Here is a 133,967-nt window from a genome sequence, read left to right as displayed (position 1 = left end):
AATGAATGGGTTCCAGTAGAGCTTCTGTGCAAAATCGTGGTTTGTAAATGCTCAATCACTTTTACACAGAACAGTTAACTTGATTCTCGACACAGGAAAACACCAAAGATTTCAACACTCTGTTATATTTTTGAACTCCAGTTATAGGACTTTAGAACTCATGTATGTTCATGACCACATACATGAACCCAGTGAACGCAAACCACTTTACTCAGCCAATCATCTCATCAAATCACCAACCAATCAGTGCTCAGTAGCAGTAATGCTAACCAATCAGTGCTCAGTAGCAGTAATGCTAACCAATCAGTGCTCAGTAGCAGTAATGCTAATAAATTAGTACTCAGTAGCAGTAATGCTAACCAAACAGTTATCAGTAGCAGTAATACTAACCAATCAACGCTCAGTATCAGTGATGCTAACCAATCAGCGCTCAGTAGCAGTAATGCTAACCAATCAGCAATCAGTGCTCAGTAGCAGTAATACAAACCAATCAGCACTCAGTAGCAGTAATGCTAACCAATCAGTGCTCAGTAGCAGTAATGCTAACCAATCAGCGCTCAGTAGCAGTAATGCTAACCAAACAGTTCTCAGTAGCAGTAATGCTAACCAATCAGCACTCAATAGCAGTAATTCTAACTAATCAGTGCTCAGTAGCAGTAATGCTAACCAATCAGCAATCAGTAGCAGTAATGCTAACCAATCAGTGCTCAGTAGCAGTAATGCTAACCAATCAGCGCTCAGTAGCAGCAATTCTAACCAAACAGTTCTCAGTAGCATAATGCTAATTAATCAGCACTCAGTAGCAGTAATTCTAACCTATCATGGCTCAGTAGCAGTAATGCTAACCAATCAGCGCTCAGTAGCAGTAATGCTAACCAATCAGTACTCAGTAGCAGTAATGCTAACCAATCAGCGCTCAGTAGCAGTAATGCTAACCAATCAGTTCTCAGTTGCAGTAAGTCTAACCAATCAGCACTCAGTAGCAGTAATGCTAACCAATCAGCGCTCAGTAGCAGTAATGCTAACCAAACAGTTATCAGTAGCAGTAATGCTAACCAATCAGCACTCAATAGCAGTAATTCTAACCAATCAGTGCTCAGTAGCAGTAATGCTATCCAATCAGTTCTCAGTAGCAGTAATGCTAACCAATCAGCAATCAGTAGCAGTAATACTAACCAATCAGCACTCAGTAGCAGTAATTCTAACCAATCAGCTCTCAGTAGCAGTAATGCTAATTAATCAGTACTCAGTAGCAGTAATGCTAACCAATCAGTGCTCGGTAGCAGTAATGCTAATTAATCAGCTCTCAGTAGCAGTAATGCTAACCAATCAGTGCTCAGTAGCAGTAATGCTAACCAATCAGTTGCTGTTTCCACATAAATGACTGGATACATGTTTTAGTATGTAGCCGTTTAGCTCCATTCACCCCATTCATTGAGGACCTGCTTGCAGGCATCATCCAGTGCTGCAGTCCTGGTTTTGATACAGTGGGATGAATAGGAAGCCGGACGCCCCTTAAACTGGCTCTGAGCCAAACAGCTCGAGTTATGAAGCTAACGTTCAGCCGAAGTCTTTCAGAAGGCTGGACATCCACACATAGCAGCAAGCTATCTACAGAGGAGCTGTCCTGCAGGCCCTGACACGATGAAGAGGCGTGGCTTTTATTGTGATATCAGGGAGCAGACATGCTAACACGTAAGCGGACACATACTACACCCTGAAAGGGGAAGTCCACTCATTTTTCAAACCTTTCCGCATAGTTCAGAGATGTAAACAGAGAGATTCAGAGTGGTTTGGTCTGAAATGGTTCAGATGTCTTTACCGTGGTGGTGATAGGAACCAGGGGTCGCCATGACTACAACACAAATATAGACATTTTATTTACTATCCAGAACCACCAGTGAACCTACATGAGTCTTCTGAGTTTATATGGAATGTTGATGATGGAAAATAGTGGAGAATCTGTAACAATAAGGAACTATTTTGCATGTATCCCTCCACCATGAATGGATTTTAAGACCAGAATCTTCTTAAAACTATCATAAAACGATCGTTTCATACATCAGGCAGTGTATTCATAATAACTTTCTGTATGGGATTTTTAGACATCACACAGCTCTGAATGACTTTTAAGCCTTTAATTATGGAGAAATATTTAAAAATTGGTGGAATTCCCCTTCAAACTAGAAGCACTTTGGTGAATTCATAGTACCTTTGTATTTAAAATCTGTTTTAATCCATTTTTGATTGTTTGAATCAGTCAAATGAAATATATAGAACATATAATATCACTTTATAAGATCATAAGACCACCGACTGTTTAATTTCTGATTGAATGGTGGGATTAAACAGACTGAATATGCTGATACAGTGTAGATAATATTTCTATCAGTTATTATTCTGTTCAGTAAATATTGCTGCTGTGTAAATCACCATCTTTTTACAGTCTTCATAAAACAACAGATAATAACACAGATAAAACGCTTTTTCTTCCTTAGTGTTTCTTGGCAAACGTGAGCAGAAACGTCTTTAACTTCCTGGGAATTTTCTTTGTTCCAGTAAGAGATTATTTGTGAAATGTGTTCTTTGTTGATTCTGCTGAAAGTCTTTTGTTTGTAAGTCTGTTCTTGTTAGGGCTGCGTTCGCTTACGCAACTCCTGGCTTCATGTCTTTCCTTCATTTTCTCTTAAATGAGTCTCAAATGTTTCGTGCACGGCGTGTAAATAACGGACTTTGTACAAACAGAATAATTATCTTTCTGCGCTTTACTGTCTGTACCTTCATCCACATCTGCATCTTTAGGTTTATGACGTCCACATTATTTAGCAGTTATTTTGTATTTATTCTGTATATTTTGCAGTACTGCAAGGACAAAAACATGCTGAAGTATTTTGTTCTTGTAAGTAACCACAGAAATTATTATTTGAAGTAAAATTGCGCTCTAAATCATTCCCATATCCACAGCTGCTCTTCCCAAACAGGATCATCTACCTCATCTGGGTTGTGTACATCATATAGAACTTTATGAGAAGAGTAATTGCTGAACTTCTGCACATTAAAGGGCCCATATCTTCAAGTTTTCTTTTATTTTATTTTTTCCCCATTTTCCATTCATAATTTCCAGTCATAATTCATTTTTATATGACGATTTTCCAACATCTGTGTATCCCTAGGCTGGATGGGTGGAGCTAAACTGCTGTAGGCTGGATGGGTGGAGCTAAACTGCTGTAGGCTGAATGGGTGGGGCTAAACTGCTGTAGGCTGGATGGGTGGAGCTAAACTGCTGTAGGCTGGATGGGTGGAGCTAAACTGCTGTAGGCTGGATGGGTGGAGCTAAACTGCTGTAGGCTGAATGGGTGGGGCTAAACTGCTGTAGGCTGGATGGGTGGAGCTAAACAGCTGTAGGCTGAATGGGTGGGGCTAAACTGCTGTAGGCTGGATGGGTGGAGCTAAACTGCTGTAGGCTGAATGGGTGGGGCTAAACTGCTGTAGGCTGGATGGGTGGAGCTAAACTGCTGTAGGCGGAATGGGTGGGGCTACACTGCTGTAGGCTGAATGGGCGGGGCTAAACTGCTGTAGGCTGAATGGGTGGGGCTAAACTGCTTTAGGCTGAATGGGTGGGGCTAAACTGCTGTAGGCTGAATGGGCGGGGCTAAACTGCTGTAGGCTGAATGGGTGGGGCTAAACTGCTGTAGGCTGAATGGGTGGGGCTAAACTGCTGTAGGCTGAATGGGCGGGGCTAAACTGCTGTAGGCTGAATGGGTGGGGCTAAATTAGCTAGAGTTTTCAGTGATATGGGCCCCTTCAACAGATGATCTGCACTAAAAGAGTCATATTCTGTGTTTATGCACAACAGACTTTGTATAAGAGCTCATTACTGAATTTAATTCGCATTGCACTGAATTTTTAGCTTGTGAACCACAAACTCATCCACAACCTTATTATACTCCTGATGTTTCTTGTGTATCTGTATTTCTCCAAAATCTGAATCTTAATGACGCTGTTCAGTCCATTATTCCAGTCGCCTGTTTGTATTTCTGTTCATGTGCCACAGAAATGTGTTGCCAGATTCTGAATAAATGCACTTTTTGGTGATAATCATACAATCTTTGTAATATTTATACAAATGCTTTGTAACCTTCTAAGGAAACTGTCTTTATTCATAAAGGTCGTAACATATTAAAACAACTTAAGGCTGAAATTTTCACAAGCAATTCAAAATATTATGCTTTTAAAAATATCAGCGCATAGAACTGGAGCTTTCTGTGTGAAACCTTCCTATCACTGTTTTTAAGAGGGTTTTTGGATCGGTAGGTGTTTATAACAAATAGTTTAACTGTTTAAGAGAAGCAATAAAACATGCATAATGTATTAATTATATTCATATTCGAGTTTACTTGTTCAAGAATATAATATGTGACATGTTAAAATGTGTACAAGCTTTGTTTTGTCAGATATATTAAATTTATTACAGCCTTTTGCTGCAGCTCTCAATCAAAACGTGTTCAAATTTCCATCAAAATCTGCGGCTCTCAGTGTTAGTTTGAGCTTTACGGCTGCAGTCTGGACTGAATGTGGTCACTAATTCAAGGTCAGTCAGAGAGGAAAGGCTTTTAAACTTAGCTAAGTTCGTTACCGCAATGCGGTGCATTACTGCAATTTTACAGTGCTGCTGCCACCATTAGGTGAGAGGAAGAACTGCAATGCTCTTTTATTGAAAAGACAGCAGGGGAGATCCGCAGACAGGTCACTTCCAGCCACATGCTTTCTCTTTACTTTAAGCACTAACACTAAGGCCCAGTCCCATTTCTTCTTTTTACCCCTACCCCTTGTTTTCGAGTGTTGCCCCTTGGAACTGAGTTACAGGGTAGTGGTTGAAATCTTCCCTCTGAAATGGGACCCTCAAATAAAAAGAGCATCACTTCATTAACAGCTACCAGCGCTGCTCTGTAGGCGACCCTGCCAGTCTGCAGTGACAGCAGAGGAGGGTAAAGTTCAGCTCCTCACTGCTGGGCTTTAGTTACATTTAGGGCATCATATGATCTTCAAAGAGGGGGCAATTATTTATTATCACCCACTCCTAATTCTTCAGTGATATGAAGCTGAAGTCAGATATTCTCCAGATTCTTGTTCAACTTTTTCCATTCCACCTTAAATGGAGCAGCAGTTACATTCTGGCGCTTCAGGCGTCAGAACTGCTGGACTATTTAAGGTGGAACGGGGAAGTTAGCTAGCTAGCTACCGAAATATTATGCTTGTTATGAAGAAAAGGACCAAAATACACTGAAATGACATTAAACTAAGATAATACAGTGGTTATCGTAATTTTTTAACAGAGAAAATTCTCACATTTGTGGGTTTCTTTGGTCTCTTGTTCAGCCATCTTGGCCGGTTTCTGTTTTTTTCTCATAACTCTCTGTTTGGAGTCTCTGACAAACCTCCGTTTGGAGGGTTGTGTAGCCCCAACACTTCACCCTACCCCTCTATCTGAACAAGAATTGGGACACCCTACCCCTAGACAAGAACGCACGAAACAGAGGGCTAAGGGCTGAGTGGTAGGGGTGAGGGGTGAAATGGGACTGGGCTTAAAGCTGTGTCCCAATTCAGGGGTTGCACCCATTGAAGGACATGGCCTATGAAGGCTGTGTAGACCCGTGAAGGCTGAACCAAAATGAGATAGTCTGCTCTATGGTGGATTTCCTGTTTGCGTCACAGCACCACTGTTCCCGCAAAGTGTTTAAAGTGTCTCCTCAGCCGCCGTTCGCTCCTCTGCTGACCGCGCCATGTCCTCGAATCCTTGCCGGCACACAGTGAACTTCGGGATATGTTGGCTGGAGAAGGATCTACCCGATGGATTCTTCGTTGCCATGGAAAAAAGGACACATTTCTCGGCCGCATATGAAGGAGGCTTCGAAATGGGACGGCCTAGTCACACCGCTGTGATGCAGTCGGCCTTCAAATGCAGCCTCTGAAGAACGCAGCCCCTGCATTGGAACACAGCTCAAAACTGACTACCCCACAGCCCAGCACAGAATAGCACCAGTAACACTGCTGTACTAGTAACATCCACAACACCAGAACGAAGATCTCTCCCCTCACTGGGAGCGCAGCGCCTCCCGAGAGCCTCTCTGCACGGTCACTGTGCATGGCCACGCCTCCCGCCACAATATTGCATTGTTGTCTTGTCTAGCATTTCTTGTCTTGCGTATTGATGGCTCTGTATATTTACTGTCTGCTGTATTTATTGTATACTCTGCTCTTTATGCAGTCCTGTGTGATGTGCTGCCGTTGTGTGTTTGGGCCCTGAAGAACTACATTTCATTCCAATGTATAGATGTTATACGGAGGAATGACAATAAAAAACACTTGACTTGGGTTGTAATGCTGTGGTTCGACCACCAGAGGGCATTATAAAACCTACAGAATACATCATGCTGTAACCTGAGCCTGATCCACAAAATCATTGAGGATCCAGTAGAAAATCATTTATATTATATATTTATATATAAACTGCATACCTGCACTGTTACTTAATTATTAATGTTGATCAAATGAAATATTGTATATTCTATAGATGGTGATGAATTTTAAACCCATAACAACAAATGGAAAAGTCTATAGATCTTACAATGTCATATTAATATATTATTTTTATTAAATACTATCAGGAATTGTGGCTTTTATCATGAATTTATGTTGTGTTATTAGTTTTCTCTAACAAGGCATTTTGAGTGTAGTGCTCATGAGTATTTCCAGGCGTTTTCAGACATAATCATTGATCAGTGTTTTTATTGCCCTGCATTGCTAATGGTTATTAGCAATAAAAGCTGAATTATGCTGGTCTGGTCCTGGTTTGGTGCTGGTTTAGCTGGTCACGCATTATGGTCATGCTGGTTGAACAGTATACCTGCATCTAAAACAACAAACATATGCTGGTTTTGGTGGTGACCAACCACGATGGCCTCTATGCTAAAAAAGGCCATTCAGAACCGTTAGGATTAAAACCTGATCGTTTTGCTCTCTAATAAGAATTGACTTTCTAAAGAGACCACTAGTTTTCTGTAGAACATCTTTAGATGCCACAGAAATAACTGAATAAAAAATAATCATTTCTAATTTATTACTGTTTAACTGAATTGTGGACAAATTGAATTTAGCCATAAACTTATTTACGGCTAACAAAGTAGCCATATAGTAGCTATAAATATATAATAGAATATAACTATTGTATTTATTAATTTAATTACTATTCAACTATATTATTATTATTATTATTATTATCATTGTTGTTGTTGTTTTTGTTGCCGTTCATTGTATTATTTACACTGTTTAGTTTTTTTATTTAAATATATTGTGAAGGATTTTAAGCTGCATTTTTATACATAAAAAGCTGATGTTTTTTTATATAATAAAGAATACAATAATATTATAGTATTATAATATTTATATCTATATAATTAAATATATATAATTAAATATATATATATATTTAATTAAATAATGATTTCTAATAATTATTATAGTAATGATAATATATATCACTGCTGTTGGAAGAACATAATTTGAAAATGCCTGTTTCTCTTTACATTGTGTGTAGATTTCATCAAGAATGGACGTACAGAAACGGCTCAAAATGACTTGGAAAAACATCTGGTTCCATCAACTTACACTTAAAGTAGAGCATGTTTTTCCTTCTCCTGTAAAGTTACCATTTTGGAGATATATTGTATATTTATATAACGTTATTTATTCTCTATTTTATTAGGTAGAGCAAAACAATGCCAACTTGAGGCAAAATTAAAAACGGCTTTTTCATGTTTTTATTGTTAAAATTGGGTCAAGAGCGAATTCAGTTCAAATTCAGTTCAATGAACTATGAATGTATGATTTCATAAAAGTAAACAAAAACATTTGGGCAATATTCAGTTTAGTCTTACAGGAAGTGCCAGCATACGCAATACAGGAGCTAAACTGCATCCATTCCTAGATGCCGCGTTGCCTGTTGTTCTATCTGAGGCTATACAGCTGCACGTCCGCCATGTTGGAGAGGTCAAGATCCGCTTGTGAACAGATTCACTTGTACTGAGAGACGAAGAGTCTCAGGATTAAATCAGCCACAACTTCCTTACTACTCAACTGATTTTCACCAAATCTGTCTAGTTATAATCCTCAGACACAGATTAATCTGGGCTGCACGGATCTGCTCTCGGTAGCTTTATTACTTTAATAACTGATCGTGATAATTCGCCGTCTGGACCGGCAGGAAAGTATTCAGTCTGCACCTGACGATAAAAACCGAGTTTAGCACGAGAAACACAAACAAACACATCAGCAAATCCATCAATGTGTGAAACACTTCTAATCTTTAAATACAGAAGAGTGAAGGTGAAGTCGGCTTCCTATTCGCCAGTTTCTTGTTTGAGTTTTCCCGTTCCACCTTAAATGGTGCAGCAGTAGCTTTCTGGTGCCTGAAGCTGCACCATTTAAGGTGGAACGTGAAAAAAATAAGTACTACATCAAGTTAAGAACCCCTGAATAGACTATTAAATAAAATACGCTTAATATAAAACCAGAGGAAAAACAATCACATCAACAGGTTCTCTGTGCTTCACCAACCACACAGCCATATCTACACAAACATCACACAGACAAACACAAACATGAGTGTGGATCACTGCGTTCCCTCCGTTATATAATCCTGTCCCGCTGTCTGAGTGTAATATTCCTGAAATAGTATAATTTTGGACAGTATCTTTATTAAACTGCTGCTCTGTAATGGTACTGAATGCAGTCCAGCAGCGATGTTGACCTCCCTAAAATGGCGGCGCCGTTGACGTGCCTGGCTGGACCCAGCGCGACATCTAGGTATGTATATCTATGATAACACTGCAGTGATCACAGTGATGAGATGTGCAGCTGCAGCTGAGTGAGGCCTGCAGCTCCTGTTAGCTGTGTTGTGGTGAGGCAGTAGCTCTCGCTGCACATCTGCCAGTGATTTATGAGAGTTTCCTGCTGATTAACGTCTGGCTGACGTTCCAACACGCCGCTTTGCCGAAGTGGGGATTTCCACACTTACAGGAACGCACTGATACAGTCTGCTTAACTTAACACTTCGCTTAACGCTAATATGTTTTACACTACGGTTCCACCAGCAGCCTGTTTACTGTCATTAAACCCCACTGTGGGCAGTGCCAGCCCACCCAAAGAGGAAAAACTTTCAATATCTAAAATTAATAAAGCAGCTGAAAACATTTTTAGTTTAGCATTTTAGTAGTTGTTCTTTTTTATACTGTTTCTTTTCTATTTATTTAGAAATATATATTTTATTTATTTATTTTAATGTTTTGCTTTATTATTTAATGTTTATGCTTTGATTAAACAGATGTTTTGGCTGTTGTTGCTGTTCATTTTATTATTGATACTGTTTTGTTGTTTTATTTAAATACATTGTGCAGCAATTAAAGCTTCATATTTATGTGTGAAAAGCTGCTATATAATGATGTTTTTTATTATTATTGTAAAAATGACAACAACAACAATAATTATAATATAATAGCAATTTTTGAAGGTTTTGATTAACCTCGACTAAGAAAGGAAATAACATAAAAACTAAAAATTACTATTTCAATGTGATTCAAGGACACAGTGGCACATATATTTTAATCAGAGAAAATATGTGTACACACATTTATCTAAATTTTTGAAATTCAGTATTAAGCCATCACACATATTGACATATGTTTCACAATTACTATATAGCACCAAGCTAACTCTGTTAATTTGATGCTAACATACCATGGCGGACATGCGAGGGGCATTACTGAAGCACTGAAACAGATTTCTACATCAGACACTGCTGTGAAATGATGCTCTATGGTTCTCTGTGTGTGTCTGACTCTCAGTGTAAACACAAATAAACAGTTTATATGAAATGATTTTATTAGCGTGAGTAACTGGTGGAGGCTGTAAACAGGACCTTCAGACTAAGAGTTTCTCTCACGCAGGTTAAAGTTTAAACATCAGCACACAAGAATTCAAGCATCCCAACAAAAAAGACTGTTTACATTTTTATATTTTCCACATTAATATCATGTTAGGATGTTCTAAACATTTTTCTGCTGGTCTGTTTGTGCTTCACTGGACATTCTGTCCACTCAAAGCATTTTTGGGAATGAGGTGGATGAGCTTCCTTTACATTAGCCTCGTAGCTCAAGGGCTTAAACAAAAGAAGCAACCTCTTTAATGCTGAGGTCTGATCCTGGAGGTTTATGAGGGAACAGAGATCAGAGACCTTCACGGAGCCAAGCTCTCTCTCTGGCTGCGGTTTCTGAGAGAAAGCGGATGCTGTTCTTTATCTCCAAACGCCTCCCTCCTCTTCCTCCCTCCAGACTTCACTGATCCTCTCAGCTCAGCGTCTCGACCTACAAAACAAAACGTTCTACCAGCGAGGGCGGTTCCTTCAACACAATCCACATTTTATCTCCAGATGTTGTCCTCACGAAGCGTCCAGAGATCACTCAAGAAGCTGCACGCTATTTTCGTTTTCTGTGCTGTCCATCTGGCAGCTTTAAAATGTTGAAGGGCTTAAAGGGGAATTTCACCCAAATCATCAGCATTTCTGCATAATTAACTGGTTTAAACGTGAACAGAGTCATTCAGAGTGGTTTGGTGTGAAACGCTCCATTCTAGAGAAACTTACTGAGTCTGAATTGTTCACAGTGGTGGTGATAGGAACCAGACGTCCACCTCTAAAATCTCCCTCACATGAAATGGTTATGAATTCACTGCCTGATGACTGAGACACTGTTTTATGATAGTTTAGAGAACTTAAACTCCATTCATGGTGGAGGGATACTATGCAGGGCGCTGTGAGGCAAAATAGTCCCCAAAGAAAACTTATTATTTCAGATTTTCCACTATTTTCCATCATCAACATTCCATATAAACTCAGAAGACTCGTGTAGGTTCACTGGTGGTTCTGGATAGTAAATAAAATGTCTATATTTGTGTTGTAGTCATGGCGACCCCTGGTTCCTATCACCACCACTGTAAAGACATCTGAACCATTTCACACCAAACCACTCTGAATCACTCTGATTACATCTCACACACTAATTTATGCAGACAATAAAAAAATTGCTGTTTGTAACTATAGTTTAAAGTTATTTTTGCACTTATATAATATTCTGTAATGCAACATTACATCCCTCATCAGTTCGAGAGAATTTTGTAGAATTTCTGTACTTTCATATTGCATGAATTACACAAATACATAATGTGGAACCTCCACCCCCTCAACCCCCCCTCATGGTGGTAAAGACAAGCCACAGTGGAGGCTAAAACATCTAGATATGATATTCTGCTTCCTAGCAGTGATGTTAGCTGTCTGGCTTTCTTTTATATTCAGCAGTGAATGAAAAAAAAGAGCTCACCCCCAAAAATCCTCCCTCAGCTGTAGTTTTTCAAAAGCTCCTTTTGGGGAATTCCTCCAGATTGGGTCCAGGCCAGCATTTGGGAACAGTCACAGCTTGGGAATGCTGTTTGCTGATCAGTTTTGGATCATGGAATATGCTGACTTGTTGATTATGATCAATGTAGGTGGAGGCGACTGAAACTGGATCAGCATTCATATCCATAATTTATGAACACATGCAGTTTGAGGCCTTCAAACAGTTTTGAAATGCTATGATTTTGTCCCTCTCTAATAAAAATCTACAATATAAAATAAAATAATAATGATAAGCAGAAAAACTGCTAACAGGGCAATAATACCTTTAGAGCATGGAACTGAGCGGCGTTTGTTTATTTAATGTGTGTTTATGACGCCTTTAGAGGGCGGCGCTGAGCGACGTTTGTTTATCTGATGTTTGTTAACGATGCCTTTAGAGGGCGGCGCTGAGCGACGTTTGTTTATCTGATGTTTGTTAATGACGCCTTTAGAGGGCGGCGCTGAGCGACGTTTGTTTGTTTGATGGTTGTTAATGACGCCTTTAGAGGGCGGCGCTGAGTGACGTTTGTTTGTTTGATGGTTGTTAATGACGCCTTTAGAGGGCGGAGCTGAGCGGCGTTCGTTTATTTGATGTTCGTTAATGACGCCTTTAGAGGGCGGCGCTGAGTGACGTTCGTTTATTTCATGGTTGTTAACGATGCCTTTAGAGGGCGGCGCTGAGCGACGTTTGTTTATCCTAAGGTTGTTAATGACGTCTTTAGATGGCGGCGCTGAGCGACGTTTGTTTATCCTAAGGTTGTTAATGACGCCTTTAGAGGGCGGCGCTGAGCCACATTTGTTTATTTGATGGTTGTTAATGACGCCTTTAGAGGCGAGCGATACCCTCTCAATCCCCCCTCCCTGGTGGTAAAGACATGCTGCAGTGGAGGTCAAAAAATCTAGATATTATATTCCGCTCCCTAGCAGTGAATATAAAAAAAGGGCTCACCCCCCCAAAAAATCCTCCAAAGTCAGTTGTTTTTCCAAAGTTCCTCCCACCTTCAAGATACATCATCGGAAGTTGGATTCAGCCTTAAAACTGGAAAATCTCACTCCAGACATACTGCAGTGCCGCTGTAGGAGGAGAGTGGACAGTTTACAGCAGATGTAACGATGGTCACACTTTTCTCTTTGGGAGGCGTTTCCCTTAAAGTGGTGATTAGTTTTAATTCTGGAGTTGTTTTTCTACCCAGTGAGTGAATAAAACTCTAAAGTCTTGCACAGATCTGGTTTAACTTCCTGTCATTAATTATTGCAAGCGCTGGGTGCAGCATTCCAGCTTTCACCGCAGATTTGTTAGTTTCTCCTAATTAGTCGCTGTTATTTACAGAGCGCGTTTAAAAGGAAGTGAGTGCGCAATAAAATCAAGTAATTCGAAACAGATATAAAGGAAAATAAAAATGAAATCAGTTAATAAATAAATGAAACAGTAAATAGAGGTAAAAGACAAAAAACAGAGGAGAAAAACAGGAGCTTAAAAAACTCAAAGGTCTGGGTTTTATTGGACTAAAAAGGTCTATTATGGGATGTTTCTATAATATAGTTCCATAAACCTGGAGCTGCAACAGAAAAGGCCACGTCACACAGACTGCTTAAAAACAACTGTTCAGAAAGTGGTTCTTTAAGCATTCTTTAAAAAAAGGCACTGGCCCTATAGGGAACCATGACAGCTGAAGAACCATCTGAAACATCTTTAAACGGTTCTTTGCATGGTTAAATGATTTTTCTCTACGAGGGATAAACTGTAATGTATGGTTCTTTAAAGACTCTTTCAGCAACAAAAAGGGTTCTACTACTGTTGCAAGTCAAAGAACCCTTTTTGGTGCTCGACAGAGGCCTTTTTCTGAGAGTACTGAGGCAGAATGGGCGGAGTTTTGTTATTCCGACCAGGATGATGTTTCGTGTTTTATTTTTCAGATTTTGTGCTATTTTACCATCTTCAGCATTACACACTGTTAGAAATAAAGGTTCTACACAGGTACATTTCTCATCCATCAAGGTACAAACAGTGTAAATGTTCCCTCAAAGGTACAACAGTGGTTTTAAGGTCCAATTGTGACCCTTAAATAAGTTTTTCCAGGTGAAAAATTCATATTTGTTTCCCCATCCTTGCTTAACATAGGATTTCAGCAGCTCAAATGTTATCAGTGGTGACAGGTCTGGACTGCAGGCAGGTCAGTTTAGCACCTGGACTCTTTTAATACGGAGCAATGCTGTTGTAATACATGCAGAATGTGGTTTGACATCGTCTTGCTGAAATAATCAAGGCCTTCCCTGAAAAAGACGTCGTCTGGATGGCTGCATATGTTGCCAAAATATGTATATATCATTCAGCATTAATGGTGCCTTCACAGATGAGCACGTCACCCATGCCATGTGCACTAATGCCCCCTATACCATCATACCATCAACTGGCTTTTGAACTGTGCACTGGTAACAAGCTGAGTGGTCTTTAGCTTGGAGGACACAGTGTCCATGATTTCCAAAATAATTTCCAATGTTGATTCGTCAGACCACAGGACACTTTTCCACTTCCCCTCAGTCCATTTTAAATGAGCTCGGGCCCAGAGAAGGTGGCAGCGTTTCTGTCCTGTTTATATTTGGTTTCTTCTTTGCATTTTAGAGTTTTAACTTGCATTTATGGATGCAGTGATGAACTGTTTTCACAGACAGTGTTTTTCAGAAGTGTTTCTGAGCCCATGCAGTGATTTCCACTACAGAATCATGTCTGTTTTTAATGCAGTGCTGCCTGAGGGACCCAAAGATTACGGCTAGCAAATACTGGTGTTTGGCCTTGTACCCCTTATACCCAATCATGTTACTGACCTGTTGTCAATTAACCACCAGGTGCTTTTTTTTAGCATTACACAACTTTACCAGCCTTTTGTTGCCCCCTGTCCCAACTTTTTTAGAACGTGTTGTTGGCATCAAATTCAAAATGGGCAAATATTTCTCAGTTTCAACATTTGATATGTTGTCTTTATACTATTTTCAATTAAATATATGGTTAAAATGGTTTGCACATCATTGCATTTTGTTTTATTTACATTTTGCACAGCATCCCAACTTGGAAATGGGGCTGTGTGTGTGTGTATATGTATATATATATATATATATATATGCATACACTGTGTGCCTCATAAAGTGTAAATTTAACTAGATGTACATCTAAGCATAAAGTTCTCAGCAGTCTCCTCCTCTTCTAGAAAGTGCATACTAAGCAAACGTTCAAAGCGTAGACAACAAAGATTTATCAAAGACAACCTCACTTTCTGCCACATCTCATACCTGCCGGTGCAAAACTGCCAATTGGAAAATTTCTGGGTGTTTCTCTGCTTACTGTACTCCTCTCACTCAAAGACGAGAAACTGTAAAACAGCCACGTGTTATAACCGGTGGTGCGGGAGCGGGTTCAGGCGAAAGCAGACGCTAATTATGCAGAGCGAGAGTGGAGCAGCGATAATAAGCAGGCATTTGGTTTTATTAGAGGTGAAGGAACAAAGGGGAATTCCTCTAGATTGAGTCCAGGCCAGCGTTTGGGAACAGTCACAGCTTGGGAATGCTGTTTGCTGATCAGTTTTGGATTATGGAATATGTTGACTTGTTGATTATGATCGATGTGGATGGAGGCGACTGAAACTGGATCAGCATTCATATCCATAATGTATGAACACATGCAGTTTGAGGCCTTCAAACAGTTTTGAAATGATATGATTTTGTTCCTCTCCAATAAAAATGTACAATATAAAATAAAATAATAATTAGCAGAAAAAACTGCTAACAGGGGCAATAATACCTTTAGAGCATGGAACTGAGCAGCGCTTGTTTGTTTGATGTTTGTGTGATTATTTGGTGGTTGGTAATGATGCCTTTAGAGGGCGGCGGTGAGTGACGTTTGTTTAGTCGATGTTTGTTAATGACACCTTTAGAGGGCGGCGGTGAGTGATGTTTGTTTAGTTGATGTTTGTTAATGACACCTTTAGAGGGCGGTGGTGAGCGACGTTTGTTTAGTTGATGTTTGTTAATGACACCTTTAGAGGGGGGAATATATTTAATACTTGGCTGCAGAACATGAACATGAAAATCTATGAAATTGTAGCTCTCATACCGCTACGTTATGTTTTGTTTCGAGGGGAACTGGAGATTCCTGCTTCACTGTTGCTTTTGTTAGTTTGCTGCTCACTGATTTATCCATAGTTCTACCACAAGCACTGTCCATCTCAGTCGGAATTACTGATATTGCTGCATCAGCGCTGTGTTTTACTTACTTAAGACTCAACGTTCTTCGCTGATAAACAAATTCATGATTCCAGAAGCTTGAAATAACTTCTGTTTTTATCAAGAGAGCCATCAATGCAACTTCTTGCTGTTTAACAGTGTTGGAACTACCGATAGTCCAAAGGGTCAAACTAGGAAAATACGTTAACAGCGTTAATTGTAATTGATTGTGCTGGCGCCACTATGAACACAATACACATTTGTGTGTGAATCTTGTCCAACGAGTGGCTGAAAGTGAACCAAACGTTACAAAGGCCTCTTGCAACCGTCTGCTTTTGACAAATGAAAATAGCAACCAAATGTAAACAGTGATCAGCCGCTCCTAAACTGAAAGATGTTCCAGCGCCTGCTGCTTGTTTTGATGCTTGTACAACACTCTCACGCCCTGTACAGCGGTTCAGCAGAATACAGCGGGAGGGTGAATGCCTGAAGCATCAACCGCTGTCGCTCACTGCGTCTGCCTCGTGTGCAAACCTGCACCAGGCCAGCCTTTCAGCCAGGTATGCATGATAAACACACCCTGTTTGTCCCGGCTGAAGACTTTCACCTCCATCCAGACGCCGCCGCTGCTCCACGAGACGCCTTCACATCACAGAACCATGGAGACGCAGGTAGAGCTCTGGAGACGTTCTCTCTCTCTTTATATCTCATATCGTCTTCTTCAGCAGCAGCAGTAGCCATAATCTCCGCTGTGTAGTCTTTAGAACATTCTCAGGTTCCTTATTGTCGTTTAAGAGCTTTAGCTTTGAGTAATGATGAGGAAACAAAGAGGGCATTCAGAATCCGGCGAGTGGAGAGTCAAATGGACATGAATATGCATTACAGTAACATTCCAACAAGGGAAAAGAAATCTAAAAAAGAAAAAATCTTTGTGGCTAACTTCAATGCTAATATACAGAGCTATGCAAAAGTTTGAGCACCCCTGCTCAGATTACATGTCTTGCTGATTTTCATACCTTCACATTTACTACTGAGAACAAACTTTCCAAACATGGCATTTTTCTGCAAACTTTAATGCACATTATGTATTTATTCCTGAAATGAAGATACTGAAAAAAAAATTAATCAAATAAAAAGGGTGCTATAACTTTTGCACACCACATTTTATGTCTTATTTTTCCCCCCAATATGTTAAATTCAGCAAAAAAAGTAATTGTGCATTAAAATAGGCAAAAGTGTGCCCTCTATAGTAGATAGTTTAACTTATTCTCACTTAGAAAATTAAAAAGAAAGTAATTTGACCAGGGGCGCACAAACTTTTGCATACATCTGTATGTAAATGGCCTGCAAGAAAACTATATTTATTTTTTTGTTTTTATCTAGACATGTAATGTTTCACATACTACTACTACTACTACTACTACTACTAATAATAATAATAATGTTTTTGTTGTTATTATTATGCTAATGTTTATGTAGAACACCAGTACGAAAATTCTAGCTATTTGCAGTAACATTAAAATTAATACTTTTTCTTTCTTTTATATATATGTTATTGTAATGTAGAATTATATGTCAGGCTTTAAAATAATACAAAAGCTGTACTATTATTATTGTTGTTATTATTATTATTATTACTATTATTTAGTTATATAATTACAGTTTAGCGTTAAATACATAGACATATAAACATCTAACAAACAAACAGTTTAGACTGTGAACCTGCCAGTAAAGCAAAATCCAGTTCCTAAAGGGTTCTTGACGAAGTTCTGAGGTTCTAGATGCAACTAATTTAACATGAATAATATTTTTATCCAGACATGAATGAGACAAGTCTGTAAGTTAAGGTGATACAGCATAAAAGTTCAGTTAGCCTTTTTGGATTTGGTTCATTACTAATCGAGCCTTTCCTTAACCAACAGAACATCCATGTTGTTAGCGTGTTCTGCGTGCTAACAGACAGGACTGCTGCGATGATGAGCCAAACAACTTCAAATATTTCTCATATAATTTCGTCTGTATTCAGATATGAAAAGACTACTTCATATGCTGCCACTAGCACAGCTGAGAAGAAAGCACTGGGATTATTTTCCTCAGAGATGTGCTCAAATATGGAGTTAGCCATGTTAGCACTAGCACAACGTCAGTATTTGTGTGTTTGTCTTCATATGAAATTATCAAACCTGTTTTTTACAACATCTGATCTTTCAGAATACAGATTGAGAGTCACACCTTCCACTAATCTACAATATTTTTGGATTAAAGTCTAATTACAGAACGTAGCAGTTAGCAAAGTTGTTAGCGTGTTTACCAAACCTCACTATAAATACCTTAAAACTAGTAATAAAACATGAATAGATAGATAATAGAAGCATCTAAGGTGCACAATATAAGCATATTGTTGCTACAGTCTCTTGGTGAGGCTCTCCTGCTGCTAATCTGAGACTGAAAATGTAAAAACAAGAGAAAAAGCCCTGATTAATTACTCTGTCTGTGAGCGTTTTGAGCATTTTTGACTCAAAATAGATAAAAACACAATTAGCTTTAAACTCACAGTGCTTTATAAGTCAAGTAATCCAACCAGGGAAAAAAAAAGTCTAAAATAATATAAGATTTAATGCCTCGCTATGAGATCATTTCATTTGCTAATGTTTTATTTTATTGCAGTGTGACAGATATTGCAGAAAGCATGTTTACTACTGCTTGTCTTAAGCATGAAATATCCTTCACCGCTGCTGTGTTTAAGTGCCGCTATCAGCACCAATATTGATACGATTGATAAGGTATAACAGAACGTAGCAGTTAGCACCGTTGTTAGCGTGCCTACCGAGCCTGAGAGGCTGGTCACAGTTAAACGGCTCAACCTGGAGCAGGAATGTAACGAGCGCTTTCCCACAGACCGACAGAACTCGGTTGCATGTTTTTTAAGGAAAATATAAAAAGCCAGAGGTCTCTGGAAATGGCTTGTGGTGGAAACCAAACATGTTTGTCCTACTTTCTTTGGAGCTTTCAGCTATTTTCCAGGGCTGATCCTGGCAGCCGCAGCGTGCAGTTTTTGGAGAGTAAAAATGGAGTTTTCTTTCTGACTCTGCGTTCCTGTGAAACGGGCACTGGTGGATGTTTTCTGGTTGGATGGGGATCCGAGGTTAGGCTGGTGTCACTCAGTCAGAGCCAATCAGGAGCTTGTAAATAGACTTAGCGAGTGTGGACTTGTGGGCTTCACGGCAGCTCTGATGAAGCTTATTATGGCTGTTTTTTTGGTTTTGGTGGGAGTTTGTGACATGCCCAAGTCCAGGCTTGGGGGGGTGGGGTGGTATATCTTTATATTGTTGGGGCAAAGCAATCAGTTCCAGGTCAGTGGGCGCTGCCGCCCCTTCCAGATGAGCAACCTGCACTTTATATACATGGATATAAAGCGCCTCCTTGTACAGTCATTACTGCACTGCATCTCTCAGGTTATAGATCTTATTGTAGATTTTTGTATATTTCTAGTTGTCTATACGCCTGTAGGTTTTTTTTGTATATATTGTTTCACCCTTATTATAACTGTACTGTGTTGTGTGACGAATACTGACTGCTAAATTTCCTTCAGGTATCTATCTATCTATCTATCTATCTATCTATCTATCTGTCTATCTATCTATCTATCTATGTTATTCCTGCTAATTATGGCCCGTTTACAGGAGCAGGTTGGGATATATAGCATACGATGTTTAAAATATGACATAGTGTTTATATAAAAGTGGTCAAAAATAGCTATTAAATAACTATTGTGTATAGATAAGTGTTTCATACGGTGTCAGAAACCACATGATTAAGTGGATTAGAGATTACTGAACAACTCCACATGGTTTGAGGTGAGGCAGGCAGTTAGCACCATGCTAATTGGTGGAGTATTAGCTAGTATCTGCTGACACTAGCCACGTTTACATGCAGCCTAATAATCCGTTAATAATCAGACTAATAGCTCAATCAGAATAGAATGCGTCCGATTGAGGCCATTTGGAATACAATGTCTATCCGATTGATCGAGGTGGATAATCCTGTAAATAATCCGTTAAATAGAAGAATTATATCCGTGTAAACGCCTGTATCTGATTACATTCCCTATCGGAAGGTTTAAGTCCGTTCTGATCATGTTCGTCACGTCATAGTGAAAGTTTATACCGTTCAACATGGCGGAGCAGAAACTGGTCTGCAGAGGAGACGAAGTTTATGCTCTGGTCTTTAAAAGACGGCGGTGGGACGGACGTCCAGCTTATGTGTCTCAGAACACGACGTCTTCCTCTCGGCCTTCTTTAATAAGGACATGTGAAGGACGTTTTCCTGAGTCTGACATCATTTTAAAGTCATTAAAAACACAAGCACTGCTCACTGCTGCTCATCTCACTCTGACCGGACTCACGTGATGCTGGCTGTCATAGTAATGTTTACTCTAAGTGGTTTTCCACACAGGCATGTCATTTTTTCGATCGGATTACTTGTAGTGAGCATGTAAACAAAGATTTTCCATCAGATTGTTTAATAGAGACTTAAGTCTTAATCTGTTATCGGAATGTGTTCAGTCGGATTGGCACAAATCTTTGCATGTAAACACAGACACTGAGTACTGAAACTAACTCTATCTAAGCTAACTAGCCTATGAATACTGATATTTATACAATTCCGCTTTTAAACATCTTATTTTGGTAAAAGCAGTGTTTCATGTCACAAATAAACATGCTAGGCTTGAATGAATGATATTTACTTTCAGATTTGAATGGTTTGATTGCCACAGAACATGGCTATGCTCTTTGGCCTGATTTGTCTTTAATTGCTTAATCAAATCTGATGTACTGAAATTCTTGCTGGTCACGCCTCCCTCAAAAATACAGCACCACTGCAACAAAGTCATTCACAGAAACTAGAAAAAACCTACTGAAAATGAGAAATGATTATATTAACCCCCCAAAATCTTGGCTTATTACATCCTAAGGCTTATAATTCAGTAACTACAGGGACTTCAGTGCAAACTGGCTGAGCTGTTCTTAGGTTACAGAAGTGTGTAATAAACCTTTGGGCCTGTCGGTGGGCCTTGGATATTTCAGGGGTTTAGTAAAACAATCTACCAGTGGGGTAAGCAATGTTTACCTAGTAAGATTTCTTGAAATAAGTCATAATATCTCATTCCTCACTGTAAATACCTTAAAACTAGTAATAAAATATGAATAGATAGATGATAGAAGCATCTAAGGTGCACAAGATAAGCATATTTTTGGTCCAGTCTCTTGGTGAGAGTGTATTGCTGCTAATCTGAGGCTCAAAATGTAAAAACAAGAGAAAAAGCCCTGATTAATTACTCTCTTTGTGCGTGTTTTGAGCATTTTTGACTTAACTCTTTAATGTCCGTACCAAGAAAAAAGCAATGGATTTTTTCTGTAATTTTTATTTGTTTGGGGCAATAATAAAAACAATTGGTGGTTTGTTTTTTTTTTCGTTTTTTTGACCCCACAACTTTAACAATATTCACGTCTACCAAACGAGGAGTTGGCACTTTGTGGCATATATAGTGCCTCAAAATGTGCTCTACCAAATGGTTTAAAGGGTTAAAATAGATAAAAACACAATTAGCCTTACCCTCACAGTGCTTTATAAGTCAAGTAATCCAACCAGGAAAAAAGTCATAAATAAAATAAGATTTATTGCCTTGTTATTAAATAATTTCATTTGCTAATGTTTTATTTTATTGCAGTGTAACAGATTTTGCAGAAAGCATGTTTACTGCTGCTTGTCTTAAGCATGAAATAATCCTTCAATGCTGCTGTGTTTAAGTGCCGGTATCAGCACCAATATTGATACAGTATCAGGACTGGAGCAGCACTACTTGTTAGCTACATTAGCCTTGAGTACTAAAACTGGGGCGATTTATTTTTCCCAAATTACTCCTTTAAGATGACTCGTGGTAGTCCATAGTATCCTGCCTGCCAGACTCCATCTGTCTGGGAAAAGCCTGGTTAACTGCTTTGGCCTCATCACAAAGAAGGACTCCCCCCGGACCCCCTTTTGTTTCACCATTTGCCTTGTCCCTTTGTTTTTATTTGAATCCCCGGGGGCCTCCCTGTAGTCAGCGTAAGCATAGTCTGTGAAATAGCCCCTTGGAGGCTGCCGTGGGCGGGGCTACGGCGGCTAGGTGACAGTGTTTTGTTTAGTTTTGAGTCCTCCATGTGCTTCAGGCTGGCCGTCCACCTTCAAATGACCACTCGCTCCTGCTGGACGTCAGACTGCGCCTCATGTAAGTCTGCGTTTGCCTTAAACTCTGACCTACTTATTGTAATTCTTACTGAGATCAGGCCCGTGTGCCTCAGTTTGGGCGGTTATTGTTTTATGGAGATTGGCTGCTGAGCTGTGTCAGTCTGGTGTCCCTGCGCTGGTCATCTTTACTACTTTAAGCCATTTGGTCAGTTGAGGATTTGTGTTTACAGATTTTATTAACATTTTCAGCTCCAATTTTGTATGCATTTCACTTTTTATCACTGCTTTGACTGGATTGTTTGCTCGGCCCATTTGTGATGCATATTATATTATTTTATATTATAGCATCATGTTTGTTTTTACACTGTGCGCTTGTGTAAATATGCGCATGACATTTTTCTGCTTTTCTGCATTTTTCATTTTTTTAGTGCCCATTTTTTATTTATTTACCAAGTCTGCACTAAAATTAGCAGAAGCGTGTTCTCTGTAGAGGATGTGTAACTTATTTTCATTTAGAAAATCAACAAAAACATGTAATTTGACCAGGGGTACCCAAACTTTTGCATATATGCAGTGTTGTTGTAATAAAGAACACAGACTAATCTTTCTACTATATTATATTATATTATATTATATTATATGGCAATTTCCCAGCCTAATCTGGAGCTCAATTTCAGTGTCTGTAGAGAATTAACATTGTAAATTAGCACAGGCTTAGGCTTAATCTGGAAGAGACTGCCGATTCTCCCTGATTAATTCAGTATGTATATGTATATGTGTATATATATATATATATATATATATATATATATATATATATATATATATATATGTATATATTATTCTGACTCAGTCAGTGATGCAGAAAGCGTCACGGCTCAGAACTCAGCCTGGCTCGCAATCTGTTTCTGCTGGTGAGTGACCACAGAGACATACATATTGTGTTGTTTATGTTTGCTTTGGGGAAGGCAGTGAAATATAGGCGAATGCATGTGGGACTGGCTATTCAACAAAACCTACATTTCATATTCAGCAACACTTTAATTGACTAACTATCTTCCTACATAAAGACTTCATAACACTGAATAACATAAAAATCAATACAAATTCAAATTTAGCTTATGTCAGTGTGTCAGTTTTCACAAGATGACACTGTATTGACATAAGAGCCCTTAAACTAAAGTGATGAACATCTTGCCCATTTGTAACAGTAATAAAGCGCTGATTCTACAGAACTGGGTCAAAACCAGAGGTGAAAACACATTTGGGACTTTTAACTGACTTGGACTTTAGACTAAAATCCTTTTGCTTTGAGTCATTTTATACCTTAATTATGTTTATTTTATTAAAATAAATGATAGAATGTTCTATTTTGGCACTACAAAAACAATCATAACACTATCAAAACTTTACCAAGTGTAATGATTTTTCAGACTTTGGGACACATTTACTTCAAAACAATGGGATCTAACTGCTCACCATGAATTAGAATAGCTAAATTATTTTCACAAGCATAAATTTAGGGGTTAGAGTTTGGGGCAGACACCTCCTAATAGAGGGTCCCATATAAGTGATGATTTTGTACAGATTTAGCTTATTAGTATCTCATTTAATGCCTTGGATTTAAATAGATCATAAGGTCTGAATACTTCAATCGTTTTAAATAGTTTATAATTAAACTTTAAATAGTTTTTATTTTTAATTGTGGGCAGTTTAAACTAATTCAGTCGAACGGTCCAGTGAGTAACACTATTCTGAGTGCAGGATTCACACATTTATTGGTTGATTAAAGAAACATTACAGTAAAAAGAAACAGTGTCTCCAAATCAAAACAATGTTTTTTAGGCTACACAACTTTGAGTTTTTCCAATCAAAACCAGGCAGGTCGGAAACCACAACGATGTTAACCAAAAATATCAAGCCTCTAACTGCACGTTAGTAATGTGAAGGTTTCCGGTAAAGTGGCCGGGGATGGTATAACTACAGTAGCAGCTGAATCATGCTGGAACAGAGCTCTGGAGCATCACATGGTCTGAGAACTCTGCCAAGGACAGTGTGTGTTCACTGCATCAGAGAACGTCTGTCTCGAACCAGTTTCAACATAAGACTGATGATGGATTTTTCATCGGCCTTTATTACCAGGAGCACATTGCAGGAAATAGAAAGGAGAAAAAAAACAGTAGAGCTGGTCAAACTTTCCAAGTCCTGTGATTTTAAAGGCTTCTGGTGAGTCACCAGATACGGGGGAACAGGCCCGGCCTACACGTGGGTGAGAATTAGCCACGGCTGTAAAACGGCTTTCTGCAGTACAAACTCTTCTAATCAGCCCAGACATGTTTGACTGAAGTTCAGCTTCTTTACTTTTATCACTGGAGCTGCAAAGGTAATCTAGCTAACAAGTAACAGAAGCTTATACCCCACCAATTAGCATGAATATGTGGTTTCTGACACACTGTTGTGCAGTGGGGATCTTGGTGCCCAGAGAAGGTCTAATTTTCTCAGTTCAGGTCAATTTTAAGTCTATTTTTGATTTATAGAATCAACATGCTTGTCATATTTAAACTCTAAGTATTGTAGTTGTGTATTGTATAGTGTATTGTATTGTAGATCATTTCATTGTTCAGTCTTGGTTGGAAACAAAAAGGTTCTTGAAGCGTCTAACAGAAAATGATCCAATTCCGAATGAGTGGTATCTAGGTAGATACAGCCACGTGCTTCAGGAGCTGAACTGAAGGCCTCACACGTTAGATTAAGTACCAGCATAATTAGGAAGTGACAGAGGAACCAACCAATCACGACCAATTTGAAAGAAAAAATATAATTTTGGAAGTTCTAGATACATCACATAGAAATTGATAGATACAGTAGACATGGAAAACAGCAGCGGCAGCTCTTTGCCAGGACTCAGTCTCTGTACAACTCATATACATACAAGCTCAAATATATTTTAATGTCTGTTACAAACTTCAAATAAAACATATGAAATGTAGTTTTACAAGCTCCAAATATCTGTGTTTAATCTAGAACAGCCAAGTACATGAGGACGGTCGCTAGCTTAGTGCTAGTGGACTACTTAGTGGTGATGTACTGCTGGCATTAATCATAGGGGTGTTATTTCCCCGCGTTTCTGACCAAGTCTTGATTTATGACCTGGACTGAAGACCTGGCTCTAATAGTCATGACTGTTATTATCTATAAACATGGACCTACAGTACATCACATAGATAAAAGTAGTAGCAGCCCTGCTACCTGGTCTGAACTCAGTCCATAATTTAGACATGCAGTTAGCAGTTAGCACCATGCTAATTGGTGGGGTATGAGCTTCCATTACTTGCAAGCTCTATTAGCCTTGTAGCTCCAGTACTAAAACTACAGAGCAAACTTCAGACACCAAACGTGTCTCAGCTGTTCGTCTAAATCTGGGGTTAAGGGGGAAATTAGATAAATTAGATTCTTATGCTGAACTATTTCTTGCTAGGATGCCAGGCAGGTTGTTGGATTTTCTGGTGATCCAGAGGTAAAGGTCATTAGACTGACCTGTAGAAGTTGTTTCATGGACTGTCTACCGGCTCTACTAGTTAACCTTACGTCCAGCCTTAAAGTCCTCAGCAGAATGTTAGTAAAGAAGACACTGTATTTCATACAAAAGTGCAGTGATGCTTACAATCAGCAAGACTCATCATGTTGAAGAGGTCAGCAGGGGTCAGACTGAAGGGCCATACACCCGTCCCTGTGGTTTTGAGCTGTGAATACATTTTAAAACCAGTTGTGGTTTTCTCCCTCACTCTGTCACACAGCGGAGAACAAAAGCTGACCACTGCATGTGTGTGAGAGAAAGGATTTGCGTCACAAGTGCCAAGATATACCGCAGTGCGCCCGCCTGACGCCATGGTAACGGTGGGCATGAGCTCCTGCCGTCTGCCAATCTTCACATACACACACACTCACTTCTTAGCAGGTCGTCCTTCTTCAAAGCTCCACATGCAGGAACACTGTCCAAACTCCCAGCAGGTAGGAAAAATCAAACAAAGTAGACCAGTCCAATCTGAAATCAGCCCAGTCAGAAACCAGCCCAATCAAGAATCAAAAAAACACCCATTTCAAAACAGCCTAATCAGAAATCTGTCCTGTCAGAAACCAGCTGGCCACTCAGAAACCAGTCCAATCAGAAGTCTGTCCACTTAGAAAGACAGTATGAAATTAGCCCAATCAGAAACTAGCAGCCCAATCAGAAACCAGTTCATTTAGAAGGACAGTATGAAATCAGCCCAATCAGAAACTAGCTGCCCAATCAGAAACCAGCTGCCCAATCAGAAATCAGCCCAATCAGACACCAGTCCACTTAGAAAGACAGTGAAATCAGTCCAATCAAAAAGACAGTGTGAAATCAGTCCAATCCGAAATCAGCCCAGTCAAAAATCAGCACCAGTCAAAAATCGGACCAATCAAGAATCAAAAACCAACCCATTCAGAACAATCAGAAACCAGCCCAGCAATCCGAAATCAGTCCTGTCAGAAACCAGCTGGCCACTCAGAAACCAGTCCAATCAGAGAGACAGTGTAAAATCAGTCCAATCAGAAACCAGCAGCCCAATCAGAAATCAAAAACCAACCTATTCAGTCCAATCAGAAACCAGCCCAATCAAAAACCTAACCAGTCAGAAATCAGAGCTGGCTTGCAGTTTCCGTGATGGTAATTGGTGCAGTATAAGCTATACTTGTTAGCTACCTTGTAGCTCCAGTGCTAAACCTAAAGAAGCAAACATCAGACACCAAACTATACATTTGGGGTTAAATTTGATTCATCGCTGAACTGTCGTTTCAAACATTTCAGTTCGTTTCAGCCATTTGTTTGGTGTCTGCTGTTCATACAGTATTCTTACTGCATTTACATCACACTGTCTTACATCAAAGATTAGCTGCCAAATGTTAGTTGAAACTAGCGTGGCTACTAGCACAGCTCACGCCTTGGACCAGATTACTGTCATCAAAACTACTCGGATGATTGTTCTTGGTGAAAATCCCTTTAAGCTCGGCTCTTTTGGTTCTAAACAGAAACACACAGCACATGCTCGGTGGTAAGAAAGGAGCCACTCACGCAATGCTAATCCCTCTGACCTGCTTGCACTGGTAGCTCCACAGTGAAGTGGTTTAGCACCATTTAACCAACCTAGGCTTGAGTTTATTGGTCTGGAGGGCCGTGTCGAAGCCTTTGTGGAGCTGTTTCTGACTTTCAGCTCTGCTGAAACTCAGCTATGTGTTGTCCAAGCCTGGCCCGGTGGCCTCAGGATGCTGCCAGAGTGGAAAAAGTGAACGCAGGCAGCTTTAGTTTTATTGATCTGAGCTGCAGTATATATACGAATCACCAAACCAAACACTGAGGTGGAGAAACGAGTCTTGAGACTCAGATTTTTAAGTCCATGTGACACGACCAAGTGACTCTAAGAGGTCCAAGACCCAAAACCCCAAGTGGCATTCCACATGACCGCTAGTTTGGAAGAACATAGCGCTAAGGCTAAAGAATTTCCCCACAATCACTCGCACATGGCCACTCTGTGGCCGTGAAATGGAATACAGCGCGGGATAAGAGCCGTGTTTACATAGCGAAGAAGAACAAATGCTTTTTTGTTAGAGGAAAATCAGTCCAGCCGATGAAGAAACTGTTCTGGCTGAAGTTGGCGCTGCTAAGGACTGTAAAAACTGTTATATCTCTGACTTTGCAGGCATTTTAGGCTGGTAAATTGAGCTGAACTGCATCATTGTTCAGTGTTCTCTGTTATATGTGGCTTTAATATGCCTTGGACTGCTGCTGGAGACACTAATGGACTCCCCAGAATGTGCATTAACCCTTACTGACCCCATTGATTAACCCAGATGGGGCTGACTGAAATTAGATTTGGTGCGTCCACTCTTCACTCTATGCTCTGTAAGATCAACAGCCTGTATTTGGTAATGTCGTGTATGTATTCACCCTTTGTTAAAGGAATGGTTTGGCAAAAAATCTAATTTTCTATTTAACCCAGATCCAGATGATCAACGAGGTTATAATTGGTGTCCAAATTTAGCTTCTACACAGATCAGGAATAACACTATGACCACCTCCTTGTTTCTACGCTCATTGTCCATTTTATCAGCTCCACTTACTATATAGGTGCACTTTGTAGTTCTACAGTTACAGACTGTAGTCCATCTGTTTCTCTGATACTTTGTTAGCCCCCTTTTACCCTGTTCTTCAGTGGTCAGGACCCCCATGGACCCTCACAGAGCAGGTACTATTTGGGTGGTGGATCATTCTCAGCACTGCAGTAACACTGACGTGGTGGTGGTGTGTTAGTGTGTGTTGCGCTGGTCTGAGTGGATCAGACACAGCAGTGCTGCTGGAGTTTTTAAACACTGTGTCCACTCACTGTCCACTCTATTAGACACTCCTACCTTGTCAGTCCACCTTGTAGATGTAAAGTCAGAGACGATAGCTCATCTGCTGCTGCACAGTTTGTGTCGGTCATCCTCTAGTCCTTCATCAGTGGTCACAGGACGCTGCCCACAGGACGCTGTTGGCTGGATATTTTTGGTTGGTGGACTATTCTCAGTCCACCAGTGACACTGAGGTGTTTAAAAACTCCAGCAGCACTGCTGTGTCTGATCCACTCAGACCAGCGCAACACACACTAACACACCACCACCACGTCAGTGTTACTGCAGTGCTGAGAATGATCCACCACACAAATAGTACCTGCTCTGTGAGGGTCCATGGGGGTCCTGACCACTGAAGAACAGGGTAAAAGGGGGCTAACAAAGTATCAGAGAAACAGATGGACTACAGTCTGTAACTGTAGAACTACAAAGTGCACCTATATAGTAAGTGGAGCTGATAAAATGGACAACGAGCGTAGAAACAAGGAGGTGGTCATAATGTTATGCCTGATCGGTGTGTAGCATAGTGCTGGAGCTGAGAGGCTAACGTCCCTGCTAGAAAGCCAGCATAGAACAGCATGGATAGCCACTGGCAAAACCAGCATATGTTTGTTTTGGATGCTAAACCAGTACCAGACCAGCATGAACCAGCTCAGAGCAGCATGAAATTCATGCTGCTTTGTGGTGTTTTCACCAGGGTTTGCTAACAAAGCACAAAAAGTCACATATTTTCCATAAATACAGCCCCAAAACTTCTCTCAAACCACATCCAGGTCTTAAGGCGGTGCACACTTGTTGGTGTAGTTTAAGACACAGTATCCCTGCTAGAAGAAACAGCATAGACCAGCATATGTTGTGTTTTGGATGTTGGTATGCTGGATAACCAGCATGACCACTTTGGGTGACCAGCTAAACCAGCACCAGACCGAAAGGATGACTTACGGTGAGCTATAAAAATAAAGGAAACTTCACTATGTAGCTGAACGGTGTTGTGTGGAATTCTGTGGGACTCCCCTAAAGATCCAGCTCCTTTTGGCGTACATGTACCTCACCCACAAAAGCTGCTGCTGCTCGTTAACTACCTACTGCTAGGAAAATATAAAGAAAGTTCTCCCTCCAACCTGAGCTCTGTGTATGACGTCAAGTCAACATAGCTGCTCCCAACATCAACACTAATAAAGAACCACATCTCTGCCTTTCATAGTAGTGTTAGCTTTAGCTCAGTCAACGTACAGACAATAGTAGTTAGTTAAATGGTAACATTGGCCTTCATTCACCAAATGTTGTTAAGAAGAAACTTCTGACAAAGATTCTGACTCACCAATGTTCTCTATGTGGGATTTGTTCTTAGGTAAGAACAGAATCTACACACACTCAAGAGCACAAAGGTGAGAACAGTTCTGCGCTTTAAGAACACGTCATGAATCTGACGTAGACTTTTTCTCAGGACCTTCATCAAGAACACGCTTAAGAACACTCAGGAGGATGTTGGTGAATGAGGCCCATTGACCATAAAGTTCACTGTTTTGGATGTTAAAGTTATCGATCAGATCTCTAATGTTAACTGGCTAGTTTGTGGCTTATAATGCTCACTTTTATGGAGGCGTCCATGATTTTTCCCCACTTGACCATGCAGAGGTCAAAAACAAACATAATTCCGAGCTCCGACTTCCCACATCTGAGCTAAAACAAGGGCACTAGATTGCGTTTGCGATTTCTATTGTTTCGATTGTTAAACATCAGGTTTAAAATGTAAGACTTTCTTCTAAAGTGACCAGATTTCTGAAATGAAAAGCAGGAACATTTCCAGTTCGGTGGGCAATATATCATTAACATATCGCTGCTGTCGGAAGAAAACCTTGTATCTCCATTTTTGTCGTTTTTCAGATTTTGACATAGTTTGAAAATGCCGGTTACTCTTCACATCGTATGTAAATTTTATGATGAATGCACCAAAAGAAATGGCCCAAAATGACTTGGAATACGTTCTGGTTCCATTGACTTAAGGTAGAGTATGTTTTTTCCTTCTCCTGTAAAGTTACCACTTTGGAGATATGAGGTTTTGTTCTTGCTGTACTGTAATAAACTCTGGTGAAGGCAGACTAATAAAACTGGGTACTAACTAAGAAACTCTGTAAATTGTGTTAGAAAATTATACACTAGCCTAACATGGTGAGTGAAACTAATAAACTATGGAAAAATAGACCTGTAGCTTCCGAAAAAAATAACTGTGTCAGTAGCCCAATATCCCTAAACTTACTCCTGGGCAGGTCCTGTTGTGGACAGACAGAGATGCTATCAACATATGCTATATGTCATATATGGAGGCTGAAAAAGTGACACAGTTTTAAAAAATGATGCGCTATTTGTAGATACCCAGATAGCAGCATATATCGGTCCACTAGCTTAATAAGGTTGGCACCCCATTGACTGTTTGCCACTGCTGGTCCACCATCAGACCACCCAGATTACTGTCCTGCAAACAAGCTCTAACTAGTTTTAATCTTCTCAAACAGATTAAACTACAAAATATTACAAACAACTGAGGAAAAAAACAATGACTAGGCCTGATATAAAATGATTGTACAGAAAGTGTTGCTGACTCTGAGCTAGACTAAAATTATTTACTACACTAAGTTACAAAGTATAACTAAAGAAAGGAAGGAAGGAAAAATAAGTAACCTGGACTGTAAATGGAGAATGAATGATGATAAGTGGAATTTTGTCTATGACTCTGCGTAACCACCGGTGGGCCGCCCAGAAAACGCTGAGCAAAACGCCACTGGACCGCCAGCTTTGCCATCAGTGGGCCAACAGTGGTCCACTGTCCCCTCACTTTCAGGGTAGCATGGTAGCTACATTTAAGTAGATTGTATGCCTGTACAAATTAAGCACACCCCAAAACCCCACCCCACGCTTTTAATCCCTGGGTCACCTCGTGGCTTGAAAAGACATTTGTGGTGATGTTATAGACTCACTTAACACTTGCGAGCTGCTGGTTTCTGGTCTGAGTTTAAATCACATGTGTCAGGCTTGAGTCCTCGTGGGCCGAAACACTGTAGATTTCAGCTCACTGCCTCATTAAACACAGCTGATTCAGCTCATCAGCTAATTAGCAAGACCTTTGTGCACTAAATTCAGAGTGTTGGATGAGGGTTAAAATAGTTTCTAATCACTGAACCAGAACTTTCCTCTAATTTTAGACAGTAGAAATATGTATTTCATTAAAAAAACAAAGAAAACTCACCCGTATTTTTCCTTTTTTCTACAGCGAATGGGTTTTGGGCAGCAAGACGTTGACATTACTGCTACTGAGTGCTGATAGGTTGGCGAGCGGAGCAGCTCATTGGCTGTTCGCGCTCACAGACGTCATGGACATACATGAGGCCCCGTTTTAAACTCCTATAGCTCGAGTTTAAAAGCTCTTAAAAATATAACAGCGGTGTTAAAATGTTTTATGCTGTTCAGTAAATGAAGGAATTCTTTTACATTAAAAATGTTTCAGCATTTATAAACTATGATTTTCTCAAATGCTCCATATGAACCCATTCATTTTGGACTCGCTCAGGAGCGCCCTCTAGTGTTTGAGAAACCCGGAAGACATTACAGAGTGGGAATTCTTCTCTATACAAGTTCTCTAGTACTACGTCTTAAACCACATCTACAAGTCTGTGCCACCTTATGGAAGAGCTGGATGTGGTTTAAGTGCTTTTAAGAAAAGTTTTGGGGGACGTATTTATAGAAAATGGTGACTATTCTGGTGCTTGTTGGGAACTTCAGCCTTGCAGCTCCAGAAGAAGATGTTTATCATGGAAAACTCTGTCTTCATGTCCTTCAATGTGGGGTGTATATTCTATTAAAGCAATAGCTCTGCAAAAAATTAATCTTACAGAACCCACCCCACCCCAAATACAGCTGATCAGCCAAGACATGTGTTTCTGGTTAGCATTGAACAGGCCAAAGTATGTTACCATAACAATAACAGTAGCAGTCGTCCTGAAGCCTGAATTCTGTCTACTTTAGTTCATGTTTATATATCAATATGTCAAAGTGTAGGAAATCAACTCTATCAGTGACTAAATGAACAATTCCTCACGGTTTGAGGCTGATTCAGGTTCTCAGTTAGCGTGATGCTAATCACTGGGGTATAAGCTTACTTGCTAGCCTCTTAGCTCCAGTGCTAAAGCTAAAGAGGCTTCGTAGTCCGACTATGTCTTGGTGGATCGACTACACTTGGGGTAAATGGGGGAAAACTGTCTGATTTAGATTTTTCCTTAAAGGGGAATTCCACCCATAATTAAAATTTTCTTCATTTTCTGTTTGGTGTGAAATGCTCCATTCTGTAGGAACCAGGCATGTGTCTCTAAAAGCTGGCTCACAGAAACATATCATGTGAAATGGTTGTAAGTATACTGCGTGGTATTTGAGACGTTGTTTTATGATAGTTTTATGAAAAGCTTTTGGCCTAAAATGTATTTCTAACGCACATACAGAATATTGGATGTAGTAAAAATAGTATCAAACACATTTGAAGATCATTAAAGCAAAACATTCCCTAAAGAAAACCTTTTTTTTCTCATTTTCCACTATTTTATCATCATCAGCATTACATATACAAACCCAGAAGACACGTGTAGCTTCACTGGTGGTTTTGGATAGTAAATATCTGTATTTGTGTTTTAGCCCCTTGTTCTTATCATCACCCCTGCAAAGAAATGTCATTTTTCTACCATTTTTTCTCTACAATTACGTTTACATATCAAAACAATCTGAATTACTTTTTTACATCTCAAGCATTAAATTATGTACAAATTTTGAAAATTCGCTGGAATTCCCCTTTAACCGCTCCTCTAAAATGCAGAGTAGCTCATCAGGCTTTGAGAGAAAACCCAAGGCACGCCCACTCAGTCCGCTTCCCCTCTCTGACTGGCTGTGACCGTACAAGCCCCGCCCCTCCTGCTGCCCGGGCTCCTCTCTCACTGACAGGAGAGACGAGTTTGGCCTCAACGCTGACTGGAAAAGCAGCCCGAAGGCTTGAAACCGCTGAAACTCGGATAAACAAACAAGACACCAGGAGAACCAGGAGAACCTTTGATGAGGGCGGCTGTAGAGGATTTTTCCCAGCAGGAGTTTAGCTGGTTTAGGACAGTGGAACGCACCATGCTGCAGGTAAGACAGGCTTTATCCCACCTGTTGAGGCAGGCTTTAAGCTCTCAGACTGTTCGGTACTGTGGATCAGTGTTCTGCTGGGTGCTTTTGGGCTTAGAACCGCAGCAACACCTCGACAGAACCATTCTGAGTAAATGTCAGTGAGGCAGGGGGCTGCTGAAGGTAACACGAAGCTGAAGTTATCTTCCTGTTCGAATTTTCCGTTCCACCTTAAATGGTGCAGCAGTTGCATTCTGGCGCCCCAGGCCTCAGAATGTAACTGCTGCACCATTTAAGGTGGAACGGAAAATTCGAGTTGGAAGCTGTGCTGTGGTCAGAAATTCTTATCCAAGCTGCCTGATATGACCTCATGTTCATTTTTTCTGCCGTACTTTTGGACACAGCATGTTCCACATCCCTCCTACTCTGTTAGTTCCACTGAAGCCGTGGCACCGAAACGCGCTAAACGGATTTCAGATATTGATTTCAGATGTTCTCGCTTAAACTGATCCCCCACTACAGTATCTCACTGTTTAGTTCAGTTCAGTTCCACATTGGCCAGAAACTGACCAATGACTCATGGGGTAGAGGGAGGCTGGACTACAGTCTGGACTGTAGAGCTGTTGAACTGTACACCTACATTGTGGAGCTGTAAGGTGGGTGTTTCTAATAAAGTGGCCACTGAGTTGAAGCACAGGGTGGGTGTTTTTAATAAAGTGGCCACTAAGTGTTTCTAATAAAGTGACCAGAAACACAAGGTGGGTGTTTCTAATAAAGTGGCCAGTGAGTGGAATCACAAGGGAGGTGTTTCTAATAAAGTGGCCACTGTGAGTGGAAGGACAAGGTATGTGTTTCTAATAAAGTGGCCAGTGAATGGAAGCACAATGTAGGTGTTTCTAATAAAGTGGCCAGTTAGTGGAAGCACAATGTTGGTGTTTCTAATAAAGCGGCCAGAAGCACAGAGTAGGTGTTTCTAATAAAGTGACCAGAAGCACAAGGTGGGTGTTTCTAATAAAGTGGCCAGTGAGTGGAATCACAAGGTAGGTGTTTTTAATAAAGTGTCCAGTGAGTGGAAGCATAAGGTTGGTGTTTCTAATAAAGTGGCCAGTGAGTGGAAGCACAAGGTAGGTGTTTCTAATAAAGGGCCAGTTAGTGGAAGCACAGTGTTGGTGTTTCTAATAAAGTGGCCAGTGAGTGAAGCACAAGGTGGGTGTTTCTAATAAAGTGGCCACTGTGAGTGGAAGGACAAGGTAGGTGTTTCTAATAAAGTGGCCAGAAGCACAGAGTAGGTGTTTCTAATAAAGTGACCAGAAGCACAAGGTGGGTGTTTCTAATAAAGTGGCCAGTGAGTGGACTCACAAGGGAGGTGTTTCTAATAAAGTGGCCACTGTGAGTGGAAGGACAGGGTAGGTGTTTCTAATAAAGTGGCCAGTGAGTGGAAGCACAAAGTTGGTGTTTCTAATAAAGCGGCCAGTGAGTGGAAGCACAAGGTAGGTGTTTCTAATAAAGTGGCCAGTGAGTGGAAGCACAAGGTAGATGTTTCTAATAAAGTGGCCAGTGAGTGGAAGCACAAGGTAGGTGTTTCTAATAAAGTGGCCAGTGAGTGGAAGCACAAAGTTGGTGTTTCTAATAAAGTGGCCTGTGAGTGGAAGCACAAAGTTGGTGTTTCTAATAAAGTGGCCAGTGAGTGGAAGCACAAGGTTGGTGTTTCTAATAATGTGGCCAGTGAGTGGAAGCACAAGGTTGGTGTTTCTAATAATGTGGCCAGCTTATTGGCAAATATCTACCACAAGAGGTCACTGTTTTTTCACATTGCATTCTTTTACCATTGTCCCAGCCGAACGTACAGCAGGTATTTGGGGTTCCTCACAGCTTGACTTCTTTATTCACCCTTTTCTCTGGGTTCAGGTTCTGGACAGTGGTGTTTTGAACAACATGTGTTTGTAATGGAGGAAATCTACACAGCTTTGGAGAAGGAAGCTCTGCAAGGAGGCAGTTTTAAAGAGGCACTTCTGGCAGTAAAGCAGGTTTTAAAAGCTCACTAAAAAGTCCATTTTGGGATGTTCTAGTCAGAGTTATTGCCATTCAGATGAAAGTGGAGAGATTATTTTCCTTCCAAAGAACAAATTAAACTACTAGTAGGCTGCACTGCATGGAATTATATAAAAATACCCCACATTTGGGCCAAACGAGCAGCAGCTGTTGGTACAGTTAATACACTGAGGTCACCCTGATCACTGACAGGTCGCAAAAAACGCACTACTCTGGACGAGCCGTGCCTGGCTGAGTGTGGAAAACTGGGCCAGGATCAGGCCGGTGCATGTAATCACAGGGATGTGTCTGAATGGAGGTTTAGGAGATCAACTGCAGCTTTTAATCAGCGCTGCAGTTCGAGACCCAAAATCAAATGAGGCTGAAAATGGGGGCCAGCAGCGCCGCAGGGCTTCACTGTGACTGAAAGGGTCAGCGACTGGTCACAGATACAGCAAAGCACGATTACGGATAGACGATTTTGATCAAATAAGAAATATTAAAGGCTCTTTGTAGTGTTTGTGTGCATAACAGTAACAGATAAAGGGAAATTCCACCATTTTTTCAAAATGTCAGCATAATTCAGTGGTTGAGATCTTTTTCTTTACAGTGGTGGTGATAGGAACCAGGGGTCGCCATGACTACAACACAGATATAGACATTTTATTTACTATCCAGAACCACCAGTGAATCACACGAGTCTTCTGAGTTTATATGGAATGTTGATGATGGAAAATCTGAAATAATAAGTTTCCTTTGAGGACTATTTTGCCTCACAGAGCCCTGCATGTATCCCTCCACCATGAATGGAGTTTAAGTTCTCAAAACTATCATAAAACAGTGTCTCAGTCATCAGGCAGTGAATTCATGACCATTTCATGTAGGAACTTTCTGTGAGGGAGCTTTTAGAGGTGGACGTCTGGTTCCTATCACCACCACTGTGAACAATTCTGACTTTGACTTTGTTTCCATCTTAACCATTTAATTATGTGGACAGTTTGAAATATTGGTGAAATCGCAGAAATGAAGACGTGAGAGTAGCATGTTTCTGAATCAAGTCTGTTTTTTATGTAAAATTATACAGGGGGTCATAAAGTGCTGTAGCTAGATCTGAATCAAAGTGTGGACACAGCCTTTTCTTTCTACTGTCACCTCATAATCCAGAGCAAAATAATCCCTACAGTGGTCAGTTTTGGTCAGTTCACTCCAGCTGTGCCCCAGGGAATGGGAGCCAGTATAGACCCCAGTTCACAGCCTAGTTTGTTCAGCCTCGGTGTTTTGAGTTGAGGGCCGGCAGAGCGAATGGGGCCTGCAGGCATGCCAGGACACATCGATAAGCAGTGCCAGTTTCAAATGGCGTCAGCACTAACTGGAGTCACACTGGCTTTTCCACAGTTAGCACTGAGAGCCATGAGTACAGGACTGATCTTTACATAAAGCCTAAAGAGTATATGAGCCTGAAAAGGTCCCATATGTAGAATTATTGCTCTAATGATCATTATGTGACCTTAAAAGTGTTCACTGGAGCTGAATGGGTGCGATCAGTAAAGCCTGAAACATCTGTTTAAACCTGTCTGGGGTTTGGACGTCATTTTCCAAATATGTGTCGGGCTCGGGTCGGGTTCATTCTTCCTGTTTACTTTCATTACCTTACATCATTGTTTAATCTGCTGTGCTGGAGTCGCCACCTTTCTGTGTTGTTGACAGAATATAATGCGCTGTATGTAATATGCACTGGTGCAAATTGGGGTCCATGGCCCGCCCACTTCTGAGAGATCATTTTGAGAGCTGTGGGATGGCTGTTGTAGAAAGTGAGTGCAAAATAGCTGTTAGATATCAATTATTATCTAGCTGTCAATTTTAGTTTGAAATTTGAAAATAGATTGTTGTTTTGTGTAATTATAGCCAGTAATAACAAAAAGGTAGAAGCACTAAATTGTCCTGAAATTGTCTTCTGCACTTCTTTACTGCACTTTATTGTGCTTTACTGTTTGTTGATTCCTGAAGAACGGTTATTAAAAGCAACACCATAGCAACCTGAGATACTGTAGCAACGGCCTCTCACACCTCAGCAACCACCTAGATTACCATAGTAATGGCCCAGCAACACCTGAGAAACCACCTAAAATACTATAGCAATGGCCAAGCAACACCTTAGCAACCACCTGAAATACGATAGCAATGGCCAAGCAACACCTTAGCAACCACTTGAAATGCCATAGCAATGACTTTGTCAAGCCAACATGTTCACTTTTCCCATTGTTATTCCTGTTGATAGTATTATATGTTTTGTGTTTTAATATGGATAGTTCTGGTCCTGAAATCTGATTGGCTGAGTTGTGTTCAAAGCCGGTGTACAGTACTCTATATACGTACGCCTATGACTGCCTCACAACTGAATTCTGTATCACTGCGCCACGTCACGAAAACCCTTCTGCTGTTAATGGAATAATCTTTGACTGTAATGCTGCTCACATGGAGCACCGAGTGCACTGATGAAGTAAAAACCTGGTTCTGTTTAAACTGAGGGGCTGACAACTTATTTTCTTAACTAGAGCCAGGCTCTCGAATGTCTTACACGCTTCAAATGTCTCTGTTTCCTAATGCTGGGGGTGGACGATTTGGCATAAATATTGTATCATGATACTTGACGACACAGACACAATTAACCAGTAGTGCCACATTTAAAAATCAAAATCAAAAACTCTGAATGATTTTTATTCAACATTGTGCATCCTGTCCTGCACTTAATCCAGTTAAACTGGACTGTTTGTTCTGTTTTCAATGGTTTTATTGAAAACAAGACCAAACAAATCCAACTTATGCTCAGTGAAATGTACTACCAAATATTTACAAATGGAAATTAATACAATTTCAGTCGGTATTTATGGTAAAAACAACATCATATTAAGAATTCCTGGTCATGTGATGTCATAATTATTTGTCCTTTCAAAGTAAAAGACCCTTTTTCCACAATGAAATGGGAAACCACAGATTTCATGTTACTGCTTTTTAGTAAAATTGCGATAAACACTGTGCAGTAGAGGGTTGATGCGCTAAACTGTTTGCATGTTATTCATCCCAATCTGATGAAAAGTGCTGTGCTCCTCTGCAGCACTGATTCACTAATACAGTTCCTGCATTCTATGACTGTTTAAGTATCGGCAGAAAACTATCAGGTTTCCCATATCAGCATGTTCTATGCACTCCCATATGGACGCTAACGAAGCCGGCGTGTGTTCCAGCTGACGTTGACGTATCTTAACGTCCCAGTTTCGAGCCGGTGAGGGAGTTTTTGGGCAGCTCGCTGTGCCAGGGCTGGATCTCTTCGCCTTTCTGGGCCGTCACGTTGGCAGAGTTTCGTCAGCTGGTCTCCGTTTTAGTCCCTGAGGAGCGAACGCAGAAAGGACGCTTTGTTGGACGAGTCGGACTTGAGAGCGGAGAGAGAAACTGATCCAGCCCCACAGAGACAGTGCAGGACAGTGACCCACAGCTTAGGGCAACTGGCTCTCACCCACTATCTCTCTCTCTCTCTCTCTCTCTCTCTGCGTGTGTCTCTCGCTCAGTCACACTTCTCCTAGGTGGAGTTGGCTTTCCTGGAATTATCGGGAGCAGCTTTTCCTGTTGTGCTCGCTCCCTCTCGTAGTATCTCTGTCTCTCTCTCTCACTCTCTCGCTCTCGCTCTCGCTCTCTCGCTCTCTCAGTTTGTACGGTTTTGCAGTGAGAGCAGAGACTCTGGATTAGGCGACATGGAGAACTGCACCATCTGGATCGCCTGCCAGCGCACAGACGCTTTTCTGTAAAAAAAGGAAAGAAAGAAAAAGAAAAGGCAGACTTTGGTGAATCGGGTCAGAGGCTCCTGCTGGTTGAAATGGCTGTGAGGCTCAAAGCGAGGCGAAATCCATCGGTGGGTACTCAGCGCATGTGTGGCTCAGCCAACTGTACAGAACTTTGAAAGGGCTCATAACTCTCACCTTTCTAGTCTAGTCTTTATGGACTCCTCTGTGGTCTTTATCACTGCGCTGCACAAAACTACTCTGTAAATTTACAGTAACTTACTGGCAGGTCGTTACTGTAGTTATAACATTTACAGCACTCATACTGTAACGTGTTTACAGTGATGACATGCTGCACTGTAGTGATGCTAAACTCTGTTTCTGGAGTCGACTGCGACTCTCGACTGGAGTCAATGGAGTCCACTTAATTTAAACGAGACGGCGCCAGAGCTGATGATGAAGAGATAAAGACTAATGTTAACACCTCTCGCCATCGGCCTGTTTCACGTATTGAGGGGCGACGAGAAACTCGGAATGATGTACTGGGAAAATCTTTATTGCAGTCGTAATTCTCATAGTTCTTGTTGTCATAATTCTTTGAATTTTCTAATTCCTTTGCAATGCGGCTGAAGTCGGCTTTGCGTTCCCCAGCGTCTTATTCAAGTTACCTTAATGATGAGCCAGTGCCAGAGTGCAACTGCAGCACCGTTTAAGGTGGAACTTAAAATGTGCCGAAGACAGATGTGCTGTAATGTCAGATAAGGGGACAGATGTGCTGTAATGTCAGATAAGGAGACAGATGTGCTGTAATGTTCGATAAGTAGACAGATGTGCTGTAATGTCAGATAAGGGGACAGATGTGCTGTAATGTTCGATAAGGGGACAGATGTGCTGTAACGTTGTGTCAGATAAGTAGACAGATGTGCTGTAATGTCAGATAAGGGGACAGATGTGCTGTAATGTCAGATAAGGGGACAGATGTGCTGTAATGTTCGATAAGGGGACAGATGTGCTGTAACGTTGTGTCAGATAAGTAGACAGATGTGCTGTAATGTCAGATAAGGGGACAGATGTGCTGTAATGTTCGATAAGGGGACAGATGTGCTGTAACGTTGTGTCAGATAAGTAGACAGATGTGCTGTAATGTCAGATAAGGGGACAGATGTGCTGTAATGTTGTGTCAGATAAGAAAACAGATGTGTTGTAATGTCCGATAAGAAGACAGATGTGCTGTAACGTGTCAGATAAGTAGACAGATGTGCTGTAATGTTAGATAAGAAAACAGATGTGCTGTAATGTCAAATAAGAAGACAGATGTGCTGTAACGTTGTGTCAGATGAGACAGATGTGTTGTAACGTTACGTCAGATAAGGAGACAGATGTGCTGTAACGCTGTGTCAGATGAGACAGATGTGCTGTAATGTTATGTCAGATGAGGAAACAGATGTGCTGTAATGTGTCAATTAAGGAGACAGATGTGCTGTTTTGTCAGATGAGGAGACAGATGTGCTGTTGAATCAGATAAAGAGACAGATGTGCTGTAACGCTGTGTCAGATAAGGAGACAGATGTGCTGTAACGCTGTGTCAGATAAGGAGACAGATGTGCTGTAATGTTACGTCAGATAAGGAGACAGATGTGCTGTAACGCTGTGTCAGATAAGGAGACAGATGTGCTGTAACGCTGTGTCAGATAAGGAGACAGATGTGCTGTAACATTATGCTTGTAACTTCTAAGCCGTGTTTGACTGCCTGGCTGCACGCCAACTTGGGTCGGCACCACTGGCGCTTCACAATGTCATACGTCGTTATAATCTCGCGAGAGTGAGACAGCTGCGGTTTTCAGAGCCAGGTGCCACAGCTGCTCATCAGCTGCACAGGCTGAGAGACAGAGCTTAATCCTCATAGGCTAGAAGCTCCGCCAGCAGCCATGTAGACGCAAACTGTAATAAACGCAGCTCATACACTCAGAAATAAAGGTCCTAAACTGTCTCTGGGTCAGTTCCCCTCCTGTCACTGGGGTGGTTCCCTCAAGGCTCCATCTCAGTACCTTTAGTCAGGGAACATAACTGAACCATAATCCACTGAAATGATATGTTCTAAGCTGTACTGACTCCACACACCCCGTCTCGTCTCCAGGCTTTTATTTTACTGTTCTGTTTAAAACATTCGGTTATGAAAAGGTACAAATACGAACTTTTCACCTGGAAACACTTATTTAAGGTTCACAATCAGACCTTAAAACCACTGTTGGAGCTTTGAGGGAACATTTACACTGTTTGTACCTTGATGGATGAAAAATGTACCTGGGCAGGATCTTTATTTCTAACAGTGTAGCCTATTAAAATGTGCAATTAATAATTACATAATAATTGTGATTGGCCCAATTACAATTTGTGTCACTCTTTAAGTCTTGCAGAAGTTGCAGGCAGTTAAAGGCCCAATCCCATTTCACCCCTCGCCCCTACCACTCAGCCCTACCCCTCTGTTTTGTGTGTTCTCGTCTAGGGGTAGGGTGTCCTGATTCTTGTTGGATGGGGGGGGTGAAGTGTTGGGACTACATGACCCTTTTTCAGAGACCCCAAACAGAGTGATATGAGAAAAAAAGAAAAACCAGCAAGATGGAGAACAAGAGACCAAAGAAACCCACAAATGTGAGAATTTTCTCTATTAAAAATTACAATAACCACTGTATTGTCTTAGTTTGATGTTGTTTCAGTGTATTTTGGTCCTTTTCTTTATATCAAGCATAAAAAATCCCTAGTATTGCTGACGTCTCAGTAGCTAAATTTCCCGTTCCACCTTAAATGGAGCAGCAGTTACATTCTGGCTCTTCAGGCATCAGAACTGCATTTAAGGTGGAACGGGAAAATTCGAATGAGAATCTGGAGAATATCTGACTTCAGCTTCATATCACTGAAGAATTAGGGGTGGGTGATAATAAATAATTGCCCCCCTCTTTGAAGGCATATGATGTCCTAAATGTAACTAAAGCCCAGCAGTGAGGAGCTGAACTTTACCCTCCTCTGCTGTCACTGCAGACTGGCAGGGTCTCCTACAGAGCAGCGCTGGTAGCTGTTAATGAAGTGATGCTCTTTTTATTTGAGGGTCCCATTTCAGAGGGAAGATCTCAGCCACTACCCTGTAACTCAGTTCCAAGGGGCAACACTCGAAAACAAGGGGTAAAAATAAGAAATGGGACTGGGGCTAAATCTCATTAGATCTGATAAAAATCAGTTTTGTGGCAGTGATACAATCTCAGAAGGTCAGTTTAAGCCCCGTCCACTGATCGTCCATTTAAATTCATCAGTGTCTGCAGGCTCACCTGCACACAGCCCAGGAACAATCGCTGCTTGTCTCTTCATGCTCAGAGAACCTTTCAGTGGCTGGAACAATTGGAGGAGTTCAATGGACTCGAGGAGCAACTGCTCGTCCACTGTGGCAGAAGCACTTACAGTGTCTGTCCCCGCCCAGTGTCAAAGCTCAGCTCTGCGTAATGAGCTTTAACTTCTTTTCACACTTTAACGAGAGGAGGCGGGGAGTTCGCCCGGCTGAGCGTGACGGACATGGCCTGGCTACTTCAGCAGTGGCAACCTTCTCATTAGCAACAGAGGCTTAGTGTCCAGCCAAACTATTCTGCCTGACTGGCCGATAAGAATCCTGCCACCTGTTACACTTTTATCCTCTGTCACTGCCAAGCAGATTTTTTCTAACTTTCTTGACCCTCGTAAAGTGTGTTTTTACTGTTACGCTATAAATAAGAGGAGTTCGGAACGGCCAGGAAAGCTTTGCTGGTGTGAGAGACTCTTCTGAGGACTCATTAAGGGGATAGATGAGATGTGAGGTTGTTTACTTTCCTGCTTGTGTCACAACATGTGTGGGTAATGATGCGCGACTTGGAAATGCTTATTCTTGCTCTTAATGTTCACCGTCTATAGAATATTAGGCTTTGATTCCTTTTCTCTGATTCATAAATGTCAAAATCTGATCAGTGCAAGTGTTACCTCTTTATTTTTATTTGTGTCTTAACAAGCTTTGCCTTGTTTGACCTCTTGCCGTAGTGGCCTATATGTGTGTTTGGGGTGGAACGATTAATCGTTTCTATGTCAAAATCACAATTTTCAAAGACCTGCAGTTTAAATTATATCTTATATTTTTTAATCTTTGTGAACGGGTAGTCTGGCACACTACTTTCAGCATTCGAGCATGAAAAAATGAATGTGCAGGTCTTCTTGGTAGAAAAACATGCCCAGAGCTTAACCCTCTGGGGTCGACAAACACACCAGTGCATCAAATTAGACCTTTCTTTGTGTTTCTATTAATATCTTTGTGATGATCCAGCTCAGAAATCCAGTTCAAACACTTCCTGAATCTGTAGAGTCGCCCTTTCCATTCCATCTTATCTCGAGATCATACGAGACTCACATCCGGAGTTATGAGCCTATGAAGAGGGGCTGAGATACACGTCATCTGCCTCTCACCGTGTGGAACTGGTGGATTCGTGTGTCCGTCTGCATTCTGTGTGAAACTGACCAACGGACACTCAGGAAATCACTAAGGACTGACCATCACGCCGGAAACCCTTCATTCTTCATTCAGTCCACATCGGAGACTCATGAAATGGCGTACAGAGAGTTTACAGCTGCTGAAGCTGCTGCAGCAGTTTTGGAAAGTAGCGATGAGGAGAACATTTATCTACTATTTTATTCATACATTCCGCTACTTTTTTGAACATAGAAACCCATTTTAAGCACCAAAACAGTACATCCACATGAGTAAAGCTGCGTTTTCACAAGCGACATTAGGAATTTCTAAAACCAGATTTCAGTTTTTCAGCTTTAGAGCTGAATTATCTCTGTACACAGAGCTCCAGGTCAAAAGGTCCTCATTATAGAGAGAGAGCTGAGACTGTTCTGGAGATTTTAACACGTAACATGTGGGTATAATGTTGTATGCAAGCAAGTTTAAAGCGAGTTTAAGAATATATGCAAAAATCAAGAAAATGCCCTCAGACCTTAGAGGGAAAAGTTAAAAAGTTAAAAAAATAATCACATTTTGTAATCGCGATAATCGCAATAAGATATTTTGCCCTAGTATCTACTCTATGATCACCTATGTGGGCTGCCTTTGTGGGTAACTTATGTTCATTATATATTACAGTTTTAATGGATAGCTTTTTTATGGATAGAATGCATTTAAATTGCAATATTGGTCAAAACAATTGCAATCATATGTTTCGCTGAATTGTTCAGGCCTGTGTTTGTTTGCCTGTAACGGAACCTTCTTTTACCCCCACAGAACCATCCCTGGGTTTCGCTGACGTCACCGTCGCTTGCCCATGTCTGAAGATGGACACACTGGAGTCGGAGCTGACCTGCCCAATTTGTCTGGAGCTGTTTGAAGACCCTCTGCTGCTGCCCTGCGCCCACAGCCTGTGCTTTAACTGCGCCCAGCGCATCCTGATCACTCACTGCGCCTCATCGCCAGAGCCCTCGCATCCTGCCTCCGCCTTCCAGTGCCCGACCTGCCGCTATGTCATCACCCTCAGCCAGCGCGGCCTAGAGGGGCTCAAACGTAACGTGACCCTGCAGAACATCATCGACCGCTTCCAGAAGGCCTCCCTGAGTGGGCCAAACTCCCCGAGCGAAACCCGCCGCTGCAACCGGGACCGAGAGCGTGAAAGTTTGCCGTTTGGTATAAGCGACGCTCCGACCATGAGCGCGAGCGAGGCTGTCCAGTGCCAGTTCTGCGATCAGGATCCTCCTCAGGATGCTGTCAAAACCTGCATCACCTGCGAGGTGTCCTACTGCGAGGAATGCCTGCGGGCCACGCACCCCAATAAGAAACCCTTCACGGGTCACCGGCTGACCGAGCCGCTGCCGGACTCGCGGCTGCGGGGCCTGGCCTGCCCTGAGCACGCCGAAGAGAAGGTCAACATGTACTGCATGACAGACGAACTGCTGATCTGCTCTCTGTGCAAGCTGGTGGGACGACACCGTGACCACCAGGTGGCTGCCCTTGGAGAGAGATACGAGAAACTTAAGGTAAGAAACCAAACAGGTGAGGCGAGAAAGAGCGAGCGGGACTGCAGTTTGGACAGATATGATAGGAAAGTTCTTAATTAAAAGTCAGAGGCCTTTATTGAATTTCCGGACCTTTTAGTACAAGTTGTTCAATTTTTTTCAGGAGATATTTCTGAGGAGAATAGATAAGACAGTCCACGGTCTCACTTTATTTGGATAGCCCACTATAGTCCCCTGTAGATTATCTCCAGATGTTCAAATTGGTAACAAACTATCTGTTGAAACTCAGTTGATTCTGAGGTGAGGCTTGGGTTTAGGTTTTGAGTTCGGGTCAAGGTTAGCAGCGGTGCTGTGTCTGATCAACTCAGACCAGCACAACACACACTAACACACCACCACCACGTCAGTGTTGCTGCAGTGCTGAGAATGATCCACCACCCAAATAGTACCTGCTCTGTGAGGGTCCATGGGGGTCCTGACCACTGAAGAACAGGGTAAAAGGGGGCTAACAAAGTATCAGAGAAACAGATGGACTACAGTCTGTAACTGTAGAACTACAAAGTGCACCTATATAGTAAGTGGAGCTGATAAAATGGACAATGAGCGCAGAAACAAGGAGGTGGTCAGAATGTTATGCCTGACCGGTGTAGTTGTCTGTTAAATATATCGTTGCTGTCCAAAGAAAAACAGGTATCTCCAAAATAGTAACTTTTCAGGAGAAGGCAAAAACACTCTGACCTATCAGTGTAAGTCAATGTAAAGAGTTTTTTTTTCCCAGGTGATTTTAGAGCATTTCTATTGGTCCATTCATCGTGAAATTTTCACACAGTGTAAAGCTGGTGTGTTGAAATGATTTAGAAAAATCTAAATCATCAAAAATGGAGATACATGGTTTCTTTGGACAGCGACGATGTTTTCGCCTTTTTTCCTGACACTGAAAATGAGTAACTTGTTCTTAATGATCGTTTTATTCACTGATATCTGACTCTGGTCTCTGACTTTTGCACAGTGTTGTTCATAGTCATCTCTGCAAACTTGAGGTCCAGATTTTCTGCCTTCAGGCACTGTTTACTGCACCCTAATCTAGTGTTTCTTTTGGGAACGGTTTTGAGTTTACGCCATTGCCAATGATAACAGTAGATAACAGTATCACAGCACAGATAAAAGAGACTTTTCTTTGCTTTTTCTTTTGGCCTTTAAGTAGAGCTGGGCGATAAAACCATAACGATAATTATCGCAATATAAATTTCCTCGATAGAGCTATAAGAAATGTTCGATAAATGTTTGATATAATAGAGCATTCTCACACTTCCACGTTCTAGTGACAGACGTGGCGTTTTCTACTGTGACACTACTCTGCTGTCGCCATGAGAGGGCGCACTTCCAAGTTTTTCAATATTATTAGAGAGGGAGGGGGCGACGAGTAAAACGGGTCGTCAAATATACTTCGGCAATGTCTCAAACATGGAGTTATACATTCCCTGTTTGAGTGGAGCGACCGGCGATCTGTTCTCCTTACATCCTAACAAGCTTTAGCAGCGTTAAATCACGTCTGCTCCACACAACTACAGCACTGCTACAGCGCCCAGACATATTTTAGTGTTAGTGCATTCACAAACAACAAGAGTGAAAGAAAGAAGTGGTTCATATGAGTTACAGCCCTGATTTAAACGACAGTAAACTGAGGAAGCTGTGAGGCATTGGAGAGCGGGAGAGCGCTATCTTCCCAGGCTAGCTGTTTTTAGCAGCTGGCTAACTTGAAGCAGCGCTCCGTCACTCACACAGCACAGCGAACTGATGTTACTGTAGTTCAAACAAGACAAAAAAGCTCCGCTTTCAGTTTAAACGTACCTAAAAGGAGGACTGGTGTTGATTTATTGCGGTTCACCCCTCAAACTGCTATGATAGAATAGAGAACCCCAGTCGTCGCTAGCTGCTGCCTGAATACTGTGATATACTCTGATATGAATGTGGTGGGAGTGACGGCAGTGAGGCGGTGTGACCCATCACTGACCTACCGAGGCTACTGAGCTAATGTTCGCTGTTCGTACTGAGTTGACGTTGTTGAGAAACTAAACAGTTCAGCTCTGTTGCTGGCCACTTGTTTAGCATTTGTAAGGACATAGTCTAGCACTAGTCACCAGACAGCTAAAATCATTTTCTATTTAAATTATAACGGTTACAAAAATTGCTTTTCCAGCTGGTAAAAACAGCTCACCAGAACCTTTCTCCTGCTGTCCCATGGCAGACAAATGTTCCACTGTTTGGCGAGTGTTTTGTTCTGACCATAAAGGATAGTTTAAAACAGCAACTGACCCCTCAGCAGCAAAAATCAGTCTTCAAACTTGAAAGAAATAATGATTTGAAGTTTATTGCGATATGTATTGATATCAGCTGAGATGAAATGTTTTTATCATGATAAGATTTTTGGCCATATCGCCCAGCCCTACCTTTAAGGTTTTACCTTCATGTCCACATGACAGAAAGAAATCAAGAGCAAATTGTACCGAAGTCATATAGGACGATATAACAGGACTAGAATGTTCTAGCACTAATGTGAGTTAAACATTTTAAACGTTGAGTGGATTAATATTCAGCCAACTCAGCTCAGCTCTCCGTCGAGGTGTCAGAACACCTCGGGGAACCACTGGCACATTGTCATTACTCAGAATTAAAGCTTGGTTGGAATTTTTACTTTCATCTCTTTTCTAGGATCCCAGTTGACTAGAAGGTTCAGACGTATCGCCTGGAATTAAGAATTTGTTTCAGGACTGCGGTCCTCAGATCAGGGGGGTGTAGCAATTACTTCATATTGGCAATAAAAATACAGCTTTCTTCTCCCAGCCTTGGTCTCAGCTGAGCTGTTTTAAAGTGTAAATATGAGTTTATTTATCATTTAGCATTAAATCAAATGCAGTTAAAATCAAAGTAATTGTTAGGTACTGTTGGCAATGGCAGATATGCTGCCGGTGTGCATGAGGTGAAGTGTTTTACAGTGATGAACCTGTAGTCTGTCCTGTGTCCTGATCCTGCGCATGTTCCCTGTTAGACTTTTCACTGAATAACACACCCTCACCTGCTCAGACCTGCCGGATCCCACAGGCACGATGTTCACTTTGTAGGTCACAGCAGGAAAACATGATTCTGCACTTACTGGAAAGAGAGAGTATCAGCAAACTGAGAGCAGGTTTCTAATCCAATTAACATTTCTCTGACCGGAACACTGGCCTAGACCTGTTCTAGACCTCAACACGGATCTAGACCTGAACACTGTGCTAGACCTGAACTAGACCTGAACACAAATCTAGACCTGACCTAGACCTGTTCTAGACCTGAACACTGATTTACACCGGTTCTACACCTGAACACTCATCTCGACCTGAACACTGACCTAGACCTGTTCTAGACCTGAACTCTGATCTCAACCTGAACACTGACCAATATGACTCTAAGTTACTAGACCATGATCCAAACCTCTGTCGATCTCAACCTGAACACTGACCTAAACACTCACCTAGTTTTCAAGGCTGATCTAGACCTGACATAGACCTGAACACTGATGTCGACCTGAGCACTGACCTAGATCTGATCTAGACGTGAAGAGGAAATGAACAGTTATCTAGTATATGTATATATATATATATATATATATATATATATGTGTCTGTATATCCATTCATGCCAGTATATGTGATTATATGGAAACACTGATCTAGACCTGAACACTCAGCTAGAACCTAAGACTGGCTTAGACTTTAAGGCTGACCTAGACCTGAGCAGAATTATGTTTATTCAGGTTCAGTATGACGGCATGTTGATGGTATATGGATGCATGTGTGGCATGGAATAGTACAGAATTTGTATTATAGTATGGGATGGACATATTATGCATGGTATATGGTTGAGCATGACCTGATACACATGCTATGCTATAGTAGCATGCTGCTCTGTGCTGTGGTGAGTGTATGGTGGAGTCAGTGTTGGAACAGTTACTTTGAAGAAGGTAAAGTAACTACTTAAGTTAGAATGTTACTGTATGTGCTGAATTACCCACAAATCTCATTTAAGTCTCATGCACAAAATAATCTTCTCTGCTTCTCATGAATTACTATAAAATAATGAGAACCTTTTTATGGGCAGTATGATCTTGGTTCAGTTTGTTTTACAAAAATGGGATAATCTGATGTATTTGATGTAACAGAGAGAAATTCTGAGAGTTTATACATCACATTAACACATTATTAACCATATTACAGCATATTATAGCAAAATATATTTTACTCCTTATTAAAACCCCAACACTGATGTCAGCGTGTGCTGTTCTGTGGTGAGTGTGTAGAGTTAATGGGGTTCTTTTTCTTTCTGATTCTGCTCAATGCTGTACAGAGAACGGCCTGCTGTTTCAGTGGAGAGAGAGAACAGGAGGCCGAACAACAGGTGACCATGCGCTACTACTCAGTGGCCACTTTATTAGAAACACACACTTTGTGCTTCCTTTCACTGGCCACTTTAATAGAAACACCCACCTTGTGCTTCCTCTAACTGGCCACTTTATTAGAAACACCTCCCTTGTAATGCCACTCACTGGCCACTTTATTAGAAACACCTCCCTTGTAATTCCACTCACTGGCCACTTTATTAGAAGCATTTACCATGTGCTTCTACTCACTGGCCACTTTATGGAAATACTACTTATGTCCACTATATAGGTGTACAGATACAGATTGTGGCCTATCTGCCAAGAACAGCTCAATGTTTGGACACTGACCACTGATGAAAGCCTGCGGGATGGTTAACACAAACTGTGCATCTTCAAATGAGCTACAGTTTCTTTTGTACACCAGCAAAGTGGAGGGGTTTCTGATAAAGTGGCCAGAGACCATGACCCCTGCCCTGTGTGACCACTTTAGCAGTGTACATATACAGCTTCATATGCTATAGTACTCGTACTGTATCATGCATGAATGACCATTTTTGTTGCCGTCTGGGATTAAAAAGCATCATTAATAGTTCCAGCAGTCATTTCAGGTTTTATTCAGCATGTTTTAAATGGCTGTGACTTTCGGTTCTTACAGATCCGTCTGAGACTGAGCTTTAATACTTCACCTTCTCTGTGTTTCTCAGTATTAAGTTTCACATAAAGTTCTGCGGTGTAGAGTTCTCTTCACTGGTTCTTGTGAAGGCTCTGAGAGACGGAACTCAAGCTGCTCCAAATCCGAATCAAACTTCTAAAGTTGAGGCTAGAAGTCATAAAACATTCAAGCACAGGCTCTTCTGAAGAGAGTGAAATGGGCCTTTTTGGAAACAAACCTCTTTCTGCAAAATTAAACACAAACACATTGCAAAATTCATCGTATTTAACCTCCACTCTTTTTCTCGTTGGGCTGTGTTTGACCCAGTAACTCTGGTATTCACTCTTGGCAGCAGGACAGAATTTCTCTCAGTTCTGGAGGAGAAACTCGCTCTTAGCAGTGCTGCAGGAGTTGTCATGAATACGATTGGCTCGTTTATTGCAGACGACCACATTCTTTGGTTAAACTTTTGAGTCTTTTTGGAAGAACTTTAAGCTGCAGCCACAAACATATAAAGCCCAGACCCAGATTAACCCTGTAAATCTCAGGTTTATTTAATACTAAGTTACTATTCAGTAACTACAAGGACTTCAGTGCAAATTGGCTGAGCTGTTCTTAGGTTACAGAAGTGGAGTCCCAAAAAATTTTCAAAATTCCTGCATAATTACTGTGTGGGATGTAAATAGAGTGATTCAGAGTGGTTTGGTATGAAATGGTTCAGATGTCTTTACCGTGGTTGTGATAGGAACCAGGGGTCGCCATGACGACAACACAAATATAGACATTTTATTTACTATCCAGAACCACCAGTGAACCTACACGAGTCTTCTGAGTTTATATGGAATGTTGATGATGGAAAATAGTGGAAAATCTGAAATAATAAGTTTTCTTTGGGGACTATTTTGCCTCACAGTGCCCTGCATGTATCGTTCTGCCGTTAATAGATTAAAATAAATGGATCAAAATCGTAAGACAGCGTGTCCATCATCAGGCAGCATATATCTAACCATTTCACGTAATAACTTTCTGTGAGGGAGCTTTTAGAGGTGGACGTCTGGTTCCTGTCACCACCACTGTGAACAATTCGGACTCAGCATGTTTCTCTAAAATGGAGCGTTTCACACCAAACCACTCTGAATGACTCTGTTTACATCTTAACAAATTAATTATGTAGAATATTTAATATTTGATGGTATTTACTGAGCTGATTGGTTGGATCAGGTGTGCAGGGCAGAGGGCCTCCAGTACCAGGGTTGAGAAACAGGGTTGAGATTAGTCCAAGACTAGGCTTAAATTATGTCTGAGAAACCAGTCTTTACAGTTCAATGCAAAATAGCCTGACCAGTAGACTGCTGAAGTCATGCATCGTCCTGTAGTCAAAGAGCTTAAGCTCCCAACCGAACCAAGCAGCTACGAGAAAAACTATTGAGAGCGAAAAATAAGTTATTAAAAAAAAGCAAAGGAACAAGATTGTGTACACTCTTGAAAAAGATGGTTCTTTAAGGTTCTTCAGTAAAAAAAAATAGTGAAAATCGTTCTTCAGATTGATGGAGAAACTGCTGTAGATGGTTCTGTATAGAACCTTTTTGAAAAGGGTTCTTCTATTGTTGATGTCAAGCTTGTATATGATAGAGAAACCTTTTTGAGTGCTATATTCAACTTTCAGACTTTCAAAAAGGTTCTATATACAACCAGCTACAGCACGTTCTCCATCAATCTGAAGAACCCTTTCACCATACAGCCCACTTCATAAAGTGCTTGTGCCGATGTTCCACAGGCAGTTTGGAACGGTGGCTTTTCTGTGAGTTTGCGTGGTCAGCCGCTTCGTGGCTGAGCTGTTGTTGCTTCAAGACACTTCCATTTCACAATATTAGCACTTACAGTTGTCTGGTGCAGATCTAGCAGGACAGAAATCTCACAAACTGACTTGGGACAGAGGCGGCATCCCATGACAGAGCCATGTTTAAAGTCAGTGAGCTCTTCAGTGCGACCCTCTACTGCCAGTGTTTGTCTGTGGAGACTGCAAGGCTATGTACTTGATTATATAAACCTGCTAGCAGTGAGTGTGTCTGAAACACCTGAACTCAATAATTAGGAGTCCACATACTTTTGGCTATTTAGTGTATATGCTTATTTAACCGTCTATTGCATGATGTTGCCTCAGGGCAACAAAGTTATTTTCCTAACTTTACAATAACATTATATATATATTTAAAGATAACGATAGGGTTATCAATAAAGGGAAGGGTTTGAATCAATAAAAAGCCTGTATATTACAAAGATTTTTGGCTTTCAGCAGTAAATTGTAAGCATATAGCAATATGTGTGTGATCATAAAACACATTTTCTGTTAATTTGAGGGGAAAAATAAAATAAAAATTTACATTTATTTCATGTAGTTACTGAATAATTTGCCTTACGATTTGGTCATGAAAATTCAGATGGAAAAAACAAAATATACCCTGGAGAATAAGAGGTTAATGTTCAGTATCAATTTTTTTTGTCATGAGAATTTGTAGAAATGTTTTTCTTGCCTAGAAGCAACACTGTGAGACAATGGAATGGATTTAGCCAGTCACAAGCCAGATCTCACCACTTCAGGGAACACAGCTCTACATCAAGGCAACATACATTTTTTCCCGTTGTTCCACAATGTTGCCTCAAGGCAACATACTCCAAAAAGGCCCCTGCACACATTGTTTTTATATTATTGGTTTTTTTATTTCATAATCGGTTCAAAAACATAAATCAAGGACCATTTCATGCAAGAAAAGTGAATTAAATATTTTTTTAATTGCTCTCATAATGCCTGCAGTAGAGGGTAAAGCATGTTACGCCCCGGACATGTTGACTGTTTGTCTTTGTTTTCTCTGAGAGACGCTAAACTAGACTCGAATCTCCAAACGGTGATCTGATTAATAACAGCAAGACATTTGTTTTGATTCCGGTGAGTGAAGCTCTCACATCAACAACCTCTGCTTAAGAGCCAGATGAAGCGTGTCCATCGGCTTTGCCGAGCGGTCAGTTCTAATCTCTCAGCAGGCCGAGCGGGTCGGGTCTGCAGAGGGATTCTAATGCTGAAATACCAGAGAGTGATTGGTACATGTGGTGTTTTGGCGTTTGCTCTGCTATCTGCTGAAACTCATAAACAGAGAGTAACTCGAAACGGATGAAAAAGGGAAATCTGGCAGCTTCCTCCGCTTGGAAACGGCGCTTGGCTCCACACCTTTGGCTTAGGGAGTCTCTTTTCCTTCCTGAGAAAAAACCTGATAGGGCAGGAAATTGCCACGGTGGAGAAAGTGTCTGGGCATGAAAACAGCCTTTTTCCTCTGCTTTTTCTCTCTCTTATACGCTGCTCAGGCTTATCACTGAAACCATGAAACCACTCTGAATGCGTAACGTGAGAGCAGGTAGAGACGGTGTTGTGATTATCAGGTGACGTTTAATGTTACCTTCATTCATTCCAATGTTATTTATGCGTTTGTGCTAAAAAGCCTTTTGGAATATAGCCTGAATTAGTAAAAGACCAGTGCAGTCCTCTGTAGTCATGCCCAAATAAGGAGTTCTGGGTCAAAGCTGTTCTTTTTCTATGGGAAATGAACTGTTTTCGAAAATCTGCATTATTTCACCCTCCAGTGCTCCAAAGCTGTTTTGTCCTGTGTACATTTTTCCTCTGAATGTCAATGGATGCTCTGAATCACAAGGTGGTTTAGCATTCAACATACAAATAATGCTGCATTTGTGCTACTAGCAAGCCAACACTCCTGCACACTGAAATATGTAGTAGGGCTGAACGATTAATTGTTTTTATATCGAAATTGCAATTTGAAAGAGAGCAGTTTTCAAATCGCAAGAGAAGAAACAAGCCAGAAAAAGTGGAAATGTTGGTCTTTGTCATGTCTCCCTCGGGCGTGGCTGGAACGTCTGCCAACAGGGCCCCCCCAGGACTCTAATTCCCAGAACTCCTTGCTGCATCATATGACTAAGGACTCTCACAGACCCACCTCTCAGTGCTCCACTTCTGATTTGCACTCACACCTGTTCCATATTACCCTGTCATTCAGTTTAGTACAGGAATACGAAGTATCGTCACCCCTGTGCGTACTGAGCGTTCCTCTTGTGTATCTGACTGCTTACCCGTTTATAACCCGTTTTCTGTTTACTTTGATTCTCGCTGTTCCCTTTTGTTCTGTTTTGGTTATCTGGTTTTCGACTGTCTGGCTCTACGACTGTGATTTTGGACGACCCCTTTGTTATTAAAGATCTTAATTTAAGCCTCTGCTGCGAGCGTCTGCTTCCGTCTGCCACCATTACAGTCTTCTTGGTAAAAAAAAATGCATGGACTTCAATTAAAAAAACAAAAAAAACTATCGCAATTTAAATCACAATTCTGGTCAAAAAAATCACAATTAGATATTTTGCCCAAATCGTTCAGTCCTAACATGAGGGTAAGTCTTCTACTAAACTTCAACACTGTTCTTTTCTGTCATTTACATTTTTCTAAATTCTAAGGTAAAAATTTAGGGCCCAATCCAGTTTCACCCCTCGCCCCTACCACTTAGCCCTCTGTTTTGCACGTTCTCATCTAGGGGTAGGGTGTCCCGATTTTTGTTGAGATAGAGGGGTAGGGTGAAGTGTTGGGGCTACATGACCCTCCAAACTGAGGTTTTTCAGAGACTCCAAAGAGATATGAGAAAAGAGATATGAGAAAAAAGAAAAACCAGCAAGATGGAGAACAAGAGACCAAAGAAACCCACAAATGTGAGAATTTTCTCTGTTAAAAAATTACAATAACCACTATATTATCCTAGTTTAATGTCGTTTCAGTGTATTTTGGTCCTTTTCTTCATAACAAGCATAAAAAATCGCTAATAGCATGCTAACGTCTCGGTAGCTAGCTAGCTAACTTCCCCGTTCCACCTTAAATAGTCCAGCAGTTCTGACGCCTGAAGCTCCAGAATGTAACTGCTGCACCATTTAAGGTGGAACGGGAAAATTCGAACAAGAATCTGGAGAATATCTGACTTCAGCTTCATATCACTGAAGAATTAGGGGTGGGTGATAATAAATAATTGCCCCCCTCTTTGAAGATCATATGATGCCCTAAATGTAACTAAAGCCCAGCAGTGAGGAGCTGAACTTTACCCTCCTCTGCTGTCACTGCAGACTGGCAGGGTCGCCTACAGAGCAGCGCTGGTAGCTGTTAATGAAGTGATGCTCTTTTTATTTGAGGGTCCCATTTCAGAGGGAAGATTTCAACCACTACCCTGTAACTCAGTTCCAAAGGGTGACCCTCGAAAACAAGGGGTAGAGGTAAAAATAAGAAATGGGACTGGGCCTTAGTGTGTTCCCAGATCTGTACACAAATAGGTAAGCATAAATAAACAATCAAATAAACAAATAAACAAATGCAGAATCAGTCAGATTATATCACAGTTTCTTTTGCAATCCAGAGGTTTCACTCTTGCAGGTTTCTAAGGCCTCTGAGCCTCCAGATTAGTCGTCCTCCCACTGAAAACATGGCGAGATTGATCTGACGCTGCTCTGAATCTGTGCCAAAAATAGAAGCTCTCATTCTGCACCTTTTCTGCCACTCGGCTGGCTTTCAGCACCTGCGTTCCTCCATGAATAAATGATTTCGGAGCAAGAGGAGCTTTGAAAAAAGGCTCGGATTTTGCGGCCGGCGGATTACGAGATCACGGCGTGGAAAGTCTTTGACCCAAAAGAGCCGCCCGTCCGGCTTCTGGATTGTTATGAGTCACTGTGTGAGATTAATTCTGCACGTGTGCCTCTCGACGCACAAACGCCGGCTGAAAGTTTGATGCCTGCTTTGATTCGGCGTAACTGCTTTCTGTGTTCTCTGCCCCAATGAAAGTTTGATGAGGACAACCCCAGGGAAATAAAACCATGACGGCTTGCATTTTTCAGTGCAATTATAAACTGTGGTGACAGTGTAATGCTTGTTATGTGGTGTTGTTATGAATTTTTCAATGCAAATATATCATATTCAGCTGCTGCTTGTCTTCTGTTAGCATTTAAATAGCTTTATGGTGGCTGGCAGGATAAACAGTGACAGCTCATCTGGGATTAGACGTTAAACTGGAGATTGACCACCCCCCACTCTGTCATACAGCTGTTCCGTTTATGTAGAGCACCATACAGTCTTAAAGGGGAATTCCACCAAATTTAGAAAAATTCTGCCAAATGGTTAAAATGTAAACAAAGTCCATTTAGAGTGGTTCTCCGAGTCAGAATTGTTCACATTGGTGGTGATAGGAACCAGATGTCCACCTCTAAAAGCTTCCTCACAGAAAGTTACGGTGTGAAATGGTTATGAATACAGTCCCGATGTCTGACATTGTTTTGCAATACTTCAAGGTTTGGCCTAAAATGTAAAAAACAGTCCCGAGAAAAAAACTTAATTTTTCTGATTTTCCACCATTTTACCATCAACATTGCTTATAATAGAAATCTGAGTGAGTCCTTTTACATCAAACCATTTTGAATCAAATAGCAACCATTAAATCTGACGGGAAACGTTCAACCTAATTGGCTTGGCAAAGACATTGCTGTGCTATTCCAGGTGGTTGCTAGGGTGTAGCTAGGCTGCTATGGTTTCCCAGGTGCTAAGGTGATGTTATGTATATATATTTGAACTCTCTTACCATTCGGCCATTTACTAGTTAGTGTGTTTGAATGAATGCTCTACAAAAACCGTATCCGATCGGTCCCAAATGCACAAATGTGCTATTCCCATATAGACTCTGTGATCTTGCAGTGTTTCTTGGTTCTCAGTGGAAAACTATTACCCATGAAAAGGTACCAAAAAAGCACAGAATAATAAAATGATGAACAGTAACTTGATTATGCGGATATTTGGGTGGAATTCTCCTTGTAATCTACATCCAGTATGTACTGCGTGTTCAGTAAATCCACCACAAGAGCAGATTTGGGGTTTTAAATAATAAAAAGCTTTATGCGGAGTCAGACGAGGCTGAGGTTTGAACGTAGTGGACAGGCTGGCGAGGTTTGAGGGCAGTGGAGTGAGAGAGATTTCTGCATGGTCGAGTTTTCTCTCTTTAGATCAGCTCCGCTCCCCCTCCTCCCCCACAGGCTGCCGGGTTAATACAGACGTCTGCGGCTCTAGTTGTGCCGAGAGACGCGTCTGAAACGTCGGTGGTGCAGATTGTGCTTCAGAAACGCTCAGAAATGGACGTACGATGTGTATTACTGTTTTTTTCTCACTCCTACAGCTCAGGATTTATGTATCTGTTTACTACTGTTTATATTCTGATTTGGAATTTGATTAGATCTGACGTGTCATGCTGTGAAACATCTTTTCTTCTTCCTTTCATCTCCAGCATGGACTGGAATCGAACCTCAGCAGCCTGATCAAGCGGAACAACGAGCTGGAGGGTCTGATGGGGAAGCTGATCCAAACCTGCCAGCATGTAGAGGTGAGAGCAGCTGGGTTACTTTAGTCTGTCGAGTTTTCACACTTCGGTTCCTCTGACTCGTTTCTGGGCGACAGATTTGGAAACCGCGGACTTTTTATCTGTTATGTATTTTTATCAGTTATATCAACACTACATACAGATCACAGTTACTTTCTGTGTTCCTATGTAAAACATGCACTGGCCCTTCATATTACATTTAACACTTTATGTGTGGTTATGAAGCTTTTGTATGTTTACAAACATTGCCTATGAATGCTATGTATGGTTTATATATATATATATATATATATATATATATATATATATATATATATATATATGTGTGTGTGTGTGTGTGTGTGTGTGTGTGTGTGTGTGTGTGTGTATATATATATATATATATATATATATAATGTGCTTGTGAATTATGCGTGGTTATAAACATTATGCATGGTTATGAACCTTATGCATGATTATGATCATTACACATGGTTATAATCATTATGTACTGTTATTAACATTATGTTTGGTTATGATTGTTATACATGGTTATGAATGTTTGGTTGTGAACATTGTTTCGTTATGAACATTGTGCATGGTTGTGAACCTAATGTATGATTATGATCATTACACATGGTTATGATCATTGTGTATTGTTATAAACATTACTATTTATAAATGTTGTGCATGGTTATGGATGTTATGCATGGGTATGAGCGTTATGCATCTTTATGAACTTTATTCATGGTTATGAATGTTTTGCATGGTTATGGATGTTATGCATGGGTATGAGCGTTATGCATCTTTATGAACTTTATTCATGGTTATGAATGTTTTGCATGGTTATGAACATTATGCATGGTTATGAAATTGGTTATGAATGTTATGTTTGGTTGTGAACATTGTTTCGTTATGAACATTATGCATGGTTGTGAACCTAATGTATGGTTATCAATTTATGCATGCTTATGAATGCAAGGTTACGAATGGTTATGAATGAGCCTTATGTGTGGACATACATTTTACATATGAACATTATGTTTGGTTATTAATGTTATGTATGACAGCACTAAGTACTCTCATATTTTTAAGTTACTATGAATTTGCAAGTGATGTACCATAAAGTACGGTAACACTTTCTATGAGTACCATGTCTGTGAGCATCTATAAACACATTCAGAAGATGTTATAATGCATTCATAAGGCGTTATAAACATGGCATGGCAATTATTTATAAAAATAAATTTCACTCTATAGCCATGTTTATCATGCATTATGAATTGTTAACATAATGCATTATAAGTAGTTTTCATAACATGGTATACTGTGAGTGCCAAAGAAGTCAAAGATGCAGAATTAATGTCATTATGAGTAAAGATATTGATAGATATATGATATTATAAGCCCATTATAAGAGCTTTTAAGTTGTATTTGTCAGTTATAAGTACAGTGAGTCATAGTTTATTCACTCTATGGCATTTCCAATATTAAATTTCTCACCATGGGCTTCAATTTTAATCCTGATCTGATTACAGATGTTTAATTTGAGGGAAGTACATTGAAGTATGGATCATGGGTGAATACTCATAAATTATTACTTATTGATTTTGTTTTCGTTATCATGCACTTTTGTGATAAAGTAGATAATGTGATTGCTTTGCGCTGCTGGTGTGTGGTTTGCTTGTAATATTAATTACTAGTATCATTATTAAGTGAACATAGTGTTAATTTAAAAAAACTACCTCTGCAGAGAAATGTGGAATTTTTTTATTTTGGCAGATTAATATAGTTAAACATTCCATGCTTGACGTGGAGCTTTACAGGTCTCAGAAGAAACCTGTGCCAGCTTTCGCCCTCCTGGATCAGGTGGTATCGTGTGATATGGGGAATCCTAACTAGTGGGTGGAATTGGTTACGTCTAAACTGGGGAGAAAACTGGAAAAAGCAAAAAAGCAAAAAAAAATGTAAACATTCAATGCTGCAAACAGATTTCCCGGGTGGTGTAACAATCGCCCAATCAGAAGTCAGAATGAGTACAATGTACAACAACAAAATGTACAATGCTTTTTTACGAATTATACTTTGTTTAAGCAAAGTGACCGATTTGACTCTGTTTTCTGTTTTTTGTCTTGACCTTTTTTGCTGCCCTGCCCCGCAGCGCAAACACTGTCTGGGTGAATGACCAGTGCGTGCGAGCTGCATCAGTCACGCTGACGCCGTGAAGTGTGAACCGGGTCAAGCCGAAAGTTTACTTAAAACCCACCAGACGCTGAAACTGGCCCAAATGTGTCCAAACGTAAATATCTGAAACAGAGTTTAAAAAAACATCATATTTATTAACAGCTAACAGATCATCTATCAACTCATATTACTCATGGACACTAAGGCCCAGTCCCATTTCTTATTTTTACCCCTACCCCTTGTTTTCGAGTGTTGCCCCTTGGAACTGAGTTACAGGGTAGTGGTTGAAATCTTCCTCTGAAATGAGACCCTCAAATAAAAAGAGCATCACTTCATTAACAGCTACCAGCGCTGCTCTGTAGGCGACCCTGCCAGTCTGCAGTGACAGCAGAGGAGGGTAAAGTTCAGCTCCTCACTGCTGGGCTTTAGTTACATTTAGGGCATCATATGATCTTCAAAGAGGGGGGCAATTATTTATTATCACCCACCCCTAATTCTTCAGTGATATGAAGCTGAAGTCAGATATTCTCCAGATTCTTGTTCGAATTTTCCCGTTCCACCTTAAATGGTGCAGCAGTTACATTCTGGCCGTTCAGGCGTCAGAACTGCTGGACTATTTAAGGTGGAACGGGAAAGTTAGCTAGCTAGCTACCGAGATATTAGCATAGTACTAGCAATTTTTATGCTTGTTATGAAGAAAAGGACCATAATACACTGAAACAACGTTAAACTAAGATAATACAGTGTTTATCGTAATTTTTTAACAGAGAAAATTCTCACATTTGTGGGTTTCTTTGGTCTCTTGTTCTCCATCTTGCCGGTTTTTCTTATTTCCTCATAACTCTCTGTTTGGAGTCTCTGAAAAACCTCCGTTTGGAGGGTCATGTAGCCCCAAGACTTCGCCCTACCCCTCTATCTCAACAAGAATTGGGACACCCTACACCTAGATGAGAATGCACAAAACAGAGGGCTAAGGGCTGAGTGGTAGGGGCGAGGGGTGAAACTGGACTGGGCCTTACTGTCCTAGTAAAAGCAGTCTTTTAATTAATAGTAATAATAATAATAATAATATTACATGCACATTTGCCCGTCTTCTGGTTTAGAATGGTCAGAACGAGTCGCGCTCTTCTGCTGGTTCTTTTACTGTATGTGCCTGTGGGGCCTTGGGTTGCCAGCTGTTCAACACTAGGATCAATATGCATTCATAACACTATTCATTTATTGTTTTCTGTGCCTGCAATACATTTAGAAACTAGTTCAAATAAAGATTTACGGCCACGAGTGTATCAGTCCCACCTGCAGTGCATTTGCAAACTAGGTGGATTTGTTGGGACACTGACAAATCTGGCAACCCTGTGTGCCCAGAGAAAACCCATAAGTGAAACGCATTGCTATAGCGACCCTGCCCTGCGTGCTAAAAATCCCTACTGTTAAATGCAGCATCGCTATAGAAGCTGCTTTCAGGCTGTTTTATGCAGTTTCACTTTCATTTTCTTGCCCCCCCCCATAGTTCTCGCCTATGTCAGTAATGACAAGTACATACATACTGTGTGTGTTTATGAACAGGCAGGTTTGTTAGTATTTGCACTGTTCAAGCTTCTCTGGTCCAGTATAACGTGTTATGAACACTACTTTGAAATGCATCATGTTAACAATTCATAATGTACAGTAAACATGGCTATAAAATGTAATGCATTTTTAGAAAATTGTCTAGTCATGTTTATGATGCCTTATGAATGCTATAGATTGTTATAGACATGGTATTCATAGAAAGTGTTTCCCGAAAGTACTTGTAATTACTATATTTATCTATTACACTGTAAGTTCTTACTGTACTGAAAAGTATTTACAAAACATAAATAAATAAATAAATAATATAATAGGCTTCCGGAACCTTCAGTGCTTGGACCTTTAATTATTTGCAGTGGAAATTAGCATATAAGAGAGATTTAACTGATGAATGTTAAAACATCGCATGTGCTCTGCTGGGAATATACATTATACAGTAACAGCGAATTCACAGTTGTTTATTTTTAAACCTAAAATAAGGTGTAAATAGTTTGTTTCTGAAACAAATGTCTTCATTATGGTTGATTTTTATAAATTAAGGGGCTGTTAAAGCTATTTTCATGCCCTCTCTGATGAACCTGTCAGCTGTCAGAGCTGCGGCTGTCGCCATGTTCAGTACAGATCACGATGATGCAGATCTGTGACTCAGCTGTGATTTAATTCGCTGTGACGGTTCGGTTTGTCCTGTTGTTTTGTCACGAGTGTGTCTGAGTGAGTGAGTCGGGGGGACATATGTGGGTCTATGAGTCACGACTGTCAGAGTGATGCTGACCAGTTTGTGCCCAGCTGCCGTTCAGTTTTCCGCTCTGAGGCCGAAGCTGCTGTCTGTTTTGCAGATGAACGCGTCTCGACAGGAGAACAAGCTGTTAGAAGAGTGTGACACACTGATCGACATCATTCAGCAACGGAGGCAAATCATCGGGACCAAAATAAAAGAGGGCAAGGTACGATCACCACCAGCACCCTAAAACTACTACTAGAACCTCCTACTTCCACCCACTGGCCGCTTTATTAGAAACACCTACCTTGCACTTCCACTAACTGGCCACTTTATTAGAAACACCAACTTTGTGCTTCCACTCATTGGCCACTTTATTAGAAACACCCACCTTGTGCTTCCACTCACTGGCCACTTCATTAGAAACGTCTCCCTTGTGCTTCCTCTCAGTGGGCACTTTATTAGAAACACCCACCTTGTGCTTCCAGTTGCTGACCACTTTACACTTACATTGTAATATCCGGCAGGTTTAGCTCAGCATGTCTGAAATGACATGCAGATTATTGTTGCTATATCTGATCACTGTTTCTTATTATTTAGTTTCAACTTAAGCTAAAACCAACCTAGCTGACTTCTATGTTGACTATTAGCATTGAATATCAGCCAAAGTACTGAACGTAAAGGATGAGTTATGATATTGAAGTCTGCGTGTATCCACGTCTGTGTGCTATTAATTTTTCACATTTAAAGTAGTTTGGATTTCAGAACTTAAGACGGCCAAGAAGTCTGAAGCTGCCTTCATGGCCTTAGTAGATTATTTATATTGTGTAAGATGAACCTCATCCACGCGTCCAACGCACTGTGGAGAGGCTCCGATTTTCCTTTTGCAGTTAATTTAATTTCAAGATTCTAATTGTATGTCTGAAGTTTTCCCTGAGTTTAACGTTACACCTTATAATAATAATTTAAATAATTAAGAAACACATCCAGACAAAAGCAATATTGTTGCAGCAATTATGTGCAATGCCGCTCCCACTTCATATTAAGTGTCTCTAATAAATGTGTAGTTACACATGAATAACGTATGCAACAACAGTGTAACTAATGATTTAGCCAATGTTACAGATGGATTGCAGAAGTACAGCCTGTGTAATTACACATGTATCAACTTCAGTTTTGCCTCATGTAATTACACAAGTGCATCTTTTTGATACACTACAGATCAGAAGTCTTTTCCAGCAGTTAAAGGAAGTATGTTTTACAAAGCATTACATTTATGTTTTACATAATTACTGTGGAATAACTGTGTTGTAACAAGGTGAACTAATCACATAACATCGATTAATACCATTCTGTAATTACACTGTACCTTTATAACAACTACACAGGAACTTTTCTGTAGTGCAGTGTTAAAGTTATACTTTAAAGTAAGTGGGCAGTTCCTGTGTAGTTGTTATGTAGGTACTGTGTAATAACAGACTGGTAATATAGACATTGCTTTACAGGTAATGCAGCACTTTTAATTAATGTCATGACAGTTACATGTTAATATAAGGGGGCGTCTGCTGTTCTGTCACATTACAGAGTGGTTTAAAGCCGAAACTTGTTACAGTGTCACAGCACTAGCAACAGAAATGCTGGCTAAATGTTATGAAAGCTGGCAGATACAGTGTAAGTAATGTCTTAATGTAAGTTATTACAAACTTCCTTTTACTGCTGGAATAAACTGCTGTTCCAGTCTGATTACTACTGTAATTACATTTGTTATTACCCTTGTGTAACTACATGAGAGAGAAAAGGCTGTTACAACTATTAAGATGCACTTGTGTAATTACATGAGGCAAATCTGAAGTTGATACACGTGTAATTACATAAGGTGTCCTTCTGTAATACATCTGTAACAGTGACTAAATCATTAGTAGTTACATTGTTGTTGCATATGTTATTTACACGTAACTACACAGTTAATATAGAGACACTTCATATAAAGTGGGACCGCAGTGCCTTTGGGCAGTGAATGTGGTTTATATTAGTAACTTGCGTAGCTGTATTTTTTTCAGTTAGATGATAAAAAAGAGAGAGAAGCTTTTGTTGCTTTCTCTCATAGGAGTGCCGTTTCCTTCCTCACCGCACGTCAGGGTCAAAGGTCAAGCGCCACCCTCCAGGACAGATTAGAACAGTATCCTCTTCTCTTCAGCTTTAAAGGAAAAGTCCTGAAACTCTACAAGCAGTTAACACTTACAGACTCCTGTTCACTCCATTATAAAGCACAGCCAGTAGAGAAGAGTGATGTGGAGGTAAAATAATATCACAGTTCACAGTTTCATAATCCTCAGTATATAATCACAATGTTTAGTGTTTCTGAGGGCTGTAAGTTGGAACAGATTCAAGGCACCAGTACTGTCACATTAAACATTTGATATCATCTTATGACCCCCCCCACCACAGTCGTAACAATAAATATATATTTAATTCACATTAACAAAAATGATACAGAACCATCCATTAACAAGTTCTTCAAGGAACTAACAGTGGTTCTTCTTTAAAGGACTGTATTAATCAGCCGGAAGCTGAGCATCAGTCCAGAGAGTCAGAGACCTTAGACCACGGACATCACACTCAATCACATTATAACCAACAGAAACAGACATCAAACACTGGACAGAATCTAAAGAGCAGCACACACTCTACTGCACTTTGGCCGTAAATCAAGATTACACACTTAGATAGGCACTAGATTACGGCCATACCACTCTGAGAACGCCCAATCTCGTCTGATCTCAGAAACCCAGCTCTACACTAGATAGAAAACTGAAGGAAATGTTAACAGTGTACAGACTGACCAATGAAACTGACCCCGAATGACACCATTGTAAATACATTGGATAGAAACTGTGATGCATCACTTTTCTCTGCGTTAATTCAGAAAAACTCTCCTACGTGTAGAGATGAAAGTTGGTAGATCCTAAAGGCAGCAAGATTTTGGGAATCTTGCCACATCCTGAAGGATGACCAGTAGGGCAGGACAAATTATTCACTAGCAAATAATCTAATGGAGTGTTTGGACGGCCATCAACTCATACAGCTGGAAAATTGTCATGTACCAAATTGTCATCAGCTGTTTATGTTTGTGTGGTCATTAACAACTGATAAATTTGGGATGAACCAGCACCTTGGTACACTGCATTGCTATGGTAACGATGAACATACTGGCTGGTTATATGTCAAAACCCATAAATTCAGGTAATGTGGATGAGCGTTTAAATCTGTTATAATAACAATTATCTGTTATAATGAACAACATCAGTAACACTGCTGACTGTAACACCACTGGCTGTAATATAACACCGCTGACTGTAACACCACTGACTGTAACACCACTGACTGTAATATAACACCACTGACTGTAATATAACACCACTGACTGTAACACCGCTGACTGTAATATAACACCGCTGACTGTAACACCACTGACTGTAACACCACTGACTGTAACACCACTGACTGTAATATAACACCACTGACTGTAACACCGGTGACTGTAACACCGCTGACTGTAATATAACACCGCTGACTGTAACACCACTGACTGTAACACCACTGACTGTAACACCGCTGACTGTAATATAACACCACTGACTACAACACCACTGACTGTAACACCACTGACTGTAACACCGCTGATTGTAACACCGCTGACTGTAACACCACTGACTGTAACACCACTGACTAACACCGCTGATTGTAACACCGCTGACTGTAACACCGCTGACTGTAACACACTGACTGTAACACCACTGACTGTAACACACTGACTGTAACACCACTGACTGTAACACACTGACTGTAACACCACTGACTGTGACAACTTTGACTGTAACATCACGGCCTGTAATATAATACCATTGACTGTAACACACTGACCATAACAGCACATACCCTAACACCACTGACTGTCACACTGCTGACTGTAACACACTGACCGTAACACCACTAATCACATCACCACTGACCATAATACCGCGGACTGTAACACCACTGACAAAACAAATAAAAAGAGCCTTTGTATACAATACAGTCCACTGACACTCCATACTTACACTGTATGTAAAAAAAAAAAACAAATACATCATTTATGTTGTTATTTACATTCTAAAATCATGTAATGTTTCATGAGTAACTGACATAATCTTTTTGCAAAGCTTGAAACTGTCAGTATTTTAGCCAAATGATCAGAAATATAAAAAGAAATTTCATTAACTTCCTTGTTTTGTAATATGACATGTTTTGATTCTGTAAGACCCTGATAAAAAATCTTGGCACAAGATTTGTTGTTAAAATTTAATTATTTTTGCATATTTAAAATAATTGAAACATTTGATAGACAGTGATTTTAATGCATTGTTGCAGTTTAAACTAAAGGGCAAGCATCATAATTGTTGTTTCACATGAAAACAATACCTTAGCGTCTGCGAAGTCCCCGGTGTGACATGCTGTCCTTAATGTCCAAGACGACTAAAAAATCACTAAAATAAAAAATTCAAAAAGAAGTATTATCAACGTTTTTTGCTGGTTAATTTAAGAACATAAAAAAATACACAGACAGAAGTTTTCTGTAGTTTATTCTTACTTTGAGCTCATTTTCTGGGCTTCGTTTATCACTGCAGTGGTAGGATGACCAGCTGTTCTAGAGCATTTTCCTTCTGGTAAATTCAGCACTGTTATTATTAGATTTGTCTGATCTGTATCCCGTCTGATCCACACGTGGGTTTCAGGTGGTGCGGCTCCGTAAGCTGGCGCAGCAGATATCCAGCTGTAAGCAGTGTATCGAGAGATCGTCCTCCCTCATCACCCAGGCCGACCAGGCTCTTAAAGAAACGGACCACGCCCGCTTCCTCCAGACCGCCCGCAGCATCTCAGAGAGGTCAGTCAGGGGTCACCACCACGGCAAGCCCTGTTCTCAGCAACGTTTACAGTTACACTATTGACACTTTTAAGCATTCAGAGCTGCTCCAAAGCTGCCAAGACTGGTTTAGTCTCCACACTTTGAAGCTCACTGTGCCTTTTATATTACAGTTTTACCATCTGGTGTCTTGTTGATGTCCTTCATGCATCGTGCTGACTAGCATTGCTAGCCTTGCCTTACTTATCTCTCCGTCCTTTTAGAGTTTCAATGGCAACGGCATCCTCACAGATCCTGATCCCCGAGATCAACGTGAACGACACGTTCGACACGTTCGCGCTGGACTTCAGCCGAGAGAAGAAGATGCTGGAGGGCCTGGATTACCTGACCGGTAAGTAGCTGATCATTATCCATGCTGAAAACTAGAGCTAGACCTTCAGTTTGAGCCATAAACTTAGCAAAAAATAAAAAAAAACTTCCTTTGTCATGATGCTAATCTCTGCTTGCACCCTTATGGGATTCTAGTAGTATGCTAGCACTAATCTTAGAGTGATTCAGATTAACATGATTTTTTTCCTGCCCTAGATTAAACACAAATAGTGAAAGCTTGTAAAAGATGGTCTGTATGTTTTATTTCTGTCTTGTAACAGACATTAACACATATTAGACACTATCACTGTTGTCGGAACAAAACTCCAAAATGGTAACTTTACAGGAGAAGAAAAAACCTACTCTACTTTTAATGTAAGTCAATGGAACCAGACTTTTTTCCAAGTCATTTTGGGTCGTTTCTTTTAGTCCATTCATCATGAAATTTACACACAATGTAAAGAGTAACTGGCATTTTCAAATTATGTCCAAAACTGAAAAACAACAAAAATTGAGATACAACGTTTTGTTCTGACAGCTGTGAAATATTTGATCTTATATGTCACTTTTACAGTGACTCTTTCAATCAAAACGTAATGAAATAAGACTTTAACTACAGCACCTGCAGAATGTAACAACACGAAAAGCACATTCTATGAAATAATGAAACTGACAATTCAAAATGACAGTTTTTAAAATCTTATTAAAAAGGACATGATGTGCATTTTTCTATCTGCTTATATATTTACATTAATATCTTAAATATTGTGAGTTTTATCAAAGCTTTTAATTTCCTATTTCAGTTATTAAACTGAGTTGGTCTGGTTGCTCCACTGGTTGAGCCACCTGACTTTTCAGACTAATTTCAAATTAAACAGGCATCTACTTAGACACCCGTAGACACCTTTGTCCTTCAACTTGAGTTATGTACATTTATTGAGTTACGTACAAATTGAGTATACATACATTTTATCAAATAAACATTATTTATTTACATTATCCTGAGGTCAGACCACCTGACATGGTAAACTGAACCGTTCTAACCATGACTCAGATCACATTTTTACTAAATTTGTGAGCATGTCAAAATAAAAGTCCTTTGTTTTTGGTTGCACTGCCTGACATTTGAGGACGTAAGAACTTGCAGACAAAAGTTTTCCAACATTGTTTTTATTTAAGTATTTAAACAGAAAATAATGCCAAACTATTTTATTTAGAATTTTATGTAAATAAATCACCTTTTTTAAATAGTTTACTTAATCAACATATATGGTTGGACTGCATGACATTTTCAGACTTTTGGAGGGAAAAAGAAACTAAAATGAATTTTGCTGAATAATTTAATAATTTAAATTTAATTTTACATGTCCTTTATTTATTGAGTTATTTCTGGGGAAAATAATGTCATGTCTATAACTCGTCTGATCACTTAAGTTCCTTAGAGCCCTTGAGGAACTAGTGCTCCGCATGTTCCTCGGGTGTCATGAAGTGTTTTAGCAGCGTAGTTTGTCATGGTTTTGGTAGATCCGGTAGCTGAATGTCTGGATTTTCATGGGTTTCTATAAAACACCGAGCGGCTTTGGGGGCTTTTTGTGGACCAGCAGAGTGACTGTGTGTTCCAGGCACAGCTGGAGATTCTCACCGTAGCGTTTGATAGCTGGGTTTTTCGGCAGTAATCTCTACATTCTGTCTCATGGCAGGGCAATCAGACACGGACAACTAAGCGACGCGCTCTGCTAAGCTCAGTCACAGAGTTTTAACTCAACTTCCAGCCTATTGTTCACCAGCGCTTTGAGGAGCTCGCACTTCTGAGCAATCACATTCAAAGCCACATCCAGAGCCGTCATATTAGGACCAGCCCTGCTTACTGAAGTCTCTCAGATCCAGCTCTCTTTGCTTCTTGCCTCAGAATGTGTGTTTGAACAGTCTTGTTGTCAGTGCTTTCAAAAGGCCATCATCGTCACCAGGCTGCTCTTTTGAAAGCACTGATTTGTCATGAATTATTGGGGTCATCTCTGAGTTCCCAGGGCCTTTTATTTGCTCATTGAAATTTCTAGTAAAAGAGCCCCAGAGCTGCCGTCTTTGTAATTTTGCAGCCCTGCGTAGCTATGAACCAGTGGAAACTGCTATAGGCTGAATGGGCAGAAGAATGGCCAAAAGTATGTGGACACCTGATCATCACACCTGCAGGAGGTTCTTGGACGTCCCATTCCAAAACCATTGCATTTTAAAGGCCCCCACATTGCAGCTGTAACAGCCTCCACTGTTCTGGGAAGCTTTCCACAAGATGTTGGAGTGAGTCTGTGGGAGTTCTTAGAGCATTTCTGAGGTCAGACACTGATGTTGGACGGGAGGGTCTGACTCACAATCTCCGTTCCAGTTCATCCCAAAGGTGTTCAGTGGGGTTGAGGTCAGGGCTCTGTGAGGGTCACTGGAGTTCCTCCACACCAAACTGGTCACTCCATGTCTTTATGGAGCTGCTTTGTGCTCAGGGGCTCAGTCATGCTGGAACAGGAAAGGCTCTTCCCCAAACTGCTGACACAAAGCTGGAAGCAGATAACTGTGTAAAATGTCTTTGTGCTGCAGCATCAACATCACCCTTCACTGACTTTTGGCAAAGCTGGCATCCTATGACAGTCACTGAGCTCTACAGCGTGACTCATCCTACTGCCACTGTGTGTCTATGGAGACTGCATGGCTGTGTGCTTGATTGTATACACCTGAAATACCTGGATCAGTAATTAGGAGGGGTGTCCACATATAAATGCATTGTTTATTGATGACATCACAAAAACAGCAAATTCAAAATGGGCTGTTTTTGCAGTTATATGGTCATACACTGATCAGGCATAACATAATGACCACCTCCTTGTTTCTACACTCATTGTCCATTTTATCAGCTCCACTTACTATATAGGTGCACTTTGTAGTTCTACAGTTACAGACTGTAGTCCATCTGTTTCTCTGATACTTTGTTAGCCCCCTTTTACCCTGTTCTTCAGTGGTCAGGACCCCCATGGACCCTCACAGAGCAGGTACTATTTGGGTGGTGGATCATTCTTCAACACTGACGTGGTGGTGGTGTGTTAGTGTGTGTTGCGCTGGTCTGAGTGGATCAGACACAGCAGTGCTGCTGGAGTTTTTAAACACTGTGTCCACTCACTGTCCACTCTATTAGACACTCCTACCTTGTCGGTCCACCTTGTAGATGTAAAGTCTTTGTGTAAAGTTTGATGTAAAGTTTGTGTTGGTGATCCTCTAGTCCTTCATCAGTGGTCACAGGACGCTGCCCACAGGACGCTGTTGGCTGGATATTTTTGGTTGGTGGACTATTCTCAGTCCAGCAGTGACACTGAGGTGTTTAAAAACTCCCAAATTTTATTTTTTGTAAAAGTTTCCCTCAAATGAACAGAACATGTGTTTTATGATACACATATTGCTTTATGCTTACAATTTACTGCTGAAACCCAAAAATCTTAGACGCTCTTTGTATTATTTTATAAAAATAATGTTTACAGTGCAGATCACTGAAGAGACGCCATCTGTTTATAGTTTACAGCCCAGATTTGTGGAAAAATGGGTCGACTTTCAGTAGAAAAGAGAGTTCAGCTTCTTTTATTATAAGGGTTTAAAATTACATCACCCATCTATTCGACTGGAAAGAAGACAGTTACAGCTCTCATACGACCCCCACCTTTAGAATGTAGCTTATGAAATATGAAAGTTATGAACAATATGACAAAGTGCGTTTTGGAACCACCGGTGGTCTCAAGGAGTTGAAAAGGTTAATTATCACAATTTAAATCAGTCACAATACTGATTAAGAAGATATCCAGCTCATGTAAAGAGCAGAAAGAACGTTAAACTAGAGGAACACTGTTACACTCCTGTATATTTGGGTCCTACAGACTAAACGTTCCTAATTTTTCTGTAGCTCCAAACCCACCGGCGATCCGTGAGGAGCTCTGCACGGCGTCCCACGACACCATCTCGGTCCACTGGACGGCGGAGGACGAGTTCAGCGTCGTCTCCTACGAACTCCAGTACACCATCTTCACTGGGCAGACCAACGTCGTCAGTAAGTGCCGAAAGAACCCATCAAACCGCAGCGTGGAAGCCGTGTGGGAAAGAACTGCAGTACAAATCAAAACAGGCTCCAGATGACCTGTTTGTGGTTCTCTACACTGGAATGTAGAGCACATGTAACGTCATTATCTGTGACAAACAAATCAAATCACCACACTAAATCGGAGTGAAACTAGATCTTGCTTTCTGTGGTCAAACAGAGGAATTTAAACGAGCATTCCAGCCCAAAAAAAATGTGTGTTGTGTTATTTGCAGTATTAAATCTCTCAGACTCATCAGTTTGACATAATTCACGATTTTGTATCTTTTCATGCTTTTGTTCATCAACATTAATATAATAACCAACATGCATTACACAAATACGTCACACAGCTATTGGAGCTATCCCTGTGCTGTCACTAAATCCTGACTGCTAGCCTAACTGCGGAGTTATAGGCAATTAAATACAACCAAGCTCTGACCTCGGCCGTTAAACAAAATCATAAAGAAAAGAGCAACTCTATCTTTATTCAGCACAAAATAAACACCAGACATGAGTTTTTACTCAGGTAAGATATCTAGATAGCCAGCTAACCTTAGCATTTAGCTTCTGATGAGTAAGTCTGTGATTTCAGCAATCAATTAATAATAATAATAATAATAATACATTTTATTTATATAGCACACTTTTCATTACGTCAACTCAAGGTGCTTTACAGAACAATTAAACAAAATTCAGGAAACACATCTAAGAAGAAGAGTCTTAAGATTCTGTTTAACAAGATACAAAATTTCTTAAAACAAAACGAAATCCGTAAAACATTTAAAAGGAAATTTCATAAAATTATACGTAAAAAGATCCAGAGTTCACAAACAAAGCAGAAATATTCATGAAAACAGGTCTAAAAGGATTTTTGATTTTGTCTGGAGTGCTCCTTTACGAAGGCCTGTTATGCTATTATCACATCTAAAAGTAAGAGAATCATTTTTCTTATTATACAACAATCATGTGAGACTATGGACGGGTTTCCATTCAAACGTTTTGCAAATCATATGCATATTTGACTCCAGTTTCTTTACAGTGGTGGTGATAGGAACCAGGGGTCGCCATGACTACAACACAAATATAGACATTTTATTTACTATCCAGAGTCTTCTGAGTCTTCTGAGTAATGGTAAAATGGTAAAATAGTTGTGAAACTGAAAAATATGGTTTCTTTGAGGCCTTTTTTTTGTCTCACAACACCATCCATCATGAATGGATTAAACGAGCTTTAAGCCAAAACCTGATCGCAAAGCTATCATAAACTTAGTCTCAGTCACCAGGCAGTGAATTCATAACCATTTCATGTAGTGACTTTCTGTGAGGGAGCTTTTAGAGGTGGACGTCTGGTTCCTATCAGCACCAGTTTACATCTCAGCCCTCTAATTATACAGACATTTTGAAAAATCAGTGGAGTTCTCCTTTAAGTTGTGTTTCCATCCACTACAGTTATGCAAAGAAGCTTTAGGGGCATCGAAACGAGCAACATGGTGAGATTTATCTCGGTTTTTGCTGTAAGTAGAATCATCTTTACAGCCATTTGCTATATTTTTCAGACTGTGTTGTTTGCGGCTCAGAGACACAGCGCAGAATAACAATGGCCACCTAATGAGAGCTGAAATCTCCGCCCCACCCCGACGAGCTTTGCATCAGGCATCTCAGAATGTTGAAAGCAACTTTTGGGAAGCTCTGCGCCAGAATCGGACCGTCTGTAGGCCCAATTGATTCCAGTCACCGGCTTGATATGTCACTGTTTATTTTAAAAACGCTTTTCACCAACTTCCTCATTTCAGCTTTAGCGGCATTCTAACTTTTCCACCTTTTCCCAGCGTAAAACTTTGGGTGTTTTTTTTTGGGGGCTTTTCCATTCAGAATTCGCAAAAATACTGGTGGATGGAAAACCAGCTTGATCTCAGGACACTGTTCTTCTAGATTGACTGAGATGTTTGAGTTCTCTGAGTAAACTGTGACGTTTGTGTTGCAGGTTTGTGTAACTCGGCCGACAGCTGGATGCTGGTGCCCAACATCAAGCAGAACCACTACACGGTGCACGGCCTGCAGAGCGGAACCAAATACATCTTCGTGGTGAAGGCCATGAACCACGCTGGCAGCCGCAGCAGCGAGCCGGCCAAGCTGAAGACCAACAGTGAGTTTTGTGGCTCATGCCCAGTTCAAGAGGTCAAGAGTTTGACCTCAGACCCTCAGGTCATTGTTCTTCTGTCGTCTAAGGGTCAGTGTCTCTGTAGTTGGTTGGGTCAGAAAAGTTTTTACACTTTTAAAATTGATGGTTCTTTAAGGTTCTTTAGTAAAGAAAATGGTTCTATATAGAGCCATGATCACTGAAAGAACCCTTTGTATGATTAAACTGTGAAAAGGTTCTTCAGATTGATGGAGAAGGTGCCGTAGATGGTTCTATGTAAATCCTTATTGTAAAGGGTTCTACAGAGCACCAAAAAGGGTTCTTCTATAGTTACGATGTCAAGCCTTTAAAGATAGAAGAACGCTTTTCGGTGCTCTATAGAACCCTTTTCAAAAAGGTTCTATATAGAACCATACAAAACACACTCTCCACCAATCTGAAGAACCATTTCACCATGCAGAGGGTTCTCTGAGTTTTCATTGCTCTATATGGAACCATTTTCTTTAATAAAGAACCCTTTGATCATGCGAAGGTTTGTTCCTGGAGAGCCTTTCGTTTGCTAGCTATTTCAGTTAGCAGCCAAATGTGTAACGTTCACATAAACATCACGGCCCTGTTTGCTGTTGATCTGCAGGTCAGCCGTTTAAGCTGGACCCAAAGTCGGCTCACAAGAAGCTGAAGGTCTCCCACGACAACCTGACCGTGGAGAGGGACGAGACGTCCTCGAAGAAGAGCCACTCTCAGGACCGCTTCGGCAGCACGGGAAGCTACGGCGTCACCGGGAACGTCTACATCGACAGCGGACGCCACTACTGGGAGACTCTGATCGGCGGCAGCTCGTGGTGAGGCTGAATCACAGGGTCATTCCATGAGTTCGGCGCCAAATGGACGTCATAATTTGACTTTTTTTTTCCTCCATTGTCTCAATTAAATATTGATCTTACAAAAAAACAGATTTTCCCACCTCAGCAAGCTTATTTAACAATGCTGAGCAGCCCAAACTCATCGTACTGAGCTTGAGCCGGAGGGAATATTTCAAAATTGATTTTACAACAAATCCATAAAAAGCTGTTCATTTTCAGTGAAGTTGTCATGTTATGTATGGACCTTGTCAAAATGGAGGAAAAGACAAATCATTAGTGTTGAATGAACTTGAATTTGGCTTCACTGAGTGCTTAAATGATGCCACCTTCTCTTCATAAAGTCACTGGAAGTGACTGAACATATTTTTAAGCTTGGAAAACACTATTTTAGCAGGTTTTTGTCTCTTACATGTTGCATCAGCTCTTTTGGAGTCAAATGGGATTTTGATAATTTGGCAAATAAGCACGTTTAACCAGTCCACCCCCCCCAGCCCCCCCAACACAAACACACACACACACACACTTTAAAATGTAGTCCACCCAGGTGTGTTGGTGCCTGAAATTTGCTGCTTCACTTTTAGCACTGCACACTTAAAAATAATGGTTCTTCAAGGTTCTTTATTAAAGAAAATGGTTCTATATAGAACCATGAACACTCAAAGAACCCTTTGCATGATTAAAGAAGAATGTGCTATATATAGTTATATATAGAACATTTTTCTAACCTGAAATAGCTAGCACACGAAATGTTCTCCACCATGAACACTCAAAAAATCCTTTGCATGATTTAAGGGTTCTTTGCATGGTGAAATGGTTCTTCAGATTGGTAGAGAGTGTGTTTTGTATGGTTCTATATAGAACCTTTTTAAAAGGGTTCTATATAGCACCAAAAAAAAGTTCTTCTACTGTGACTATTTCAAGCCTGTGACGATAGAATAACCCTTTTTGGTTTCAAAAAATGTTCTATACAGAAACATCTACAGCACCTTCTCCATCAATCCGAAGAACCTTTCCATGATGCAAAGAATCCTTTAATCAAGCAAAGCGTTCTTTTGAGTGTTCATGGTTCTATATAAAAACATTTTCTGTACTAAAGAACCCTTGAAGAACCTTTAGTATGTGGAGTCAGTCTAATGAGTGAGTTCAGCTACTTTAATCACTCATTGCTGACACAGCCAGTATAATCTCCGTAGAAAAGCACTGACCAATAGAATGGGATGCTCTGGAGCAGCTGCACACGAGCCTAAGGTCACCATGTCCAGGGCCAAGGGTGGGCTAGAGGGGTATAAAGCCCCCCAGCATTGGGCTGTGGAGCAGTGGAGCTGGGTTCTCTGGAGTGATGGAGCTCCATCCAATACCTTTGGGATGGGCTGGAGTGCCAGAACTGGTCATCCAGCATGACCTCACTAATGCTCTTTTGAAGCAGGTCCACATCTTTAGTTCCCCTAGCATTACCTACATTAGCCACATAGCTCCAGTGCTGAAACCATAGAAGGAAACTTCACACTGAAGACGTGTCTGCATTTGTGTAAATTTGATGTTACACTGTTCCTTTAGGGCTCTAGAACCTATAAAGATGCTCAAGACGTTTAAATTCAGCAGGAAGGTGGAATAACCTTGTTGACCATGTTAGCATTACAGATCAGAATAACATCATCACTCCTTCCTCCACAGGTTCGCCATCGGCATCGCCTACAAGTCGGCGCCCAAGCACGAGTGGATTGGGAAGAACTCGTCCTCGTGGGTGCTGTGCCGCTGCAACAACTCGTGGGCGGTGCGGCACGGCGGGAAGGAGCTGCCCGTGGATCCTTCGCCCCACATGCGGCGCATCGGCGTCCTGCTGGACTACGACCTGGGCTCACTGGCGTTTTACGACGCGGCGGGAACGCAGCACCTCCACACCTTCGACATCGCCTTCTCCCAGCCCGTCTGCCCCGTGTTCAACGTCTGGAACAAGTGTTTGACCGTCCTCACGGGTCTGCCCATACCGGACCACTTGGAGACGAACGATCCGCGGGCCTAGGGGGCGTCGGTTAGCCTCGGACTCGTTTCGCAGCCGTTGACTTTTCTTGAGAGACGTATTTAAGGTCAATGCTGACCAATGGTGTCGTCTTTCTCTTTGCACGTTAGCTCACTTTATTCAGCCCTACGTTCCAGGAGACGATGTGTGCAGACAGTACAGCAGATACTCGACCCTCAGCTGCGTTTAGTTGGTTGTGAGACTGTTCGGGTTCTCCACTGCCAGACTTCCATTCACTACTGGAAACAAATCACTGTGGATGAATATACACAATTCACAGTGTTCATTTCAGCACGGTCAGCATGCTTCAGTTACTTTGCACTAGTTTCTGTTTTCCTTTATAGACAGTAAATCTGGGGCCGGATTCACGAAAGTGTCCTAAGAAAGAAAATCTTCTTAAATGTGTGTTTTTTTCTTGACTTCATTCTCATGAAAAAAGTTACAAAAAAATGTTATTCTTCAAATAACTTCTCAAGAATTGTCTTATTTTCTTTTCTTAACTATTTTCTTAAGAATAGTTTCGGGAACGAGTGTTATGTTTGAAAATATTATGTTCTTAAGTGTTTCCTTAACCTTATGATAGACTCACACTCATCTCAGGCTGAGAGAGTTGACGAGGTAAACGTCTGAATTTATGAATTTATCGATTCCTGCCCGTCCTCGTCTCTTGTTTTCCGCCATCACCCCACAATTACTGTATTTTCTAATGTCCTTTTGGCTGTTTCTTCCACCATTACCTCTAGTTCTTGTTTACTAAATTTTTTAAATGCTTGGTTTGACGTTTTTCCTCCATTTTGCTCCTCTGAGTTGATTAAACTAAATAACAGAAATTAGCGTTAATACAAATTCAAAACGTATCTTGTTTTTGGCACATGGTAAAATGCAACGTGGCCAACATAAGAAAACAATGAAGATTTTATTAAGAAAATCAAGTGCATTTCCAAAAAGGTTGGGACGGGGGCAACAGAAGGGTGGCAAAGTTGTGTAATGCTACAAAACACCTGGTGGTTAATAGGCAATTGGCAATTGTCAGTAGCATGATTGGGTATAAAAGAGCATCTCAGAGAGGCGAAGTCTTTCAGAAGTAAAGATGAGGAGGGGTTCACCACTCTGTGAAAGACTGCACCATCAAATAGTGCAACAATTCAAGAATAACGTTTCTAAACATAAAATAGCAAAGAACTTTCTTTTCATCATCTACAGTACATAATATCATTAAAAGATTCAGAGGATCTGGAGAAATCTCTGTATGTAAGGGACGAGGCCAAAAACCAGTATTTGTTGGTCGTGATCTTTGGGCCCTCAGGCAGCACTGCATTATAAACAGACACTGTCTGTGAAAACAGTTCATCACTGCATCCACAAATGACAGTTAAAACTCTAAAACACAAAGAAGAAACCAAATATAAACAGGATCCAGAAATGCTGCCGCCTTCTTTGGGCCGGAGCTCATTTAAAATGGACTGAGCTGAAGTGGAAAAGTGTCCTGTGGTCTGACGAATCAACATTTGAAATTCTTTTTGGAAATCATGGACACTGTGTCCTCTGGGCTAAAGACCACTCAGCTTGTTATCAGTGCACAGTTCAAAAGCCAGTATTCATGATGGTATAGGGGGCATTAGTGCACATGGCATGGGTGACATGCACATCTGTGAAGGCACCATTAATGCTGAACGATATATACATGTTTTGGCAACATATGCTGCCATCAAGACAACGTCTTTTTCAGGGAAGGCCTTGATTATTTCAGCAGGACAATGTCTAACCACATTCTGCATGTATTACAGCAGCATTGCTCCGTATTAAAAGAGTCCAGGTGCGAAACCGACCTGTCTGCAGTCCAGACCTGTCACCACTGATAACATTTGGTGCATTATGAAATTAAAAATATGACAAAGGAGACCCTGAACTGATGAGCAGCTAAAATCCTGTATCAAACAAGAACAGAAAACATTTCACTTTCAGAACTACAGCAGTGTCTCCTCAGTTCCCAAACCCTTACAGAGTGTTGTTGAAAGAAGAGGTGATAAACTCAGTGGTAAACAGGCCCCCGTCCCAACTTTTTTGGAACGTGTTGTTGGCATCAAATTCAAAATGGGCAAATATTTTTCAAAAAACAATACAATTTTTCAGTTTTAGTATTTGATTTGTTGTCTTTGTACTATTTTCAGTTAAATTTAGGGTTTAAATGATTTCCACATCATTGCATTTGGTTTTTATTTACATTTTGCACAGCGTCCCAACCTTTTTGCAAATGTGGTTGTAATTAAGATTGTCTTAAGAGAATATTTGAGAAGTTTTTTGTGAACTGCATTTAAGAACATTCTTAGTGTTTCTCTGAAGAACCTTCACAAGTTTTTTCTCAGGAACATTTGCGTGAATCCGGCCCCTGAGTGGACATGCTTACTGATATTTCCATTCTTTGTTTAAGAGCAGGTGGCACAGCTGATACAAACTGGTTTTCACACCATTTCCGCTGTGAACTGAATCCCTGCTGAAAAACATATAAACCATTATGTGTTTCTGTTGGTTCCTGATGGTTTTGTAATGTGTTTTGTTTTTTTTAATGGGTTGATATCACAGTGTAAAGGACTCTAATGGTTTAACAGGTGACCAGTGGCTGATTCTAAATCCAAGGTGTTCTACAGGAAACTAGTTGTCTCTATTAGAAACCATTAAGCCAATTCCCATTAGAAAGAAAAAACATTTGTTTTAATCTTAAAGGTTTCTAATGGTCCCTTTTCAGCAGGGAGAGCACATGGCTAAGTATGGGTACTTTATCAGCATGACACATTTCACAGGATCACAAGAAATGGCACCAGGTCCAGTCCATCTGTGTTTCGGTCATCAGGAACTCAGGAACACAAACGTTGCTGTTTGCTGGAAGCAGAGAAGCGCAATGTAGATGCACCTTTTAATTCAGATTTACAGTCGCGTCTGTTGTGATGTATGTTGTGTGGCAGATTCTGTCCAAGCCCTGCAGCACTTTACCTGTAACTATCTGCTCCTTTTCTGACTGTCAGAGAAACACAGTACTGTACAGAAATCACACCCTTCGCTTATTTCCAGTCAAAACAGCCGTTAAGTACAAATTATTCATTTTCAGTTTTTCAGAAACACACAGAAAAAAACTAAACATGAGGGGCCAAATTCATAAAATCATCTTAAATGTGTTTTTCCTTAACTTTATTCTTAAGAAAAAAAAATAAAAGAAATTGTTATTCTTCAAATAACTTCAAATCCTATTATTATTATTATTATTATTATTATTAACTTCTTAAGAATGGCCTTATTCTTTTTTCTAACTACTTTCTTAAGAATAATTCCAAGAACAAGTGTTCGTGAAAAGATTACGTTCTTAAATGTTTTCTTAACCTTACAACATCTAAATTCAGCCCAGACGCTGCCTCTGCTGCTCATCCTCGTCCATCACCCCACTGTTATCATATTTTCTAAAGAGGATTTTTCCTGTCAGCTGTTTCTTCCTCCATCACCTCGAGATCTTGTTTGCTAAAAGTTTTAAACACTTGGTTTGATGTTTTTCCCCCATTTTGCTCCTCTGAGTGGATTAAACTAAATAATGAAAATAACTTTTTTAAAATTCAAAATGCATCTTATGTTGTTTCTGGTTTGTGGTAAAATGCAAAACTGCTGACATGAAAACAATAAAATCTTAAGAAAATCTTGTTTATATATAATTAAGATTTTCTTAAGAGAATATTTGAGAACTTCTTATGGTTTTTTCAAACCTTCGGAAGTTTTTTTTCTTATGAATCTTTCCTGAATCCAGACCCTTCTGTGTGAGTCAGTGAGTCACTCTTTACCTTTGTTACAGCTGCGATTCTTTTCAGGAGACTCACCTTCAGTTCCTCAAAGAATCTGCAGACACACCTCCAAAGTTCAGTCTTAGAAGCTGGTTGATCATTTTCTGAAGTAATCAAACACATTCAGTGGTGTTGAGGTCTGGACTCTGGGGTGGTCAGAAAGATCTCCTGAAAATGAATAACTTGTACTGAATGGCCTTTTGAACTGGAAATTAAATTAATGAAGGGTCTCTGACTTTTGTACAGTACTGTATGTTAAAAAGTCATAACGTCTGTTATTCCATCCACTGTGTTTAGTATTTCTCATTTTCCCTTAAATTCAGCCGTCATATTGCACTCTGCTCTGGTTTGGTTCTTTGTGAAACGTAAAAGCATTTAATAAATATTGTTTAAAATTTGAGTGTGGAGTAAATTCATCACAATTTACACTTCTCGGGTTCAGAATTGGGTCATTCTATAGAAACGTTCATTTTTGTGTCCCTAGTGTTTACAGATATATTACACTTGAAAACCATGTTAGTGTTACAATTTATTTATATTTTAAAATAAAACAGTAAGTAATTTTAACAATTACACCTTCTTCTGTCATCAATTTAGCAATATTGGTTTTTAAATCAATTATCTAGAACTTCAAGCACCACAGAAGAGCTCGTCCTCACAGTCATGTGTGAAGGCTGAGGCCATATTTTAAAGTAAAAAACACATTTTTCTGCAATTTTAACTACAATAATCTATACATGACTATGGAATATATAAATTAAATGACACAAAGAAAACAAATACCAAATAAATATTATAAAATATATAATGAAAGTTCACCAGGAGTCGTGTAACTGGTGTTACATAACAAAAAAATCTCTTATATAAAAGTCACACTGATGACATCACTCGACTTCCTTTTACCTGTTTTCTGAGGATCTATGAAGAAAAGCTCATGGTGAGTCCACTGTGTCTTTCAGTTATCAGAGATTTTCTCATTTAGCTCATGATTTCATATGAAGCTTTTAGCTGAAGTCACTGGTGTGACCGACTTTATTCTGAGGTAACTGTGAAATAATAGAATACAAATGGATTAAATTCCATATTTTAGTGGATATTCCATGATTGACAACATGTGGTTTGATGCTCTGTAGCAGTTATTTTGTGAAATACATTTTTCATTAAAATGTCTCTGGTGTTCCTTTATTATGTGGAACACCAATGAGGATCAGTAACACCAGTGACTCCTATGGACAGATAGAGAAGTGGACGTTTCTGTAGAATGACCCAAATCTCATGTTATGTACACTGACTGTCCTGCTAGGTTACAAAAAGCTAACATTTAGTTTTATTTGTTCAGCATTTTCTCCTCCAGCAATTGTACCAAAACAGCCTGTCCAGAAATGCAGGTATGGGAGGAAGAACCACTGAGAAGAACCAACACTCAAAAGGGGAACCTCTCTAACACCATGAGGAAGAATCTTAGAGAGGAACCAAGACTCAAAAGATGACACTCCCTGAGAGAAGAGGAAGACACATGGAAGAAAGGCATATCTAGAACATGGTGGGATATGTATAGCATGGCAGATATGGAATGTAATGGAAAGCGTACAGGATGGTAGATCTAGAACATGTTGGAACACACTGGATGATAAGTGTAGAATATAGTGGTACAAGTACAGGATAGTAGGTGTAGAACAATGTGGAATGCATATAGGATGCTAAACATCAAACAGTGTGGAACGCATAAAGGGTGGTAGGTATAGAACATGGTGGAACACACATGATGGTAGATCTAGAACATGATGGAACACATGCAGGACGATAAATATAGAACATGCTGAAACATACAGGATAGCAGATACAGGACAAAACAAAATAAAAGTCAATGAAATTAAAGTCTTAAACAATTTTTCTAAAGCATATAACAGAAACTGAAATTAATACAGTCTATTATTATTACTGTTACTACTATTATTATTATTATTGAATATTTTTTATTATTTTGCTAATAACATCAGATTTTTATATACGACAATAAGACAATCAAAACCAATTATTATTTTATTTTATGTTAATTTATTTTATTTGGTGCTTTATTTACTGGTAGCCAGTCATTAGTGAGACATTCAGAGTTTGTGACATTTTTTTTTCCTATCACACATCTAGCATAATATTTATTACTTATTTCACCTAAAATCCAATTACAAGAATTAAATGACTTTTTTATATATGTGACTTATTTTTTTATGAAATTGTATAACATTCTGATTATGTTGTAGTTTATTTTGCCTGCTTGTAGCACAATCACATACAGCAATAGATTATGAGTGGATATTATCATTATTATTGTTGTTGTTGATTTATAGCTTTATTTTATTTTTTATTCTTTTTTATGCACTTGTATTTGCTAAATTTCCCTCGGGATCAATAAAGTATCTATGTATGTATCTGTCGATCTATCTATCTATAACATTTAATAACTGAAAATATACATAGAATACACACACCGATCAGGCATAACATTCTGACCACCTCCTTGTTTCTGCGCTCATTGTCCATTTTATCAGCTCCACTTACTATATAGGTGCACTTTGTAGTTCTACAGTTACAGACTGTAGTCCATCTGTTTCTCTGATACTTTGTTAGCCCCCTTTTACCCTGTTCTTCAGTGGTCAGGACCCCCATGGACCCTCACAGAGCAGGTACTATTTGACGTGGTGGTGGTGTGTTAGTGTGTGTTGTGCTGGTCTGAGTGGATCAGACACAGCAGCGCTGCTGGAGTTTTTAAACACCTCAGTGTCGCTGCTGGACTGAGAATAGTCCACCAACCAAAAATATCCAGCCAACAGCGTCCTGTGGGCAGCGTCCTGTGACCACTGATGAAGGACCAGAGGATGACCAACACAAACTGTGCAGCAGCAGATGAGCTATCGTCTCTGACTTTACATCTACAAGGTGGACTGACAAGGTAGGAGTGTCTAATAGAGTGGACAGTGAGTGGACACAGTGTTTAAAAACTCCAGCAGCACTGCTGTGTCTGATCCACTCATACCAGCACAACACGTCAGTGTTACTGCAGTGCTGAGAATGATCCACCACCCAAATAGTACCTGCACTGTGAGGGTCCATGGGGGTCCTGACCACTGAAGAACAGGGTAAAAGGGGGCTAACAAAGTAAAGAGAGAGAGAGAGAGAGAGAGAGAGAGAGAGAGAGAGAGAGAGAGAATGAATCTTACTGTCCAATCATGAGCGGCGACGCACAAAGGCGGCCGTGACGTGTGCGCGGTACTTCCGTCTCAAACCGGAACGCCGTGTGTTGTGATGACGTCGGTCCGCAGTGTCTGAAGACGATGATGAAAATGAAGGCAGAGAGAGACAGAGAGGAGAAACAGGAGGAGAGAGGGAGGCCGGAGAGAGCGGAGAGAGGAGAGGACAGAGAGAGAGAGGAGCGGGCGGAGGAGAGGCAGGAGCGGAGCGGCTGGACCTCACTGACCGAGAGACAGAGCGAGTCTGTGGAGGAGATCCGCGCCGCCGCCGAGACCCTGGAGCTCCCAGCAGAGGCGAGACTAACCCAGCATACACACGGATTACCTTACACACCTCAGTACCTGCTGGCTACCAGCCTGGAGTTCACTTCTTATTGGAATTCCCCGTTCCACCTTAAATAGTGCAGCAGCTACAGGCGCCAGGACGTCACTGCCACACCATTTAAGGTGGAACGGAGAATTCCAGTAGGAAGTTGGATTAACTTCAGCTTCATTATTTTGTTTAGGCCGCCGATTTAATGATAAAAGCCCCACATCTCATCAAATCTGTTGTCCAGTTAACTAAAAGCAAGTGACTGTCAGCGGCCGATTACTGTAGTACAGTAACAGGGACTTTTATGTGTAAATAGAGCCTCTTCCTCCGCATTTAGCTACCAGATCCCAGTTACTGCAGAAATGGATCGACATGCTGTTTAATTTTATTTTAACGAAGTCTTTCCCATATAAATACAAGCAGAACGCTTCTAGCCAGAATTGTTGACTGACTAAAGAGGCTTTTATTTTAGAGGACAGTACGCTTCTTCCTCCTAATGCTGCACAGGTTGGTTCAGTAAATAAAAGTCCTCCAGTAGAATGTTTTCTGCTCCTGCTCTGCCACCCTCTGACAGAATAATCCCCAAAAATCCGACCCCTAGAATTTATAATCAGAAAAAAAACACCAGTCATTTAAATGTGGGTGTGTCCATAGCGTAAGCCCCCCGCCCCCCCACCCAGATAGTTTAAATCACTGACAGTGGTTTCCACGGAGGACAGTAAACATACAGTAAATGTTTTTCTGCCAGCTTTTTATCTGCTAACTCATCCAGCGTGTTTGAGATATCGACACTGACCCAGAAATGTTCTGTGTGACTGAGAAGGTGCTTATATACTGCTTTTTGATTGGATGGCTGATTTCCCCATAGCAACCGTTCAAATTTGGATTTTTTTCCATAGTAATAAATATCAGTCAAAAGTTTGTTCACTCCTCTTATGTTACAATGATACAAGTACACTAGCAGTACTATAGCAACCATTTAACAACACCATAGCAATGACCAGCAGCTGGTTAGTAACATCCTAGTAACTACCTTGGATAACACAGTAACCACCAAGCATCACTCTAGGAACCACCTGGAACACCATAGTGACCACCTAAAAATGCCCTAGCAACCATGGGGGATACCGCAGAAACCACATTTCATTCCTCTAGCAAACCCTTGGCTACCACCAGAGATACCATAGCAGTCGCCTAACGACACCTTAGCAACCACCTGGAACTCCATAGTGACCACCTAGCAACACCCTAGCGACCATGGGGGATACCACAGTAACCACATTCCATTCTCCTAGCAAACCCTTAGCTAGCTCCAGAGATACCATGGCAATCACCTAGCAACACCCTAGCAACCACCTGGAACACCATAGCAACCACCTAGCAACACCCTAGCAACCGTGGGGAATACAACAGTAACCGCATATCATTCCCCTAGTAAACCTTTGCCTACCACCAGAGATACCATACCATACCATAGCAGTCACCTAACAACACCCTAGCAACCACATGGAACACCATAGCGACCACTTAGCAACACTACCGATACCAGGGAAGCCTATTTTCTTCAGGAAATGCACTTTTGTAGTTTTTGCTGTTTTTCTAGACGATTCTGAAGTCGTGATCATCCCACAGCAGAACTGATGGCTCTGTTTTCCTGCTTCCTCTCCAGCTCCCCATAGAGGACCTGTGCTCGCTGTCCTCGCACTCCTTGTTCCCGGCGGCCGTTCCTGCCTCCACTGAGGACGTCCTGCTGAAGGGCTTCCAGATGCTGGGCATGGAGGACCAGCGGATCGAGACGGCTCAGCAGGTACGAGCTCACTGCGCAGCGGGGTTTGTTTCACCTGGTGTCGTGTGTCGGTTCTTTGCTGACCGCTGCTCTTTTTCTGCTGCAGTTTTTCTCCTGGTTCTCCAAACTGCAGGCCCAGATGGACCAGGACGAAGGAGCCAAGTACAGGTCTGTGTTAAACGTTTCGCTGTAATGACCGTGTCTCTAACGCGGTCAGACTGAGATCGAAACCAGCAGACGGTCTGCAATCAGAGCACATCAGCTCGTCTGTGCAGGTCTCTTCATTCCTGACTGTAAAGTTCTCCATATTTCTCCATCTTTCAGGAGAACCCGTGAGTGTCTGAGCTGTTATCAGGATCAGTGTGACTCCATCCTGACGGACGTCTCTGCGGCGCTGGAACATCTGGACTCTCTGCAGAAACAGTACCTGTTCGTCTCCACCAAAACCGGGACTCTCCACGAGGCCTGTGAGCAGCTGCTGAAGGAGCAGGTCAGCATTTTTGTTATTTTATAAAGAAAAAAAGCAAATTTAAATACTTCAAACTAGACAACAAGAGGTATTTTTCATTTGTTTTATTTTTATTTTCTGTTTTATTTAACATTTCATAAATTTAGCAAGAAAAATGTTTTGAAGATAAATAAAACACTAATGTAGTATTGGACACACACACACACACACACACACACACACACACACACACAGATATATATATATATATATGTATATATACGTACAGTCGTTGTATAATCATCTACAGCGCTATTCATTTTTTTTTTCATTTATTTTATTTCATTTTATGGTTTCCTGCTAATCATTTGTAATTATGTTTGACTAGTATATTAGAATGATTTTATACATTTATTAATATTGCTTTAATATTATTGAAAATGTTTATGCTACATTTTTAAACAGTAAACTAAAATAATAATGTGACGTTATTATTATTATCATTATTATTATTATTATTATCATTATTATGTAGTATGGTAGGAGTTGTATGGCTGTTATCATCTTTTACTTAAGTTTTATTGACTTATATAAATTATAACTTACTAATAATTGTTGTGTACAGAAGTTTTGGCGCCCCCAGTTGTATTACTTGTGTTGTTTTTCTAAGTGAAAATAATCTAATACGTCTACAGAGATGCATGTTTTAATGCACAGTTATGGTTTATTTGCTTAATTTAACACATAATTTAACAAATGTAACACACTAATAAATAAAACGTGAAATGTTTGCAAAAGGTACCATACCTTTTATGTTTTCTTGTTTTCCCAAAATGTGAAGCTCAGCAATTAAATAGAAAATTATACATTCTGTTTGTTCCCTGAAGATGATGTGTGACTTACTTTCACTTAGAAAATCAACAAAAGGTTCAATTTGACCGGGGGTACCAAAACTTTTGCATACTACTGTGTTTCTTTTATTTCATTTAAGGTTATTTTGCACATAAGCAGCTAAGCGTTTATTTTCTGTGTTACGACTGAGTTTTGAAGCTAATTTCTGTCTAATGTTCCTCTGCTGCAGTCTGAACTGGTGGACCTGGCTGAGAGCATCCAGCAGAAACTCTCATATTTCAACGAACTGGAAACCATAAACACGGTACGGTTTATTATTTAAGCTGCACCTTCAGACGTTTGGCTTCTTTTTGTTCGCTAACCGTGTCTCTGTGTCTGTTTTCTGCTCAGAAGCTGAATTCGCCGACGTTATCGGTGAACAGCGAGGGCTTCATTCCGATGCTGTCCAAACTAGACGACTGTATCGAGTACGTCTCCTCACACGTGAGTCCAGCGTCCTTTTGGCCTGTTTGCTCGAACACCGTGTTGCTCAGTAGTGTTTACTCAGATGGTGTTGAGGAAAGTAGAGCTGTAGTGATCTTAGTTGGCCAGTAATGTTGGCTGACATCGAGAACCCACAGTTTTATCGCTATTGGAAAAACTATATGACAGCTGTCCATCCTGATCTGGTGAGTCTGAACATAAAAATGCGTAAAATGTATCACACCTGACCATTAACATCAAATAGCATTTAACACAAAATAAACCTGTTTCTATGACAACAATTGAAGAAACATAAGACAAAATTAACAGAAAACATAACCTCAAACAGTTCTTATGTTTTTAGGCAAAAGTTTGTGCACCCCCAGTCGATTGACATTTTATTGATGAAGTGAAAATAAGGAGACACTTCTGCACCTTTTAATGCACAATTACTGTTTATTTGCTGAATGTAACATATATGTTTAATATGTTAAATTCAGCAAATAAATAGAAACACTAAAATAAGCAGAAAAATGCTGTATTCAAGTTTGTAGACTGTAGAGGTTGTTTGCTTATTTTCCCTTAGAAAATCAGCAATACATGAAATTTGACAGTGTTCAAAGTCTCGCACACAATATGTAGATTATTTCCATAAATTATTTCTGCTGTTTATCTGAGTTTTTTTATTAAAGTGACTGTAAAAAACGGACAGACAGACGCAGAGAACGTATTTCATAATTCACAGGTGACAAATGACTTTCATGTCTTTAGCCGTCAGTAAACTGAGTATAATGGAGTGTTATATATTGAGTATAAAATGACTTGAACAGTATACCGTTGTTTTTTGGAGTTTTTAGCCCATTAAAATTCACTATGTACCCAAATTATCATATTGACTGGGCCCTAGAATTAAAAAAATCTTTTGTCTGGATATTTTACATCAAATCTTTTGAGTTTATAAACAACTTACAAGCTGTGAGTGTGAACATCTATAGACAGTAACTCATATTCACAGCCTCCAAACTGTATAAACTCAGATATACTCAAACAGAACATGTGATATACTAATTACTACATATAAAATCAGATGTTATTTTTCTTTATTTAAGAGCTGAACAGACTCTCACAGTTAAATATACATGCCTGCCCCCCCCCCATCCCACCAAACTCAGCTCAGAGTTTATGGAGAACCTGTGTTCAACTAGATTTACTGTATGTATCCCAGCCTTATCTGCCTGTAAACCTCCAAAAGTGCCACAAAACTGTATTTTATACAGGTAAATCATGCAGGTTTACACCTTTGGAAACTCCTGGACAGACCCAGTCGTGCAGAATTAGAAGAAAAGTGAACTGATGCCTCTTCCTCTCCTCCCGCAGCCCAACTTTAAGGATCACCCCGTTTATCTGGCGAAGTTCCGGCAGTGTCTGTCCAAAGCCATGCAGCTCATCAGGACCCACGCAGTCAACACCTTACACAACCTCACCAGTCAGCTCACCAAAAGGGTCAGTGTGGCCATTTCTCTTCCATAGTGGCTCATAACTGAATGTGTGAACTGACCGCAGCTGCAGCAGGTTTACTAAACGTGTGAATTGGTCTCAGCAGGACCCGATGGGCGTGGCTAACGCAGACAACGCCTTCACACTCTACTACGTGAAGTTCAGAGCAGCGGCACCTAAACTCAGAGTAAGGACTGTAAATCATCACCTTAAAGGAGTGTTTCACCAGCTTCATGTCTTTAGGTTCCCTGTTATTAAGCACAGGCTGGTTTCCAACCAGCTTCATCTCCTGAGCTCCAGTCTACAAACCTAATGGAGGTATTATAAAGAGTGGAGATGCACCGATACTGATACCTGATCCTTTAGTATCGGCCGATACCAATGCTAACTCTACCTAACCTAACTCACCTATAAGTCCTGAAATTTATACAATTACATTTTTAAACTATTGTATTTTGTTAAAATCTACGTTCTGCATCACAAATAAAACACACTCAGCTTGGCTAGATAAACACCACCCCCATCACAAAGTACCAGTTTTTAAACACCTTGATTAAAGCCAGTGAAAGCCTTAATCTTCACCAATCCTCTCCTGTTAGTAAATAAGTCAATATGTTGAGTCTTTTGAAGGCAAAACCTCTGAAGTCACTGAAGTTGGTGAAACTCTTTTTAAATTGTGTTTTGATTATTGCACAATTAAGTCTGTGTTTTCTGTTGCAGGCGCTCATTGAGCAGGTCGAACAGCGCTCAGAGAAGATGCCAGAGTGAGTGGTTCATTCAAAATTCCCCATAACTCAGTGTGTGAGATGTAAACAGAGAGATTCAGAGTGGTTTGGTGTGAAATGGTTCAGATGTCTTTACAGTGGTGCTGATAGGAACCAGGGGTCGCCATGACTACAACACAAATATAGACATTTTATTTACTATCCAGAACCACCAGTGAACCTACACGAGTCTTCTGAGTTTATATGGAATGTTGATGATGGAAAATAGTGGAAAATCTGAAATAATAAGTTTTCTTTGGGGACTATTTTGCCTCACAGCGCCCTGCATGTATCCCTCCACCATGAATGGAGTTTAAGTTCTCTAAACTATCATAAAACAGTGTCTCAGTCATCAGGCAGTGAATTCATAACCAGTTCATGTATAAATTCTCTGTGAGGTTATATTGTGTTTTATGTTTTATTTGTTTATCTGTCTCTCAGGTATCAGCAGCTGCTGGACGATATCCACCAATGTTACCTGGACCAGAGGGAGGCGCTGCTGAGCCCCAGCATCAACTCCACCATCACCGACTTGACCAGCCAAAGCAACAAAGACCACTGCGCTCTGGTCAGGCCTTTATACCCCACCTCACTACTCTAACCTCACTAGGAGGATAATGTTATGCTTGATTGGTGTATATAATAGTAATTCACTAAAAGACGGTCAGTGAGAGATGCTCTGAAGATCGAGGGGCGAATACAGTCAGACAGTTTTACGTTTACATTCACTGATTTACATTTGCTTTTATGATGCATTATTAAAGCGTTAATATGAACAGCTGCTGCAGTTTCAGCTCCTGTTTTGCTGTAAACTGGTGTTTGAGATCATAGTAATGATAGCAGAAATCATAAGAGGGTCAATGACGACATCCATGTCCATTATTTTACTATTAAATAGTTCAATATGTAATGACAAATCACGTTATTCTACAATGCCATCTTCATGTAAATACATGGTCACTGTTTTAAAATAAAAGTAATTTTAGGCATTTGTACCTCCCAAAGTCTGAAAACGTGAGATGGTGTGACCGTCCAACGATATATGGATAAAGTAAACTATTAAAAAAAGTATAGTCAAGTCGTATAAAATTCTGCATAAAATAATTGAGTATGTTTTTTATTATTTTCAAATCTATAGGTTTCAAAATAGAACAGCTTTAAAAGTATTCAACTAATTGTAAAACTGATTTCCTCAAATGTCACACGGCACAACCAAAAAGTCAAAGGACTTTTATTCTAAAGTGCCTATGTGGGCAGCGTATTGCATCATAAAGAAGACCCCAAGTGACCTTAATGCTGAGGTCAGTAGCTCTTTCACGAGTATTGAAAAGATGGTCATTTTTGAGTCGTGGTACCGAGTCCACCAGGTCAGGTCATGCAACAATAGAAAAACCATGAACATGTATTAATATTGTAATAATGTTTATATATTTTTTAAAAAGTATAATCTTCAGTTCAAGGACAACGTTTTATACGTGTGTCCATGTACAAAGACTAGTTTATACATATTTGCAGTAGTCATAACGTAAGTAAATAAATATTTAACACAAGATACATATATATATATATATATATATATATGTAAGAAAAATTTGTGTACTAGGAAAAAAATGACTTACCGACTTGGAGTGGGTTTGTTAACAGGTGGCAGAAATGGACGACATATGACACCATAGAAACACTTAGGCATAAATTAACATAAATGCACAGATACCACACCTATAAATACTCATTTGATAAACAGTGTTGTAACCACAGCCTCTTTTCCTTCCCCTCCTCCCCTTTTTTATGTTTTTCTGACTGTGACATTCTTTATTGTTTATATTTATGCATACCTGGAAAAATCCCAATGAACACTTAAGTGTCAAAAAAGAAAATTTATTTTAAAACAAATACAACCACATTAAATTGATTCTTGCAGAACACACAACATACAAAAATGTCCATCATGTCCTTTTTAATAAGATGTGTTTTATATTTTCACTTTAAAGACTGTATTAGTCATTGATCCAATAACAGATCGCTGTGTTGTTCTTATGTGGTGATTAATAATAGATCTTGTGTTTCCTGTTAAATCTGCTGGTTTGTGTTCTCTCAGGTGCGCAGCGGCTGTGCCTTCATGGCTCACGTGTGTCAGGATGAGCACCAGCTCTTCGGCGAGTTCTTCTCCAAACCTACGGCCAAGCTGGAGTGAGTACTGACTACTGGACTGAGTACCAGAATAGCTCCCCCTGCTGGGTCATTTGTAGATGGTGCCCATGCAGAATGAACAGGTTTCTGAAGGCCTGTGTTGTTTCTGCCCTCAGTGAGCTGCTGGAGAAGTTGTGCTTGTCTCTTTACGACGTGCTGCGTCCGCTCATCATCCACGTGGTTCACCTGGAGACGCTGTCCGAGCTCTGTGGCATCCTCAAGAACGAAATGCTGGAGGATCACGTCCACAACAACGGTGAGTCGGTGAGCACGACTGTGTCGGCCCACAGTCGGCAGTAAAACAAATACAGACTCATTAAGATGGTCAAGATGGTCAGCACCAATAGACCTTTTTTCACAAGAACAGAAGTGTGTAAACGCTGGTTAAACAAGTTCCGCTGTTGCCTTTCGGACAGTTACTAACCTCAGAAATACAGGCGTTCATATCACTTCAGCACCACAGAAAGGTGAGTCACTTTATCTGTGTCATAGTTCCCAAGTTTGGAATTCGAGGATGAGTCCGGAACTGTTGGAGAGCCAAACACACAACGATGTGGGAGTCCAGACTAAATGAAGGGTTTAAACGTCTACAGAGTGATAAATCGATGGAGATGAAAATAACTAGAACCAAAGCACCAGATTAGCCATGTTAGCTGGAGATAAAACAGCTCACTAACAATGAACTGGTGACTGAAGTGTCTGCCATGTGGAATCACTTTAGTCTGTGCTAAAACAATCATAGAAGTCATTCATCTGAAAACAGCACAAGGAGTTTTAAAGGCAAATATAAAGTTGAGTCACATTTGAAAATATGGATTTTTTCTTTATATAAACTTGGAAATAAACAACAACGAATTTTTGAATTTTTAAAAAATTTGTTTAAACATTAATGTAGTCAATGTTTCCTTTATTTAAAATGTAAGCAGATTTGTGACATCAAATGCCTTTGTACAAAAAACGTCTTGCGGATTTGATCTGCTCCTCAAAGGCTTTTGCACAAACTCGTGGAGTTCATGCGGCTCGAGTGGACGCGGTCATTAACCCTCTGGTGTTGACGAATGTTTCCTGGTGTTTCCCTCAATAAATTTGCACTAATCCAGCTCAGAAATCCAGTTCAAACACTTCCTGAATCTGTAAAGTTACCCTTTCCATTCCATCTTATCTCGAGATCATACGAGACTCACATCCGGAGTTATGAGCCTGTGAAGAGGGGCTGAGATACACGTCATCTGCCTCAAAAATGTACTGTAGGTGGTTCTGTATAGCACCAAAAAGGGTTCATTTATTGTTAAAGCTTGACATCATAACAATAGAAGATCACTTTTTGGTGCTATACAGAACCATTTTCAAAAAAACTCTATATAGAACCATCTACAACACATTCTCCATCAATCTGAAGCACCATTTCATGATGCGAACAACCCTTTAATCATGCCAAGGGTTCTTTGAGTGTTCATGGTTCTGTAAAGAACCACTTTCTTTACTAAAGAACCCTTGAAGAACCATCACTTTTTGAAGCGTACCCTTATCGAATACTTGCTCTCACAGTGTTTATCATGATGCTAAAAACTAAAACTGAAACTAAATAAAAACTTTTAGAACCGTTAGAATCCCCACTGGGTAGCATAGGAATCGGACTAAATCACGGAGAACGTTGGGTTAAATAAAGTACCCCGACTCCAGCAGTCCAACAGTTCTGTAGTCAAACATGGTAGCGTTCTAGACGATCTGAAGGAAGTTCTGTTACTGTGATTAATAAACTGTTGGATATGAGCTTCTGCTCCTCTAACCCATCAGACGTTCTCCTGTTTTACCATCCTGAGAGAGAACGTGTGTGTTTGTCCCTCAGCGGTCCAGTTGGGGGCGTTTGAAGCTGTGGTGAAGCAGATGCTGGAGGATGTTCAGGAGCGCCTGGTGTACAGAACCCACATCTACATCCAGACCGACATCATCGGCTACAGCCCTGCGCCAGGAGACCTGGCCTACCCTGAGAAACTGCAGATGATGGAGGTTAGAACCTTTCTGAACTGCAGGAGGTTAGAACCTTCCTGAACTGCAGATAATGGAGGTTGGAACCTTTCTAAACTGCAGATTGCAGAGCTTAGAACCTTTCTAAACTGAAGATGATGGAGGTTAGAACCTTTCTGAACTGTAGATGATGGTGGTTAGAACCTTTCTGAACTAGATGATGGAGCTTAGAACCTTTCTAAACTGCAGATGATGGAGGTTAGAACCTTTCTAAACTGCAGATGATGGAGGTTAGAACCTTTCTAAACTGCAGATGATTGAGGTTAGAACCTTTCTAAACTGTAGATGGCAGTTAGAACCTTTCTAAATTGTAGATGATGGAGGTTAGAACTTCTTTGAACTACAGACGGAGGTTAGAACCTTTCTGAACAGCACATGATGGAGGTTAGAACCTGCTGCAGAACAGCTGCTGAAAAAGTTCTGTTGGAGAACCTTTATTAGTCTGAGCTAAATCGACCTGTGTGGTCAAAGTTTATTTAATTTAGTGCTTTTTAAAACAGACGTTGTTGCAAAATCCAGATCTGAGCCCCCATTAGCATCACCAGGGGGGGCAGTGGGAATGAAAGACTCCCTAAGAGCAGGAAAAAGAAACCCTGAGAGGAACCAAGACTCAGAAGGGGAACCATCCTCCTCTGGTCGACACCGGACAGGAGACAATAACACACGATCAACATGAACAGAGAATCTTTAACAATAAAATAAAATATTTAAATACAGAGGAGGGGAAAAGCAGGTGAAGCAGTGGCTCTGATCTCTGATTAAACAGTTCGAGTCTGTGCAGCAGCAGCAGCAGCGCTGGACATCAGGGAGCTCCATGGTGGTCAAGCTGGTGTAGGATAGAATTAGAGCCCTGTAGAACCTTTAAAGGAACAATCATATCGAGCCTAAAAAAAAGAGTATCGTTACACCTGCAGAGCCGAGAGTGAGCAGCGCTGTGTGAGTCTGAGCCGAGAGTGAGCAGCGCTGTGTGAGTCTGAGCCGAGAGTGAGCAGCGCTGTGTGAGTCTGAGCCGAGAGTGAGCAGCGCTGTGTGAGTTTGAGCCGAGAGTGAGCAGCGCTGTGTGAGTCTGAGCCGAGAGTGAGCAGCGCTGTGTGAGTCTGAGCCGAGAGTGAGCAGCGCTGTGTGAGTTTGAGCCGAGAGTGAGTAGCGCTGTGAGTCTGAGCTGAGAGTGAGTAGCGCTGTGTGAGTCTGAGCCGAGAGTGAGTAGCGCTGTGTGAGTCTGAGCCGAGAGTGAGTAGCGCTGTGAGTCTGAGCCGAGAGTGAGCAGCGCTGTGAGTCTGAGCCGAGAGTGAGCAGCGCTGTGAGTCTGAGCCGAGAGTGAGCAGCGCTGTGTGAGTCTGAGCCGAGAGTGAGCAGCGCTGTGTGAGTCTGAGCCGAGAGTGAGCAGCGCTGTGTGAGTTTGAGCCGAGAGTGAGTAGCGCTGTGAGTCTGAGCTGAGAGTGAGTAGCGCTGTGTGAGTCTGAGCCGAGAGTGAGTAGCGCTGTGTGAGTTTGAGCCGAGAGTGAGTAGCACTGTGAGTCTGAGCTGAGAGTGAGTAGCGCTGTGTGAGTCTGAGCCGAGAGTGAGTAGCGCTGTGTGAGTCTGAGCTGAGAGTGAGTAGCACTGTGAGTCTGAGCCGAGAGTGAGTAGCGCTGTGTGAGTTTGAGCCGAGAGTGAGTAGCACTGTGAGTCTGAGCTGAGAGTGAGTAGCGCTGTGTGAGTCTGAGCCGAGAGCGAGTAGCGCTGTGTGAGTCTGAGCCGAGAGTGAGTAGCGCTGTGTGAGTTTGAGCCGAGAGTGAGTAGCGCTGTGTGAGTCTGAGCTGAGAGTGAGTAGCGCTGTGTGAGTCTGAGCTGAGAGTGAGTAGCGCTGTGTGAGTTTGAGCCGAGAGTGAGTAGCACTGTGAGTCTGAGCCGAGCCGAGAGTGAGTAGCGCTGTGTGAGTCTGAGCCGAGAGTGAGTAGCGCTGTGTGAGTCTGAGCTGAGAGTGAGTAGCGCTGTGTGAGTTTGAGCCGAGAGTGAGTAGCACTGTGAGTCTGAGCTGAGAGTGAGTAGCGCTGTGAGTCTGAGCTGAGAGTGAGTAGCGCTGTGTGAGTCTGAGCCGAGAGTGAGTAGCGCTGTGTGAGTCTGAGCCGAGAGTGAGTAGCGCTGTGTGAGTCTGAGCTGAGAGTGAGTAGCGCTGTGTGAGTTTGAGCCGAGAGTGAGTAGCACTGTGAGTCTGAGCTGAGAGTGAGTAGCGCTGTGAGTCTGAGCTGAGAGTGAGTAGCGCTGTGTGAGTCTGAGCCGAGAGTGAGTAGCACTGTGAGTCTGAGCTGAGAGTGAGTAGCGCTGTGTGAGTTTGAGCCGAGAGTGAGTAGCACTGTGAGTCTGAGCCGAGAGTGAGTAGCGCTGTGTGAGTCTGAGCCGAGAGTGAGTAGCGCTGTGTGAGTCTGAGCCGAGAGTGAGTAGCGCTGTGTGAGTTTGAGCCGAGAGTGAGCAGCACTGTGAGTCTGAGCCGAGAGTGAGTAGCGCTGTGTGAGTTTGAGCCGAGAGTGAGTAGCGCTGTGAGTCTGAGCCGAGAGTGAGTAGCGCTGTGTGAGTCTGAGCCGAGAGTGAGTAGCGCTGTGTTTGTTTGTGCTTTAGAAAATCGCTCAGTCTCTGAAGGAGGAACAGATGAAGCTGATGTCACCGGACTCGTCCTTCTCGGATGTCCAGCTGGAGGATCCGGAGTCCAGAAAGATCATCAGTCCGGGTCAGTCTCAAACCAGCTTTAGTCTAAACTGGCTTTAAAAAAATATAAGAAAATAAATAAAACGCACAGCTGTGTAGCTTTGAAATAGGATTTATATTACATTCTAACTATTATTATTATTATTATTATTATTATTATTTCCTATGTATTACTAAATTTTAGCTAGTTATTTTTTTATTTTTACTGCTTAATTTAATGTAATTGGGTAATTAAAAATTATACTCATTGCTAGATGATGCATAGTCAATCAGTGAACTTTATTTAACTTTATCATTTGCAGTACAGCTGAGCATAACAATACACAATATACAGGTATTGAAAAGTGCTAAAATAGAATAATTAAGAACACATAATAGCAAAAGAAATACAAAGAAGTTAAAGAAATAAAAGTTAAAAATAATAATAATAATAATAATAATACTAATAAAATACTTGTTTTTCTTCTTCTTTTTCTTTTTTCTTCTTCTTCTTCTTATTATTTTTATGATTTGACCACTAGGTGGTGTTGAAGGCTCGCGGGTGCCCGGCAACTGTTTCTCCGGCTGATCTGCACGGCATGTGGTATCCAACGGTCAGACGCACGCTGGTCTGTCTGTCCAAACTGTACCGCTGTATAGATGTGAGTTCATATACGCTGACCCCACTATGTTGTAATAGGAATGTCATCTTTTCTTAATAACACAATCATTCATAGTATTTTGTTTAATATCCCTGTTAATTGACTGTAAGGTGTAGATCAGATGTTGACGTTCAAACTTTTGTCAATTTAATGCTGCATTTACATTTTGGTGTTGTTGTAAAAAAAAAAACCTTCCATGCTTCACAGCGTCTCGTGACCAGTGGCAGCTGTAGAGATGTTGCTATGGTAATAGCTTTACTCGCAAAAGTGGATGATGATCAGAGGAGAGCTTTAGCAGTGTCTAATGTTTATTTAAGGTGGAGAAAGACAGGAGAAAAAAGGCCAAACATGTTGGCTTTGAAAATTTTATTAAATAAATAAACAGGCAACAACGAAGTGCCGACATCAAACACTTCGCTGTTGTCAGAAGAAAATCTCGTATCTCCAAAATGGTAACTTTACAGGAGAAGGAAAATACTTCACTTTTCATGTAAGTCAATGGAACCAGAATTTTTTCCAAGTCATTTAAAACCGTTTCTTTTGGTCCATTCATCATGAAATTTACACACAATGTAAAGAGCAACAGGCATTTTCAAATTATGTCAAAAACTGAAAAACATTTTAATGAGAATGAAAACAAGAAATGGTGATAATAAACGCTGTTAGTGTCCTTCATTCTGTGTCAGCCGTGTGTTACTCCTCTGAAAACACGACTCGCTACACAGAATACAGAAAACAACCAAAGCAGGAAGGAAAGTCACCGTGAGCACACAGACGCCATCTGTACACTTAGACCCAGTCCCATTTCTTATTTCTGTCACTTGGAACTGAGTTACAGGGTAGTGGTTGAGATCTTCCCTCTGAAATGGGACCCTCAAATAAAAAGAGCATCACTTCATTAACAGCTACCAGCGCTGCTCTGTAGGCGACCCTGCCAGTCTGCAGTGACAGCAGAGGAGGGTAAAGTTCAGCTCCTCACTGCTGGGCTTTAGTTACATTTAGGGCATCATATGCCTTCAAAGAGGGGGGCAATTATTTATTATCACCCACCACTAATTCTTCAGTGATATGAAGCTGAAGTCAGATATTCACCAGCTTCTTGTTCGAATTTTCCCATTCCACCTTAAATGGAGCAGCAGTTCTGATGCCTGAGGTTCCAGAATGTAACTGCTGCTCCATTTAAGGTGGAACGGGAAATTTAGCTACTGAGACGTCAGCAATACTAGAGATTTTTATGCTTGTTATGAAGAAAAGGACCAAAATACACTGAAACAACATTAAACTAAGATAATATGATGGTTATTGTAATTTATTTAACAGAAAATTCTCACATTTGTGGGTTTCTTTGGTCTCTTGTTCTCCATCTTGCCGGTTTTTCTTTTTTTCTTTGTTTGGAGTCTCTGAAAAACCTCTGTTTGGAGGGTCATGTAGCCCCAACACTTCACCCTCCCCCTCTATCTCAACAAGAATCGGGACACCCTACCCCTAGACGTGAACACGCAAAACAGAGGGGTATGGGCTGAGTGGTAGGGGCGAGGGGTGAAATGGGACGGGTCCTTAGTCTATGAAGTGATGAAAATATTCACTAACAGCAGCCAAAGCGCAAAGAATAACTAAAAACAATGGAACTGGATGACCAGTCAGTCTCTGCTGTCGAGGATGCTGGACATCATGGCATATTCTGTAGCTACTGTAATCATTTCAGTAAATTCATTTTATTAAACTGTTTTTGTTTATTGCTGGCTCAGTTTTGTCTCATTAGCAGTATGAAAACAGATTGTCTCAGTAATAAAAGCGCATTTTCTGTATTATCTTATTTTTATCTTTAGTGCGTTTCGTCAAAAGGGGAAAAAACAGCAAAAGAATCTCGTTTCGTTCCAGTTTGGGTTTCTGACGGGGAAATTTTAATTTTGGTGCATATTAATATATTGTTATAAAATACTGCTTGCACCTTTTACTTCAACTATGAGGCGCCCGTGGCTCCCAATAAAACTAAATTTGGTTTATTTCTCCCACATTCCGCTGACCGCTACAGTTCACTGCCACTGCTGCTTGCAGTAACAGAAATTTCCCACGCTGCTCCACTGAAAACAGTCTAATATCAGGTTTGCCGACAGCTGCCTACAGCCATAATGTAAAAGCAGCATAACTAAAACATGTATTTCATCAGCTGGTGCTGGTGCTGGTGCCCTCAGCAGGTGTCTGACGCTGTTTTCTCTGTGTGGTGTTTCAGAGGGCGGTGTTTCAGGGTCTCTCCCAGGAGGCGCTGTCTGCCTGTATTCAGTCTCTGCTCAAGGCTTCTGAAATCATCCTCAAAAACAAGGTGAGGCTTTAAAGGGGAAGTTCATTTCTTCATTTAGATTAAAGATGAGCCTTTAAGAGCTTGTTGGACATCTCATTCCAAAACCATGGGCTTTAATATGGAGCCCCCCCCCCGCTTATTGGCCTCCACTGAAAAGCTTTCCACAGTTTTTTTGGAGTTTGTGTCCATTCAGGCAAAAGAGCATTAGTGAGGTCAGACACTGATGTTGGACGAGAGGACCTGGCTCACAATCTCCGTTCCAGTTCATCCCAAAGGTGTTCAGTAGGGTTGAGGTCAGGGCTCTGTGAGGGCCACTGGAGTTCCTCCACACCAAACTGGTCACTCCATGTGTTTATGGAACAGGAAAGGCTTTTCCCCAAACTACTGACACAAAGCTGTAGGTGGCCTGCGCACCCTGATCGAGCAGGGAGCAGCGTGCTCTGAGAACTTGTAGAGAGGAGAATTTCCACTCTGTAATGTCTTCTGGGTTTCTCAACCGCTAGGGGGCGCTCCCGAGCGAGTCCAGAATGAATCGGTTAAGATGGAGCATTTCAGCAAAATCAGTTTATAAATGTTGAAACATTTTAAATGTAAAAGAATTCATTCATTTCCTGAACAGCATAAACATTTTAACACTGCTGTTATATTTTAAGAGCTTTTAAACTCGAGTTGTAGTTTAAAATGGCGCCTCATGTACATTCATGACGTCTGTGAGCGCAAACAGCCAATGAGCTGCTCCGCTCGCCAACCAATCAGCACTCAGTAGCAGTAATGTTAGCATCCTGCTGCCCAAAACCTGTTTGCAGCGCCCTCTGGTGTTTTGCAGTCATGTTTTTGGTAGAACGTGGGAAACAGGAAGAGACCATTCTCCCCGTGAACTGCCTGTGGTGCGCTCTCTCAGAAAGACAGAAAATGCCACGGTTCACATCACCTGCACAGTGAACTGAACCGAAGCCTGACGAGCTGCGGATTTCGGTTTCAGAACCGTTAGTAAACAGGAACAGCGCTGCAGTGCTGCATGATAATGACCGTGTTTGGTGCGTCTCCTGTTTGTGTGGATCTGGGTGCAGGATTGAGTCGTTCTGATGAAGCTCAGTCTGAGAGGGGTGAAGGCTTTCAGGATCAAAGCCTCTTTCCCTCAAGTCTGTGACAAATCCGCCTAGACACGGGCTGCTTTAGCTTTAGCAGCCAGACGCTCCTGGACAGCCGAGTCCCCAAAAACCCCAAAAACCCCTCAAACCCTGCCGAAAACTGCAGCTGCTTCTGGGCCGCTGGCCTGGAGACGGGATCGGGGATCATGTACCAATAAAAAGAATGTTAGTTTTCATCCTTATTCACTCAGACGTGATCACACAGCCAGTAGAGACTGAAACTGTCATACTTAATGATTAAACAAATCAGCCTGGCCAGTTTAGAAAGGTTTTAATGTGTGATGAATCCTCTTCTGCTGATACAGAGCCAGATAGACGGCCAGCTTTTCCTCATAAAGCATCTCCTCATCCTGAGAGAGCAGATCGCGCCCTTCCACGCCGACTTCGCCATCAAAGAGATTTCACTGGACCTGAAGAAAACTAGAGGTGGGTTATCCTGGACGCCTGCACGTTTTCAGAGGGTTGTTCTGTATAATATTTAATACGATATTTCAGCCCAACGATGCTGTGAGCAGAAGCTTAACAGCCTAATATCATTACATTCATTTCTTCAACATTGTTTTGATTGAAATTTCCCTTTTATATTCAACTCTGTGAAGTGCAAAGAGGTGTAATGCTCATGACCTGCCACCAGATGGCGATGTTGTATTGAAGAAACATATTCTAAATAATCCATTTATCCGTCTTTGTTCTCAGACGCTGCTTTCAAAATCCTCCACCCCAAAGCTGTGCCCAAATTTTTCCGCCTCAACAGCCACAACGCCATCCTGGAGTTTCTGCTGGAGGTACCGATTCTGTTTATTCAGCCTGTCAGACTGTGACGCCTCCCACACCGGTTGCCTTGTCCTTTAGTTTTCCACTGGAGCTGCGAGGCTAATGCAACTAACCAGTAACAGAAGCTTATGTACACCAATTAGCATGGTGCTAACTGCATGCCTAGACCACACACCTGCCTCAAACGCTAGTAAAGTTGGCTTCTTACTCAAATTGCTCCTCAAACCATGCGTTGCTTAGTAGTTTATAATAGACTTTTAACTTCTAATTGATTTATGTGCTTTCTGACTTTAGCGTACTGTTATAGGGATGACCAGATCCAGTTTTTTTGTCTTCTGATCCAAACTGAGTACCGGCTGATTCTGATCTGATTGTGTTTTTATAGATAATAATGTATACATATTTTTAATGAATGTTTTATCCACCTTTTTCACATGACCACTGTATTTTGAGACTAAGGCCAGTTGGGGAAGGGAAGTGTCACTCACTACTGTTTTAGCTGAGTCAAGGAACGTGTGCTTGTTAAATTATCATTATCACCCATTAAATAAATCTCTAAGTTGTGCGGCTGAGTGAAACTGAAAATACGGCACAAATAGGAATGTTATGAGCATAAACATCTCGAAAAAGACATACGCAGAATCTAAATCACTGCTGGAAAAAAGCCTAGTTGTTAATATTGAAATTTGTGCCCATTATACATCACTATGTATTGCCATTGCTTTACACTTTTGTGCCTGTACCTGACAGCAGCCACGTTTACATGCAGCCTAATAATTTGTTAATAATCTGGCTAATTACTCAATCAGAATAGAATATGTCCATGCAAACACTTCAGTCGGAATAAGTTCGATTGACGCCATTCGGAATACAATGTCTATCCGACTGATCGAGGTGGGTAATCCTGTAAATAATCAGTTAAATAGAAGAATAATATCCATGTAAACGCCTGTATCTGATTACATTCCCTATCGGTAAGTCTAAGTCCGTTCTGATCATGTTCGTCACGTCATAGTGACAGTTTATACCGTTCAACATGGTGGAGCAGAAACTGGTCTGCAGAGGAGACGAAGTTTATGCTCTGAGCTTTAAAAGACGGCGGTGGGACGGACGTCCAGCTTATGTGTCTCAGAACACGACGTCTTCCTCTCGGCCTTCTTTAATAAGGACATGTGAAGGACGTTTTCCTGAGTCTGACATCATTTTAAAGCAGTTAAAAACGCAAGCACTGCTCACTGTTGCTCATCTCACTCTGACTGGACTCACGTGATGCTGGTTGTCATGGTAACGTCTGCACTAAGCGGTTCTCTACGCAGGAGCGTTGTTTTGGATCGGATTACTTGTAGTGAGCATGAAAACGGAGATTTTCCATCAGATTGTTGAGAAGAGTGAGAATAAACACCTCAGTCTGAATCTGAGACTGAGGTGTATGTATTTAATTGGGGTGGCAAAAATCTTTGCTTGTAAACACAGACAGTGTAAAAAGAAGAAGTTGAACTTAACTGACGTTATTACAGTAAGTCATTTGTGTAGAATCATGACTGATGCGTTTTGATCACACAGGACCAGGTTTCTGTGGACAGATTGATTATAAACAGACACTAAAGCATTCAAGCATCCCAACAATAAAGATCATTTAATTTTGAATTTATTCGCATGTTTCTGTCATCCCTGCAACCCAGAAGGATAAGCAGTTTAGAAAATGTGTGTGTGTGTGTGTGTTTCTGTCATCTTAGGATGCCATTAGCATATAAAAGGTTTATGCTTTGCCGGAAGTTCTGTCTGAAAGTCACTCAAGGCATCAAGGGACGCAGGAATAATGAGGATAGTGTAGTTAATATTGGCGAAATTATGATGAAATTTGCTGGTGTGGCTACCATACATACATACATACATCATCTAAACCGCTTATCCTTCTGGGTCGCAGTGGGGTGCTGGAGCCTATCCCAGCTGTCATTGGGCGGAAGGCAGGATACACCCTGGACAGGTCACCAGTCCATCACAGGGCAGACAGACAGACATACACATTCACACACACACTCACACCTAGGGGCAATTCAGCACGTCCAATCAGCCTGACTGCATGTTTTTGGACTGTGGGAGGAAACCGGAGTACCCGGAGGAAACCCACGCAGACACGGGGAGAACAGGCAAACTCCACACAGAAATGACCCTGGTCACCCGACCGGGAAACGAACCCAGGCCATTCTTGCTGTGAGGCGACAGCGCTACCCACTGCGCCACCGTGCCGCCCCGGTGTGGCTACCAGTTGCTGTAATATTCACCAGTGAAGTTATTCGTTTTTGATATATATATATATATATATATATATATATATATATATATATATATATATTATATATATATATTATATATATTTATATATATGAAGAATTAGAGCTGAATCAGTTCAGCTTTGATAGCTGATCCATTAAAAAATGTCTGGATCAGCTCAGATCTCTCTCCTTTAGACTGGGACGACTCTACTGTTCTCTGTGAAAATTTGGCTGTTGCTGTGTGTAGCTGTGCTAATGTACTTTAGTCCATGAGAATAGATGACAGTGAGTCATACAGTGTCAGAAACCCCATGAGATGATGGAGGAAAGCTGATCCAGGGGGCTGTTGTCGCATATGATTTTGATTTTGAGTGATTATTTTGGTTTCAGGGAACTCCAGAGATAAAGGAGCACTACATCGACTCGAAGAAGGACGTGGACCGACACCTGAAGTCCAGCTGTGAGCATTTCATCCAGCAGCAGACCCGTACGTTCGTGGGCAGTCTGGAGGAGTTCCTGACCAAGGTGAGTCTGGAGGACAGTGAGACATCTGCCTAGCAAGCTACCGAAGTTAGCCGGCCTGCTGAAGTGCAGGTGAGGTATTCCTCAAGTCCCTTTAGGACAGTGGTGCCCAATCCTGGTCTGGGAGATCTACCACACCTGCCTCTAATATTCAGATGCCTCTGATAACCTTCATTACTTCAATCAGATGAGTTAGACTAGGGTTGGAGCTAAACTCTGCAGGTTGGGAGATCTCCAGGACCAGGATTGGTCACCCCTGCTTTAGGAACTGTGTGGTTCTCTTTTAGGAATCATGTAGTTAAAGGAACGTTATGCAATATGGACAGTAAGTATTTAAAACTGGTACTGCAGGCCAAGTTCTAAATGTTGGAGCGAGTTGTTCTTTTGTTATATTTCTGTTTGGTTCTCTATTGGGAATTATGGCATTCCCCCTTTAGGAACTGTGTGGTTCCACTTTAGGAACTGTATAGTTCTCTGCAGCAACTGTTTGGTTCTCTAATGGGAATTATGGCATTCCTGCTCAAGGAACTGTGTGGTTCCTCTTTAGGAACTCTTTAGTTCTCCATCAGGAACTATGGTTCTCTTTTATTATAGTGCCACAGCGCATCAGTTTGTGACTCTGAGTGCTGCTGAAAGATGAGGGTCCAACATCTCAGCCAAAGACTCTAAACAGGCACAACCAGAAAGGGATGAAGGTTCCAGTGAAGCGACGGAACCACAGATAGACCCAATAAAGGCCTGAACAAGTCTCTGAATGGATTAAACGCGACTGCGTTCTGCTGTTAAACTGGAAGCTCTTCAAAATAATGGAGCGGGAGACGGACGGGCTCGTTACGAGTCTAAGAATAACAGTGAATCTGAAGGAGCGGTAAAGAAAATAAGTGTGTCATGAGCCGCTGGGAGAGGGCGTCTGGGGATTATCTGCGGGAAGCGGTTCCAGATTTCGGAGGCATAAAAAACAAAACCCATTTTGGGGGTTCAGCTCTCGGAATATTGGATAAGTCCACACCAGACGCTCTTTACGTCTGAAATAACAGCCAGATACGCAAAAGGCTGCAGACCATTGAGAGAATTAAACCATTAAAAGAATTTTAAAGTCAGTTCTAAATTAAACAGACGCAGCGCTGTTAAAGCAGCCGCTGTGTCTCTGACGCTTGTTTATTCTCTGCCTGTGGCGTTTTAGCTGCCGCTGCACTGAGAGCTGCTACTTTCTTCAGGAAGTCAAAGGAAAATTAAAGAGTCAACTTAGTGCCTTTGGAACGTCTGACTCGTTGTCAGGATGAAAGAGCGAAGTCTCTGCTGTGTGGCAGGCGTGTGATTTAAGGATCAAATCGGAGACAAGAGGAGAACGTTCCTCACTTTGGGCTTGATCTGGAGAGCGACTCCATACTGTGCACTAGTGCTTCCGAATCTCTTTGCAGAAAAAGGAACTTATTTTTACTCCATTTTTCTGGATGATTTTTATAGATTTAAGCATTTTGCCGGGTTTCAGAGAACTGTGGAGGAGAATTTCCCCTCCTGTAGTGATCGGGACTGTAGCTGGAACCTAAAACTGACATATGGTTAATATGCGCTTATTTACTCTGGACATTTTTCACATGAGTTTAGGCCCAGTCCTATTTCACCCCTCGCCCCTACCACTCAGCCTCACCCCTCTGTTTTGTGCGTTCCTGTCTAGGGGTAGGGTTGAAATAGAGGGGTAGGGGTGGGGCGAAGTGTTGGGGCTACATGACCCTCCAAACAGAGAGATATGAGAAAAGATGAAGCTGACAGTAACCACATGTAAAATTGTAAATGTAAGTGCAATTATATTCCACTAAATAGAGATATCGTGCTATAATAACTGTAAAAAGTGTATTATTTACTTAGAAATAGTTATTTTCACAGTCTTCGTCATTCAGACCAGTCAGCCAAATGAAAATGTTCACAAATGACCACTGATTAAGGGCATGGCAGAACCAATAGCAGCAGTTGGTGGGGCTAGATAGTAAAACTGAGGGCTACCAACACACAATACACGTCCAGCTGTGCTGCATCTCGAAGGATTTATCGTTTGATTTTCAGCTAATCTATTTTAATAACACATAAAACATGCAGATTACAGATTATCACAGTTTATTAATAATTATATGCTACACTACATGCTACAAAAAATGGTTCTTTAGTAAAGAAAATGGTTCTATATAAAACTATGAACACAGATAATTTTATTTCTTTTCTTTTTTGTTACTAATATTTGGAAACTGTCCATCTGCAGACCTGCAGCTGTGTGAAGCTAGCTATGCTGGATAGCTGTAGCCTGTTTATTGTTATAGATGTGATTGTTCTGATTGGCTTTTGAAAATGTTTACATGGAAACAGACTGTTTAGCCTCCGCAGAGCGGCGGAACAGCGAGTACTTTAACACGGAACCTATTTTATGTGTGTTTTTGCAGATATCAGCATTAAAAACAATGGCCATCCAAGGAGGCCCGACCTACAACCTCTCCCAGCAGCCCTGGGCTCAGCCAGGTGAGTCGTCTCTTTACGTAATGAATGATTTTTAATCATTAGCAGTTATTAATTAATTAATTAATCATACTCAGAGCTGGATAGCAGTTATCAGAAGGTCATGAACTAATCATCTGACCTCATTAAGTGTTGTTGGGTAAATTTGGTCTGATGGTTTGCTGTAGAAGAGTGGTCACCAACCCTCTTCCTGAAGCACTACCTCCTGCAGGTTTCAATGCTGGGGGGCTTTATACCCCTCTAGCCTTCACTTGACATTGGGCGACCTTAGGCTCTGCTCCACAACCCCCTATTCTATTTGTCAGTGCTTTTTTATAGGGATTATAGATGTTGAGATAGAGGGGTGGGGTGAAGTGTTGGGGCTACACGATCCTCCAAACGGAGGTTTTTCAGAGTCTCCAAACAGAGTGGCTGCACAAGAGACCAAATAAACCCACAGATGTGAGAATTTTTTCTGTTAAAAATTACGATAAACACTGTATTGTCTTAGTTTGATGTCGTTTCAGTGTATTATGGTTCATTTCTTCATAACAAGCATAAAAAATCCCTAGTAAGGCTGACGTCTCAGTAGCTAGGCTAAATTTCCCGTTCCACCTTAAATCGTTCAGGCTGTTACCCAGAATGTAGCACCACGATGCATCTGCTGCACCATTTAAGATGGAACGGGAAAATTCGAACAAGAATCTGGTGAATATCTGACTTCAGCTTCATATCACTGAAGAATTAGGGGTGGTGATAATAAATAATTGCCCCCCTCTTTGAAGTCATATGATGCCCTAAATGTAACTAAAGCCCAGCAGTGAGGAGCTGAACTTTACCCTCCTCTGCTGTCACTGCAGACTGGCAGCGTCGCCTACAGAGCAGCGCTGGTAGCTGTTAATGAAGTGATGCTCTTTTTATTTGAGGGTCCCATTTCAGAGGGAAGATTTCAACCACTACCCTGTAACTCAGTTCCAAGGGGGCAAGAAGACCCTTGAAAAAACAAGGGGTAGAGGGTAAAAATAAGAAATGGGGCTGGGCCACATTTTAAGAGCATTAGTCAGTTTTTTCTCTCTCATATCTATGAAACAGAAGTTTTCATTGTGAAGTTTCTGGTTAAAAGGATTAAGCAGGTTCTTTATGTTCCTCTACAGCGAAGATCAATGATCTGGTGATGTCCATGTATCGTGTTCTGAAGACCAAGCTGCCTGGAACCTTACAGAGCATGTCTTTATATCTGGCGAATAAGGACACAGAGTTCATCCTCTTCAAACCAGTTAGGGTGAGTCATCAGCCCGGCAGCTTCTGCTGTTCTCTACACCTAGACCGCTTTCTGGTCACCTGAAGACTGTGGCGCCTTCTGAGTGTTAGCAGGATTTGGTAGAGTTTGGTTGGTAGGTTGGCTAGTACACGGACATGGGTACAGTCTAGGCTGCCATCTCGGTGGTGAAGATGAATTTGCTTCCACAGATCCTTTAGGAGGTGCTGCTTTTGACAATCTGGCATCTGTTGACTGTTGGATTTGACCTGGTAGATGTGGTGCTACCAAAACACCACTGAGGGATGGCCATTCTGAACACTGGTCATCTTGACCTATAGCAGGTGTGGTTTATAGACCAATAATTTGTGTTACTCCCCTATGTTAGTATGTTGAGACGTTCTGTGGCCCGTAGGTTGTGTATTTTCCTAGTAAAGTGGCCAGTGAGTGAAAGCACAAGGTAGGTGTTTCTAATAAAGTGGCCAGAGAGTGGAAGCACAAGGTAGGTGTTTCTAATAAAGTGGCCAGTGAGTGAAAGCACAAGGTAGGTGTTTCTAATAAAGTGGCCAGAGAGTGGAAGCACAAGGTAGGTGTTTCTAATAAAGTGGCCAGAGAGTGGAAGCACAAGGTGGGTGTTTCTAATAAAGTGGCCAGAGAGAGGAAGCACAAGGTAGGTGTTTCTAATAAAGTGGCCAGTGAGTGAAAGCCCAAGGTAGGAGTTTCTAATAAAGTGGCCAGTTAGTGGAAGCACAAGGTAGGAGTTTCTAATAAAGTGGCCAGAGAGTGGAAGCCCAAGGTAGGTGTTTCTAATAAAGTGGCCAGTTAGAGGAAGCACAAGGTAGGAGTTTCTAATAAAGTGGCCAGAGAGTGGAAGCCCAAGGTAGGAGTTTCTAATAAAGTGGCCAGTTAGAGGAAGCACAAGGTAGGAGTTTCTAATAAAGTGGCCATTGTGTGGAAGCACAAGGTGGGTGTTTCTAATAAAGTGGCCATTGTGTGGAAGCACAAGGTAGGAGTTTCTAATAAAGTGGCCAGTGAGTGGAAGCACAAGGTAGAACCAGCTCTGGTTCCCAGAGACAGTGAGCGTCTTTGCTTTTTCCAGAACAACATCCAGCAAGTGTTCCAGAAGCTGCACACTGTCCTGCAGGAGGAGTACAGCGGGGAGGACCTGCAGATCATCGCCTGCCCGTCCATGGAACAGGTACCGAAACAGTGGGCATGACTGTTGATTATGATCAGGAGGAACCTTATTGGCATACATGCTAACAATGTCAGCATTAGCTACCCAGCTAGCTTATTATGTTAGCAAACACTCTAGTAATCATTCTAATATCAAATTACTGCCTCCGTCTGAGGGCATCAAACAAACGTTACTCACCACCGCCCCCTAAAGATGTTATTGCAGCTGTTAAAAGTTTGCAACTTTAGTCAGACCTATGATGTGTCTCTATTAAGATTAAGATTAAGTGACCCTAATTTGTCCCACAACGGGGAAATTTCACCTCTACATTTAACCCATCTGTGCAGTGAAACACCACATACACACTAGTGAAGACGCACAGCTAGGGGGCAGAGAGCACACTTGCCCGGAGCGGTGGGCAGCCCTATCCACAGAGCCCAGGGAGCAGTTGGGGGTTAGGTGCCTTGCTCAAGGACACCTCAGTCACATCCTGTCGGTTTAGGGATCGACCCGGTGACCTTCCGGTCACAAGGCTGGTTCCCTAACCTCCAGCCCACGACTGCCCCCATGAACGTGTTTATTGCTTTGTTTGCGTTTTTTTTTTGGCCAGTATTTATAAGTTAGCTTTTTACTGGAAGGATGGACTCCTCAACATCCCTGGACTCACTTCTCCTCAACATCCCTCTTATTTTACAACCCCTGATGTGTAGACAGATTCATTTTACACTGCAGTGCTGGTCATGGTGAAATCACTTACGGTCCATCTTGAAGATAAAGGAGTCGAGTCGGCTGATAAATCACTCTAAAGCTGGTGTTTGTTTTCTCTGCTCTCCTCCAGATCAATCTGTTGCTGTCGGTGAGTAAGTAGTGGGATCAGCGCTGCTGTGGAAGCTCCTCGGTGTCCAGCAGAGACGGCCGGCCATCACCCACTGGCTCTGTCGACCAGTGGGGTTCCTCTGACCTCTCACGCAGAACACTTTAATTTATACCAAAGACTGTGTGCTAGCACGTCTGCGTGAAGCAGGACAGAACAGTCGGGCTGGACGGGGTCGACTTTTATACGATTGCTTTTGGTACTGAAAAATCTGTGTACAGATAAATTCTGGTGTGTGGAGAACGTTGTGTTGAGTGCGTTCTGCTCTGTTGGGGAAAGTGGGCTCCGGATTGAGGTCTGGACTCTGGTTCTGGTGGACGCTATGACCATTTACAAACACACTGGGCGGCAAAATGAACAAAATGAGCCCTTTTGTTCGCAGAACCCGGTGTGTCCTGCTGAAACGATACGAGTTACGTGTGTTTATAGAGGGATGAAATAATAACTCCTGTTGACTAATGATCCTTTGTGCTCGTGGTCTGCAGAGATTTTGTATTTATTTTGATAACAGATTGTATGTTTTATGGCCTGAATACATTGAGCTCGCTCCCATTTTGATTCAGCTTCGGTTTTAAGGGACACGTTTTTAAGTTTGCAGTTTAATGTTAGTCTATAAACAATAAAACACTGAAATCTAGATGCACCGATCTGATAATGGATCTGGATACTGAATTGGTTTTGGCACCAATACTGACCTTATTGATCAGGTATCAGTCCACTATCGATAGTGTTTCTTAGACACTATAAAAAGGGAAGTGTGTCGTTCCAAAACATGCTAAACCTCAAATTCTCACTTTGTGTTGTTATTAATGGAACTGAATGATCTACAAACAGATAATAATTATGAACGACTGTTACAGAGAAACGAGTGTTTCTTTGCAAAGTGAACTTGTGTTCGTCTAAACCAGGAGTCACAACATAAATGTTGTCATTTTGTCCTTTCAACAAAAATCAAACCACCTTGGGAGCCACAACGTTTTACTGTCTTGGCTGTAAACATGTCTCAGTATGTGCTGAAGTGCCAGTATAGACTAAAAAATATAAACAAAAATGCAAATTTACTTTGCTCTGCTTTAAGTTTCAGCTCAGCTACAGCCGCTTTTCTCGCATCTCCAGCAGGAAACTTTTCCACTAAAGTAGAACAGTTTCTTGTAAAATGTCTCTCAACATTCGATTTTTTTATGAGGCTGAAGTCGCTTCTCATTCGCCAGCTTCTTGTTTGAATTTTCCCGTTCCACCTTAAATGGTGCCTGAGGCTCCAGAATGTAACTGCTGCACTATTTAAGGTGGAACGGGACAATTCGAACAAGAAGCTGGCGAAGGAGAAACTGACTTCAGCCTCGTGACTTTTTAGTGTTTCAGTTTCTCGTTGCAGATTAAACGAATCAGGAAACCAGCTGGAGTGATTATAAACACAAATAAGTCCATTCGTCTCCAAATTATCGAGGTTAAATCTCTCTCTTTGCCGTTTCGTTAGCTACTAGCTAGGCGAGACTGTTGTCTGTGTTGCTATGGTGACCAGCAGTCTGCACTGATCTTCAGGGTTAAAGGGTGAATCAGCAGTTCTACATTAACTCCAGAGTTTAAGACCATTTACTGTTAAACTGTGTTGAACGATCAGCAGAGCTTTATTTTACTGTAAAGGAGGATTATTTTATTTTTACCTACAGATCTTATTCTGCTGTGGAGCCACAACAGGGCAGTAAAAGAGCCACATGCGGCTCCAGAGCAGCTGCCGACCCCTGGTCTAAGCACTGCAGCCTGTCAAATAAAAGCTCCTCTCCTCTTAATAAAGCTTGTCAGAATAAAAGTGCTTTTCTAATTCTGCTGTGCTTCACACCAGCTTCACCAGCAAAAACTGTTTCAGATTTTTGCATTTTTATCAACGTAACGTAGTAAACGGCAGATTTATAGCTATTTCTTAAATGTCTACCAAGATTTCTTTGAACATGTGCAAGACAGTGGGCCTCATTCTCCAGTATATCAAGTTTGTTCTTAAGTGTGTTCTTGATGAAGGTCCTAAGAAAAAGTCTCCGTCAGATTCATGACGTGTTCTTAAAGCACAGAACTGTTCTCACCTTTGTGCTCTTGAGTGTGTGTAGATTCTGTTCTTACCTAAGAACCAACACCAAATAAGAGAACACTGGTGAGTCAGAGTCTTCGTCAAAACTGCGTAAGTGGGTTTAAGAAATGTCTTCTTAAGAACGGATGGAGAACGAGGCCCATTGCTTTTTATCCATTGCAGTAAAAGAGAAATGTGCACTGATAGATGCTCTGAGGTTTAAGCTGTGCTGCTCTGGTTCAAAACTGGCTTCAGGAGAGCTGGAGAAGAAAGAGGAAGTTTTTAGGTAAAATCTTGAGAGCATCTTGAGCTGCTGGCAGCCTTGAAGACAGAGAAAATAAAAAAAGCTGTTGGCAACCAACAAATGATTTCATTAGCACAGAGCTTTTTTTATTTAAGCCTGTTGAATGTACAGTACATAATGTCTGGATTAGTCTATCATGTCATTGGTTAAACATAACACTGACATTGGTTCTGTGCAGCGTCTCCACAAATAAGGTTCTATGAATGGAGATTTATTTGTTTGCCCAACACCAAACCTAAAATAAATTAGAAAGCTATGGTTTGATATGAAATACTAATCCAGTGTTCATTTTAAAAATCCTTGATTAGCAAATGTTTTAAAACACGTTCATCATGTTTTGGAATGAACTCTTAAACTGTAACAGCATGTTACTCTGTATTGGTCAGTATCCTGAGTAATAGTGAGAAAGTCAGATTGGTGCATCCCTCCTTAAATCTGCTCTAATCCTCAGATTACTGCTGCTTCTCTCCACTGCATAACAATAGGCTGACCTGCCAAAAGCAGGCACTTCACATATTAAATATATTATGTAGACATTCAGTTTGTTCCACCAGAAGCTCTGGAGTTCGTGGAGCTCAGTTTTGAGCTTCAAACGCAGAAGATGTGGGAGACGACCACCCTGACGATGGGCTTCTGTCTGGCTTTAGAAAGAACTTTGAAGGAGAGTTTGAAGGAACAGTGATGTAGATGCAGCACTTTCCTCACATGTGGAGGTCAGTGTCCACCAGAGAAACTCCTGCTTCACCTTCAGAGACCAGGATGAAGGTGGTCCAGCCAGAATCCAACACACCTGACTGAGGACTAGTGGTCGACTCAGCTGTGCTGTAGAGGAAAACTGTGGTCATGAATGTCCAGGAACAGGTTGAGCTCCAGTGAAGAGAATATGTTTTTAGACCTTTTTCCTTTTTTTTACTAAATAAGCTGAAGTCCTCTTGTTCTGCTCTTCGGTGTGGATGCTCAGGAGTGACTGAAATGGATTGAATTATGATATAAAAACAAGAAGATTTATTACAGTCTTCCAGTTCATTAAAGACTATGTTGAAAAAAGTGGATGTCTTTAAATCATTGAAAAGGAATTAAGATTTCCCCCATAATTCAGTGTGTGAGGTGTAAACAGAGAGATTCAGAGTGGTTTGGTGTGAAATGGTTCAGATGTCTTTACAGTGGAGGTGATAGGAACCAGGGGTCGCCATGACTACAACACAAATATAGACATTTTATTTACTATCCAGAACCACCAGTGAACCTACACGAGTCTTCTGAGTTTATATGAAACAATCATGGTAAATCTAAAGCAAAAACTGTTTTAGGCTAAAATCTTCTCCAAACTATCATAAAACAGTGTCTCAGTCATCAGGCAGTGAATTCATAACCATTTCATGTAGGAACTTTCTGTGAGGGAGCTTTTAGAGGTGGACACCAGCGGCCGTATTACAGAAACCTCTCTTTCTGTCTGAAGATCTGACAGGTCAAGACAAGATTTTTCACAGATTCATATTACAGAAGCAAATCTGATTAATTTAGGACTTTTATCTGATCTTACAGCTTCTTATCTCCAGTTAAGAAATCTTAACCTACTCAATCAGTCGGCAATCAGCTGTCATGTCTGTTTCCTAGCAACTGACCATAAACACACACAGCTGAAACATACACACGTAATCAAAGTGATCAATACAGTAAAAAAAAGAGTCAAACAAAACTAAAGCATTGTGAATACTGTGAGAGCGCCCCCTGCTGTTTATCAGAGCGTCGCCGCTCCCCAGTTTCAGTCTCCATTTCCCAAACGCTTTAGCCGAGCGCGCTAACGTTACTCCTCCTAATAAACAGACACACGTTCAGCTCCGTCTCCTCATTATTCACCACCATCACTGTAATATTTCATCATCAACATTAACACACGAAGGTGATCAGAGGGGCGGTGGAGATCGAGTCTGCAGCGTCTGAGATCTTTAAAACGCAGAGTTAGAAAAGAAAATCATCTCACAGTGAAAGCAGCGTTTTACAGTAGAGATAAATGGAGCTCATTATGCTGGTAGTGAACTGTGCTGCTGACTCAGCTGCCTAAAAACCATAGAAACGGACCTTAAACAGAAGTGAGGACCCTGTTGGGGTTCATCCTAAAGTTAGGACAGGATTTAGGAGGTTTAGTCTAGTTAGGATGTTTGTGTGATGCTGTTTTCTTATCTGGAGTTAAAGATGAGATGAAGTTAGGAACTGTTACTCTGTAAGAGCTACTGTCCGAAATTCAGTCTGTACTGAAGTCGTCATGGAGACCAAACAGATCAGAGTTCAGAGGTAAGTTTCTGTAATATATCTCCTGATTCCTATCACTAACACTGTGAACAATTCTGACTCTGTAAGTTTATCTAGAACCAAGTGTTTCACACCAAACCGCTCTGAATGAAATTATATATGAACCTTTTAATTATGCAGAAACTTCAGACAGATCAGTGAAATTCCCAGTGATGTTCATTTCCACTCCAGACCAAAAACTGCTGTGTACAGGTTGGAAGAATGATCCCTGAAGCCTGTGATGCTGCTGATATCTTCATTTCTGTTCATCCTCACACGGTTCTTAAAACGTATTCCTCAGATTTGGGTCACGGCGTACTCAGAGACGCGCACCGCTGTCAGGAAATAACAGAGTCCTAAAAACTTCTCTGCGTTTTTTATTGAACAAATCTCAGTTCGGTGGCTGGATTGCACCGGCCTCACTCAGCCTGAGTAAAACTGCTGTTTTGTAACAGTTTGCCTGATGGTTTCTGAGGTCTCTGGATCTGAGCCAGAAGGCTGAAACGACCTCTGACCCCTGCTGGGTCCAGTGCAGGCTGGTGAGGGCTGCTGACCTAAAGCTTCTGCAGACGGCTGTAGATCTTCTCTCTGCTCTCCTGGAGGAACGTTTCATAAGCGTCTGGACTCGGCAGCTTCAAACTCTTTATCCACAGAGAAATTAGAACCAGCCAACAGTTTAGAGAATCATGGGGAGCAGATTCACCAAAAACGCTCTGAATCATACGGAACAGAATGGACTAAACGTCAAAACTGGGCTAAAGAGTGTAACTGTTAAGTAAAAGAACACAATATTAAATAAACAAACATAACTCACTGGCGCCCTCTAAAGGCATCATCAACAAACATCAAATACAGCAAATGCTTTTTTCATTATTTATACTATACAGTTTTGCATTTGGTTTGTTTTCAACTCTGACTTTGAATCACTTTCGTAGAATAATCCACAAATGTTTCTGAATGTATTATTTTACAATTTTATACATTCTAAGTATCAAAGCTGAAATGCAGATAAACTTTCTACAAACATGTTTAAGCAGCTCAGTAAGATTCTCAGATGATCTGAGCTGCAGTGACTGAACAGCTCTTATAACTGCAGATCATTTCAGTACTAATCAGTGTTTCAGTGCTGATCCACACAAAGACTGAATGAGCTCTAACTGAGCTGATTCACTGATACACTAAACTGCACTGCTGAGATTTTCACAGGGCTGATTTCACCAGTATGAACAGTGGAAACACTCTCTCAGTGAATGTGTGTGTAAAAGTGTGTAAGTGTGTTTTAGTGAGAGGATCAGAGAATGAGAGTTTTCCTCTGTCCCAGTCCAGCTGCACTCGGACCCTCCGCACTGTCTGACCTACTGAGAGGGGAGTAAGTGGCTGTGGTGAAGACCAGGCTCTATATTCACTACCGTAATACAACACACGCCAAACTCCTCTCCTGGATAATATCCATCCCGTCTTCTGAGCCGACTCTGTCATCACACCCAGTACCCAGTCTTCACTGTCTCCAACTTCAACATCCCAGCAGTGAGTTCCTGAGTTGAAGCCCTCAGAGCCCAGAACATATACACGTCTATCAAATCTCTCTGGATTATCAGGAAGCTGCTGTTTCTCATCAGTGTATGTCAGACTGGTCAGATCATCAGAGAGGATGAGATTAGGATGAGCAGTGTTGGGGTCCAGAGTTACAGGAGCTGAAGAAGAAATACACACATATATTTACACAGAGATAAAAATACATCATGAATTTAATCAAACACTGTAAAACAAATCCCTCTTTAAATGTACAGTAACTCACTGGCAGCAGAGCTTTCAGGTATTTACTGTCATTAATATTTACAGCACTCATACTGTAATGTTTGTTTACAGTAATGACTGAACTACAGTTTAAATGCAGTACATTTATATTTAAACACTAAACACTGACAGCAGAATATTACTGTAATCATTATTATCCTATTTTATGAATATTATTCAATTCATAAGCTCATAAATATTAGAAAATAAGAGTTAAACTGTATCTTAAACAGATCTACGGTCAGGGAGACGTGGGTCATCACGCTGGGGCTCTGAGAGCTGAAGCGTCTTTAGTTTATACAGGAAAAATACACTGAATGGAGTGATTTACTGAAAAACACTCACAGCAACACTTACTGACCAGCACATTCACACAAACACAGACACCCAGACTGACCACAGCTCTGCCCACTGAAACACACAGCAGTGTTTCTGTAGCTGCGTTTCTGAACAGAATCAAATCTGATTGGTTTTCTGTCAGAGGATCATTGTATTGTGTCCAGTTAAGATCTTGATGCTCTCCGTGTCATTTCTGATGGTTTGAGGGGTCCCGCCTTATTTTCGTTTCTTAGCCCCCCAAACACTGTTTACTATCTGCTGCTATCTGCGATCACCCCAGTCCAGCTTCAGCAGGTCCTGACAGAGTGGACGCTGCTGTTTTGCACCCATTTCCAGAGACAAACACTCATTTAAAGACCGTCAGCTCATGTTTACAGACGTGTCTGTGTCTCCAGTGGTTTGTGAACTTGGTGTGTAACAGCTCTTTTACTGATGCTGAGAAAGTGAGCGGCTCATTCTGAGCACAGAGTCCTCAAAGGTAAGATAGTGATCCGTAACCAGTTTTCATTCCTCTGTGAGCTTTAGTTTAGGATGGTTTGTGTTTTAGGCTCTGAAATTTCCTCATAAGTGGACGCTGATTTATAGGGAAGAGACTTTTACTTTATTCTGTTTTCTCCATGTGGACTCGCCTCCTGTTGTATCGATATGAGAAACATTAAAGCTCAGTTACACTGTAACTAATTTATACTGTCTGGCTTTAAATTGATCAACGCTCCTGTTGTGATGCTGTGAGATCAGAGGAAAGACGACTTCCTGCAGCTGTGATGCTGCGTTTATCAGTTACATCACATTTATACACCAATGAAAAGAGTCGCTGGACAAACAGTTACATCAACCTGACCTGACGCTTCAGTAATGATCTAATGTATCCCTTCAGTTACTGTAATACCTGCTTTATTATCACATACTGGTTACAGTGGATGTTAATAATGTGTGTCTGGGCTGGTGGGGGGGTGACAATAGTGGGACTAGGAGGATGGGGGGCTTAGAGCCTCAACACCCAGGTGCCTGTGGGGGGTCTTAATCCTAGCTTGACAAAATATGAGAGAAAAATAAAGGAAAGAAAGAAAGAAAGAAAGAAAGTGAGACTCACTGAAGTGAACGATCTGCTGCATCTTCTCCCAGACGGTGAACTTCAGGTTGGCCAGATGTTTGGCCACATGGAGCAGCGCTCCTGAAAGGCTCTCTGGATCCTGCAGTGTGAGCTGAGCTCTGGAAGAACATTCAGGACTCAGTGCTGCTGAAGCTTTGAGTTCAGAACCACAGAAAAGAGAGAGACGGCAGACAGTAACACTCACCTTTTCACTGTGGCCTTGTAGTTCTGTAAAACAGTGAGAGTGGATCAGTGACTCTGCTCTCCGTTCAGTCATGGGTTTATTTTTATTTACTAAACAAACAATTTCACACAGTGGAAACACCACAGAGGTCATACGTGTCAAATATACGTAGAATCCCCACTAAAGTACAAAAAATCATCATTTATTGGTTATTTTCTTTTGGGAGGTGTTTGTTCCAAACCTAGATCTAAAAGTCCTACATTTCTGAAAATAATACTTACTTTTTTGTACGTTTTAGTGCTTTTTCATTTTTTATTTCAAAGTTGAAATATGTAGATTTATAATGAGTTTAATTCTTTTTTTTTACAGTTTTAAATATTCAAAAATGCTATCCCAGGTGTTTACGTCACTACCGAAACACAAATAGTTTTATTATACATTTTATTATTATTTTATCCACCCCCTGCATTTAGAGCAGGAAGTGAGGCTGCATCCCTGTCCCTCATGGCCACATGGTGAGCAGTTTTTTTTTTTGAGCATTGTTTTGAAGTAAATGTGTCCCAAAGTCTGAAAATCAGTGTGTAATATTAAGAATTGTCACTACCGAAACACAGATTTTCTATTTCTGTTTTCTGTTTGTTTTATGAATGTACAGCTGTATAAGTCGGCTCAAAATGAGTTAAAATTGTCATTACCGAAACAGTCACTACTGAAGCACTGGGTAAAGTTTTGGCAGTGCTATGATTGTTTTGGTAGTGACAAAATGGAATGTTCATTTCTTTTAATGAAATAATTAAACTATACGGTGAACTCAAAAGGAAAAGTCCAAATCAGTTAAATATGTTTTCAACTCTGACTTTGAACCAGTTCAGTAGAATAATCCAGTAAAGGTTGCTGATCACTGATTGGAGGACTAAGAAAATCAAACAGGGGTTGGAATTGATCAGTTTTCGCTGATAAAACCAGAGACGATTATTCATTAATAACATAATAAACATATGTGAATCACAGACCCTCAAAACATGGGCCTGAATGTAAGTGAACACCCTGCACACTCAGACGCTTCGACACCGGCCGCCTTTATTTAACGCCACTCACACAGCAGCACGTCAGGAGGGAGAGAGAGCTGAGTGAGGGATATTAATGATATATTTCTATGAAAATTATACATTATTAATGTAGTTCTATACATTTGAACTGATCAGATAGATTTTATTTGAAGTTTTCACTCTGAAAGTGTCGACAGTGACGATGTTCCCAGTTCAGTTCTGTAAGTCAGAACTGTTCGTTTTGGTTCCTTGTTCAGGTTTTAGCGCTGACTGAGCGACACTCACCTGTAAGAATGGAACATCTTCAGCTGCCATCTCCTCTTCTACGGCTCTGATAGTGTCTGAAAGGGCTGATATCTCTCTGCTCATCTTCTCAATCCTCTCCTTCATCGTCTGACTCTTCTGCTCCTCTTCCTCCCTCAGTGCTGATATCCTGGCTGCCTCTTCATCTCGTAGAAACTGGTGAAGCTCCTCAAACTCCTCCTTAATCTGCCTCTCTGTGCGTCGGGCCTGAGTCTGGAAGGAAGCAGTGAATCTAATGAAATATGAGCGATTATGTGAGGATCCGGTTCATAATCTCAGAAGAGTTTGTTACTCTGACCTTTATATGATCTGCAGTCCGATCCAAATCCAGCTTAAACCTTTTAAAGACGTCCAGTTTCTCCTTCAGGGGCTTCAGTGCAGTTTTGAGCTCCTCCTGAAACAAATCAGCGTTTTAGTGAGAAACAAAGCCAGATATATGGTGTATTCTAATCAGGAGGCAGCTGTCTAAGTAAGCAGCATTTGCCTCCCGAGATGAATGCTGTCCCATTTGGAAGGCAGTATAATTATTTGGTCATTGTTTTGATCATATATGAAGGCAACATCACATGTATCCTTCCCAGTGAAGGCAATCCCACAATACTATTCACCTGCTCGGGTTCCATCGCTTCAGTTAGATAAACATGGTGTACGAAGCAGATGTTTTTTGCCGACCAAGGAGTTTACAAATGTGAGTTATTTCTTTACTTCTGACTTTACTGTTTTGATTGATTGTTGTATTTGTGTAAAGTATTTAACATATTTATGTTTGTAGATCTGTAGACATTGTTCCTGTGGTAACATGTTGGCCGTTCGCTCGTCGAAGGCGAATCGACAGGCTGCGTTCATAAGGCCCGAAACATACTTCACTCAAGGATGCTTTCATCTGCGCTCGGTCAACGCACTGCAAACGCTCGGTCCTTCTGTACAAACTCACCACGCGATCTTACCACTGTGACGGTTTAAACACTCAGCCCTGAAGGGGGCGATAGAGTGCAAATCAGAGAGGGATCTACTGTTATTCCAACAGCCTCAACAGCTAAACATGGACAGTAGAGGAGAGTGAGCTGCTTTACCTCTTCTCTTGGATTGGAAATGTGATAATTAATCAAATTTTATGTCGTCTTTTTATGTCCCGTCTGCGTAGCTCGAAGCGTCTGCGTTCGCATCCTTGTGTGAAGTATGTTTCAGGCCTAACACAATAGGTGAAGCTAGCTGTGTAAACTCGCTGGCTGTTCAAAACGGGAGAGTTTAAAAGTCCAGTTTAAAATGTTGGCTGTTCACTGTTTAGTAGCGTTTAGTTCAGCGTTAGTACTCCGGGATTTTTCTGTCCTCAGGAACGTAACATTACAGCAGGGAGCCGCAGTCTGAGGGGCTGAGGACGAGGAGCGGTTACAGGGAGAAAACTGTGCCGAACGACCGAAAGCAGCTGACTTGCCAAGGGTGTTCGGGAAAAACAGCGGAACCAGCACTACAGACTGACGTTCTCCCCTGAACGATGAAAAATACTTCAACTTACTGGACGATGTAGAGATTCAGAAATAAAATGTTTTACAAATAAACCACAACTGCTTATTTTTTCCCGTTCTGCATGCCTTGTATTGCTGTGCTTATCACAGTCCCCAAAGTGTGAGGTGAAGGTTGACGGCTAAATTTCAGACTAGATCAGATGAGAAATGCATAAAATAAAATAAATATTAGCTGCTTAACGGATTGTGTGCGATCATTTTTTGAGTGCTTTTTGTACAAAATTATTCATAGTTTTTATCCTTTGTGTGTTTGAAATAAAGCAGGTTCATGATGGTGGATGAAGACCGTAAATGAATTGAAATGATTCATAAACTCAGTCACAATTATGTGTTTTTATCTGTGGCGGTGAGTCGAGTATATAACAACATAACGTTACGAGTCGTTACAGCTGCCTGTTCTTCATACACAAATACCGACAACAGTGTCAATGCAGGAAAACAGCTGCTGGAGACTCAAAGCCGTCCTTTAATACGGAGGTGATTCACCTCTACAGTCAGAGGGGACTGTAAGCTAATGAGTAACTGTGAGTAAACAGGTAAGACGTGTACAGCGCAGTGAAAGTTCTGACATATGATGGCTTTGAAGCACCGTCCTGAATGCGATGCCTACTAAGGTTCCTTTTCGGTTAAAATGCTGCCCAACAAGAGAGGAACCTTTGAAGGCTGCCTTCAGAATGGAACACACTAAATAAGTCCACACTGGTGTCCCAATGTGTTCCTGTCTCTCAGAGTGAGGATCCAGGTCACACATTTAGGAAAATGACCAGTTATTTTTATTTTCAGCTGAATTTAGTGAATTTATGGAGCTTCTGACAAAGTGTGGTCACTCATAACCCACCTTGTATTCGAGTGCTGCTTCCTGAAGGGGGAGAAATTTGTGGTTGGTGTGTTTTTTAGAGTCCCGACACACCAAACACACCGGCTGTAGATTGTCCAGACAGAAGAGTCTGAGTTCCTCAGAGTGGTCACTGCAGATGTTTTCAGACTCTGCTGAACTTCTCTGACTTCTCTCCTGTAAGAACCTGTCACACAGGTTCTTTAAAGCCAGGTTTGTAGGAGGTTCCATTGAAGATCTCCTCCTACAAACTGGACATTCTCTGGATCCTTTCGTTTCCCAGAACTTCTGCAGACAGACTTTACACACACTGTGGCTGCAGAGCAGAACAACAGGATCCTTGAAGATCTCACAGCACACAGGACAGGAGAAATCCTCCTCTGAGAAAGATCTGGAAGCCATTTCCTGCCCCTGCTGTTCCGTCCAGTGAGAACGCTCAGACTTTCACTTTCAGTTGTGTGAAACTCTCACCTGATCTCAGGTGTGTTTCCAGTCAAACAGGCAGCTGTAGATCCAGTTAGTGATCATTTCCCTTCAGAGTGATTCTCCAGATCCAGAATTCTCCATAAACCCACCAACAAAAGTGGACTCAGCAGATCCCAACAGCGCAGCCTGTAAAGCTCTGCAGACGCCTCACACTCAGCACCTCCTCAGTAGGAGGAGTTTCAGTGGGAGGAGTTTAAAGAAGAAAGGCTAGAAGTGACGCCAGAGAGCAGGAAACAGATCAAAGAACAATAAAGCTGGAATTGTAGAGTCGCTCCACACCAGCTCACCTACAGCCTGTCAGTCACATCATGGATTTACAGTAAAATTACAGTAAAAACTTCAACACAAATCATGAAGCTGTGCAGAATTTCAAAGATCCTCTTAGTTTTATTATGATTTTTAAAGTTTGACTCATTCGGCTCTAAATTACCTCTCAGACATGAAGCTGAGCTGCTTAAACGGCTGAACTGAAGATAAACATTCAGGGATCATCAAGTTATCAGCACGAATGCTTGGTGGACCTACCTGATTGGTTAACATTACTGCTACTGAGCGCTGAGTGGTTAGCGTTACTGCTACTGAGCGCTGGTGCTACCCAGCTAACAGAGAATGTTACACCGTTCAGCAACGTTATTCAAAGGAGAGCAGAGTAACATTACAGAAATAATGTTCTTGGAACATTTTGAGAACTTGTGTGTTGCTGCGTCACAGCACTATTAGATTGTTACTCACACAAAATTAATAGAACATTGTTCACAAAACGTTATACATTTAGAAAAACGTTCCTACAACTCAAAATGAAAAACATCTGTACAACATAAAAAGAACAATATTCTCTTCACTCACCTGCCTGATACTGAATGAACATAACATGTTTTTGAGTGGGAGAATTTATTTAATCATTTGCTATTGAGTATATTTTTATTAATTTACAATGAAAAATAAAATGTTTAGAAGATGAATTTCCATGACTTTTTGAAATAAATCTGACAAAACCCCACTGTTTCCCCCAAACACAGAGACTGATCTATCTATGCTGCGCTGCCCTCGCACAGTTTGAGCGGAGTTTGGTCATTCAGCAGCAGCAGTGAACACGGGGAAAAGGTGAAAGGTGAAAGGTGAAAAGGTGAGGTGGACAGTGATGGACAAATTTCCTAAAATGATCCTAAGATATTTTGGTGAAACCTGAAATCTGTTTCTGAGCTGTTTAAAGCAGAGTTTTCCTCAGAGTCTGTGAGGACAACAGGCTACGCTACATAAGCTAAAGCTAACAGGGCTAGCGGTACCACAGCAGGTGAGCTGCAGAGCCAGCCTTAGCTACACAGCTAGCCTTAGCTGCAGAGCCAGCCTTAGCTACAGAGCCAGCCTTAGCTACAGAGCCAGCCTTAGCTACAGAGTTAGCCTTAGCTACACAGCTAGCCTTAGCTGCAGAGCTAGCCTTAGCTACAGAGCCAGGCTTAGCAGCAGAGCCAGCCTTAGCTGCAGAGCCAGCCTTAGCTGCAGAGCTAACCTTAGCTACAGAGCTAGCCTTAGCTGCAGAGCTAATAAAGCTGTCTTTAACTAAAACTGACAGGATGTTTTGACCGTCAGTCCATTTGAGCTCAGATTTAATCAATAAATCTAAGCAGCTTCATGAATTTTGAGGAAGTGAAACTAATCAATCCACCAAATAACTGAGACACAAACTCCCATCAGGCTGTAGCTGATCCAGCTAAGCTGCAGCCGGTTGTCGATGCCCGGATTCCCGAAAGTTCTTCCCGCCTGCCGGACGGTCGGTTAGCTGTGGTGGGTAAAGCTGCCCCGTGTATTAGCGGAGTGTCTGTACTGATGAAGTTATGGAGTCTGTTTAACTCATTTCTCCGCTACGCGGCGCTTCAGATCAGCGTTCGCTTAACACGCTGAAAACAAGGCGGTCAGCGCGGAGGGAGCTGGCCAGGTCCGGACTGACGAGGCTCTGCTGAGCTTCTCAATCAGAGTTTCCGTTCCACCTTAAATGGTGCAGCAGTTACGTACTGGTGCATCCGCCGCACCATTTAAGGTGGACAGGGAAATTCACTCGCACCAGAACGTATCTGTTGCACCGTTTAAGGTGGACAGGATAGTTCTAAAGAGAATCTGGCGGTTAGGAGGCCAAGCTCAGCCTCATCCTGAACTGCCCATCGGGTACGTACTGGTGCTTGCAGGTGCCAGAACGCATCCGCTGCACCGTTTAAGGTGGACCTGGGAAAATTAGTTGACACCTAGAACATACCTGCTGCACCATTTAAGATGGACCGGGAAAGGAAGGAAGCCGAGCTCAGCCTCGTCCTGAATTGCCCATCGGGAGCTCTGGGTGTTTCCCGCTGTCTTGGCCGCGTCAATAACGGCGCGCGAGTTAAATATTGTAGAAATACATCACAAATACAGATTTCTGGATGTTTTTGGAAACAACAAGAACATAACTCATAAATAATATCCTATACCTATGTATAATATTTGTAAATAAACATTTTATTGTAAAATCTCTGCCAGGTTTGATCACCACTCGGACACTATGGATATTGATTATATTAGAATTCTTAATGTCGTACAGCTTTATATGATAATCTACAGCTCCATTCATCATTCAGAACATAGTTTTAATATTCATAATAATGATTTGAATCCTGTGACACTGTATAAAACTTATTTAACATTATTTATTTGTATTTGACACATTGTTTACACTGTTTGTGTTTTACTGTAAAACCGTTCTGACAGAAATTCTTTGTCACAGATTATTTCTGCACAAGTTCTCCAGCTCAGACTTCTGCAAAGGGTGACGCTTCTTTGACCAAAGGTCAGTTGAAGATCAGTTTTCTTGCATGATTCTCAGAATGTTTTTATCAATCACTCATTCACTGATTAAAATAGGGCTGAATCAGTTACTCAGCTTGATTGATCATGCAGTAAAAACTGGCGACAACCGTTTCAGTTGTCAGTTTTTTGTTTACATTAATAAAGCGGCGTCTGACCCAGAGTGGCTACCTACTGAATCTGAAGAGGTCAGCAGGTCACTTATAGTGCTGAACCTGTGAGAGCAGATAGAGAAAGAACTGAACAAAGTCTGGGAGCTTTTTCTCAAACTGATGGACACAAACAGCCCCACAGCAGCAGGTCTGGCTCAGCGTTCCACAGAAGCCTGTTCCCTTCAGCCAGCGCTGGTGCTGATTGTGGATCAGAGGAAGAGAAGGTGAAGTGGCTGATTACAGGTAGCAGAATGTAAACGCAGCAGCGCTTAGAGTGAAAAATAGATCAAGCTGGCGGACAGAGCGCCCCCCTCAGCCTCGGAGGACACAGTAGCTCTCCCTCCATGAGGGTTTCCTGACCAACCAGACGCTCCCTGAGGACGAGCAGGTCACTCTTTAGTGATCGGTCAGAATGAGCTGATGTTCACTCCGAGTCTGATCATGTTACTGACGTTAGTCACTGGAATCAGATTCTGTTATTTAGCAGCTTCTTTAAAAACGATCAGACGGTCAGCAGCTCGTCCGTCACAGCCTGACAGACATTAGATAACTGAGTACAGCTGGTTAATCAGCTGAAAGTGCAGCTCATTCTGAACATTTATATTGTGGGAAAATTCTGTCGACTTGTCCTGAAACCTGTTCACACAGAGAACCAGCATGTTAAAGTGGTGAACCAGTTAAACAGAGCTGCAGCTTTAAGAGCTAAAACGCTCATCTGCATATTAATTATTATATCATTTATTTTTAGATATTGCTTTTTTCTCACTGTAGCTCAAAATTACAGACAGGCTTAAACAAAGCACCACCTGTGTTTGGTGGTAGTAATTTGGCTCAGCAGCTCAGTTTATCAGTACATTGTAGAACATTTTATTGTTACAGAACTTTTTCAATTATTATTATTATTTTTTAAACTCTTGAGACAAAATATTTTATGAGGCTTTGATATTTACTCTGCAGTTCAGTTAGCATTACTGGTACTGAGTACTGATTGGTTAGCATTACTGCTACTGAGTGCTGATTGGTTAGCATTACTGCTACTGAGTACTGATTGGTTAGCATTACTGCTACTGAGTGCTGATTGGTTAGCATTACTGCTACTGAGTACTGATTGGTTAGCGTTACTGGTACTGAGTACTGATTGGTTAGCAATACTGCTCCTGAGTACTGATTGGTTAGCATTACTGGTACTGAGTACTGATTGGTTAGCAATACTGCTCCTGAGTACTGATTGGTTAGCATTACTGGTACTGAGTACTGATTGGTTAGCAATACTGCTACTGAGTACTGATTGGTTAGCGTTACTGCTACTGAGTACTGATTCGTTAGCGTTACTGCTACTGAGTGCTGATTGGTTAGCATTACTGCTACTGAGCACTGATTGGTTAGAATTACTGCTACTGAGCGCTGATTGGTTAGCATTACTGCTACTGAGCGCTGATTCAAAGAACCCTTGAAGAACCATCTTTTTAAGAGTGTACATTTCTATCAAACCTATGAATCATTCATTTCTGTATATAAGGTGTGAAGCTACACCGTGACATAAAACCAGCTTCTCAACTAAAAATTAATTTTACAGACTTTTCAGATCCATATTTTTCCTAAAATGGACTAATTCTATTTCCTTTTTCCTGAATCAGAACTGATTAACATATAAAATCACAGTTGTGCTCTGACGTCTTCATGGTTTAATTATATTTGAATGTTGTTTATTTCACATTTCATTTTTATCAGAAAATTATCGAAGATTTCTGGATAAACTTTTGATACTAAAACTGACAAACAAGGAAAATTTAAACATCCAAATAAATGAACTGACTTCATGAAGCTGTTCAGACAGAAACAGACAGGCTGTTAGTTTTATGATATCAGTGCTAGAACCCCATATAGAACCACATACTCTGAACAGCGTTCTCAAACAAGGTAAAAACCAGGAAACCCAGTAATCTGGAGTGTGTTCCTGTTATCAGGCTGCAGAAGAGCTTCCAGACATGAAGAGCAGCTTTACACACCTGTGTTTAAGCACCTGTGAGAAACAGTGAAGCTTATGCTGATGTAGAATCTCTTATGAACGGACAACTTGTTCAGAATTTCACAATAAAAGTGAAAAGACCTCCCAGCATCTTACTTATATATGATATATTTATGAATGAATATGCACTATTCTACTGAATTAGTTCAAACTGCAGTCCCACAGTAAAACATAAACTATTTAAAATAAACAATTAGAATAAAATAAACTATTCAGACCTCAGTATTTACAATGATTATATCTATAAGAATTATGTTTACAAGAATTATAATCTATTTAAACCAAAGGCAGTTATAGAGATAGTAAATATATGCAATATCGAGCTAAATATATGCAAAATCATAATTTCTAGGGTACTTTCTACACGGAGGGGTCTGTCCCAAATCCCAACCCCTACATTTCAATCATTAATTATTAATCATTAAATTAATACTCAAATTTTTTCAATGTTTTTCTTAAATGTCTTTTTTAAGCAGAGGTTTAGATAGATTTACATTATTATAAGTTTATTTTTTTATTTTAAAAAACCATAACATGCTGTCCCATGTTTCCATGTCCCTACAGAAACACTGCGTTTTAGCTCCAAACGTGGAGCCTTATTTTAGCCACGCCCCTGCATTGTAGATCCCATTGTTTTGAAGTAAATGTGTCCCAAGTCTGAAAATCAGTGTGTAATATTAATAATTGCCACTACCGAAACACAGATTTTCTTCAAATAAGTAAACTCTTGTTACATGATTGAACAGCTGTTCACAGATACAAAGCTGTTTGCTGGTCATGAACTGACTAGTTTTTTGAGTTCCGCTCAAAATGAACTAAAATTATCATGACTGAAACAGTCACTGCTGAAACGTTTGGTAAATTTTCAGTAGTTTTATGATTGTTTTGGTAGAGATGAAAAGTTCAATCATTAATTATAATAAAATAAACATGATTAAGCTACAGGGTCACTAAAAGCAAAAGGATTTTAGTCTAAAGTTGAAGTCAGTTAAATGTGTTTTCAGCTCCGACTTTGAGTGAGTTTGGTAGAATCCATAAATGTTTCTAATGTTTCGCCTGCATTACTTAATGTTTTATACATTCTAAGTATCAAAGTGTTTTAAAAAATGCAGATAAACTTTCTACAAACATGTTTAAGCAGCTCAGTAAGATTCTCAGATGATCTGAGCTGCAGTGACTGAACAGCTCTTATAACTGCAGATCATTTCAGTATTAATCAGTGTTTCAGTGCTGATCCACACAAAGACTGAATGAGCTCTAACTGAGCTGATTCACTGATACACTAAACTGCACTGCTGAGATTTTCACAGGGGTGATTGAAAAGTTACAGAACAGTGGAAACACTCTCTCAGTGAATGTGTGTGTAAAAGTGTGTAAGTGTGTGTTAGTGAGAGGATCAGAGAGTGAGAGTTTTCCTCTGTCCCAGTCCAGCTGCACTCGGACCCTCCGCACTGTCTGACCTACTGAGAAGAAAGTGTCTCTCTGTGGTGAAGAACGGACTCTATATCTACCAGCGTAATACAACACACTCCAAACTCCACTCCTGGATAATATCCTTCCCTTCTTCTGAACAGACTCTGTCATCACACCCAGTTCCCAGTCTTCACTGTATCCAACTTCAACATCCCAGCAGTGAGTTCCTGAGTTGAAGCCCTCAGAGCCCAGAACACATACATATTCATCAAATCTCTCTGGATTATCAGGAAGCTGCTGTTTCTCTTTAGTGTATCTCAGACTGGTCAGATCATCAGACAGGATGAGATTAGGTTGAGCAGTGTTGGGGTCCAGAGTTACAGGAGCTGAAGAAGAAATACACACATATAATTTACACAGAAATAAAAATACATCATGAATTTAATCAAACACTGTAAAACAAATCCCTCTTTAAATGTACAGTAACTCACTGGCAGCAGAGCTTTCAGGTATTTACTGTCATTAATATTTACAGCACTCATACTGTAATGTTTGTTTACAGTAATGACTGAACTACAGTTTAAATGCAGTACATTTATATTTAAACACTAAACACTGACAGTAGAATATTACTGTAATCATTATTATCCTCTTTTCTGAACATTATTCATACACATACGTATCAGGAAATAAAGAGTTAAACTGTATCTTAAACAGATCTACGGTCAGGGAGACGTGGGTCATCACGCTGGGGCTCTGAGAGCTGAAGGGTCTTTAGTTTATACAGGAAAAACACACTGGAAGGAGTGATTTACTGAAAAACACTCACAGCAACACTTACTGACCAGCACATTCACACAGACACAGACACCCAGACTGACCACAGCTCTGCCCACTGAAACACACAGCAGTGTTTCTGTAGCTGCGTTTCTGAACAGAATCAAATCTGATTGGTTTTCTGTCAGAGGATCATTGTATTGTGTCCAGTTAAGATCTTGATGCTCTCCGTGTCGTTTCTGATGGTGTGAGGGGTCCCGCCTTATTTTCGTTTCTTAGCCCCCCAAACACTGTTTACTATCTGCTGCTATCTGCCGTCACCTCAGTCCAGCTTCAGCAGGTCCTGACAGAGTGGACGCTGCTGTTTTCCACCCATTTCCAGAGACAAACACTCATTTAAAGACCGTCGGCTCATGTTTACAGACGTGTCTGTGTCAGTGTCTCCAGTGGTTTGTGAACTTGGTGTGTAACAGCTCTTTTATTGATGCTGAGAAAGCGAGCGGCTCATTCTGAGCACAGAGTCCTCAAAGGTAAGATAGTGATCCATAACCAGTTTTCATTCCTCTGTGAGCTTTAGTTTAGGATGGTTTGTGTTTTAGGTTCTTAAATTTCCTCGAATTGTTTTTCCTTTACATTCATGTTTCCATTTCAGCAAAATTTCAGTCATGTCTTCAATGGGGTAAAGTTGTGCCGTAAGTGGGATTATTTTGAAAAAATATAAGTTATCATTTTGCTGGCTGAAACGAGGAAAAAACATAAGTCTTTCTTTTTATTGGCGTCTCTGAAACAACAGTGTTTCAGCGGCACAAACAAGACGAGCTTTTCACCGACATCGAATATCGCTTATAATGACCAAGCATGGCCGGATCTGCGGTCAGGGAGACGTGGGTCATCACGCTGGGGCTCTGAGAGCTGAAGGGTCTTTAGTTTATACAGGAACAACACACTGGAAGGAGTGATTTACTGAAAAACACTCACAGCAACACTTACTGACCAGCACATTCACACAGACACAGACACCCAGACTGACCACAGCTCTGCCCACTGAAACACACAGCAGTGTTTCTGTAGCTGCGTTTCTGAACAGAATCAAATCTGATTGGTTTTCTGTCAGAGGGTCATTGTATTGTGTCCAGTTTAAGCAAACTTTCAGTCATGTGGTCTTCAGTGGGGTAAAAGTTGTGGTGCTCATAAGTGGACGCTGATTTATAGGGAAGTGACTTTTACTTTATTCTGTTTTCTCCATGTGGACTCGCCTCCTGTTGTATCGATATGAGAAACATTAAAGCTCATTTACTCTGCTTTTGTGCCATAAACTGATAAATAGCTAATTTATACTGTCTGGATTTAAATTGATCAAAGCTCCTGTTGTGATGCTGTGAGATCAGAGGAAAGACGACTTCCTGCAGCTGTGATGCTGCGTTTATCAGTTACATCACATTTATACACCAATGAAAAGAGTCGCTGGACAAACAGTTACATCAACCTGACCTGACGCTTCAGTAATGATCTAATTTATCCCTTCATTTACTGTACCTGCTTTATTATCACATACTGGTTGCAGTGGATGTTCATAATGTGTGTGTGTGCTGGTGGGAGGAGGAGGATGGGGGGGGGGCTTAGCGCATCAACACCCAGGGGTCTGTGGGGGTCTTAATCCGGCCTTGAGAACATATGGGAGAAAAATAAAAGAAAAAAACAAAGAAAGCCAGAGAAAGTGAGACTCACTGAAGTGAACGATCTGCTGCATCTTCTCCCAGACGGTGAACTTCAGGTTGGCCAGATGTTTGGCCACATGGAGCAGCGCTCCTGAAAGGCTCTCTGGATCCTGCAGTGTGAGCTGAGCTCTGGAAGAACATTCAGGACTCAGTGCTGCTGAAGCTTTGAGTTCAGAACCACAGAAAAGAGAGAGACGGCAGACAGTAACACTCACCTTTTCACTGTGGCCTTGTAGTTCTGTAAAACAGTGAGAGTGGATCAGTGACTCTGCTCTCCGTTCAGTCATGGGCTTATTTTTATTTACTGAATAAACAATTTCACACAGTGGAAACACCACAGGGGTCATATGTGTCAGATATATACACACTCTTAAAAAAGATGGTTCTTCAAGGGTTTTTTAGTAAAGAAAAAGGTTCTATATAGAACCATGAACACTCAAAGTACTCTTTGCATAATTACCAGGTTCTTTGCATTATGAAAGGGTTCTTCAGGTTGATGGAGAACGTGCTGTAGAAGGTTCTATGTACAACCTTTTGAAAATGTTATTTAGAACTCAGATATTTACAAACATTTTCTGATCTTTTTGAACTCTTTTTATGTCATTAACAGAGACAGAAATAAGCTACATATAAACATAATCATGGTTTATTGGTTATTTTCTGTTTGAAAGTGTTTGTTTCAAACCCTAACCCCTAAATTTGTGAAAATAATATCTTTTAAAGTGAATTTGAAAGATGTTCATAATGTTCATAATTAGTTTAAAAAATGTATTTTTATATTATTTACTATAATAAATAGATTTATTTTCATTATTAAAAAATACTGTGCCTCATTTTCATGTCACTACCGAAACAGAGTTTTAGTCTGTGGGTGGAACCTTATTTTAGCCCCACCCCTGCATTTTAGAGCAGGAAGTGAGGCTGCATCCCTGTCCCTCTTGGCCACATGGTGAGCAGTTAGATCCCATTGTTTTGGAGTAAATGTGTCCCAAAGTCTGAAAATCAGTGTGGAACATTGATTGAATATTGTCACTACAGCAACACACATTTTCAGTTTAGTAAACTTTTGTGTGTTTTAATGAAAAATATGATGATTTTCTGTGTGAACAGCTGTTCAAAGCTGTGTTTGCTGGTAATGTACTGCCTGCGTTTTTGAGCTCAAAATGAGCTAAAATTGTCACTGAAACAGTCACTACTGAAACATTTGGTAAAGTTTTGTTAGTGTTATGATTGTTATGGTGGTGAAATGGAATGATCAGTCATTTATTTTAATGAAATAAACATAATGAAGCTATAAAGTCACTCAGAGCAAAAGGATTTTAAAGTCAGTTAAATGTGTTTTCAGCTCTGACTTTGAACCAGTTCAGTAAAATAATTCAATAACGGCTGCTGATCACTGATTGGAGGACTAAGAAATTTAAACAGGGTTTGGAATTGATCAGTTATCACTGATAAAAAACAGGCGATTATGCATTAATAACATAATAAACAGATGTGATTCACAGACCCTCAAAACATGGGCCTGAATGTAAGTGAACACCCTGCACACTCAGACGCTTCGACACCGGCTGCCATGATTTAACACCACTCACAGCAGCACGTCAGGAGGGACAGAGAGCTGAGTGAGTGATACTATTAACATCATCATGAAAATTATACATTTTTTTACATTTTTACATAATTTCAAATTCAGTTTTAAAAGATTTTAGGTGATGTTTTCACTCTGGAAGTGTTGACAGTGATTTTGTTCCCATCTTCAGTTCAGTTCTGTAAATCAGAATTGGTCTTTTTCATTCCTTGTACAGTTTCTAATGCTGACTGAACAACAACCCCATTTCCAAAAAGTTGAGACGCTGTGCAAAATGTAAATAAAAACAAAATGTAATGATGTGCAGATCATTTAAACCCTTTATTTAATTGAAAAGTACAAAGACAACATATCATATGTTGAAACATTTTATTTTATTTAATTAATTTGTATATATTTTGAAAAATATTTGCCCATTTTGAATTTGATGCCAACAACATGTTTGAAAAAAGTTGGGACGGGGGCCTGTTTACCACTGTGTTTCATCACCTCTTCCTTTAACAACACTCTGTAAGTGTTTGGGAACTGAGGAGACACTGCTGTAGTTTAGGAAGTGAAATGTTTTTACATTTTTGCTTAATAGGATTTCAGCTGCTCAACAGTTCAGGGTCTCCTTTGTCATATTTTTGGATTCACAACGCAACAAATGTTATCAGTGGTGAGAGGTCTGGACTGCAGGTAGGTCAGTTTAGCACCCAGACTCTTTTACTACAGAGTTCTGCTGTTGTAATACATGCAGAATGTGGTTTTACGTTGTCTTGCTGAAATAATCAAGGCATTCCCTGTAAAAGACATCGTCTTATATGATTTCCAAAAAGAATTTCAAATGTTGATTCGTAGGACCACAGAACACTTTTCCACTTCCCCTCAGTCCATTTTAAACGAGCTCAGGCCCAGAGAAGGTGGCAGTGTTTCTGGAT

The 133,967-nt window shown here is 41.0% G+C and overlaps 4 protein-coding genes across 4 annotated transcripts in view; 2 read left to right on the top strand and 2 right to left on the bottom strand.

Moving 5' to 3' along the window:
* Positions 1-16,266: 16,266 nt before the first annotated feature.
* mid1 (midline 1) lies at positions 16,267-77,838 on the top strand. The gene is made up of 10 exons (XM_036575466.1): positions 16,267-16,377; positions 44,603-45,348; positions 57,761-57,856; positions 62,422-62,529; positions 67,079-67,227; positions 67,470-67,597; positions 71,510-71,653; positions 73,668-73,829; positions 74,458-74,665; positions 76,361-77,838. Exons 1-10 carry the CDS (start codon positions 16,269-16,271, stop codon positions 76,707-76,709), a joined length of 2,199 nt encoding a protein of 732 aa, XP_036431359.1. The 5' UTR covers positions 16,267-16,268; the 3' UTR covers positions 76,710-77,838.
* A 5,989-nt stretch (positions 77,839-83,827) lies between these two features.
* Positions 83,828-110,817, top strand: cog3 (component of oligomeric golgi complex 3). The gene is given in 24 exon segments (XM_036575454.1): positions 83,828-84,072; positions 85,761-85,898; positions 85,984-86,045; positions 86,202-86,367; positions 87,407-87,481; positions 87,568-87,660; positions 89,017-89,142; positions 89,243-89,323; positions 89,857-89,900; positions 90,342-90,468; positions 91,999-92,090; positions 92,207-92,346; positions 93,940-94,100; positions 96,717-96,825; positions 97,325-97,347; positions 97,349-97,444; positions 99,678-99,767; positions 101,203-101,323; positions 101,594-101,682; positions 104,338-104,472; positions 106,905-106,980; positions 108,111-108,238; positions 109,314-109,412; positions 110,230-110,817. Coding segments are annotated over 24 exon segments (2,511 nt in total). The 5' UTR covers positions 83,828-83,862; the 3' UTR covers positions 110,260-110,817.
* Positions 110,818-114,764: 3,947 nt separating this feature from the next.
* On the bottom strand, positions 114,765-122,714 carry LOC118811285 (nuclear factor 7, brain-like). The gene is made up of 6 exons (XM_036575444.1): positions 122,053-122,714; positions 119,987-120,082; positions 119,671-119,901; positions 118,358-118,380; positions 118,153-118,271; positions 114,765-116,617 (listed from the first exon to the last, which is right to left on the bottom strand). Exons 1-6 carry the CDS (start codon positions 122,449-122,451, stop codon positions 116,124-116,126), a joined length of 1,362 nt encoding a protein of 453 aa, XP_036431337.1. The 5' UTR covers positions 122,452-122,714; the 3' UTR covers positions 114,765-116,123.
* A 5,936-nt stretch (positions 122,715-128,650) lies between these two features.
* Positions 128,651-133,967, bottom strand: part of LOC118811270 (nuclear factor 7, brain-like) — a 6,908-nt gene continuing 1,591 nt past the window's right edge. Inside the window, exons 4-6 of the mRNA XM_036575431.1 lie at positions 131,675-131,697; positions 131,470-131,588; positions 128,651-129,350 (exon numbers count right to left, since the gene is read on the bottom strand). Coding sequence (XP_036431324.1) covers positions 128,809-129,350; positions 131,470-131,588; positions 131,675-131,697 — 684 coding nt within the window. The 3' untranslated portion in view covers positions 128,651-128,808. The remainder of the gene's footprint in view (positions 129,351-131,469; positions 131,589-131,674; positions 131,698-133,967) is intronic.

This window comes from Colossoma macropomum, unplaced genomic scaffold (assembly GCF_904425465.1).
Source record: "Colossoma macropomum unplaced genomic scaffold, Colossoma_macropomum, whole genome shotgun sequence".
NCBI classification, from domain to species: Eukaryota; Metazoa; Chordata; class Actinopteri; order Characiformes; family Serrasalmidae; genus Colossoma; species Colossoma macropomum.
This window is presented reverse-complemented; position numbering and strand designations above follow the sequence as displayed.

What these genes read in the sequence shown, in the direction of transcription:
- mid1 (XM_036575466.1), top strand. Translation starts at nt 16,269, where the DNA reads ATGCATGATAAACACACCCTGTTTGTCCCGGCTGAAGACTTTCACCTC. An exon ending in ACAGAACCATGGAGACGCAG is followed by an intron (nt 16,378 to 44,602) that starts GTAGAGCTCTGG and finishes TTACCCCCACAG; the next exon opens with AACCATCCCTGGGTTTCGCT. An exon ending in GGCCAAGCTGAAGACCAACA is followed by an intron (nt 73,830 to 74,457) that starts GTGAGTTTTGTG and finishes GTTGATCTGCAG; the next exon opens with GTCAGCCGTTTAAGCTGGAC.
- LOC118811285 (XM_036575444.1), bottom strand. Translation starts at nt 122,451, where the DNA reads ATGGCTTCCAGATCTTTCTCAGAGGAGGATTTCTCCTGTCCTGTGTGC. An exon ending in AAGCAGCACTCGAATACAAG is followed by an intron (nt 120,083 to 122,052) that starts GTGGGTTATGAG and finishes GATTTGTTTCAG; the next exon opens with GAGGAGCTCAAAACTGCACT. An exon ending in AAGATGTTCCATTCTTACAG is followed by an intron (nt 118,381 to 119,670) that starts GTGAGTGTCGCT and finishes ACTGTTTTACAG; the next exon opens with AACTACAAGGCCACAGTGAA.